This window comes from Adiantum capillus-veneris, chromosome 8 (assembly GCF_014529385.1).
Source record: "Adiantum capillus-veneris isolate H3 chromosome 8, ASM1452938v2, whole genome shotgun sequence".
Lineage (NCBI taxonomy): Eukaryota > Viridiplantae > Streptophyta > Polypodiopsida > Polypodiales > Pteridaceae > Adiantum > Adiantum capillus-veneris.
Window position 1 is genome coordinate 90,089,782 of NC_140938.1, and position 144,179 is coordinate 90,233,960.

Genomic DNA, 144,179 nt, shown 5'->3' on the forward strand with positions numbered 1-144,179 from the left:
ACAACAAAAAGGCATAGATTATGAAGAGATTTTTGCTCCTAATTGTCATATGACTATTGTGGGTTTTCTATGTGCATTGGCAGCTCATTTTGGTTGGGATGTACATCAGTCAGACAATGTTACTGCTTTCTTCAATGGTGACATATTTGAGGAAGTTTATGTAATGCAGCCTCGTAGTTTTGTCAAGAAAGGATAAGAGGATAAAGTGTGTAGATGTAAGAAAGCTTTGTATGGGTTGAAGCAATCTCTGTGTTTGGTATGAAAAATTTTCCACTCTTTTGATCAAATGAGGCTTTCGTAACAGTCGAACATAAAGCACATTGTATGTAAAGTGTGAGGATGATGCACTTCTCATTGTGTTTCTCTATGTAGTTGATTTGTTGATCACTGGACCATATGAGAGATAAATTGTTGAATTTAAGGCTGATTTGAATGCTACTTTGAAGATGAAAGATTTGGGGTTGTTGCATCATTACTTGGGTATACAGTTTAAGCAGTGTGATGGTGATATTGCCTTGTGTCTGAAAAGTTACATAGAGACATTGCTATGTAAGTTTGAACTTGAGGATTGCAAACCTATTTCCACTCCTATGGTTACAGGTTTGAAGTTGAGTCTTCATGATGTTAGCGATCCTGTCGATGTCACTCTTTACCAAACTATTGTTGGCTGCCTCATTTATGTATGCAACACTAGGCTGGATATTCAGTTTGCAGTCTTACAAGTCAACAGATTCATGCATAGCCTAGGGTCTAAGCATTGGCAGGCTGTCAAGAGGATTTTTCACGACTTGAGTGGCACTTTTCATCTTGGCTTGTTTTATCCCAAGGGGGGATCATTGCCGCCAGACTTACATGCTTTTTCGGACTCATATTGGGTTGGTTGTTTTGACACGTGAGTGTCCACAAGTGGTTTTTGTTTCATGCTCGATAGTTCATGTATCTCATGGTTGAGCAAGAAGAAACCACAATTGTGGCCACTTCTAGTTATGAGGCTGAGTACAGGATAGTCTTCACAGCTACGGTTGAATGTGTATGGCTCAAATGCCTTATGGCTGATTTGGGTGTTGGACAGGACACTGCCAACACTATCTTCAGTGGCAATCACAGCACATTGGTAGTTGCAAGGAACCCAACTCTTTATGCTCGCACAAAGCACATTGAGGTGCATTACCATTATGTCAGGGAGAGGCTCTCAACAGGAGAGATAAGCTTGGCTTATGTGCCAACACCCATTCCTTATTTATAAAAACCGAGGTGGAAAAAGCCATCACCCAAAGTCCGGGTGCCCATACGCCAACCGGTTGCCCATACAACCGGGCGGTTTCTCTAGGATAAACTTGATATCTTAAGTAATATCCACAAACACAAACAGCACGGGATAAAGACTCCACACGCGCTGAGAAAACCGACTCGTCCATGGTGGAATTGCCATCATTACTCATTACCTGGAGTAAAATATTCCAAGGAATCATAGGTGTCTTGAGACAAGCTGTCTTAAGGATGGTCAAACATTTCTTTCCTAGGTCAATCAGTCATAACCCAATCATTTCTTTCCTATTTACAATCATTGCTCATTGGTTTCTTGGAAGTTACCTCCCATTTACAACCAGTTTATCCTTCCTAACCCTTACGTATGCAATGCTAACTTAAAAATGAACTTTAAAAGATTTAAGCGAACAAAATAGAATTCCACATGGGACTGCTCGTCCATGTGCTGTTGCACTGGAGCCTGCAGACTTACCTCCGTCGGTCTATGGCTAGGCCCAGCCTCATGGTCATAAGTGGCTTTATTTCTTTTGTTGCTAATATCCTCTTCTTCGGTAAGAGGATTTCCTCTGGTTCTCTTTGGAGCCATGTCGACAGCTTTATAAAAAGACTTAATTGATTAGAGGTTTAATTGAATAATCTCTTTTCTTCCTTTTTACCCAAAATAAGGATTTTTGGAGTAAGTAGGTATCCTTGATAGTTTATTGGATGAGATATTTCTCCTGTAACTTCCTTGTACTATTAGTAAATTTCCATAATTATCATCTAATTAGGGGAACTATTTTACTGGGTTTCTTCTTAGTCTAGATTCCATCAATATCTTATATTTAGCCTTAGTAACTTATAATTCCTATCTGCTAATGGATTACTCACCCTAGATGTCCTATCTTTATGAATTTTCATAAAATTGATTTATAACTTTTCCCTCCTATACTTATGGTTTAATTTAGGCAAATTTTTCTGATAGTAATTTGTTATACCAACCATTTAGGCTAAGGTAGTTTTCCCAACCTTCAATAATGATTTCGAACCTTAGGTATTTATTCTATAATTATATAAATTCATTTATAAATTTCCTTTCTCTATTTTATATACAAAATCGATTACTTTTAATGAAGATAAGTATTTAAACTATTTATCGAAAGATAGGATATTTATCACGAGTTCCTCCAGGTGTGTTCTACCTCTAATAATTATCTCAAACGTTTTTGGATTAATTTTCTATTTTTTCCTAAAAATAATATAATTTTACTAAGATAATTAGTTAAACTAATTATCCAAGGTTAAGATAATTATCACACGTCTCATAAGGTATGATTCACCTTTGATAATTATCTCAACCTATTTTGGATTAGTTTACTATTTTTTCCCTTTTATTTTCTCTTAAAAACTATGTAATTCTATTGAGATAATTAGTTAGACTAATTATCTGAGGTTAGGATAATTATCATGAGTTTCATAAAATTTATTTACCTCTAATAATTATCTCAAAGCATTTTGAATCAATTTGCTATTTTTCCCCTTTTAATTTGTAATAAAAACAGTGTAATTCTACTAAGATAACTAGGTAAACAAATATCTGAGGTTAACATAATTATCACGAGTTTTCTAACATGTGATTTACCACTGATAATTATTTCAAAGCATTTTGAATCAATTTTCTATTTTCCCCTTTTTAATTTGTACTAAAAACAGTGTAATTCTACTAAAATAATTAGGTAAACTAATTATCTGAGGTTAACATAATTATCACGGGTTTTTGAAGATGTGATTTATCACTGATAATTATCTCAAAGCATTTTGAATTAGTTTGATTATTTTCCCCTTTATGTTTCTCTCAAAAACAGTGTAATTTTGCTTAATTAATTATGAAGATTACTCAAAAAATTACAAGATAATTTTCTTAGCATAATGACAATCTAACACAGCTATTTATCTCATCTTAATCTAAATTTAATTAGTATAATTTCCATTAATTTATGGTTAAATGGATAATTTCAGTCCTAATATGATATAATAATTAATTAGCTTAATATTCCTAAGCTTAATCACAATAATCAGCAAAGAATATTTAATTAAGAGAGGATTTTTGAGTATATATAGGATAATCTTTGATTAATTAAGAAAATTATAAATAAGTTAACCTAGCTTTGCTAATTAAGAAAGACTAGGGCTAATTACCGTTTAATTTAACCAACTAGAGCTTGATCTCTAGTGATTTCTGCATAGAGGTCTCTCCAGATGAGAGAGAGTGTGCCAAGGCTCCGAGTTTAATTTTTTATGAAGGAAAGGGGGTCTTTTTATAGTTTTTCTGGGCCACGGGCTGTTCCTGGCAAGTTCTGGCACCTCAAGCAAGACCCCAGCTTCTAGGTAGCACCAGCTGCTGCTAAAACTGACTCTAGCAGGTTTCCCACAACTCCACACTGCCCCGTCAGCTTCCAGAATCGATCTTGGTTGATTTTACTGATTTTTAATGATGAAAATTGGAATATCAGTAATTTCTAGAACCTTAGGATAAGAAAGTCTTTATTAATAATAATTATTGAAACCATCCAATTTTTATTAACTAATTGAATCCTTAATGTAACCTTTCAGGGCCTGTAACTTTTCCAGATTTTATCGGAATCTGATTCTGAAAAATACTAACCACAGTAAAGCTCTGGTTATGATTCCAAAAATACCAATATCAGCCATGATTGAATCATCCAATAGTGTTTTCCAGTTAAATTTACAGGCTTTGTATAATTTCTAAGGTTTCAGAAACTGGAAACCTTACAATCACCCCAACTTAAGGAATTGAGATGTCCTCATCTCAACCGAAATTGGGAAAATCTTTTCGAAGTGATACTTCATCCTCCCATGTGGCGTCTTCAGTGGGGTAGTCCTTCCATTTTACTAAATGCTCTCTGATAACTCTGTTTCGTAGACTCCTTTCCCTAGTATCGAGAATACAATCTGGTTGGAGTTCAAGAATTCCCTGCTTCTGCATCACAATCTGTTCATCATCTAGAGTGTGATTGGGATTTGGGAGGCAGGATTTTAGAAGACTAATATGGAATACATTATGGACCTTGAGGTGCTCAGGTAGTTTTAATTTGTAAGCTTGATCACTGATTACTTTAATCACTTCATAAGGTCCACAATATCTGGCGCTTAGTTTTTTGTATTTTCCCAAGGATAAAGTGCTTCTTTTTTGTCGTACCCTAAGGAATACTTTATCCCCTTGTTTGAAAACCAATCATACCGTTTTTTATCAGCATAATGTTTTTGGCGGTCCTTAGCTGCCTGAATGTCTTGTCGTATGGCTTTGGTTTGGGCATCCATCTCCTCCAACATTTGCTTTGAAGCTTCTACTCTTGTAGTAGGGTCTGAAAAGTTTAGGGGTGATATACATTCATGCCCATAAAGAGCATTAAATGGTGACATCCCAATGCTTTTATGAAATGAAGAATTATAGGCGAATCCCACCAGAGGAAGAAATTGTATCCATTTCCGGGGTTCTCTACTATAGTAGGCTCTAAGGATGTCTTCAATAACTTTATTCAGTCTTTTTGTCTGGCCGTCCTTCTGAGGGTGATAGGATGTATTGAAACATAGCTGGGTACCCAAGGATTCAAATAAGGCTTTCCAAAATTTTGAAGTAAATTTTGCATCTCTGTCACTGACTATTCTCTTAGGAAGTCCGTGTAATCTGAAGATCTCTTCGATAAATAAACGGCTTATGTCTGATGCAGTGTAAGTTGGTTTTACAGGCATCAAATGGGATACTTTAGTCAACATATCCACTACCACCATAATGGAGTCGTAACCCCCTTGAACAGTGGGAAGGCATGTTACAAAGTCCATACTAATGAGTTCCCACTTCATTTGAGGAATGTCCAGAGGTTGAAGTTTTCCTGGAATCATTACTCGTTCGGCCTTAATCCTTTGATAGGAAAGACATTGTTTGACGTAGTGAAGTATATCTCCTTTCATTCTTGGCCAGAAATAGGTTTTCCTTATGGCATTAAGGGTCTTTCCATAGTCAAGATGGCCGACAGCTGGAACGTTGTGTCCTTCATAAAGGATTAACTCCTTTAATGTTGGATTCTTAGGAATGTAAAGCCGATACTTATAATAGAGAAGCCCGTCCTCAAGTGAATAATCCTTGATTCTGCCTTTCTCTTTCTCTTTTAGGTCATGTTGATTAATAACATGTAGAAGTTTTTGATGATCCTCATCTTCCATGAAAGCCTCCTTAACCTTGTTTAGGATTGGATTGTCGACTATGGAAATAGCCCCAAGAAAAACCTTGCAGCTAAGAGCGTCAGCAACCACATTCTCTTGGGTTGCGTTCTTGATTTAAGACTCCTCCCATAGCAAGACCGCTGACATTTGTCACTTCTTCAAACTCTTGAGTGAAGTCGGGAAGTTTGAGTATAGGGGCTGATGTGAGATTTTGTTTTAGTTTGAGGAAACAATCCTCCTGTTCTTTTTCCCATGTAAGTTTGGTTGTCTTTTTAAGTAGCTGCGTCAAGGGTGCGTCGATGACTGCATAATCTTTGACAAAGATTCTATACCATCCTGTAATGCCCAAGAATCCTCGGATTTCACTGACTATTTTGGGTTGTGGCCAGTCTATTATATCCTTAATCTTTGTGGGGTCTACTGAAATTCCTTCAGGGTTTATTATAAAACCAAGATAACTAACTTTGGGCGTGAAAAGTGTGTTTACTCATCTTGGCATATAACTGATGTTGGCGTAGAAGATAAAGTACTTTACGTACATGGCCTTCATACTCTTTTTCATCTTTGGAATATACCAAGATATCGTCGAAAAACACCAACACAAAATCAGCCAGATATTCTCTGAATATATCCTGCATGAGACGGTTAAAAGTAGTCGGAGCATTCGTAAGACCAAAAGGCATCACGATGAACTCATAATGCCCATACCGGGTGTTAAATACAGTTTTGTAAATATCTGCCTTCTTAATCCGAATTTGATGGTAACCTGATATAAGATCAATTTTTGTGAATACCTTGGCTCCATGTAATATATCTAGCAATTCGTCAATGCGAGGAATAGGATACTTATTCTTTACTGCTGATACCTGGTTAAGTCCCCTATAATCGATGCAGAGACGTAAAGATCCATCCTTCTTCTTTTGGAATAGAACAGGCGTTCCCCAAGGTGAAATGCTTGGTCTTATGAATCCTTGTTCAATAAGCTGACGAAGCTGTTCTTTTAATTCAATAGCTTCAGGGAGGGACATTTTGTAGGGCCTCTTTGAAATTGGTTCACTACCTGGAAAGGTTTCTATTTCGTGGTCTATGTCTCTTGGAGGAGGTAAATTTGAGAGATCTTCCGGAAATATATCCAAAAATTCCTTAAGCCATTCTGGAGTTGTGTTGTCCCTTGAATCATCTGCCTTATTAAGTTTTACTACAAAGATCTGTTGCCCCTTGCGTAACCCCTTTAGAAGTCGACTAGCTTTAACTAAATGAGCCTTTGGCTTCCCATTTGATCCTTGTACTAACGTTTCTTCGCCTAAGTGATTTTTGAAGGATAGGTTCCCTTAAGCACAGTGAATATGGGCTTGATTTTTTATTAACCAATCCATTCATAGAATACCATCATAGATTCCTATTGGTAGAGTCCGAAAGTAAGATGAAGTAAGGGTTTCTCCTAGTTCAAACTCAACTTCCCCGGCTATAAATTGAGATAGAACCTCTTTCCCATTTGCAAGTTCTAACACTAATTTCTTGGTGGGATATTGGTTCAATTTAAGTTTCCTTAAGCATTTAGGGGAGAGAAAAGAGTGTGTGCTGCCACAATCTATAAGTAATTCAAATTTTTCACCTTCTCTATTTGCAGTGGTTTGGATGACAGCATATTGTTGCCGAGCTCCAGGGTTATCAATGGCGGCAAAAAGAGTAGCTCTTTCGTCTTCCTCATCCAGCAAGGTTGGCTCTCCTACTGCAGCATAAACTCTGGCTCCTCTACCTCGTCCTCTATTTCCTCTACCTCTTTGATTATTTCCTTATCCTATCTGAGTCTGAAGAGTGGTTCCGGTAGCAACTCTGGGATTTTGCCCCTCGGGGCATTGACTCTTGTAGTGCCCCATTCTATTGCATCCATAGCATCTGATGTTTGGAAAAGTCTGCTTTATAGCGGCTGCAGCTGACACTGCCCTTCGTTGATTTCCTTTGTTGTAATTTCCCCTTGCTCTTCCTCTAAAGTTATTGTAGTTGTAATAGCTCCTTGCAGGGGGGGTTTCCTTCAGCTGCAAGTGGTTTAGCTCTTAGAAGAGCATCTTGAATAGATATGGGTCTCATAGCTTCCAAGCGAGTACTTAAAGGTTTGTTTATACCTTGACAGAAACGAGCAATCTGTTGTTCCATAGTCATTGGTGGTGCATAACGTCGTAAAGACACATATTTGGTGTAGTACTCTTCCAAAGTAAGTCCTAACTGTTTGAGGGCAAAGAATTCATTCATTTTAATAGCTTGGTGAGCTGGAGAAAGATATCTTTCTTTCACTGCCTGCTTCATTCTTTCCCAGGAGGGACTAATGGAAGGGTTATCTCTACAGTATTGTTTCCACCAGAGTTTTGCATCTCCGCTGAGTCGAAACATTCCTAACACAATAATTTTGTTTTGTCATGCAAGTTTTCTAATCTATATACTTTTGAAATTTTGAATGAAAACAGAAATCCGACAATCACTATAACCATCTCAATTAAACTACACAAGCATGTCATAAAACCATGGTATACACAATAGTTAATACAACATTGACTCATACTATGTACAAGATGGACTCATACTATATACAAGATGGACTCATGCTATATACAATGTGTAACTTTCTATACCAAAATCCTCTTCACCCACTGGTGGGTCTGACAGGGGATCAAAAAATATGACATCTTTTGGTCCCCTAAATTTTGGGCCTACCCTCATGGGTCTGATCCTACTTGGGTATATTACTTTGGCTACCTGATCATATGCCCACTGATTTTGTGACACTTCTACCCCATCTATAGTAATGGTTTGATCTCGATCTTCAGTCCCACTGAAAAAGGAAACTTCGAAGGTCCGAAGTGTTTCTGTCCACTTGAGTCTTTGCAAATTAAGTGTCAAACCTTCTACCTGTCCTACATCAATCAGGAAAATTCCGCCAAACTGTGACTAGCATATTTCCCATGTAGGAGGAGGGGAAAACATTACATCTAATAATTGCATGATGCTCTTGCGAAATAAAAATTTATTAGAGTTGCAAGCAACCTCGAACATGATGTTGAAAATCACAAACTTTCGGTAAGCTTGGTGGATATTTTCCTGCATTGATAGGAAAATTCTCATTTCACAATATACCATAATTAAAAATGCAATATAACTTGTGCCTATTTTTTCAACTTTTACCCTCTCAAGGTCGGAACCTTGTTAAACCATGCTCTGATACCACTTGTAAGGTCCCTAAACCCGCCGACACCAAAAACGGAATGGGACCATTGATAGGTCTCTAGGCCTACTAAGTCAGAGTCCTTAAACAAGAAAGATTCCAAGGAATTCACCCTTACCATTGACAATGATTTAGGTTTATAGCCCTAGAAGGAGACCTAGTCCTATCTCGCTGTGGAAACGGGACCACTAAAAAAAAACTATTTCGGCCCTATAACTTCCATTATTCAGATTAAGGTTTCCTTAGCCAACACTTTTTTCCCCCTAACATGTGTAAGGGCACAGCTGTTGGTGGATTCCTCTTCCAAGTGAAGAAGTTTCTAAACGTTTTAGTGTGCGAGAATGGATAGTTACCTGACTAATCAGGTCCACCCGTCTATGATTGACAACCTTAGTCAATCCCCACTTACCACCCCGCACTCACACATGATTTCTGTGTTGTTTAATTACTACCACATTCTTTTCACAATTAAAACAATGATTCCCTTTTAACTTTCATAACTGAATTTCATTAAGACAACTCTTGAAAACAGTATTGAAAACATTCTTTTAGCAAACAAACATCTTTAGACTTAAGACAAGGTACTATCATTCTGAAGTATTTCTGACCAGTACTGGCTTGTCTCAAGACCACCTATACAGGGGTGAAAAAACGGCACCCATTCCTTATTTATAAAAACCGGGGTGGAAAAATCCATCACCCAAAATCCGGGCGTCCATACGCAAACCAATTGCCCATACAACCGGGCGGTTCCTCTATGATAAACTTGATATCTTAAATAATATCCACAAACACAAACAAGCAAGAGGTAAAGACTCCATGCGCGCTGAGGAAACCAACTCATCCATGGTGGAATCGCCATCATTACTCATTACCTGGCCAAGGAATCAGAGGTGTCTTGAGACAAGTTATCTTAAGGATGGTCAAACATTTCTTTCTTAGGTCAATCAGTCATAACCCAATCATTTCTTTCCTATTTACAATCATTGCTCGTTGATTTCTCTCCCATTTACAGTCATTTTATCCTTCCTAACCCTTACGTATGCAATGCTAACTTAAAAATGAACTTTAAAAGATTTAAGCGAACAAAATAGAATTCCACCTAGGATTGCTCGTCCATGTGCTGCTGCGCTGGAGCCTGCAGGCTTTCCTCCGTCGGCCTATGGCTAGGCCCAACCTCATGGTCATAAGTGGGTTTATTTCTTTTGTTGCTAATATCCTCTTTTTCGGTAAGAGGATTTCCTTTGGTCCTCTTTGGAGCCATATCGGCAGCCTTATAAAAAGACTTAATTGATTAGAGGTTTAATTGAATAATCTCTTTTCTTCCTTTTTACCCAAAATAAGGATTTTTAGAGTAAGTAGATATCCTTGATAGTTTATTGGATGAGATATTTCTCATGTAACTTACTTGTACTATTAGTAAATTTTCATAATTATCATCTAATTAGGGGAACTATTTTATTGGGTTTCTTCTTAGTCTAGATTCCATGAATATCTTATATTTAGCCTTAGTAACTTATAATTCCTATCTGCTAATGGATTACTCACCCTAGATGTTCTATCTTTAGGAATTTTCATAAAATTGATTTATAATTTTTTCCTCCTATACTTATGGTCTAATTTAGGTAAATTTTTCCGATAGTAATTTGTTATACCAACCATTTAAGCTAAGGTAGTTTTCCCAACCTTCAATAATGATTTCGGACCTCATGTATTTATTTGGTAATTATATAAATTTATTTACCAATTTCCTTTCTCTATTTTACACACAAAATCGATTACTTTTAATGAAGATAAGGATTTAAACTATTTATCTAAGGTTAGGATATTTATCACGGGTTCCTCAAGGTGTATTTTACCTTTGATAATTATCTCAAAGGTTTTTGGATTAATGTACTATTTTCCCCCTTTTATTTCCACTTTAAAAAATATAATATTATTAAGATAATTAGTTAAATTAATTATCCGAGATTAAGATAATAATAACAGGTCTCATAAGATATGATTTACCTCTGATGATTATCTCAAAGTATTTTGGATTAGTTTACTATTTTTCCTCTTTTATTTTCTCTTAAAAATAGTCTAATTCTATTGAGATAATTAGTTAAACTAATTATCTGCGGTTAGGATAATTATCATGGGTTTCATAAAATATTATTTATGTCTGATAGTTATCTCAAAGCATTTTGAATCAATTTGCTATTTTCTCCCTTTTCATTTGTACTCAAAATAGTGTAATTCTGCTATTTTTTTCTTTTAATTTGTACTCAAAATAACTAAACTAATTATCTGAGGTTAACATAATTATCACCGGTTTCCTAAGATGTGATTTACCTTTGATGATTATCTCAAATCATTTTGAATCAATTTGTTATTTTCTCCTTTTAATTTATACTAAAAACAATATAATTCTACTATGATAATTAGGTAAACTAATCATCTGAGGTTAACATAATTATCACGGGTTTCCTAAGATGTGATTTACCATTGATAATTATCTCAAAGCATTTTGAATTAGTTTGATTATTTTCCCCTTTACGTTTCTCTCAAAAATAGTGTAATTATTCTTAATTAATTATGAAAATTACTCAAAAAATTACAAGATAATTTTTCTAATATAATAATAATCTAGCACAGCTCTGATAATTATCTCATCTTAATATAAATTTAATTAGTATAATTTCCATTAATTTATGGTTAAAATGGATAATTTCAGCCCTAATATGATATAATAATTAATTAGCTTAATATCCCTAAGCTTAATCACAATAATCAGCAGAGGATATTTAATTAAGAGAGGATTTTTTAGTATATATAGGATTAATCTTCAATTAATTAAAAAAATTATAAATAGGTTAACCTAGCTTTGCTAATTAAGAAAGATTAGGTCTAATTACTGTTTAATTTAACCAACTAGAGCTTGATCTCTAGTGATTTCTGCGTAGAGGTCTCTCTAGATGAGAGAGAGTGTGCCAAGGCTTCGAGTCTAATTTTTTATGAAGGAAAGGGGGTCTTTTTATAGTTTTTCTGGGCCCAAGGCTGTTCCTGGCAGGTTCTAGCACCTCAAGCAAGGCCCCAGCTTCTAGGTAGTTCCACCTGCTACTAAAACTGACTCTGGCAAGTTCCCCACAGCTCCACACTATCCCCTCAGCTTCCAGAATCGATTTTGGTTGATTTTACTGATTTTTAATGATGAAAATTGGAATATCATTAATTTCTAGAACATAGGATAAGAAATTCTTTGTTAATATTAATTACTGAAACCATCCAATTTTTATTAACTAATTGAATCCTTAATGTAACCTTTGAGGGCCTGTAACTTCTCCATATTTTATCGGAATCTGATTCTGAAAAATACTAACCATAGTAAAGCTCTGGTTATGATTCTAAAAATACCAATATCAGCCATGATTGAATCATCCAATAGTGTTTTCCAGTTAAATTTACAGGCTTTGTACAATTTCTAAGGTTTCAAAAACTGGAAACCTTACACTTAGGGTTGCCCCTTGGGCACCCTTGGGCACCCTTGGACACTCTTGGGCACCTGATTTAACACACAATGTAAAACCTAGTTTAATCAGGCAATGGTGGGTTGTTAGGGCTACCAGGTTGTGCACAGGAGTGGAAGCAAAAATCCCTCACTGCAGGCCGAACCAGGGGGTGCTCATGTGTCAAAAAAGACTCATTGTGGCAAGGCAAACAGAACGAGAGAGAGAATTTTCCATTTTCTACAGTCGTCAGCCACCTCCTTCCCCCAACTAAGGGTGCTTACCCACGCCGTGATTTCTTTTTGTCGGCCCACCATGAGAATTCACGAGAGGAGGAGAGAGAGAGAGAGAGAGAGAGAGAGAGAGAGAGAGAGAGAGATCCCAAGAGAGACGCGAGCAAGAAGAGCCATGCAACATCTCCATGCCTATGAGAAGACCTATGCAAGATCTCCATGCCTCCCCCCCCCCCCCCCCCCCCCCCCAGGTTGCCCTCACCCTTGAGCTCTAATACTAATATGAGACACCGGGTTACTGCACATGCCACTCTCCACCCAACCTCGCCATATATAGGCTCTTAGCTTGCTAAATATGGCACCCCTAGATTGCATGTGAGTTCTACCCCTTGGCCCTGGCCCTTGGCCTGACACTCTCAACTAACATAGTCTTTGAAGCATCATGTTCTTGTAGATAGAATGAGATGTTCTTTCAGACTCCACATATCTTGAGTGCTTCCTTTTTTTCTTGTTGCAAGTTGAGTGCTTTGATAGGTTCATAGAGAAACATCCAAATTGTATGATTGTCTGAGAATTTTTGAGATGCTAAGGCCATTTTTTGTACAATGGTTGAAGGGTAGAAGCACATGTTATTGTGAGTATTGTATGAAAATCTCCATTTTGAAGATGCTTTGAACCACATACAATCTCAAACTTTTGAGCTTCGTGAATTAAATTGCAATTGTGCATGTAGTATTTGTGTTAAAGGTGATGGCACTAGCATTGATGTTTCATGTCAAACTTTCAATGGTGTTGCACATGTGTGGAAGTCAATTCTCTATTCAAATCTAGTAGATGCTAGTTTCAATGATAGGAGATGCCTTATGGGAGAATATAAAATAGCTATGGTGTCAAGAAGTTGCAAGAATGCTTCTTAAACATAGAAAAGCCAGCTATCCTTTCAACGGTGTTGCACTTGTGTGGGACTCAATTCTTTGTTCAAATCTAATAGATGTCAGTTTCAATGATAGGAGATGCCTAATGAGAGAATGTAAAATAATTATGGTGTCAAAAGTTGCAAACATGCTTCTTAGACATAGCAAAGCCAACCAAATGTCCTTGTATTATTTATTCTTTTGTGGAAGCAGGGATCTAAAAAAAAGACAAAATCCTTTTCACTAACTTGAAGCTAGGAGTTTCTTCAAATATTTAAGAGCAAGCTCAAGTTGTTAATAATTGATAACTATAATGCTTGATTGCATGTACAAAATCCAAGAAATGTATACTTGGAGTACCCAATCATGTGGTTGTTACAATTTTGGCTTTGCAAGATTGAACAAACTTCCACTTGGTTTACCGTCTTCTAGACCCCAAAACTATAAAATTGACATTATTCATGAAAGTAAACCACCCTATCGTGCACTTTATCGTGTAAGCTCACTTGTACACATAGAGATACATGCCCAAATTCAAAAATTTCTAGATAGGGGACTTATCAGGCCTAGTAATTCACCATATGGAGCACATATTCTTCTTATCATAGAAGAATCGAACCTTCTATATGTGTATAAACTACATAACCTTAGAAAAGATCACCAAAAAAAAAAAAAAAAATCCCTGTTTCTCAAGTAGATGAATTATCAAAAAAACTGAAAGGAACTATTATCTTTAGTAAACTTGATCTCAAATCAGGATAACATCAAGTCAAAATGACAGAGGAAGGCATTTACAAAACGAGTACAAAATTGCATTAGAATTCAAATAGGGCACTATGAATTCAAATAGGGCACTATGAATTCCTTGTTATGCCATTTGGGTTACCTAATGCAAAGTTGCTACTTTCACATGTATGATGAATCGCATTTTTATTGATCACCAAGATTTTGTAATTGTATTCTTTAATGACATACTGGTTTTTAGTAAGTCTGTGATGAACACAAAGAGCACCTTACACGTGTTTGTTATTTTCTATGAAGGCATACATTGTATTTGAATCGTGAAAAGAGCTCTTTCTTTCAATCTGACATTGAGTATTTAGGGTATATAGTCTCTAAGGATGGCATTAATATAGAGCCTAAGAAAAATGAGGCTATCAAATCATGGACAAATCCTAGAAATCTAATGAGTTGAGATCATTTCTTGGCTTATATAGTTATCATTAGAAATCTGCAAGAATTTTGCATACAAGGCACATTATCTCACATTAATATGACATATAGTCTCTAAGGATTGTATTAATGTAGACCCTAAGTAAATTGAAGCTATCAAATTATGGAAAAATATTAGAAATTTGCATGAGTTGAGATCAGTTCTTGGCTTATGTAGTTATCATTGGAAATGTGCAAGAATTTTGAATACAAGCCACATTATCTCACATTGTTTTTAAGAAAACCACACCGTATGTTTGGATTGACTTGCATGACTACTTTTTCAAGCTTTGAAAGTCATTAGCCAATGCACTTGTTTGAAGACTACCTAAATTCTCATCCATTATTTATCATAATAACGGATGCTAGTGAAAAAGGTACACATCCCATACTTATGCAAGATAATTACTAATTTCTCTTGAAAGTTGAAATTTTAAACCCTCTAAAACTAAGTACAAAACCAATAACAAGGCACACATGCACTTAAAATTTGAAAACATTATTTAATGGGTTCTGCAGATTTTGTCATTAAATTGATCAACAACGCATCATACATGCTCTATCTGCCTTTATTTTTTGACAAACATATTAGATGGGCCTTTTTCACTCAAAGTTTTTAGCATGCTTCCAATATCAACTTGGAAAAGAAAATGTCATGGCTTTCAATATGTTTGGTTTGTTAGAAGATTAAGTTTACCACAAGGATAAGATTAGGTCTTTTCCATCCACTCCCCATTCTTGAAAGACCTTGGGAACATGTTTCAATGATTTTCATTATTAATTTTCCTCTTATTGCACATAAGCATGATATAATTTGAGTAGTAGCGATTGTTTCAGAGAAAGCACATTTAATTTCATGCAATAAAACTCTCACTACGTATCATATAGCACATTTTATTAGAATTTATTTTTCCACATCATGTTTTACCTAACACTAGAATGGTAACAGGACACTTTTATGTCCTTGGGCACTTTTGTGTCCTGTTAAGTGACCATTTTGCTTGAATTATTTGAAGAGTATGAAAATGAATTTCTAGGTGCTATATATCCACAAAGTTGCCTTATGACCTGAAAAAAACTTAGCATTTTTTTTGGAGTATCGATCTCACCATTAATCTTACTCGTGCACAACATTTTTGAACCTAAACTGTGTGAAAAAACGGGTCTTGTTTTTGGCTTTTTTTTTCATTTTTGGCAACTATACCACTCTAAACTTCATGTTTGTGAGGTTTAGATGGCTAGATGTTAGGCCTTCATAGTTCTCAACATGTTTTGATGCTTGTAGGGAGAGCTAAGTGTTAAAATTGAAAGTTATGACCAATTTACAAGAATTGCATAATCCTGTTTTTTTGCCAAAATTAGCACTTTTATGATTTTTTTGGTGGCTTTCTTGATATCCAAATTCAATTTTGATTGTGTAAGTGTAATGTATAACATAAAGCTAATCTTCCTTGAGTTTTGGGGGACCTAATATGCTATATAGCATAGTATATGATGATGGTTGAGTTTTTTGATTGTTGAAGAATACGATACATTTTAGAGTAGCAAGTATAACTTTCTCAATATTGCTAGTTTCTTAGGCCAATTGTGTGTATTTTGTAGGTAGTAACCATATCTAATCATAGACTACAAACTTGGCTAGATATTGAGTAGTTTCTATGGGTTTCTAGAGGTCATAATGCTAAACCCAGTTTTTTCATGTTTGTTGTATTTAGCACTTTATCATTGCCCCCAAGGTTCAAATTGTAAGAGATCCATTATCCTTTTGACATCCTCCATGGCTCCTTTTGGATCCAAAGGCCCAAAGGGAACTAAGAAAACATGTATGTAGTATCTGTATTGAGCGTGACTATAGAAACTTTGATGATAGGTCCGCAGAATGGCAAAAATGCAACTTTTTTGTACCTATTTTTTTGCCCAAAAAAATTTAGTGAGGTAAAAGCAACCATATTTTTTGGTCACCAACCCATTGAAGTTAACGGATCATTTTATCTCATGTCCTACAAAAATCCCCACTCTTATTTATATGCAATCAACCGTAAGAAATTGTTGTTTTGGGCAAAATGCACTGGTCCATCAACTTTGGAGGCTTGTAGTGACCAAGGGATGAGAAAAATTACAAGTTTCTCATTTTTTTCATATGTAGTAGTTATTGAACTATAAGCTCATCAAAGGATTTTTCAAAATGAGTGGATCTACTATGGTTTTGGAATTTTTTCCCAAAACCCTAAAAGGACACTTTTATGTCGTGTTAGGTTACCATTCTAGTGCTAAAGTATAATTTCTATACATTTTGGACCATTATTCTTGAAAATCTGGGTACTACACTTGATTCCACATCATCATTTCATCATGAATCTAATGGATAGACTAAAGTGACTAATTGTACAGTCTATTAATTTGTTGAAAGCATGTATACAGTCATAGAAAAAACTGACATAATTACTTATCCCTTTTGTAATTTGCATATAGCAACACCACTCATTCTACCATTGGGAAATCACCTTACATGAAGTTGTGTATAGATATTCACTTCTTATACCAACTTCTCAATTATCTAAAACATGTTTTAGCTAATGGTGAATTTGCTATTGATTTTCATTTCATAAAGTATTCGCAAGAACAATTCGCTAAACATGCAAACAAACACAAAAAAGTCATATTCTTAAAGAAGGAGACTATGTTATGTTGAGAGTTGAAAAGCGTGGGATTCAAAGGGTCAATGCTAATACTTTTGTTAGACCTATGGACCATTCCGCATTTCACATATCATCAAAATTGTTTTATTTGGACTTGATTTGTCTTCACACTGGCACATAGACAATGCCTTTTGCATTAGTTTCTTGAAATCGTTTAAGGACTCCTAACATCTCATCTAATCTTTGATGAACCACCATTACTTCTTAAGAAAGAAGAAAGACTCACCATATTAGATCATGAAACCACGACTACTTGCATTGAAAAAGCACACTATATATATCTCTTGACATTTAAAGATCACTTTAGAGAAGATCCACATTGGATGCCTAAAAATTTATTTTCAATATTTTCTTGACCTTTCATCATTCACTAGCCAGTTGATTTTCTTTTATGAGAAAATGAGCACAATTGTTATTCTTGGTGGGAGGGATGTTTTGATTATGTTCACCCTATTAAGTGATTGCCTTGGGATGCTTAAAAAATCAACGAGTTTGTGTGGTTTAGCATCATCATGTAAACAGAAATAACTAGATTTTTTTTATATGTGTTGTTGTTCTTGTGGTTAGTGGGTTAACTAACATGTAGATAAATGAATTTAAGATTGGAGATAAAAGAGGTTTGTGGAGAATTCTTATATTTTTGTCACATTTTCCAATCATGGCTACCACTCAATAAATTAGTTCACACATAGCTTAGCCTTAAATAGGTTGGTATAGAAATAATGCTCATGAAAAGCACCTTGTAACAAATGTGGATCAAAATGACATGCTTTGTAAAGAGGGGCCTAAAATTTGCACAAAGGTCTTTGATAAAAATATAAAATATCCATGTAAAAAGAGTTTGATGCATGTACACTTTGGGGGCTAAGATTAAGCCATTTATATGTAGATTCTCTCCCACCCTCTACTCTATGTGTTTGCTAATGAACTTGTCTACATCAATCATATATTTTTTATCGTAGAATGTTGTCATAGTTGATTGATTGTGCTATATATGAGAACATATAGGGCATACAAAATACAAAAATAGCACACTACAAATGATAGTATCAATAGATATGCATACCTGGTGAACCATGAATACATACAAATAAGACTAAACCATTAAATCTACATTTGTATTGTTTAAACTAGTGAATCTTTTTCTTATTCGTGTGCTACCTAAATTGGCAAAGTTTCACTCGTGCTACCTAAATTGTGAATCTGCACGGATAGTTGGTGTTGCCTAAATCGACGAATCTGTATGAGGATAAGCATTTACACACACTGCCTAAATCGATGAATCTATGTACTCGTGACCAATGGACTAGGCAAGGCATAAAAAAGAAAACATTTGCTACCTGTTTTACGTCAAATTGGTGTAGGTTAAAATAGTGAAGTGTGAACAAAGTGTTTGTCGATCATCCCAAATTTCTTGAGCTCATGTGAGTGGATTTATGTCTTGATATTAATCATCTTAGTATTAATTTTCATTTTGTGTAAGTAAAATCCACATTCTTAGGGATTTTTTATTTCACCTTGTCTAGTGGTATTCTTCTTTGTTACAAAACTACTTTGGGTGTGTCCCGTTAGGTATATCTACAAGGAGTGTAACTTAAAAAGAAGTGAACATTTTTCAAATGAGTATATCAAAGTGGGGGTTTTTTGTATAAGAAGCGTAGAATGTGGTGTGTAATGTGGAGATGTTAAGATAAAGAAGGAAATAGAAGAAATACCAAGATGGTGCATTATATATGTCATTTGGGCTTTTAGAAAGAACTGAGTCATCAAAGAAATTTCCAATGATGTCATTAGATGTATATCAATAGAATACAACAAGAAATTACATACCTAGAGGCTCTTTGAAGAAAGAGGTAGTAATCAAACCGATAAGCAAGCTAAGTGACTTTGTAAAAGAAAGGTCATTTAAAATATGCATTGTTTGAGTAGCAAAAAACTTACAAGTTTTGATTATGAATCGAGTCACTTAACTCATGTGTTTAGTTTTACTTGCAAATCTGCTTCTCAAAGACAAAGCCCTCATATGGTTTTTTGCCAAATTTAACCAAGGATTTACCTACATATTAAAAATATATATTAACATTGTGCAAGTTTGTAATGACAAAATTGGTGAGAAGTGGTGGTGGTTTGGTAGTAAAATAAATAGTGAAAGTGGAAAAATTTAAGTACACACGAGTTGATAACGTAAAAGATAAATAAATATGCAGAATGGTTTGCAAAGTTGAACAGTTAGTAGATATCAGGTATGTATCAAAGTGTTACTAAGTCAAACAATAACTCAAATGAAAAAGTAATCATGGTGCTTGGTTTAGTCAAATGTTAGAGAATACATCCCTAAATACGACTTGCAGTTACATGACCTTATACTTGGTAATGAGTTCTAATATTGATAATCATGAGCTAATCTACAAAGGCTAACCAAGCTTAGAAAATACACAAATAAATGATGATTAATGACCACTTATTCGGATATGCTACAATACGGCTCAGGATACAAAGGCTTTTTATTTCAAATTTTGACATAGGAGTGAGTATGCTTTGCTAAAAATTAGCTATCCACACAAGGAAATAGTAAAAACAATAGTAGATATGTCATAGAGAATCAAGAAATGAGGCCGTATCAAGCAATTATGCCATAATAATTTTAGTGTCATGCGGTGGAGCACAAAAGATATTGGCAAAGGAGAAAACGATAATTATTGTCAATGTAAGGATCAAGAGTATCCTCGACTGCTGTCAAATCCAATCATGAAGAAAGGTGGGTTTTGATAGCATTATTTTATAGTGAACACTAATTGCAGGTAATGGTCATGTGTGTATATGTGTTCTTTTTTTCAAATTTATGTAAAGGGTGGGGTAGGGCACTTGCTTGAAGGTCCTCCTAAGTTGCCCAAGATTGGGAGGATGATGAATGGCTATGGTAAATTATATTCTAATAAATGTTAGATAGTCCCTCTTGGGTCCATGAGTCTTCGTTCTTTCTATGCAAATGCAAATCTGACCTAGGTTATGCTCCTCAGTGAACAAGAAGTAGTTAAAGTTTCCATGAGCATCGAAAAAAATTCTAGCTCTGTGCACTATTCATGTAGCATGTCTTAATTCTTTGAGCCAAAATTTACAAGTGGTAGATGCCAGCGCACATAATTTTGGCGAGGGTAGCAGTAGGTCATCATTCTTTGGTGAGTTCAGTGGGCAATGAAATGCATTGAAAGATTGAGTTGTAATCTCTATAATAAAGCAAAAAAGTCCCATCCAAAGGGTGTGGTATTGTGAGCTATGACACTTTAACATCACAAGTGTCCATAATTGCAAGGGTGTGGTATTGTGAGGTACAATACTCTAACATCACAAGTGTCCATAATTGCAAGGGTACGAAGAAAACTCTCCATTCTAAATAGAGAGTATCGGGAGATTGGGTCTTTCAGTTCACAAGGGATAGGAAAGGGATTTGACTATGCCTTGAGTTCTACCTGAAGTTGCTATCAAATTTGGTTTCTGCTATGTCTTTTGTAAGTCATTTGATGTCGATCACGACATCAAATGTCGATCTTTATTATCATCTCTTGTGCAATTTCTACCATTGTGATGATTGTCACGCACACTCTGCTATCAAGTCTACCATGACCACCATGTAAGTGTTGTTCCTCTACTTTCAATGTAGCCTCATACACGAGCACCTTCTTTATCAATGGTCTAGTTAAGATTGATGATTAGCTCTGCTAATTGCCATTGTCACTCTAGCAAAACTGGAAGTGAAATATGCATATGGCCTCTGCCTGTGTCAAGGTCGATGTAGAATATGTCTTGCGATAAGACTAGTAGGTTTGGATGGTTATGGATGCCGTCTAAAGAGACCTCAATGATTTAATAGACGAACCTTGAACTGTAAAACCTCATGTTCATTAAATTATATGTTCACTAAGTGGGAATGATTTGATAAGCCGTCAACAATGAAAGTTAAGAGCTCAAGAATATAGCCCAAGCACATGGACTACCTAGGATGGATTTAGAGAGTTATCAATATTATGGTCTTATACCCACTCACTTGCGCTAGAGTCTCTAAGAGGCAGTGCTAGACTATTTATGGCTTGTGGCTTTTGAATCACCTCTAAAAAACTTAGCATGCTTTTGCAAGGACGCTAACATATGAACCAAAGCACCACCAAGCAATATCATCATGATGCATCTAGCCTTCACTTCACATGTTGCCAACAGCCCACAACTTCTTTACTACAGGGTTTGATGGCCATTGCATATGGATAGTTGTTTCTACGATTTTTGGCCATTCCTGACACAACCATTTGTGGCCAAAAATGTGAAATTCCATCTAGAAACTGTTTGAAAGGGTTTGGCGTCGGCCCAGGACCCTTTGGGGCAGTTTTGAAATCTTTTTTTGCTCAAAACCCCGTCTCCAAGTGTCAGAATGAGGTATATGGGTAGTCGTTTCTAGGGTGTTGAGGCATTTCCGACACAACAATGTGGTCAAAATTATCAAATTCTAACTAAGAAAATAGATTGGTTTAAAATCTTTTGAAGCTTTTTACTTCGTTTTGAGATCAAAATTTTGTCTCTAAACTCATAATGAGATGTATGGATATTTACTTTTAATATTTTGGGACATTTTAAATATAATGATATAGTCAAAATGATTAAATTTTATATCTCTCATTTTGTCATGTATGAAAATATTCAAGGAATTACTTTGTGTAAATATAAATATTCTAGGAGGGGATTAGATCATTTTTAAGTCAAACATCTCTTACTTGGGTGATATATGAGGCACATGGATACTTCATTTTCAATTAAAAATTCTTTGGTTATTAGCTTAGACTTATGTTTTCTATATGTATTCTTTTGACAATTTCACGTAACACTATCAAGACATTGTTGTCTATTGTCTATTGGTGCTTGTAATATCCTATTGTTTGTAGAAATCAAGAATATATAGCTTCTAAAAGTAATTCATCTTTTCTTCTTTGTGTGGACACATCGTAGGAATCTTGTGGTCAATAGCAATTTTGTGATGGAACTACTTGTTAACATTTTTGTAGCAATTACAGAGTCTCTCATCTCTCCAAATGTTTTAACCATACTTTGTATGAATATTTCTTTTATGATGGTACAATATCAGAGTTTTGGTCATCTTCGCTCAAAATTCTACTTTGCTCACTTTTTTTCGCTCGGGCAATGGAAATGCTCATAGAAAAGCGAGAGAGAGAGAGAGAGAGAGAGAGAGAGAGAGAGTTGGTTGGCTCAACATGTGGTAGGTGCACCATGCAGTGGGTGGTCTGTGGGTTGTCGGCCCTCATGCGCATGATGATGTGAGATGGGAAGTAATGGTTGAGAGAGAACGACATGGCAATTGTTGTGTGAGTTCTAAGGTTATATCATGCTTCTAGTGGCATTGAAAAGCAGTACCATCACTAGGTAGGCAACTTTGGTGGCTCTCAAATTGCATGGTGATTACTAGGAGGTGGTGGTGTTGGCCATTGTTTGACAATGGCAACGAGGAGTGCCTATGTGGCGGTAGGTGAAAGAGGGGGCGATAGTTGTTGAGAGGGATAGTGAGCAAAAGAGGGTGCTATGTGAGAGACTCCATGCATGGGATGGCCCATGTAATCATGTCATCGTACAATGGTCATGTCGTCCACACTATAGATTCATTTTTCCACGGGTGGGTGTTATAAAGGTTGTGGGTGGGTGCTATAGAGGTGGACATTGACTAGTTGTGTTGCGGCAACCCTGCTGATGACACCGCTGTCCCGCGACCTGCTTGAGTGTTGTTGTTGCACCAGAAAAATGAGCACAGCAGCTTGACGTCAATGACAGGATCAACTCCTTGCCCTATCAATTGGTCCACCCCTCGTGTGCAGGGGCTAATATTCGCCATAAGCAAGCATTTATATATATATATATATATGTGGTATTTCATGAAGTAAATCTAATATGACTAGGTTGTAGTAGGTCTCCACAAATTGTGAGTGTGTGCGTGCGCGGTGCGGTGCAGTGCGTGCGGGGAAGGGGAGAAGCATGAGAGTATGTGTGGGTGGAGCAACCTCAGGAACTAATGAGTGAGGAGATCCTTATTCATTTATGTATAAAGAATAAGGGCATGTACACATGTGGGCAGGCGGCCAGACACTGGACGTCCGACCCGGGAAAAAGGCATAGTGCCTTTACCTAACAAACTCCCACTTAAAGGCGATGCGCCGATAAGTGAGACCTACTAACTAAACTACTAGTATGTACAAGAAACTAGGTGAGAGACTCTCTCAACCTATGCTCACTGGCTCACTGTGTTGATCTACACGCAATCGTATCGGCTCTGGTGGTAGGTGAGTGTGCATACCCACGATAGAGCCTGTATGTAAATCTCGCTGACTACTCTGTATGGTACCAGTTGTTATCCATGTCCATCTTACAAACTTTTTCTAAAACTTTTACAAGCTAAGTCCATAGTAATTATGTTGACAAATGTTTATTTTTTTAAAAGAACCCAAAGTTTTTAATTTAGAGAAGAATTTTATATCATTATGATTAGAAACCATCACCCCTTCTAATCCAGTGTCTGAATTCCCCCACTTTTATTATCACATTTTATCTTCCTAGATTAATGAAAGCACCATCATATGAAGTTTATGAAATAGGTTCTCTTTTGTATATATATAAAAATTCCTTTAATAGTTCCAATCCAACCATAGGCTAGTTCAATGTTGGTTTTAAGTCGGGTAAAGTTTAGGCCCATCATGGTATCCAAATCCACCAGTTTGCAAGTCACTTACCTTATACATCATTATGGCCAACCCAGGTGGCAAGATGCCCTTACTGAATCAAGTTAGAACATGAGTCTAACTAAAAAACTTATGCTATACAATTTTCAATTCCTTATGTGAATGAAAAACGGAGATCCTTGTAGTACTTTATCACGACAGTTTTAGCCATTCAACCAGTTAACTGAAAGAAGTAGGGCCACGAAAAACCATTTAACACCCGTATGCAACAGGGCCAAGCCCTATTTTCACCATAATTTAAAAAAAACCCATACTGCCCATGGAAATGTCATTAAGCAGTAAATCAACCAAAATTTGGGAATATTCCCAAAAGTCGTCATGGAATGTAGTCATGGCAACTTCCCATACCATAATGATATCAAATAACATTGTGCAATGGTAAAACCCCTTTCTGCTCACAAAACCAACCTAAGCAGCGGTAGGTAGTAGACCAAAACAAATACCAAGTACCAAAGGGAACAGTAACCGCTAGTGAGTAAGCAAAAACTATAATGTATTACACTTTACCCTCGCCATAAAGACATGTTTAGATACAACGGCAGCGTGCGACCTGGCCCAATTATCCACAAAAATATTCACTACCGGTGTGCAGAGGGTGGGACAACACCACCCCATTTCAAGCTCCCATCAATATCCAAAACATAACGTTTATCCCGTCATAGAACAATAACTCATGCAAAAAGGCACCAGTTAGCATGCCAACTTGAAATCATATTAGTAAGCACCAAAAAAAATGTTTGTTTGTACCAGTTACCAGGGCAAAGCTGTAAGCAAACCAATGGTCAGTCCACCGAACAGTAGCTAGTAGGTAGGTTTCCTTTTTTTAGAAAAAACCAGAGTTAAAAGCCGAGCAGGTAGTAAGACATACCAAAAAGAACCACCAATAGAATCCCAATACTGGGATTAAAGCTTGCAAAAAAAACAACCCATTGTACCTTACTATACTGTGTAAAAAACTAGTCAAGGTGTCATGCCGCAGCACAGAAATATTGCCCTAAAATCGTAGGTGCGAAAAAAGCCATGAGTAAAAGTAGCCGACCTATGTTACTTGTGTTGTGAGCTCCATACTTCGGTGCAGTAGAGATACAGATACGCAGTCCTATTTTATGCAAAAACCGGAGCACAAACAAAGCTAGGTGAGGGGCAAAGTTGCACCCTCACCTTTTAAATAGAGGAGGGAAGGAGGTCGCCATAACTGCATAGTACCACGATGTAGCACTCATGTTTTTAGAAGGGCCACGCCCCATGGTGGAGACCATAAGAGGTAGGTTTCAATAGAATCGCAAGAGCTAAGTGAGCTCGTGATTGCTTAATAGGTAGGTGGTACTGTGTGTGTGTGTGTGTGACAATTAGTCTGGGCAGAAAAAACCGCCACCACAACATGTCCCTTGTAATTTAGAAGGGCCAAGTCCCATGGTGGAGACTCAACAAATTGAAGCTTGAGGAAGTGAGTGACCAATAAGTTAGGGGCTTTAAAGTACTACAGTGTGTGTGTGTGTGTGTGTGTACACACACAAGCTCTTGACTCTGCTCACTGCCCTAAAGTCTCCTTGCCTGACTACTCGATTTTTTTGACTGTGCACTCAATGTCGACCTATAGATCCCAAGGTCTCTGCAATGCTTGAGGCCTTCAAGGCTCCTAAGCCTTTTGTCGACTCTCTACTGAATCAATTCCCTGCTTAAGAAGGTCAATGTCGAGCTGCTTTCCAAGCTTCTAAGACTCCCTTCTTGCTCGACTATTGATCCCTATTTCCTACTCTCTGTGTTGACCTACAAAGCTTCTCCTTCTTGCAAACATACTTCGAGAATTTCCAAGATCCCTACATGCCCCAGAGGGGCTGCGCACACTGAGAAGCCAAGATCTCACCAATCTCGTCTGATATGTGTCGAATCCGCCCCGAATCAGCATGATCCGGTGCTGTGAAGTGTCAATCTCCTTTAAAGCTTCGTCCTCACCAAGAGACCACCGAGTAGTAGCTCTGATACCACTTGCGAGTGCGTGTGTACGTGCATGCATGCATGCGCGGTGCGGTGCGTGCGAGGAAGGGGAGAAGCACGAGACCGTGTGTGGGTGGAGCAACCTCAAGAAGTAATGAGTGAGAAGCTGAGGAGCTCCTTATTTGTATACTTATAACAAATAAGGGCATGTACACATGTGGGCGGGCGGTCGGACACTGGACGTCTGGCCCGGGAAAAGGCATAGCGCCTTTACCCCAACACAATTTGAACAAATAAAAATCATCTCGGTAGATATAGAAGGTGGAAGCAATCTTGGGAGTTGGTCTTCAAACACTAGAATTGGAAAAGAGAGAGTTGTGAGAATTTGGAAGGTCAAGAGTCGAGGGAGCATTATTCTAATCTTTTTTAATTGCTATTTTGGTACACAAACATTGTGTCCTACACAAGAGGTTTTGTAGTTGGTCAATGTGCACCAGGCACTGCTTTAACATTTGGAATATGCCAGAGCCTATTGAGCGAGGGTGGCAGATTATATGTGCTAGTGGGATCTTCATGAAAACATTAGGTAGACCTAAATTCTAATGGTGTGCATATCAATTGTCACATGCGTTTGCTCAAATGAGGAATCTTTTGTGAAATGTGCGAGTTTGATCTTGCAAGCATTTCTTGAGGCTTTAGACATTAGCATTGAGGGCTTTGGATTCATGCTTGTAGGCTCCTCAACGTTATGTCTCTTTCAATTTCCCTCACACCCTGAAATCTTGGCCTGCCTCACCAACCTCATGTTGAGCACTTACATCTCTAGTTGAAGAGCCTGGAAATGTGCTTTATGGGCACCCTACCTTCTTGATCTTGTGCATGGCTGCCTTTTCATCATTTAGATCTGCCTCTTTGGTTGGTTCCATAGGCAAAGTCCACCTCTTGTAGGCACTCTTCCCTCTCGCTACTCATCTCCACTATGTTAATCCCATCTCTCTCTACTAACCTCCACTATGTTAATCACACCTACTAGAGTGAATACCTTCTCATCGCCCTCTCCTTCATCTTCCATAGTTGTCATATCTAAGGAATATTTCAAGAAATCATTGAATTTTAATTACTCTGTAAGCATAATGTGCTCTTGTGCATCCTTGATCCCACAAGCGGTTGCTTGGCATGATCTAAGCCATTCATCTTGTCCTAAATCTAGGGCCTAACGTTTTGTGCATGCTGCTTAATTGATTCAAATGCTTGCTTGCTTTTTGCTTGTGCTACATATTCTTTTGGAGAAGTATATGATCACATTAGCACCTCATCAAGGTGCATTGCCTATGTTATGTTAAAGGCGACGTGCCTTTTCTCGGGGGCAGACATGCGGTGTCTAGCCACAAACCCCCCTTATTAGTTTTACATATACACACTAATAAGGAGCTCCTCATTTGAGGCTTGCTCCACCCACTCAACTCTAGTTCTCCTTCTTCCCTTCCCGGCACACACACACGCACACACATACACATTTTGCGCCACCAGTGCACTCATCAATTAGTATCAAAGCTTAGGTCTTTTGACCTGCTTCCCAGTGCACATGCGAAGGCTTCCAGGCAAGCTCGATGGCTGTGGCGGAGCTTGGAGCTCTCGACGTGTGTAATCCCTCTTGAGCTCAAGCAACGGAATCTTGAGAAGGTTGAGGCATCTATGAAGGAATCAAACAACATCCTTTGGGAGAGGGGGAGGCACAAAGCAAGCAAAAATGAGCAAGCATTGGCTTGACCCCGGGGGATTCACTCTATATACAAAACGGGACGCCACCTGCGAGCGGACAACTTTGATAAAACCCCTATATACGACTCATTTTAGGGAATATGACCCCCCTTTCTACGCTTATACGACAATCAATGAAGAAAACTATCATACCCCTATCTTACATATAAAATTTAGGTCTCACATGATCTAACTGAGTAAAACTAGTCAAAGAGTGTGTAGCATAGTGACTGGAAACGTACTAAGGTACCACTTCTATTGATAACTAGATGTACCCTCAATGTGTCTTAGTTTGAATTTCAAACTATGTGCCCAATCAGCCTGCACTCTAGCTACTCATCCAATTCTGACCCATACAAAACTGGTGTAAATCAACCCTTGAACTGCTCCAAATCGACCCTTATCTATAACCGGATTGATGCAAAATTTGATGTGTGACCTGATAAAAACACTTCCCCAAAATTCATCCGAGTTCTATTTTACACCGGTGACCAATCATTAAAAGTAATCAACTCGGGTGAGGTCCCCCCCCCCCACATAAATATGATATCCCCTCCCTTATTTTTTAGCTTGGGAGATAAATTATTGGGGGCCTGCCCTTAGCTTATATGCTTATGTAACTTGTAAATAAACCCCCCTTCCCTGCACTTACGTGGTGCGGTAATTTTTCCATGGTGAAGCACCCAGGGCTTGACAATATTGGGCAAGTAAAGCACAAATTTTGAGAGCTTTGGAGTGTGGCACAGAGAGAGAGAGAGAGAGAGAGAGAGAGAGAGAGAGAGAGAGAGAGAGAGAGAGAGAGAGAGAGAGAGAGAGAGAGAGAGAGAATGATCACACACTCTCACACACAACAAGTGCAAACAAAATCAAGCAAGGCTACAAGACCTGCAAAAATTGGGCAACGAGCAGAGCTTGGGAGATAAAGGCTGAAGGGAATCGTTAAAATTTGGGAATTTGCATAAAATCAAGCAAGAAATTGAGCTACGAGCAGAGTGTCAAAGGGAAATTGGAGCTCACGGGTAGCAGATCTGAGAGCATTGGGGAGTTTGAAACTTGCAGTGATAGGCATGAGTGCAAGCTAAATCAAGAAGGCACTTAGAAGCTCTTAGCATGTGAAATCGAGCAGCAACAATAGAGTAGCATTGTGGTCAATTACAAAGGAAGGTCAACGTTAAGTACCAAGAGCTGAAAAATAAAAACTTTGGCTATTGCCTTCTATAGCACTACTAAAAAGAGAAAAGAACCTCGCTACATAGTGTGGAGAGAGAGAGAGAGAGAGAGAGAGAGAGAGAGAGAGAGAGAGAGAGAGAGAGAGAGAGAGAGAGAGAGAGAGAGAGAGAGAGAAGAAGAAGAAGAAGAAGAAGAAGTACAGGACAAAGAAGTGTGTCTGTGTGATCACACACACACACACATCTAGAAAACTTTTGAGCTCGAGTCGGAGGCACACAAGGTGCTTGAGGAGCTTCCTATCCGAGACATTGTCATGTGGAATGCATTACTTTCAATATACGCCCCACAAGGGCAAGACAAGGAGACTCAAGGCCAATTTCAACAAATTTTATCAAGAGAAGGAGAGACAACATTTGGGCTCTTCTACGGCATCCTCTACGCCTTGGCGACATCTTGACTTTGATAGAGAGAGAGAGAGAGAGAGAGAGAGAGAGAGAGAGAGAGAGAGAGAGAGAGAGAGAGAGAGAGAGAGAGAGAGAGAGAGAGAGGGAGAACAACATCAACCCTTGTCTTGGCTTCTAGCATCACCGACTCCCCACTTGGTTTGAGGGAGAGAGAGCGCTTCGAGCATCAATAAGCCTTGCATATCGGCTCTCGGCTCGGCTTCTTGGCATATCCAGAGCAAATTGGCTCTTAGAGACCCCCCCCCCCCCCCCCCCCCCCCCCCCCCCCCCCCCCTCAGCTACAATTTCAAACTTGGTTTCTCGACATCGGCTAGCAACTTCCATCCCGGTAGCGAAAGGCATCATCGGCATGTACTTCTCAACTTCAACAGCGAGAGTGAGAGAGAGAGTAGTTTGGCTCTCCTCTGGCATAGCCTTGACATCAGCTACCCTCCCACACCCATTTCGGAGAGGTTTTGCTTCAATGATTTCTCCCTGACATCCCTATCTCAACTTAGCCAGAGACGATTGAGAAGAGCGGCATCAGCTCTCCTCTAGCCCACATCTGGAGTGGCTCAATTCCAACATTTTCTCCTCGATTACCCCCCCCCCCCCGCGCCCTTGACATTAATTTTGGCTTTGGCGGTTCTCCCTTTTCTTGCTTCGACGACACACATCCGGCACATACGACTCCAACGGACCATTTCAGAGCAAATTTCTCGCAAGCAAGTTTGGCTCTTGGAGGACGTTTATGACCACATGTGGCTAGTTGTTCTATATGTTTGATTTTTTATTGACGAGTTTACCGACTGACAAGGTTGTGTACACCAGCTTATAAGTATTTTTCTCATAGGTTTCATTCTTTCCAGTATGGATTATGCAGCACACTTGGTAGTGCTCATGTATGAATGTGTGGGTCACTTCAAAGAGTAGTTTATGCTATGTATGCATATGTGGATACAACATGAGCTAATCACAGCTTGCAGGTGGTAGATTCACAGGTTTGCAAGGATTTTGGACAGGTGCAGTCATCCATAGAGCCACTCGTTCAAGAGTGAGCTTTTGACAATTTATGTATACCATATGTGGATTTTCTACCAAGACACTGAGTTTTTGTTCGTGGTTTATTTGGTTTTGGTGAGATTTTTGAGATTTTGCTCCAAGTTCGGGGGAAACTCTGCCAAAATTTTCCCAAATTCTTGCCATGCTTTGTGCGTATTTGCAGTTTACTCTTTGATGGTTTAGTGGTCGAGTGTGACTCCCACTTTTGATAGTGATAGAGTTTGGACTCTCACTTTGACAGGTTTTGTTAGTTCTGGACAAGATAGGTGTTCTTTGTATCCACTCTCATAGGAGTGAGAATTGCATATGCTTGTGTGGCTACAGGTTATAGGCAATCACAGGCTTTACATGTTATACATGTTTTTTGGACCATTGTCAGACCTTTGCAGGGAGTTTTCTTGTGGGATGCATTTTGAGCAGTGTTTGCTCACTACTTTTGTATATAGTTATGTGCTTTATGCTCGGTTGAGTTGTTTGTCTTAGATTGGGCTTACTTACTTTAGTTATATAGTAATGTTTTTTATGTCTAAAAATTGTAGAGTTGGTTCACGCATATGTGAACATCGGTTTTGATGCAATTGATCATGGTTGATCGTGTAATGGTCGAATGATTTCCCACTTTGTCGCCATTTTGGCACGATTATGGTTGAGATTTTGCTTGAGTTTTTACTCAATTTGCACATTCGCCTTTAAGTGGGAGGTTGTTGGGATAAAGACGACATGTCTTTACCTGGGGCCGGACATTTGGTTCCAGCCGCCCACTTGCCACTACCCCATTTATTAGTTGTACATGTATACACTAATAAAATTCAAGGCCTGCTCCACCCACACAATACTGTGTTCTCCTTCTCCCCTTCCCCATGCACACACTCTCCTTCCCCGTGCACACACGCATTTCACATTGCCGGTGCACTCATCAGACTAAGCCCACTTGTTGCTTGAATCGTTGCTGCCTACACTATAATTGTTGCTTGACTCATAATCAATATCTTCGTCAAATCGTTGCGTGAGCCTACCTACTACTTAAGTAAGAGTCTCTTTATTGCCGCCTCTATGCTATGAACACACACACACACACACACACACACACACACACACACACACACACACAAGTTTGCCTGCGGCGGGGGCAGAGTGAGAGATAACTAACAATGGGGTCCTATGTGGATGAGAGTGCGGTAGGAGGGGTAGCGGGAAGAGGCTGGGCAATCCTCGAAGGGATGTGAGTTTTAGCAGTCGATGAAGGGGGTGTCATAAAAATATTTAACTTTCCGAAATGATTTTCTCATGTTAGAGTGATCATTTAATAGGGGAAGATAAAAGGGGAACAAGAGCTAAAATATTGGTATGTGTTGCTAGACCTATCTCAGCAGGGAATCAAAAGGAGATGACCTACCAAAGAGCAACTTGCACCTAGTGGAGCTTCAAAAGACCTTAGGCTAAGCTTCATTAAATCCTCCAAAGGTTTGTGTCTCCCTAGGCCTAGGACTAGTGGGTGTGAACCATGCTCAACCTATTGTGTGTAAGGTGCTCCCCAAAACTCAAACAACTTTTCCACTTGCATGGGGTGATCCCTCCTTGTAGGGGGATGAGAGAGAACACACACACACACACACACACACACACTCAAGGCTTGGTCAAGACACTAGAGTCATAAAGGACGCATATCAAGCATCTAACTGAGTTGCCCATTTAAGTTTAAATCTTATTGGATGGCCTAGGGCATGGACCGATGAGAATAAGCTTGATTAAATTGAGCTTAAACGTTTTAGAAAAGCTTGTTAAAAGAACCAACCCCCCTAATTCCTATTGGGGTCCAATGAGAATTAAGCAGCCCATAAGCTAGCTTAATTCCTATTGGACACCTGATTTAATAAGAATTTAGATTTATTTAAACAATTATCTAAGCTCTCTCTCTCTAAAGGGGAAAGAAGGACACTTGTCACAAGGCTACACACCTTGCTTGTTATCTCTTATTGGCTAAACCTTGGCATGGACCAATAGGATGCAAGCACGAGTATGTGCAAGAGGGGGGCTCTCATTTTTGCATACTCAAGCACACACACTCACACAACTCATGTGTTGAGCAAGAACTCCATCTCCTTCTCCAAGCTTGAGAAGTAGAGAGCCTACACCAACACCTCTTGGCTATGGAATGCAAATCCAAGAAGAGTCAAGCTTCAAAGCATGCTCATCATTTACTCAAATCTCCATTACTATGCTAAGCTATGCTCTAAGAGTGATCTTATATGAGGAGAATACTTCTTTCTTGTATGTTACATCTTCTTCCTCTTCACTACCCTCTATTGTTTTGGGCATAATATTGGTGCATGAAGCTTTCCATCTTCATGGCATCAACAAGGTCTCAAGGAACACAAAGTATGTATTATACCAAGTCTCTCTTTATGGGACAACATATAATACAAAATCCTTTTGCAAGGGGACCGGCTCCGGTCCTCAAATGTTGTCAATTTCTCTAATTATCTCTCTTTTATGAGTATTCTTCATGCCAAGCTAGCTAGGTGTCATGTTTATATTGCTATTTTTAATCAAGTACTCCCTCTTTATCTTCATTAGGAATTCTCTTAATAAAATGCTCACTACTATCATTTTAATTCTGCTACAATCAATGTGACTAGCGTGATTCCGTTACAGGGGGCATGGAAGGAGTGGGAGAAGGCAAACAAAACGCATATGTGCTGCTCCTCTTCCAACTCTTCCAAGCAAATGTGCAATCTTTTGCATTATTAGCGGTGGTGAGGCGACAACATCATGAGGTACCTTGAAGATGGAAAGGGGGACCATGACCTCAATCTCCCATGTAGACGGTGGCTGGAGCACGCATTCGTTATTAAATTAATTAGCAAAGGGCTCTATATAATGACTGTAATAATTCTTCAACTAGGGTTGCTTCACGCCTAGACTCGTTCGTAGCTAGCTCATCCATATTATAACCTTTGCCAGGCATGTCTTTCCACTACTTTTGTAGTATTTGGAAACCTGCAAGATCACTCCAACAATGACTATGTTGTACATTAAAAATTCCAACACAAGTTTATTCATCTTTGCTCCTCTACTTTCCATGAATATGCACACACAATCTCAAATGTCTCACTTTCGATTGCTCCATCTAACATTGGGACCAAAACAAAGGGTTAAGAACTTAGTATTTACTTTGTAAGCATAATGTGCTTTTGCGCATCCTTGAGCCCACAAGCGGTCAATTGACATGATCTAAGCCATTAACCTTGTCCCAAATCTAGAGCCTAAAATTTATCGTGCACTCTGCGTGATTGATTTAAATGCCAACTTACTTTTTGCCAATTGCTCGACTTGTTGCTGCCTGCACTAAGATTGTTGCTCGATTTATGATCAATATCCCCCCCCCCCCCCAAACCACACACACACACACACACACACAGATGAAATGTTATTTAACGTCTTCGAAAGGCCATATTGACCTATGAGACCAGAGAGTTACATCATGGTGAATCTGATACAAGGGCTAGATAAAAAGAAAGAAAGAAACTAACTAAAAAAAAAACTACTCGAGCTGTGAAAGGTGGGTATCAAGAGCGTAAGAGGTACATATACCAAAAGTGTGTATCTCAAAGAACAGATACAAAGTGGTGGATATGCAATGGCTCGCATCTACCATTGCATGATCATTGTCAATGTCCTCCATGGTGAGAGTTTGCACAGGGTGTTTCCCATGTCTCGCCAATATAGATCTGGTCTCCCCAACTTTGCTGCTTGATCATTTAGTATACCTCTGCTAGTGATGTGCCATGTATCCCTCCTCTTTGATTGGTCTCGTCTCTAATGACTCTTTTGATGAAAGAACATTGTGATCTGTCTCTGGGCGTGTCTCTCGATGTGTTACTCTCTCTCTCTCTCTCTCTCTCTCTCTCTCTCTCTCTCTCTCTCTCTCTCTCAGTGATGCTGCTCGATATCACCGAATCTCCAATATGGAGGCCGAGACATCTCCGATCTTGGTATCTCATAACTCTAGACAGAGGCCCAAAATCCTCTAGTGAAAGTGGCCACGTATCTTATAGTATGTTGTTGTACAGTGGCATATATAGTGAAGCTATGTCTTTGGCTCTCTCTCTGACATAGCTTGCATAACGTGGCCTCATTTGCTTTTTTTCAAGGGAGAGGATTTTTCTTAGGTGGCTATATAAATGGTTAGCCCAACATGGTTTTAGACAAAGTGAGAAGAAAAGACTCTGCTCATCTCTGAAAAGTTCCTTACGATGGTTTTTTGTTCCATGTGCTCATGTTCGACTATAAGTTCGGAGGCACCAATCTCTTGTGCACATGGAGATTATTAGAGAAACATTTGTTATAAGTCTTTTATATGCTGAGTCTTCCACATTTGTTATAACTATTGTGTTGTGTGCCAGGAAGCGTATAATATATACACAACAATGGAAGTTCCGAATAGACAAGCACGATTTCTCTGTGACGAAATTGCAAGCTTCGTTATTTGCATCCAAACCTCCATGCGTATGAGTTTGTTTGGACAACACATAGAGTCTACGAGGCAGGGCATGACTTCTGTTTCTTATAATTTTCAAAGAGACCACAATGCCAAATCTCTACCATACTTTTGTATGCCACTTTTGAGTGACATGCACTATATGTTTAATGTTTTTACTTAGTGCCTCATTGTAAGAGGAAACGTTCAATTATTCACATTGTTTTCATGTAGCTTAAGGCAAACACTGTTCTTTGTATTGCACTCTCAAATTACACCCGTGCACGCTTACTAGGTCACTAGTGCACTTCAATTTTTATAGTTCATCAATGCTTCAAATTGTAGTCATTAAATTGTATATAACTTTCAAATTGCTCATTCGCCATTACATTGCCCTTAATTTCATGTCCATTTAATCGTTCATCGTTTAAATGTCCTCTCCTTTGGTTAATCTCTATTGAATCGTACTGAACATAAGGTCCTCAACAACCTTCTATAGCGACACCTATAAAGCAAGACGAGTTTTTTTAAAGTGCGAATAGGTTGTAGTAACGGTCCAAAAACCCTTAAGTAGGATGTCCTCAATACTATCTAACACGGGGCCTAAATGATACCAGGCGGTGGGATCCACGGCCGAGAAGTGCGGGCACGAAAACAAAGGCGCACGTAGACATCAATTGCTGAAAAGTAAACAAGGACATTTGGAAGAGAGGGGGGGGAGGGGGGGGGCACTTAAACTCACTTTATAATCTAGGGCGCCTGTAGTGGTTTCAACAAACCACACGCGCTTGCGTGGTTAGCTCGCTAGCCTCTCAACCACGAGGTCATGGGTTCAAGTCTCCGGTCCCTCTCGATTCACGTATGCACTTCTCGGTGCCATCGATCCCACCGCGAAGGGGGTGCTCTAATTGGGTAGTGATACATCGGAAAAGCCTGTACTCCATGGACTCAGGTGTTTTCTTTTGTTGGTGGTTAAGCACCATGAGGTCATGGGTTCAAGTCTCCGGCCCCTCTCCTTGCGTTGATTCACGTATGCACTTCTCGATGCCATCCCTCATCACTATATCACACGGGCATGCTCAAATGGAATCAATGGTGGAGAAGGAAAATGCGAGGCGCGTCAATCATGGACCGTCAAATCTGACGTTGCCCCGAATTTACAAATTTGCCCCGAATTTACTAATCGGCCTATATTTACAATATGACATACTTGAATCCCCTATCTTTCAACGTAAGAATGAGGGCGTAGTGGTTAGTGCACATGGCTCGTGGTGGGGAGGTCAGAGGTTCAAGGCATGGGGTGCGGATTGACCCGAATTTACTTTTCTCCCCGAATTTGCCGAATGTCCCGAATTTACAAATATGCATCTGACGTTCCAAATCACCTCAGCCGTCGATCCCATTTGAGCATGCCCGTGCGAGATAGTGTGGAGGGGTGCCATCGATCCCACCGCGAAGGGGGTGCTCTAATTGGGTAGTGATACATCGGAAAAGCCTGTATTCCTTGGGCACAGGTGTTGTCTTTTGTTGGTGGTTAAGCACCATGAGAGTCAAAGTCTTCAGCAAGACAAGCTCAGGATACCGTGCTCATGTCAGGCAGTCTGTTATGGTTAAGGTCTTGTTCGCTGTGGGTGGTCCATCCCATGGATCAGGAAGTCTTTAATAGTATCCCCATAGTGGATGTGTGTGCTCTATAAGCAGACGTTTAGTTATGCGTTAGATGGGCACATTGCCCATGGAAAGTTTCTTTACATGGTTCCAGCGCCTTTGCTGTTGCTTTTGCTTCATACTGGAAAGCAAAGAAGAAGCCAAAGACTGCAGCAGAGATATGAACAGCGCTTGCAGAAAAGAAGAGGGGGACTTGATACTGGAAGGGAACGAAGAAACCATGAGCAGCACATGCAGAAAAGAAGAACGGAAGCTTTCTCCCTTGCATGGCATTCACATCAAGCTCATCCGCGTGCAACATAACCGGCCATCTGCAACTGTCTTCACCACAACTGTATAGTTAGCACCTTGTATTTCCTTTCTCTTCATGTCATCATTCTTTATTGCCATGCTTGACGTGTCTGTGTAAACCCTGCCAGTTACGCTGAAGTTGCCCCTGCTAATATTTGCAAAAAAGTTAATTGTGTAGCTTCTCTCTTAGGACATACGTAATTCTACTGGGGCTGGAGCATACTTTTATTTTGCTACAGTTCTAAATGCCATCATTTCTGAGATTCCCAGAAGACAATGGGCCTACCAAATTTGATGTGGATACGGGAGAATCGTTGTGGTAGAAATTTGTAGTGCAAGTCATGGCCAAGTACATTGCAGGAACTCATCCGACATGTAGCTGAGGAGAGTGTGAACAGTTCAATGACAAGGGAAATTACAATAATGGGATTGTCTGAGTATTTTGCAATTTAAAAAAGCTGCATATATAATCAGAATTGCAGCCAAGATGATCGTCTTCGGCAATAATGACTGTGCATCAGCTTGCCATGGTGGGAAGGGTTTATGTTTATGAAGCACACCGTAATTTCTAGACTTTGCTATCCATCCAACGCAAAGGAGGGCACCTTCCTTCGTAGTGATTTTGACAATATTTAAAGGCGTTTGTTGTTTCTAGCCGTTCCTAACTTTTGTAATTTGGGGAACTCATTAAACTCATATCATTGGAAAAAGTGCAGCTTGTTTTTCTAGTGTTTGGTCTTATTCTGCCAGTAGATAAAGCGTTTCAATTTGTGTAATTTTTGTACTTGTGTTGCACCATAGCTGCTTGTTGTTGGTGGAGCCCAAGCTCTTTTTTAAATGGAGAGCTGAAAGCAAGTCATTTCTATTTGCCAATATTATTAAAATACTGAAGTCATTTTATGCTAACAGAATCCTGTAGAGAAAGACATTTTTCCTGCTTATGGAGAAGGCTTTCGGTATCAAATTCAAGATGTGATTGGCAAAGGCAGCTATGGAGTTGTATGCTCTGCAGTTGACATGCACAATGGTGAGAAGGTTGCTATCAAGAAAATTCATGATGTTTTTGGGCACATTTCAGATGCTACCCGGATTTTACGTGAAATCAAGCTTCTTAGGTTCTTGCGGCATCCCAACATTGTCGAGATTAAGCACATCATATTACCACCTTCATCCAGGGAGTTTAAAGATATATATGTGGTCTTTGAGCTTATGGAGTCTGATCTGCACCAAGTTGTCAAAGCCAACAATGATCTCACTCCAGAGCACTATCGGATCTTTTTGTATCAGCTCCTTCGAGCTTTGAAGTTTATCCACTCTGGTACTTCCCTTCTCAAATTTTATCATAACGGGAAGAGTTTCTCCTTTACAGGATAGCAAGATCTTGATTAGGCTGGCATGCTGTTTTTCTATTTGTTGTGTTTTGTGTGAGTCTGTTTTCTCTGACCCTACTTAAAACTGTAAATTTAGACCTTGTGAAGGTATATCTACCTACGATGTTTCTATGAATGCATGATCAAGAATCTCCTCCATAGTCATTGGGTTTAAAGACTGTATAAGGCTTTATCGTGTTTGTATTTTGGTTTTTCTTGTTTTCTTGTTTGTTGTGCTTTTTTCCCTGATTTTGGGGGGGCGGGTGTGGGTTGTGGGGCGAGTGGAGCTTGGAACCTTCATCAAGTGAAGTGTCTTCTACAATGGCCAAGACCTCCTTAGCAGCTCCAGTTTAGTGCTCCTGATGGTTTTCCTCTATATATCCCTCAGTAGATTTTTTGGTGATGTCAGTTGCTTCTTATCTCTCATCTTCCCCATCGAGTGTTCCCCCTCTTCTGTGCTTCCTTAGTTCCATGGTTGCAGTTGCAGATGGTACTGGTTGGTGGGCTCTTGCCTGACATTGAGCAGCTGTCCCTGGCAGCATGTTCCTTTCTTGTTGATACTACTGGTGGCTTTGTTATATTGTGATTTTGGACTCCAGTCATGGAGAGCACTTTTGGTGGGAAGTGCCCATCTTTTAGAGGCAGCTATCCCTCTTCCTTAGGTGGCCTTTAGGAGAGTTTCTCTCTCCTGGCCTATTCAGTCTATCCAGTTTTAGTTTTTGCCCATGTGATATGGTTTGCCAGATTGCCTTTGGACTTTGCTTTGTATTCAGTTATGTACTTGCCTTCAGAATTGGTACCATTTGGGCGTTCTGAGGGGTTTTCCCAGGTAATAGAAGCAGCCTCTGTCACCAGCGTGTGACTACTATCTATCCTTTTTGTTGATTTCTTTCTTATTATTTATTTACTTTCACTTTTTGGAAACACCCCTCGGGAAATCTAACTGCCCTGCATTGCATAGCTAGTGTGGAACTGTCCAGAGGGAGTCCAGGCCTGAGGGCAAGAGAGCACTAAGGTTGGACAAGGACTATGGTTAGCCAAAGTGGGGTCATTGACTAGCCAAAGTGGAATCCTTTGCTACAGAGGCTACATTTCAATTCTGGGTGTGGCTGCAGTGTACAAAGGGGGTCAGATGACCTAGAAAGATACAATGGCAGCATCTCCTAAAATTTAGGGAACTGCTATTTTGGGACCTAAAAATGTGTTCGCGTCATTACCTCCGGAATGACAAGGGGAACATTTTATTATTCTGCAGTGAAGTCAACCGAGCATCCGGTCGGGAGATTTTTAGGCGGCAACCCCGAAACGGGAAATAGCTTGTAAATGCGCCAAGTGGCACATTTCTGTGCACTTTCCTCATGCAACAAGAAGTGGCGCTGAATTTATAGCTGGGAGGCTCATTTTGCAAGTTCCTCTCGCAGGTTAAGAGCTATGGAGTGCTTCCTTTCCCTCTTATGTACAGTGCGGTGCCAGGAGTGATGCCCTGCACGCTATGCACTGCCCTCTCTCTCCTCTATGGCAGTATGTTATGCCCCTCTAGTGGGCTTTTCAATTGACCAATGTATAGTTGTGTGGGTTCATGCGCGATTGCCGAGGCAAGAGCCTCTTGCACAGGTACTGGATTAGCTAGCGGCTAATCCCCCCTAGGTATAGGTGAATTCGGAGAGGTTTCACGCCAGAAATCTCGTCCGATTCAAAGGGCAAGTAGCCCTACAGGTGCGGGAGCTCGAGGACTTGCTACGGATGCGACCGGCACGCGAAACGGAGCCCAAAACAGTAAATTACAGCCTGCTGTGTATTTTTGCAGGTGTAGGGTTTTGGTCCTAAACGGTCCCTAATACCCCCAGGAGGTTCGGGGACGCGAGAGGACCGCTGTACAGGTGATCTGGCGCATTTTCGGGGCTGAACGTACTGTAGATTCTCGCCAGGTTTTGCAAAGTGCCTGTATGCATCGGGAAAGTCATTCAATGCGTGGAAATACTGACTGTGAAGGGTCCTAGTACAGTTATGCTATCGAAATTGGGGTTGAACACTTGGAATTCAGCCAAGTTTGTGTGGGGCAGCTTGTAGGGAACCACAACGTTTATTCCCTCTTTTAAACAATAAAGAAATACCGAAAGGGGCGCCTAAGTCAGGGGCCAATCTGGTGTCGGTCTACTCATACAGGTGCAATCTAGCAGCTTGTATCCCTCTCCCCTTTGTTGTGTCTTGAAAGTACAGGTAAAGTGGGCAACAAATTAAATGGGTGAAAGCAAATAAGGATCAAGTCTAAGGTCTACCGCCCTTTTTGAAAGTACAGGCCGGTTTCATGGTTCCATCCCTGGGATCAAATCACTTTTTCCCATAGAAGTGAGCCTTGGTCAGTTTGGGCTTGAAGACACAGGGGATCATAGACCAAACACAGGGAATTGCAATTATGGCTGACAGACCAGATGATGTGACTGAAGAGGTTTCCTCTTCACAGGGTCAACAGACACATGAAGTGGGTGAGTCTTCAAGACCACCATAGACGGATGATGATATATTCAGGACCCAGTTGGCTACTACTGTGGCTATGTTCACACAAGTAATGCAGAATCCGAGGTTTTTAGCCTTTCTGCAACCTTCTCTTCCGTCTCAGCAAGTTGGGTCACTGGATCACATTCAAAAGCCTGTTAAGGCTCGAGCACAGGTGATTCATACTGCAGAGTCAATGGAAACACCTGTACACTTGACGGAGAACATGCAGTCTCCCCTGTGCCTAAGATGCAAGAACAGGTGGCTGAGATGCTAGTCTTTCAAGCTGTACTAGTTTGCCCGCCACCTTTCAGCAGCCTATAGCTGGTTCTAATTGGCAGGGAAGCAACCTACAGGCTATGCAACAAGTCTTCCCACCACCTTCAGTACACCCTGGCTATTTTGGAGGTGGATCGGTATTCCAGAGCATGGCTGGTCATGCACCTGGAAATCAGTTTTACACGCAAGGAACAGTGTTTGGGGGTGCTCAAACGATGATACCCAACCCCATGTATGGTGTCACGGGCATGCTACCAGGGTTTTAAAGCGCTCTGGGCCAATTTGGGATGCCATCGGCAAATTTTGGTATGGCTGGAATTACAAATCAGCAGCCAAATATGGCATTTCCAGGTCAACTTAATTGCGGTCAGGGAACACAAATGAACCCTAACAGTGTTCCCATGTTTCAGTCACTTCCATATGACAACTTAACGCTGCTGGAGAGGCCAACTCCGTACAAAGAAGGTGGCAAAGGTGTGACATTCACGACCTTTACAGGGTTTGATGACAGGAAGAAGGCTCTCTCATTCCTCCAGCAGTTTGACAAGGCCTATGCCGGGGGAAACTTTACATAGGCTTCAAAGGTCCGCAAGGCAGCCACTTTCTTGACAGGGAATGCGGGACAATGGTGGACAACTTTATTGCTTCAAGGGCAAGCTCCGTCCACATGGGTTTACTTCAAGCAGATTTTTGCAGTAGCATGGTTATCTGATGACTTTGAAGCAGATGTCATGACAGAATGGCACCAGCTTAATGCTGCCACTTGCAAGAATCTGGATGACTACAATCGGAAGTTTTGGAAAGCTCTACTTCCAGTAACTTCCTATAGGTTTGTGCCATTGACAGAACAGATTGAAAAATACTGTTGTGGCCTACCCAAAGGATTGAAAAAGTACTGCACGAAGACCAAAGTCACTACTTTGACGCAGCTCATCGAGGTAGCAAACACCGGCAATGGTTTGCTCAAGGGAGAAGATTGTGAATTCAATACTGGCGGCAAGGAAGGATCACCCAAGAAAAATTTAGCGAAGAAGCACGTTCCCAATGAGGTTCCTAAAGGGACTCAGGAGCCAGCCAATGCAGGGAAAGGCAAAGCTACTGCTGAATCAGAAAAGGGACCAGCGAAGAAATGGAAAAGACGTTTTCCTCGCAAGTCGGAAGAGCAAAAGAAGGTCCTGAGGTCAGAGAACAAATGCTTTATCTGTGAGCAGCCTGGCCACATTGCTTACAACTGTCCTACAAAGAAAAGGCCAGCTGATTCTGAAGACAAGGAGGACAAGAAAGGAAAGAAGCCCATGGCTGGTCTAGTGCCAGATATGGTGGGCGACAAACCAAATTTAGATGCAAGTGAGCTTTGCAGAGCATGGGGAAAGGTCAGGGATCAAACAATGCTTATCTTCTTTGATCCAGGTGCCAAAGCCAACTTCATTTTCCCAGAATCGGCTTCAAAGTTGGGAATCAGACCTGAAGAGATGGGGTATACAGCAGAGGCAGGTTTGGCATGTCCTGGCCATACAGAGGCTGTGACACCCATCATCGGAAAGTTGCGCCTACATATCCAGTCCTATGTAGATGCTGAAGAATTTTACATCATGCCACTGGACGGATGTGATGTGTTGTTAGGTATTCCTTGGTTATTTCGTGTACAGGGAATCATGGATGCCTACAACAAAAAGATCACTGTACAGAGCAGGGGAAAGACTCACATTCTGGATGTAAAGCTTAAAGGGGAGTCTATTCCTCACTGTATCAGCTTCTGCTATTACTTCTGTAATGAAAAAGCATCTTTCTGCGTACTTGGTTTTTGCACGTGAAGTGTCAGATTGTGATGAATCAAATTTATCTGTGCTAGATAAAGAAAGGTCAATGTTTTTACAACAGTATAGTGACTGTTTTTCCGATTCATTACCGTCTCAATTACCGCCAGAGAGACCCGAGGACCATGCGATAGATTTGGTGCCAGGCAGTAGCCCACCAAATAAGCCTCCGTACAGGGTTAGTGCGGCTCAGCAGAAAGAGATAATGGGCCAAGTACAGGAGCTGCTAGAAAAGGGGTTGATTCAGCCCAGTTCATCCCCATTCTGTTCTCCAGTGTTGGTGGTGCAGAAAAAGGATGGCTCATGGCGTATGTGCATCGACTACCGTGCACTGAACAAGAATACCATCAAGAATAGGTTCCCTATACCTAGAATTGATGATATTCTAGACAAATTAGAAGGAGCAGCTATGTTTAGCAGGATAGATCTAAAGAGTGGGTACCATCAGATCCGCATTAGATCAGAGGATGCGCACAAGACTGCTTTGAGAACGACGTTTGGCCTTTACGAATTTTTAGTGATGCCCTTTGGTCTCACAAATGCTCCTACTACGTTCAATAGGATGATGGACAAAATTTTCCGTCCACACCAACAGTTTGTTGATACATTCTTTGATGACATGATAGTCTACTCAAAGAATGAAGAGGAGCATAGGCATCACTTGGCCATTGTGTTCAAAGAGCTACGCAGTCATAGGTTGCTCATCAATGCAAAGAAAAGTGAGTTTTTTCTGGAAGAGATTCACTTTCTGGGACACATTGTCTCAAAGGATGGTGTCAGAATGGATCTTGCAAAAGTTGAAGCGATCAAGTCATGGCCAGATTTGAAGACGGTGCACGATGTCTGAAGTTTCTTGGGACTATGCTCCTATTACAAAAGGTTTATCTGAAATTTCGCTGAGATTGCTTCACCTTTACATGCTCTTCAAAAGAAGGCAGTCACCTTTAGATGGACACAGAAAGAGATTTCAGCTTTTAATCTTTTAAAGGAAAAGATGACTTCAGATCTAGTCATTGTGTTGCCAGATCTTAGGAAGTCATTTGTGGTCCAATGTGACGCCTGTGGTAGCAGCATTGGTGCAGTGCTAATGCAAGATGGCAGGGTAGTAGCCTATGAGAGTAGAATCTTGCAAGGGCTAGAAAAGACTATGCAAGTCTATGAAAAAGAACTGCAGGCCGTGATTCATGCGCTCTTAAGTTGGAAACACTACCTGCTAGGTGCAGACTTTGTTGTCCAAACTGACCATCATACCTTGCGATACTTCTTGACACAGGCAAAGTTATCTGAGAAACATATGCGATGGGCAAATATCTTGTCCATGTTCCACTTTCAGATTGTGCATGTGGAAGGCAAGAAGAACGTTGTGGCTGATGCCTTGTCAAGGAAGCCACAAATTTCAGCTGTGTCAATTCCTTATCATCATGAACTTGATGATATGAGGGAACAATATGCAAATGATGAAGATTTTGCAAGGGTCTTCGAGCAGCTAATGGATGGACAACGTCATGAACACTATCTTCTTAAAGACGGGTTCATGATGATGCATGGCAGATTGTGTGTTACAAAGCCATTGCAACACAAAGTTATAGAAGAGAGTCATGTCCCACCGTATGCAGGGCATCGTGGTATCGATGCTACAATTAAAGCGGTTGAGACATTCTTCTATTGGCCTACATTGAGAAGAGATGTGGATGCCTTTGTGCGAGAATGCCTAATTTGCCAGAGAGAAGGTAAAGTTTGACAGGCAAAAGGCACCACGGTTATTGCAACCACTACCTATTCCAGATAAACCATGGGAAAGTATTGCTATGGATTTTATCTTTGATCTACCGAGAACGAAGACAGGAAACGATGGTATTTGGACCATTATTTGCAGATTGAGCAAACAGGCTCATTTTATTCCTGTCAGGAAGAAGATAAAGCCAGATCAAATGGCACGCTTGTTTATGAGCAATATTTTCAAGTATCATGGCATGCCATAATCGATTGTTAGCGACCGTGATCCACGCATGACAAGTTTGTTCTGGAGAGGCTTGTTTGAGAATATGGGCACCACGCTCAAATTCTCTTCCTCATTTCATCCTCAAACAGATGGGCAGTCAGAAGAGGCAAATTCTATTGTCCTAGATCTACTAAAGTGCTATGTGTCAGAGCATAAAGGAAAGTGGGAGTAGTATTTGCCATTGGTGGAGTATGCATACAATAATACAGTGCATTCATCAATTGGCAAGGCACCTTTTGAGATAGTTGAAGGTGGCAAGAAAGTTCCTCCCATACTGCATACAAAGGACAAGATATTTGAAGCAGATAAGTATGTTCAGGACATGGATGAAATGTATAAGAAGGTCAAAGTGGCCTTAGAAAAGACTCAGGCAAAGCAAAAGGAAGCAGTTGATCGTCACCGTCGTGAAGTGGTATATTCACTTGGTGATTGGGTGCTTTTACGCTTTGAAAAGGCAAGGTTAAAGAAGATGAAGGGCAAGGAAAGACTGTTTCCAAAGCTCAGCATGCGTTACTATGGGCCTTTTCAAGTGTGTGACATAATCAGTGATGTTGCATATAGGCTGAAATTGCCTAACAGCTGGAAGATTCACAATGCGTTTCATGTGAGTCTTCTCGGACCCTATGTGGATGATGTGCCAGAAGATATGCCAGCTGATCCTCAGCCGGAAGTCGAGGAACTTGACGAGATCTTGGTCCCGGAACAGATTTTGGCACATAAAGAAAGAAAAGTGAAAGGCAAGGTTGCTAGGCGTTACCTGGTAAAGTTCAAAACTATCCACCAATGGATGCTAAGTGGATGGAAGAAGGTCAACTTGCAGAGTCACCAACTGTGTTATCACTTTACCTTGAAGCCTTCGATCTGCAACCTACCTTGACCCTTGAGTTTCAAAGCTACATGGATTGTCAGTGTGACGATGGCTTTTGAAAGAAATGATGTACATGGTATTTTAAAGTGAGCTCAAATGAAATACCTGTTACATGAATGTTAGAGATGTACAGATTGTCAGTTTGGCAATAGCTCTTATGGAATGTCCAAAAGTATGGTTAGTGCTATAGAAGTGAGTATTTCTTGTCAGTTTGTCAAGGATACAGTAATTGCTTCTATTAAAGGGTACATGTGTAACTGCATTCTTAAACTGTCGGTTTGGGTATGCTCGAAAGTGTTACGGGATCCAACGTGTACTATAAGACAGTGGCAAAATGTGTTAGCTATCATTTTGTCATTGGAAAGTTAGTGACTCAAAGCAATGGCAGAGTGCGAAGCTACCACTATGTCATTGGGACAGGGTGGGTTCACACGCAGGCAATACATGTGTCGACGAGGTGTTGAATACACCAGGGTTGACAATGAGCATGTATGTGTCGTACATGTGTCGACAGGTGTTGAATACATCAGTGTTGACTGTGAGCATGTACGACATAGATGCAAACGAGGACGTTTGAGATTTCAAGAGGGAGCTATGTCACCAGCGTGTGACTACTATCTATCCTTTTTGTTGATTTCTTTCTTATTATTTATTTACTCACTTTTTGGAAACACCCCTCGAGAAATCTAACTGCCCTGCATTACATAGCTAGTGAGGAACTGTCCAGAGGGAGTCCAGGCCTGAGGGCAAGAGAGCACTAAGGTTGGACAAGGACTAAAGTGGGGTCACTGACTAGCCAAAGTGGAATCCTTTGCTACAGAGGCTACATTTCAATTCTGGGTGTGGCTGCAGTGTACAAAGGGGGTCGGATGACCTAGAAAGATACAATGACAGCATCTCCTAAAATTTAGGGAACTGCTATTTTGGGACCTGAAAATGTGTTTACGTCATTACCTCGGAATGACAAGGGAAACATTTTCTTACTCTGCCGTGAAGTCAACTGGACAACCGGTTGGGAGATTTTAGATTTTTAGGCGAAACCCCGAAACGGGAAAATGCTTGTAAATGTGCCAAGTGGCACCTTCTGGTGCACTTTCCTCATGCAGCAAGAAGTGGCGCTGAATTTTAAGCTGGGAGAGGCTCATTTTCAGATTTTGTCACAGGTTAAGAGCTATGGAGTGCTTCCTTTCCCTCCTATGTACAGTGCGGTGCCAGGAGTGATGCCCTGCACGCTACGCACTACCCTCTCTCTCCCTATGGCAGTATGTTATGCCCCTCTAGTGGGCTTTTCATTTGACCAATGTACAGTTGTGTGGGTTCATGCACGATTGCCGAGGCAAGAGCCTCTTGCACAGGTACTGAATTAGCTAGCGGCTAATCCCCCGCAGGTACAAGTGAATTCGGAGAGGTTTCACGCCAGAAATCTCGTCCGATTCAAAGGGCAAGTAGCCCTACAGGTGCGGGAGCTCGAGGACTTGCTACGGATGCGACCGGCACGCGAAACGGAGCCCGAAACAGTAAATTACAGCCTGCTGTGTATTTTTGCAGGTTTAGGGTTTTGGCCCTAAACGGTCCCTAATACCCCCAGGAGGTTCAGGGACACGAGCGGACCGCTGTACAAGTGATTTGGCGCATTTTCGGGGCTGAAAACAGAGAATTCAGTGTGCTGCAGATTCTCGCCAAGTTTTGCAAAGTGCCCGTATGCGTCGGGAAAGTCATTCAATGCGTGGGAATACTGACTATGAAGGGTCCTAGTACAGTTATGCTGCGGAAATCGGGCCGGAACAGTTGAAATTCAGCCAAGCTTGTGCGGGGCAGCTTGTAGGGAACCACAGCGTTTATTCCCTCTTTTAAACAATAAAGAAATACCGAAAGGGGCGCCTAAGTTAGGGGCCAATCTGGTGTCGGTCTACTCATACAGGTGCAATCTAGCAGCATGTATCCCTCTCCCCTTTGTTGTGTCTTGAAAGTACAGGTAAAGTGGGCGACAAATTAAATGGGTGAAAGCAAATAAGGATTAAGTCTAAGGTCTACCGCCCTTTTTGAAAGTACAGGCCGTCTCTTTGTCGCAGAGAGAGAGAGAGAGAGAGAGAGAGAGAGAGAGAGAGAGAGAGAGAGAGAGAGAGAGAGAGAGAGAGAGAGAAATGAAATGAAATGTTATATTAACGTCTTCAAAAGGCTAAAGTGACCTGTGAGACCAGAAAGTTACAATGTGGTGGATCTGATACAAAGTCAGAGTAACAAAGAGAGAGAGAGAGAGAGAGAGAGAGAGAGAGAGAGGAAAATAAAATGTTATTTTAACGTCTTCAAAAAGGCCAAAGTGACCTATGAGACCAGAAAGTTACAATGTGGTGGATCTGATACAAAGTCAACGTAACAAAAAATGACAAAATAAAATACTATGGAATCCTAAACTGCTAGGTGTGAGCTAAGCAGCTATGTGGGATGGCTAAATCACAAAAGATCCAGCGGCGATCGTTGGCGGATCTCATCAATCTCCTCCATGGTCAATAGCCTGACCGGGCGTCGTGAATGTCGAGCCAAAGTGATCTGAATCCTCTGATGCAGCCTCCGTCGATGCTGTGTAGTCCTCCGCAGTCGTGGGCGTTTGGATCTCCCTAGCTCGGTCGCTCGGTCGATCAGTGTGCCTCTGGTGTGAGGCGACGAGCTCTCCTGTGGGAGTAGCTCCTCCGGGTCCCCAGTGTCTGCTCTAAAGAAGTCTGTGATCCTTCTTTGAGACTGGCTAGCCTCTCCTTTCATCAAGCTCTCTCTATGTGTGCGCAGCTCGAGCAAAACAGACCCAGGCATCTTTGATCCTCGTACTGCATGACTCTGGAGAGTGGTCCGAAACCCTCTTTGAACAAGCAGTGGAAGCGGCCACATATCTCGTAGTAGATGGGGCAGTGGCATGTGTAGTGCAACTCTGTCTCAGGCTCCATGTTCACATAGGAGGCATGTCATGGCCTCTGCCGGTACTCCATTGTATCTCCCAGTCTCGATCCGCAGCTGGTGTGAAGATGTGCGTATCTGGCCAATAGCACATCGTATCCCATGAGACAAGTGGGTGTCCATGTATCTGGGCCTCGTCACAAAACCGTCCTCTGTAAGCCGGAGAAGATGCTCTTTGTAGAAAGCCATCTTCGTGCCCAACTCCTTTGCTGGCTGTATCCATGTCCTCCTGGTGTCTAGCTGAGTCAGGTCTTGGCGGACGAGCCTGGTGATCTCTGACTGTGTAAGAGTCAGAGAGGGTGCATCCAGTGAGTCCTGGAAGGGGGGCAATCTGTCTATGCTGAACCCATGCGCCTGGAACCATGACGTCATCTCCCCATACCAACATGCTGTATCTCCCTGCAAGGGTAAGTGTCGAGAGGACTCAAGTGCAAGGCGGGCATATCTGTCTCTGAGAAGTTCCCACATGCGGTGTATGAAGGAGACGGATATGGTGAGCGCCTCCACCACTAGTGGGGGGGCAGCTAGCTCTGCTCGGATAATGGCACGTGGCACCGAAGCCTCGGCTCTAACGAGCCGCGAGATCATAGAGACTAGTGGCTTCTCCATGTCCCCCCATCCATCAGTGCGACTTGTCCTCCCGTGATGGTCCAATGAAGGTCCCCAAATCTCAGCTCCATAAAGTAATGCAGAAAGCACCAAAGTGTCAAAGAGCCAAAGCTTCGTCCGAGGCTCTTGAAACTGAACATGTGAACACATCCTCTCCAATCTACCCAATGCTGCATGGGCTCTGGTCAGTCTAGCCTCTGCTGCTCTCCTCAATGAAAATGCTTGTACACTGAAAACCACTCCAAGGTAAGTGTAAGCATCTGTATACTCCATCGTCTCTTGGTCGTATGTGAATGCTGGCGCTGACTTGATCCATTGTGGGGTGGTATTAAATACCATGACCTTGGTTTTGCCAAGGTTGACAGACAAACCCCTTTCATGGGCGTGCGAAGCATCCAAGTGAAGTTACATCCCCTCCGGAGCGTTGGAGATCAACACAATATCATCAGAATATAACAGTAGTGGAATCCATGTCCCTGCCAGCTGTGCACCTCTATCACCATCTCTCTCAATGTAGTCAGAAACCTCATCCTCATACATATCAAATAGAGTAGGAGAGAGCGGGCGGCCCTGCTTCACCCCAATAGTGGAGTGAACCTCTGTAGACAGGCCCTCTGAGGTGCGTACATGCCCCACTACTGACCTGTATAATGCCATGACTCCCCAAATGAGCTCTGTGGGTACTCCCATCTCCTGTAATCTACGCATCAATCTAGCTCTGGGTACTGTGTCAAATGCTTTGCGGAAGTCCATAAAGCTACAATAGATCCGTCTCCGATGTGATTTGCCCTCCTCAATGATGGCTCTGAGTGTCAAGATATGGTCAAGAGTAGAAAAACCTCTCCTGAACCCTGCCTGCTCGGCTGCGCGTATCCTCTCTCTCTCTCTCTCTCTCTCTCTCTCTCTCTCTCTCTCTCTCTCTCTCTGTGCCCATCTTCTCAGCTGCTGCTTAAGAATGGATGCGTACAACCGCGCCAATGTGTGTCCGATCATGATAGTGGGATAATTCCCAGGCTCCATAGGGTCTCCTGACTTGAAGATAGGTACAATAGTAGATACGCTCCTAGTATCAGGCAAGCCCTCACACATGGCACGGTTAAACATAACTGCTAGAAGCTCTGCTAGTAGATCTCTGGCATGCATGAAGTGCTTAGCCACTAAGCCATCATGATCATATGCTCTCCCAGTCCTCATCCTGTCAATGGCCTTCCTCACCATCTCAGCGGTGAAAAAAGCACACGTGTGGGGACATGGATCGGGGGGGTTAGGAAGGGGCGGCTGTCCAGGAACTGTGTATAGAGGGAACTGTGTATAGAGGACACGTACTGGCCCTAGGCCTCTGTAGAGGTAATGGCCGGGGGAGGGGAGTGCTCATGAAAGAGCCGCCGTGCCTCCCGTGAGTCGTGACTCAAGAATAGTTGGTATAGGTCCTGCTCTAGGCGAGCCAGAAATGCCCTCTTCTTCCGCGCACTAGGTGCCGGAAGTCAATCTGTGACTGACTGAGAGTGACGTTCCCCAAAAGCACCTCCCTCTGAAGTCTAGCTCTAACTCCTCATCATACTAGCTGTTCTGGGGCATGCTCCTAGTCTGTGTTAGTATAGTAGTCAGCTCCTCTAGAGGTCGCCCTGGCTCTTCTGTACACAGGCGTCTGTAGATCCCATCTATGTATACATAGTCTGTCTGCCGCGTGAGTGTAGCGAGCAGGGGCTGCACTGAATTGGAAAGGGATGGTCAACGACACAAGAGCATCATCCATTGCCACACCAACAGGTCTGGGCCCAACTGTGAGATCGTGAATACTAGAGATGAGACTCGGCTGTGCCATGACATAATCCACAGCGCTGGCTACATGTCTGTGTGGAAAGCATGTAAAACCCCCCGCATCGGGAAATCTCTGTAGGCCATTCAAGATGATCAATCCATGTGCAGTCCCCATGTCTATCAAGTGTCGTCCATACTCAGTATGTTCCCCATCTTGTGATAGTCCGGATAGGCCCGTCTTTGCAACATCCAGCTCTCTCAGCATCTCCTTTGAAGTATCATAAAAAATTGTCTGATGATGGACAGTCCTAGCATTGAAGTCCCCTAAAATGATGATGTCACATTCCCTAGAAAACACCCAGATGTCATCATCCCAAAATAGAATAGGGGGACTGTCCTCTGCGTGGTGCATACACTGACGTACTCGGGGGAAAGTAGCAAATAACAATGTAAAGATATCTGTCTGTCTCTACTCTCAGTCTCACCCACATGTACCTAGCTTGCTCATCCCTGCGAGCTATATGTATCAATGGTTGCAACTCCTTCCTGAATAACACTGCCACTCCTCTTGAGCCCCGCCCTCTGTGCTTTGATCGTGTCTCCTGTCTACAGGCGGTCTCCCATCTATATCCACTAATATGAGGCATAGTCTGCCCAGGGGCCTGATGTGTCTCAGAGTAGAAGATGATGTCTCTCCCACTAAAACTTTCCTCAAAATCACCCACATCAAGACGCATAGATCCATTACAATTCCAGGTAGCAACTGTGAGTGTGGTCCCATAGGTCTCACACCGTCATGTGAAGCGTGGCTCCAATATCACCACTCTTCCATCTCGGTAAAAAGCAATCTTACCTTTTTCCCTTGCCGCTCTAATCTCTGGCATTACTTCCTGCATATGAGCGATCTGTGAGAGGGTAAGATCATCCCCGAGAAAGATGCCCGTTTTCTTCAGAGTTGGTCTCTTCTTCAAAAAGTCCTTTGCTTCCATGGAGGAAAAACGAAGGATGAGTCCCCTTTCTTTCGAGGTTTCCCCCTTGCTCCCATTTTTCTTGTTGCCCACTCTCCATGCTCTTGAGTGCATCGGCTCATGAACCCCCATCAAGGCCATGAGTTCTTGCCTTCTTTGCTCCTCTTCTAGTGTCAGGTTAATTATGTTGGGTGTGGACGTTGTTGTTTCCTTGCTTTTTCCCTTCTTGGCAACCTCAATCCATTTCTCGGCCTCATCGGCCTTCTGTTGAGTCTTTGTAATAACGTCCACCCAAGAGGTCGTCATTTCTTTGTGCTGCTCTTTCCCCTCTTTGATGGCTCGCACTTACTCTTTGATCATGTTGAGCTCTTCTATTACTGAAGGTTGCAGTTCTCCTTCTTCATGTGTATTTTGTGATTGTGCCTCAACGAGCTCCCTCTTGAGTGACGCAATCTCTTCGTCTTGGGCCGTCACACGATCTCCCAATGCAACGATTTTTCTTTCATGGGCTAGAACACGATCTTCGAGCAGATTTATTGTACCTAAAAGGTGGGGGTTAATCTTGTTAATGGTCTCGACCATTTCTTCTTTGCACTTTTGGACTACATCTTCTAGGGGGTCGGGCTTGTCATTCTGCTTCCTCATGGTTCGTCGTTACTAACAGACGAGATGAGACGAAATGTTGCGGAGATTTATACGCACCCGGGCTTCCACATTATGCATACATGTTCCCGCATTAAGCATACATGGCGTATTCAATTTCTGCAATTTTTTGCAATTTTGTAAAAAATTGCAATTTCCGAGTTTTGCTGTATCTGAAATCTGCTATTTCTTGCTATTTTCTGAGAAATCGCAGAATTTGGAAAATTGGAAATCTGCTCTGATATTTGAAAGAATCTGCCTGCTGTACTTGGAAAATTTTGACTGCAGTATTTGAACGTTTGCAGAATTTTAAAATTTGAAAAATCTGCGCTTGGGGGGGGGGGGGGGGGGGGGGGGGGGGGGGGGGCAGAGGTGGGGATGGGCTGGCAGGACAACAGTTGGCGCGACAGTGCTGCAGAGAACCTGCAGGGGGTGGGACCAACACTTTGAAAAGGGGCACGTTGGGGTTGGGGAGTGTCACGCTGCAGAAACCTGCAGGGGGAGGGACCAGCACGTGGAAAGGGGCGCGCTGGGGCTGGAGAGAGATGCGCGCTGGGTCTGAATGCAGCTCGCGTAGCTTCAGCAGGTGCAGCAAGACAGGCGGCAGAGGCTGCAGCACAGAGAGAGAGAGAGAGAGAGAGAGAGAGAGAGAGAGAGAGAGAGAGAGAGAGAGAGAGAGAGAGACTATTAACGTCTCTAAAAGGCCAATGTGGCCCATGAGATCAAATTAGTACATAGGCTTACTAAGTTAGAATAAAAGAAATTTGAGAGAAATAGAATAGTAAGCCTAACTCTAAAGGCTGAAATGAGCTACCTATTCAAAAATTACACCCCCAGTCCAGACTCCAAACATACAAAGTATCGTTGATATATTTTTTCTCTATTTAGTCTCCCTCATTTGGGAGATGTAGGTCTGTGATTGAGATGTGGCATCCCCCTCTAATGGCGCTCAATGATGGCTTTGATCTATCTGCGAGCAAGTCTTCTCCTAGATGGACATGGTTCTCTCAAGTGAGCGCTACTACTCTATCCAAGGTAACACCTCTTGAAGACGAAGCTTGTGTCTGTGCTAGATCAATAAAGTTGTAGTGGTGTCTGTTGCTAAATTGGCTTTATCTGATAGAAAAATAATTCTAAATGAATTATTGGATTTATAAGTGAGAGGGTTTTCTCGCTTGGAACACCAAGAAATTAATTATAAATGAATTACTGGAATTTTAAGTGAGGGTTTTTCTCACTGGAGACATCCGAGTACAGAGTATTCCTAGTGCGTCATTCCAAGTAATGACTGGAGCACTGTGAACGGGAATATCTGTAAGGCCACCAAGAACGGGTACTTCTGATGTGTCACATCGGATGGGTGACAGGGAGCATCGGGAAGAAGTATCTGACCATCCGGGAACGGACATCTCTGATGCGTCATAGGATGGGTGACATAGAGCATCGTGAAGGGGATTGTACCGTAAGTTCGGTAGGAAAGGACTAGGTGATGGGTATTCCTGATGCGTCACAAGGTGGGTGACGGGTGCATCAGAAAGGGGATATCCATAGTCGAGAGGAAATCCGAATTGGAAAGAGGAATATGCGTAAAGACGCAAGCACAAGAATAAAGATAGCTTTTGAGAAGCTTTTCTTAAAAATCGGAAAATTTGAACGAGTTTTCTAGGAAGAGCAAACGCTTTCCCGCGAGGAATCTATGTTTGCATTGCATTCGTGCATGTGATTGCATCCAAGGACGCCTGGGAAGTGCTGTGAAAGCATTGTTTTTAACTTATAAGGTTTTATTGAGTTTTTGGGCAGATTCAGACTATTTTTAAAATACGTCGGCCGCCCATTTAATAAGTGGGCAGCCATCTGATAAATAAGGCAACAGATCAGCAAGCGAATTCTCTCTCCCTATTTCGGGTAGAACATATATATATATATATGTATGTATGTATGTATGTATGTATGTATATATATATTTTTGGAAAAAAAACGGCCGCAATCTCTACGCGAGCAACTTTTTGTGTCGTGGTCAAGGAGCTATAAAAGCACCACATGCCCTCACTAAAAGGAGGTCACCAACGCCAGCAAGAGAAGACTCTGCCGCCAGATAACGCAAGAGATCGCGATACTACGAAGCACGGAAGTTGCTTTTCCCCGCACAAGGGCGACATGTATCTATTGTGGATTCGCCATACGAATTGTTTTCGTGTGTTTGTAGGTACTTCATCGCGAAGGAGAAGCGAGAAGGCTTCGGCCTACGCTTGGGAATTCCAGAAACCGAATTCGGAAATTGTCTGCGGAGTCTCAACTCCAAGTACAGACGGAAAAAGGATTGAGAGCTTGTCTCTCGGATTTCCCTTACGGGAAGGAACGACCATCGAGTCAGAGATTTAGAACGGAGGGGTTTTCTCCGGTTCTTGTGCTTGTAAAAAGATTCTCCCTAATAAAGAATTCTCTCTAAGGGGGGTCTAGCCCATCTTCTGGTCCCCAGTACTGTGTCGATCTTCTCACTCTCTCTCTCTCACTATCTATTTCTCTCTATATCCTTTGGCTTCATTATTAAGTGATAAATTCTATTTATTCGAGTATATTTTATATTGTTATGCGTTCCCGTTTGTGACAGTGGTATCAGAGCATGGTCTCCTCTCTTTTTCTGTAAAGAAGGACGACTCTGAAAAGATACGGGAAGAAGCCATGACAAGCCAAGAGAGAAGTAAGCAGGTGGAACCCTAAGCCCTGCAGGAAAAGCTCGCAGAGTTGGAATTTTTTTTTTCTATCTGCAAGAAGTCGACACAAGACTTGGGATTCTCTGAGAAGGCGACAAGAGCATGATGCTCAAGAACCTAGAGAATCCAAGGGGCGGAATGCTCAAGATCCTTCAGAATCCAGAAAATATCCATGAACATCAATCCATAACCATAGCCAAGAAATCCTGTCATTTTGGGAAGGATATGAAGAAGGTCTTCAAACCTCAGAACACTCCGGCCAAGTTTGATACTTTTGACAGATGGGAAGATGTCCCAAAAGCTAACGCTTTCATTCGACAGTTTGAAGTTGCCTTAGCAAGCGGCAATTTCTGAAAAGCGTCGAAGGTGAGGTATGTGACCAAACACCTCAAGGGGGATTGCAAGTACTTGGTGGTATACCAAAGCTTTGCAAGGAACTCACAACAAGACCTAGATTCAATTCAAGGCCGAATTTTTGGACAAATTTTTTTCCTTTACGCTTTGAGGAAGGCATCAAAGAAGATTGGGATCGGTTTGCTTGATAGGAGCACGAGCGAGTCATGGATTATGTGAATGAGTATTTGTTCACTCTTTCCAAGGTGGCTCCATTCTTGAACCTCTTTGAGGAAGAAACGGTAAAGAAGTTCAACGAAGGACTTTTGCTTGAATTTTTTTAAACGCATCCGCAAGATACTTTGTAGCGGATGGTGGAGTCAGCAGTACAAGCTGAAAGTGTACACCTTAGTGTACATAGAATCTAATCCCCACAGTGGGACGGGAACCATTGAACACAGAAACAATGAATTTTTGTTACCTCTCCTCGTAGGATACATTGCTATCCGGAGACAGTTTGGAGTAAGGAAATTCAATCTATAACTCCTGAGATTTTGAACAAAAGACCCTCGAACTTTAAGTGAGAGGGCAGGTCTTTGATCAAAGTTAAATCTTTGAGGAACTCATAAACTGCGTATTGCTTTTATGCACGAGATATGCATGTGTCTAACCAGGACAATCACTCTCGAGTATTTATGAGAGTAGGATCAATTTGAAACATTGTTTGCTGAGATGAATTGGTTTGCTCAAGCATTCGGAAGATCAACTATTGATCTCGTATCCGGTAATTCTCGAACAAATTACCTGCTACTGCGGGTAGGAAATTATGAAGGAACCATTCTGAGCTTTCCAACAAAGAAAAGCTTTCATTAAGCTTGAATACTCTTTAAGCCCACACTCCCTACCCGGTAAGGGAAGACATGGTAGTGCTTTCGCACAAGTGAATGAACACTCTCTCTATGAGGGAACAAGCGACGGCTACGGCCTGTGCTCGTGGACTCCAAGGATTGAAATCCTAGTTTATTTGATGAGCGGGTTTTGCTCTGAGATTGAGCCAAGGGATCGTCAGGTTGAGTGTCTTCGCTCTAAGGATCATAGGAAGGGAAGGTAATTTCCAAGGCTCACTGAAACTTATGTACACCTTTGGGTACATGGATAACACAGGAAGATGCAGACCTATGCCAAGGAACTGGATGAGAGTTTGTTATACTCTCTTGAGCGCCTTTTTGCGCGCAAGGATATTCCGACACGAGAATCTCTATTTGAGATGTGTTCGGTAGAAGGAATTTGAGTTTCTCTACGGAGAAGAGGTTTTCTGAGGGTCGTTGATCATTGAGTACGCTATGTGCTTTTACCATTACAGTAGCAACTTTTGGTTGCGGTATATGAGCAGGTAAAGTAGCATTTACACGTTGCTCGAATAAATTCGAACTATTCTGTTCGTAAGAATATAATCCGCCAACCGTTTCAAAATGGTAAGAATTACATATGGGAGAACATCCCTGAGAATCAAAGAGGGATCGCTCTATTGTGAACCGGGTTTGAACGTACGTTCAGAAAATGCTATGGCTAGAGTCCTATCTGCCTGAGATTTTGCAAGGCGTCATTGATGCTTGCAAGGAGGAAAAGATTGGAAGGAAGTGCGCTGTGCACAAGGAATCTTCGGATTGGAACCGTCCGCCTACGTTGAGCGATGGCCCGAAACAAGAACCTTCTTTAAGGTGATCACACACTTTGTTTGTGAAGGAAGACATCAAGATTAATACTCTTATGATTTGGGCATTCCCTATGTGGGAGGACACAAGAGGTTTAATATCCTTAGGACTAATAGCGCAAGGTTATGCGCAAGGACATAGACCTAAATTTATTTTAGGAGGATGATTCTTCTCGGGATTGAGAAGGTGGAATTGAGTTAATAGATTCTCGGAAAGACGCGAATGACGAATTCTTACATGGCTCGTAAGTTTAATGAATCGTGAAGGATATCCTCGAGGTACTAGAGGAAGGACATGAACTGGTAAGGTAAGTATTGAATTATTGAATTTTTGTTTAATTTAATTTCTAAGTTCTCTTTTGATAAAGGACTGGCTCAACTCACCATTGAGCAAGATTTGAAATTTTCCGGTTTCTCCCCGGCAATTCAGTTGGACCTCTACAGTTGAGGACAACTGTTTATAAGTGAGAGGGATGTTGCTAAATTGGCTTTATCTGACAGAAAAATAATTCTAAGTGAATTATTGGAATTTTAAGTGAGAGGGTTTTCTCACTGGGGACATCCGAGTACAGAGTATTCCTAGTGCGTCATTCAAAGTAATGATGGGAGCACTGTGAACGGGAATATCTGTAAGGCTACCAAGAACGGGTACTTCTGATGCGTCACATCGGATGGGTGACAGGGAGCATCGGGAAGAAGTATCTGACCATCCGGGAACGGACATCTCTGATGCGTCATAGGATGGGTGACATAGAGCATCGTGAAGGGGATTGTACCGTAAGTTCGGTAGGAAAGGACTAGGTGATGGGTATTCCTGATGCGTCACAAGGTGGGTGACGGGTGCATCAGAAAGGGGATATCCATAGTCGAGAGGAAATCCGAACTGGAAAGAGGTAAAAACGCAAGCACAAGAATAAAGGGTTTTGAGAAGCTTTTCTTAAAAAGCGGAAAATTTGAACGAGTTTTCCAGGAAGAGCAAACGCTTTCCCGCAAGGAATCTATGTTTGCATTGCATTCGTGTATGTGATTGCATCCAGGGACGCCTGGGAAGTGCTGTGAAAGCATTGTTTTTAACTTATAAGGTTTTATTGAGCTTTTGGGCAGATTCAAACTATTTTTAAAATACGTCGGTCGCCCATTTAATAAGTGGGCAGCCATCTGATAAATAAGGCAACAGATCAGCCAACGAATTCTCTCTCCCTATTTCGGGTTGAATAGAAAAAAAAAAAAAAAAAAACCGGGCCACGATCTCTACGCGAGCAACTATTTGTGCCGTGGTCAAGGAGCTATAAAAGCACCACATGCCCTCACTGAAAGGAGGTCACCAACGCCAGCAAGAGAAGACTCTGCCGCCAGATAACGCAAGAGATCGCGATACTACGAAGCACGGAAGTCGCTTTTCCCCGCGCAAGAGCGACAGGTATCTATTGTGGATTCGCCATACGAATTGTTGTCGTGTGTTTGTAGGTACTTCATCGCGTGCCGATGATGGGCAGCAATGGGAGCACTTGATGTGGCGAGGGAATGGCGGAAGAGAAGCTCAATGGGCTACTGAAGTACTAGACAACATCTGAGAGGCTAGCGCTCGTAAATCTCGCACACTTCCGTCGATGGAAGGGCTGAAAACTGAAAACATTGGCTGATCTGCATGTATGGAGCTAGCGCTAGGGCTGAAATCTGCAAAAACGCTAGGGCTGATCTGGAGCTGCATGAAACGCCAGGGCTGTTTTGGAGCAAAACGCTAGAGAAGCTCTGTTGCTGACACTATGCAATCTGATGCCAATCGATGGGTGCCTGGCTCCCTTTATAGGGAAAGATTTGGGTTTACAAATCAATTAAGGGCTAGGTAGGGCAAAACCTCTGTCAAATTCCTTAAAAATAAATCATAAAAATGATTTATTAATAAGTTTGACCAGGGGTTAGTTCCTGGGTAAAACTGCTGCACATCTTCCAACCCGAGAACCCGATTGACGTGGGGATTCCTTTAAACTAAATCTACATGCACGTCATGCCAGATGCCCAACGTAGTGTAACAACACCTGCCAAAACGTGTGTACAAACCATTTATGCAAGAGGGTTCCAAAACTAGAAAACTAATCTAGTGCACTCGTTTGGACATGTAGGTGCTGCGAACAGGCTCACAAAATTGCTGATACTAATCCTCCTAGGATTCTAGTCACTCCTATCTAGGAATAGGGGAAACTTGGCTCTGGAGGTTGATGAAGCATGTCCACGTGGCACCACCTGTTCCAGGACATCTTTCCAGAGCGAGCTTTCTGTAAAGGGTGGCTATGTGTGAAGGCGTGTGTTGCTGCATCATGTAGTGTGTTTGTAGAACCCGTGTGAGCTCATGAAGAGGGTGCCCTGGATCCTCCACGCAAAGGTGCATGTATATCTCATCAATATAGATAGAGTCTCTCTCCTCGTAAATGTATAGTGAGTGGGTATGGGTGCTTGTGACGATGTAGCTATACTCTATGAGAAACTAAAAAAAAAATGCGGGACAACATGATCCAGTACCACCCCAATTGGCCTAGGGCCCACCACAAAATCATCAATACCTAGAATGAAACTAGGTGTAGTTGTGACATAATGCACTACTGTACTAGCGCCATGATGATGGGGGAAACAAGTGAAACCGCTCTCAAGGAATCTCACGCCATTCAAGATGGCTAAATCATGTGCACTACCCATCTCAGTAAGAAATCTGCCATACTCCGTCTACTCTCTATCATGTGAGACTATGGCGAGACCCATGTCAATAGTATCAAGCTCTCTCAACATCTCTGCAAAGGTGGCATAGAAGACTGACTTGCACTACGGTGTCTTGGCATTGAAATCTCTCAAAATCAAGATATCACCATCTCTGGAAAATTCGCATATATCCTCATCCAAAATAGTATTATGGTGATTTTCCTCTGGGCGCCGTATAAGTTGACATACTAGGTGCAAAATAGATACAACAATATATAGGTATTAGGTATTTGCCAGTCTTTGGCCTCAATCTCACCCACATATACCTTGCATGATCATCTTCTATCAAGGCTGCAAGGGAGAAGGGGAAGGTGGCTTTCTACAGAGATGGCCACCTTGTGATTATGGAGAGGCGTATCACATGATGGTGCAAGGCCTATTGGACCAAACTCAACATTGGTGCTTGGAATTGTAATGGGTCTCTGAGATTGGATGTAGGAGCCTTTGAGGACAGCTTCATTGGGAGGGACATTGTATTTATAATTTTACTAAGAGACACATGAGGCACCTAGACAGAGTTCACCACATTTTAGTGGATATGGATGGGAGTGGGCTAGTAGACATGAGACAAGATCATAGCTCAAGGGATGAGGGTCTTGCGGAGTGGCTACACTTAACAGGGAGGAGTTACAGTCGATGATACACATTGCGATGATACACATTGCTTGCTCTTGCATGACCTCCATGTGTGCTAGTTGTGCCAAGGTCAGATGATTTGCTAAAAGAATACTTGTTTTCTTTAAAGTTGGCTCTTTTTCAAGAACTCCTTTCTTGCTTCCATTGAGGGAAAGTGCAAAATTAGTGCCCTTTCTTTGGTCGAGGATGTGATATTTGCCTTTTTTTCGTCACCCTCCATGACTTGGAGAGTTTACCATATTTTAGTGGATATAGATGGGAGTCGGTTAGTAGATAGGAGACAAGATCAGAGCTCCAGGGACGAGGGTCTAGCAGAGTGGGTGTAATATGTACTTTACAGGGAGGAGTTACAATTGATGATACACATTGCTCGCTCTGGCATGACCTCCATCATGTGTGCTAGTTGTGCCAAGGTCAGATCATCTCCTAAAAAGACACCTGTTTCCTTTAAAGTGGCTCTTTTTCAAGAACTCCTTTGCTTCCATTGTGGGGAAGCACAAAATTAGTGCCCTTTCTTTGCTTTCTTTTTCCCCACCCTCCATGCTTTGGTATGTGTGGGTGCTCTCATCCCATCATTATCATAAGCTCCTTAACTTCCTCATCCACATTAGCACGGTCTTTATATGTGTACATGCATGGATCATTTCCTCCTCCTTTGTTCTTCTTCCAATGTCATGTTAATGATAGTCGGGGTGGCTGTATGCTCCCTGGTCTTCTCTTTCTTGGCCACTTCAATCCACTTCTCGGCCTCCTCGCCTCTTGTCACAAACTGCTTACGTGTCAAGCCGCTGAAGAACGGAGCCAACCTACAAATCCTGGTCGAGAAACCTAAACCCTAAGAAGTGGCAACGGAAGAAGAAGCAGCAACAAAGAAGTTTTACCAGCTCATAAAGTCTTGCCGAGTGGCTTGTTTTTAAAGAAGAGTTCTCACCAACTTACGGGACCCCGTCCGATGGGGTCCAAGTGACCTAAAGAGATTAAATAAAGCGAGACCTCCACACACACACACACATAGATTTGTGTGGAGCCTGATGATGTGGCAGTTGTACGTACGCCCGCGTTTTGCTCTGCAGCGCCACATGGCAAATTGTACGGACTTCCGCGAATCGCGTTGGTAGATGCTGACGTGGCAGGTGCATGGATTTCCGTGATTTACGCTCGGTAGCTTTAGGCTTTAGCGCCAGTTTTTGAGTTGAGATGCTTTTGAGTTTGAAGCTTTTCATGTAAATTGCTTTTCATAGGCCAAGGGCCTTTAAATATGAGCCAAGGGCTCATTCTCTGGCACGCTTTAGTGTGAAGGTGCAAAAGATGGAGTAGCGGCGATGTACTAAGTTCAAGCGGTGGGGAGGCTCGCGGGAAGCGGCTGCCCTTCTGGGTACGCCGTGATCCGCACTCGAGGAGCGGAATTGCAGGGCACGCCCGTGTGGCGAAGTTCCTCGGTTAGGTTGTACCCCGGTACTGGGTGCTTTGCATAGGTGGATGGAGGGATAATGACCTCCTTCCTATGGTTTTTATTTTATAATTAGATCCCTCCCTAGGGAAATGACGTCATTCTCCCCAAGCGAAGCCAAATGAGCTACAAGAGCGTCCAAGTGCCTTGCCCCTGCGGGGGGTCAAAAAGGGGTTGGGAGGTTTAAAGGGAGACACCACCAACCTCAGCGGAAGCCACCTTTGAGCCGAAGCCCTTCCAAGCGGGTATGGCATTTCCTAGGGGAAAACCGTCGGGTTGCAAGGGCAGTTTAGCGTGGTGAGCGATAAGTTACCAGGAGGAGGAAACTCCGAAGGGAAGACCGAAGCAAATCCCGCAGTACTTGGGCCTGTGAACAGAGGTACTTGGTCGCTGTCACGCCCATAACTAGTCAGCGAGATGGGTCAAACTAGTGACAAAAGCGTCTGCCCTAGGAGCCTGGGTGCATAATCTCTGTCGTTCTTCTTGTTCACTTTTTTGGTGTATGAGGGGAACAGCTAGGAGTGCCCGTCACAAACTGGTGACGTGGCTGCCCAGTTGGTGAGTGCTGATTGGCCACACACACACATTCTCTTGGTAGAACCCCCCCCCCGTCCACCTGCTGTACCGAATGGTTGACGTGGCCTGCTATACGGACAGCTCCGCAGAATGTGGCGCAATTCACAAAAAGCGTGCCTGATGACGTGGCAACCATTGTACGACAGAATTCTACGCTAAAAGCTGGCAGCTTTTGGCTACGCAAGGTTGGAAATCTCACGCAATTTTGAAGTTGCTTTATTTATTAAGGCATAAGAAAAAGAGAGAGAAAGAGCCTTTGCTTTATTTTTATGAGGGCTTTTAACTTGAAGCTTTTGGGACAACTTTTGGGGCTCTGCTTTTAGCATCCTTGTAAACATTTAAATATGTGGACAGGGCCTCACAACTCAGAGTATCTGGACGCAGAGTCTAAGAGTGAGCGCCTGCCTACTCTCTTGTACTTTGAACATAGATTAATATAAAAGAAATACCGAAAGGGGCGCTAGTCTTTGGGGCCAAACTCCACCGGGCCACTGTCGAATCAATTGTGAATTGTGAACTGTTTTGAAGTGATTATTTGTGGTGTCGCGGTAGATTCTCGACTTGGAGAGTCCAAGTCTGTTACAGTGGTATCAGAGCAAAGCCGATTTCTCTTCTACGGGAAATCCGATCCTTTTTATGCGGCACTTATGGCTTCAGGCAGAGATCGGTCGACTTCCTCTGCATCCGGAGATCGGGGAAGAGATCACAACGAAGATTCACGCGAGGAGTATGGCCCGCCTCCGCCTACTCAGGCGGAGCTCGAAGAGATGGAGCGTCGACGATTGATCGGCGATGCAACAAAGATAATGCTTAATTTTGCGAAGGACCCAAAATTTGCAAAATATATGAGCCAGACTTCTTTCGATGAGGTGCACACGCAATGGCGGCAGACCATAGAACCACTCCTCAAACCGGCTCTCAAGAAACCTCCTACTCCTAGGATGTACACAACAAGAATTAGAAGAGGTGGTTGATGCACGAATTGCTCAGCTTTTTGACGCGTAGAACAAAGCTAAAAAGCACGACAAAAAGCAGAAGAAAGGTGCTGACTTCCCGGGTTATTTGGGTCGTCAGTCTACATTTGAATCAATAAGAAAGCAAAAGAAGTGTGTTCGATTTGAAGGAGTATCCAATTCTTCTTCTTCTTCTTCTGACAATTCTTCTAGCTCATCTGACTCGAGCGAAGAGGACAGAAAAGGCAATAAGCGAAGCAAAAAGCAAAGCTTCGGAAAGGGCAAGAAAAAGGCAAAGAAGCCTAAATCTCAGTCCGTGGTTGACAATTCTACAGAGGACTTGTCTTCAGATAGTTCGGACTCTGATGACAACAGCTTTTATGCAAAGAAGAAGAATTTTTATAAAGCCAACCAGTATGACTTTCTAGAAGATAAGAGCAAGAAAGCCCGAGAGTTTATGGAAGGTGGACAGTCAATAAAATTTGACACTTTTTCTGGTTATAGAGATGCTTCGACGGCTTTGTCTTTTATACAACAGATTGACATCGCTTTCTCCTCTTACTTTAAGGGGAATGCTCGAACTTGGTGGTCCACGCTTCTATTAAACAAGACAGCGCCAGTTAAATGGCTGAAATTCAAGAGGCTTTTTATTTCTTCTTGGCTGACTCGAGAGTATGAATGCGACATACTAACTGCTTGGAACCATCTTTGGATGACCAAGAAATATACAGTGCACGCTTATTGCAAGAGATTTTGGAGCTCTTTTCTACACGCCTCTTCATTAAAGAAGATCTCGTTCAAGGAACAAACTGAGCGGTTTACCTTGGGTCTTCCCACAGAGATCCGAGATCACTGCTTAGAACAAAAGTAAGCTTCCATTCAGAAGTTGATGAGTCATGCGAAACGGGGTTTTGCCATTCACTCAGGCAGTTTAACCTACCCCACAGATGAGATCATGACGCAAAGAGCCGAACAGACTTCAACAAATGAAAGTAGAAAGAGGAAGAGAAATTCGGAAAAGAAAGAAAAGGATGCACGACCCAAGCTCACTCCTCAAGAGAGGGCTCGCTACATCAAGGAGGGGAAGTGCTTTGGATGCGGGGAAAGTGGGCATACCTCCGCGAAGTGCCCTAAAAAGGCACAGAAAGGACAGAACAACAAGGACGACGAAAGGCCTGAGAGTTCAAGAGCAGCTGAGGATCGTGGAAGAAAAGGCAAGATGAAAACATGACTGGTTCCAGATTGCGTGGGTACTGATCCCAACATGATGGCCGAGAGTACAAAACTTTGCCGAGCTTGGGGCAAGGTAAAGGACCAAGTGGCAAGAAGCACTAATCTTCTTTGATGGAGGAGCCAAGGCCAACTTCATTTCACCGGAATTAGCGGCGCGGCTCGAGATCACTCCCGATCGGATGGGACCACTTGGAGAGACAGTTCTAGTGGCACCCGGCAGGGACGTAGCTATTACACCTTTCATTGGCAAACTTCGGTTGCATTGCCAGGGGTATTTGGGGCATGAGTACTTCTACATAATGCCTTTGGAAGGTTGTGATGTTCTCTTGGGAATTCCTTGATACCATAAGAACAACGCCGTGGTCTACTATCGGGCGAGGAAAGCGACTTTAACCACAGAGAAGGGCATAACCATTGTACTCGATGTAAAATTTAAGGGCGAGTCTGTCCCTATTGTATCGGCTTCGGCCATTTCCAAATTAATGAAATCCAGTCTGTTTGTTTACTTGATCTTTTTGAAAGAGTTGAGTAATGAGGCTAGGACAAATATGTCTGAATTTGATAAAGAACGCCAAGATTTTCTCTACTCTCATGCCGATTGCTTCTTAAAGGGCCTGCCAGGCGAGTTACCGCCCGCTCGTCCTGAAGATCATACCATTGATCTGATTCCTGGAAGTACACCACCGAACCGGCCACCTTACCGTGTGAGCCGAGCCCAGAACGAAGAAATCATGAACCAAGTGAAAGACCTCTTGGAAAAGGGTCTTCTCCAGCCTAGTACTTCACTGTACTGCTCTCCAGTGTTGTTGGTTTTGAAGAAAGACGGATCTGCATCGATTATAGAGCTCTCAACAAAATCACCATCAAGAACAGATTTCGGATTCCTAGAATCAATTATATACTTGACCGACTTCAAGGATCCTCCTGCTTTAGCAGGATCGACTTGAAAAGTGGATATCATCAAATCGAAATGCGCCGGGAGACGTCTACAAGACAGCCTTTCAGACGACTTTTGTATTATTTGAGTTTTTGGTGATGCCTTTTGGCTTAACCAATGCTCCTGCGACATTTAACCGGATGATGGACTGGATTTTTCGAGAGTACAGACTATTTGTTGGCACTTTCTTTGACAACATCATTATTTTCTCCAAGGATGAGACAAAACATAGAGTACATCTGCTTCAAGGCTTTCAGGCATTACGAAATCACAAGTTGGTGATTAATGCGAAGAAAAGTGAATTTTTCCTACCAGAGATACACTTTTTGGGACACATTGTCTCAACAACGGGAGTGCAGATGGATTCGGCCAAGATAGAGACTATCCGTGATTGGCCCGATTTGAAGAATGTCCATGAAGTTAGAAGCTTCTTGGGATTGTGTTCGTATCACAGGCGGTTTATTAGAAAGTTTGCAGAGGTTGCTTCCCCTTTGCATATCTTGACACAGAAAGGAGTCCCTTTCTCGTGGGGACCCACAGAGGTGACTGCCTTTCAAACATTGAAAGAGAAATTGACTACGGGACCAGTTTTGACTTTGTCGGACTTGTAGAAGTCATTTGAAGTATATGGTTGTGGTCGTAGTCTGGGTGCGGTCTTAAATCAAGAAGGCCATGTCATTGCTTACGAGAGCCGATTGTTCTCAAGGCCAAAATTGACAACACAGATTTATGAGAAAGAGCTTTTGTCGGTTATCCATGCTCTTACTCAGTGGCGGCATTACCTACTCGGAACAGATTTTACTGTCTTTACAGACCATCAGAGTTTACGCTACTTCTTGTCACAGAAGCAGCTAGAAAAAGCAGATGCGGTGGGCGAACATCTTGTCACAGTTTCACTTCCAGATTGTCCACATGCAGGGACAAAAGAATTTGGTGGCAGATGCTTCGTCTTGGAAGCCGTTGGTTCTGGCTCTTTCCGCGATATATCATAGGAGCTTCGAGGATATGGTCGATTAGTATGCCATAGACACTGATTTTGCAGACAATAGCGAGATATTCCTTTTTGGATGGCTACTTGATGAGGAAAACCATGTTGTGCGTTACACAGCCGTTGAGGGAAAAGCTTATGACCGAATGCCTCTGTCCGCCTTTTACGGGTCACCGCGGCATTGCTACCACCTTGAAAGGGGTAGAGAGAGACCTTTTGGCCGAGACTCAAGAAGGATGTGGACGAGTTTGTGCACAGTTGCTTGGTATGTCAGAAGGTCAAATTTGAAAGGCATAAAGCACAGGGATTGTTACAGCCTTTGCCCATACCCACCCGCCCCTTGGAAAGTATTGCAATGGATTTCATTTTTGATCTCCCGAGAACACAGAGTGGTCACGATGGTATCTGGACTGATACTGACAGATTTAGCAAACAGACTCATTTCATTCCAATAAAGAAAACAGTCAAGCCGGATCACTTAGCAAGATTGTTTGTGGCCCAGATTTTCAGATTACATGGCATGGCCGAGACGATTGTCTTCGACAGGGACCCCAGATTCACGAGTTTGTTTTGGAAGGCATTTGGGAGAACATTGGCACGCGGTTGCAGTTCTTGTCAGCTTTCCACCTGTAGAGTGACGGGCAATTTGAGATTGCCAATTCAGTGGTCTAGATTTATTGAAGTCTTAAGTCTTATATCTTGAATCAGAAGACTCAATGGGAAAAGTATCTACCTTTGGTGGAATTTGCCTACAACAACACGATACACTCTTCGACGAGGAAGGCGGCATTTGAAATTATTGAAGGTGCTACGAAGGTTCCACCCTTCCTAAGCACGAAGATAAGATTTTTGAAGCCAATGAGTACACGCGCGACTTGGACACGGCTTTTGCCAAGGTCCGCGAGGCTTTTCAGAAATCTCAGGAAAGACTAAAAAAGGCAGCAGATCGCCATCGTCGCGATTTGAAATTGAAGGGGGATGATTGGGTGCTCTTACGTTTTGAGAAGGCACGCCTGAAAAAGAAAAAGGGAAAGGAGAGGCTTTTTCCAAAGCTTAGTATGAGATACTGCGGACCTTTCCAGATCTCCAAAAAGATCAATGAGCTTCAGGGATATCGAGAGCTGACAATATTCTGTTGCATGACTTTATGAAATGGAGTTCCGGAAAATATGAAATTGATTTGTTCTTGACTTGTTTAAGTGCAGGAAGTGATAGATAGTCAATCGGGCATCTATGAGGTCTTGAGTAGATCTAGATGCGATTGCTAATTGCATTGCCGATAAATCATGGTCTGAGATCCGAATAAATGTGATTTGTCATGTGATGTCAAGTGATGTCGTGTGATGTGATTGCCGATTGGTACATGTGCTAGATGTGTGTTTCTAGTGCGTCAGTACTAATAGTCAGTGTCTACTAAGACAGTTTATGGCTTCTGTTTGTTTTGCAGGCATAATCGAGAGCTATTACAATGCTTTCAAGAGGGGGGTATGTCACAAACTGGTGACGTGGCTGCCAGTTGGTGACTACTGGTTGCCTACACAAACACATTCTCTCTTGGTAGAACCCCCCCCCCCCCCCCCCCCCCCCCCTGCTGTACCGAATGGCTGACGTGGCCTACTGTACGGACAGCTCCGCAGAATGCAGCGCAATTTACGAAAAGCGTGCGTGATGACGTGGCAGCTTTTGGCTACGCAAGGCTGGAAATCTCACGCAATTTTGAAGTTGCTTTATTTATTAAGGCATAAGAGAAAGAGAGAGAAAGAGCCTTTGCTTCATTTTTATGAGGGCTTTTAACTTGAAGCTTTTGGGACAGCTTTTGGCTCTGCTTTTAACATCCCTTGTAAACATTTAAATATGTGGGCAGGGCCTCACAACTCAGAGTATCTGGACGTAGAGTCTGAGAGTGAGCGCCTGCCTACTCTCTTGTACTTTGAACACACATTAACAAAAAGGAAATACCGAAAGGGGTGCCAGTCTTTGGGGCCAATATCTCTAGGCACGGAACTCCACCGGGCCAGTGTCGAATCGATTGTGAATTGTGAACTGTTTTGAAGTGATTATCTGTGGTGTCACGGTAGATTCTCGACTTGGAGTGTCCAAGTCTGTTACAGTGTCCAACCCGACTTCTAAAACGAAACAAAAAAAAACAAGCAATAATAAAAAAATACCTCAAGGGGCGTTGAGGTTTGGGGCCAGTGCCCTCTTGGGGTGAACCGTGGAACTCCGCGACTCCCCGTCTCGTGTGTCGTCTATCTCTTTCAGTTCAGTTGTTATTGAAGTGCTTAAAATTGTTTAGTCATTATTTGAAGTGCTTAAAATTGTTCAGTCTATTCTTTCTGTTGGCACGTGGTACCGGTCCCCGTGATGGTGGTATCAGAGCTTCAAGCGTGTGCTTTTCTGAAAGCACACCGGTCCTACCAAAGAGCGGATAGAGCAAGAGGCGCTTCCAAGTTTCACGTGGAAGTTTATTAAAGAATCTTGGTGTCTCGATCCCGGCTTTATTAGCCACTCCCACCCTTACTTCATCACGCATCAGGCGCCCTCGCTACTTCATTACTCCCTCTTACATGGCATAAGCCAGAAAGATCACTTGCAAGAGAAAGATCAAAGATTTTTCACCACTCTCTTTCTTAGAGGTAGTGCCATGCAGTGGTGGAAGTTTTTAACTACCAAGCCGCACACTCCAAGGACTTGGCAAGCTTTCAAGAAAATTTTTGCCCGAAGTTACATGCCTTCTGACATCTTCCTCCAAAGTGTAGCTTCTGGCAGAGTCGGGTATACTGAAATGCTTGCCACGGAAACCCTAGCATATTACAACTTGAAATTTCTCGACATCTCTTAGTAGGTGTCTCTTCTTGAGCTGATAACCTTGGAGGCCCAGTGTGATTGCTATATCATTGGACTATCATCATTTCCACATGAACACTATCTGTCGAGGCTTGTTTCGACTATTCAAGAGCTTATGGACCATGTTGCGGTCGGCTACAAATTTTTGGAAGAAATCTAACCCTAATTTTGGTGCAGGTTCCACGACGGAAGCCATGTAGACTTTCAAGCTCGATCGATGTCGAGAATGCTTTTTCAGTTTGATTTAGCAGTTTTCTGGAATTTTTTGAAATGGATGATATCTGTTTTGAACGTGTCTTGGCGTCGATTTGAATTGTTTGACTCTGGTTTTGATACTGCTTTCAATGATTGGTGACTTACTCCTAGGTGGAGGACTGAGAATTAATGTTTGAGAATGCTTGCACATACTCATTACCCGGACTCTCGTGGTTATTTGCGGGGGGGGTATTGAGTGTTTGAAAAGTGATGTTTTTACTCATGGCCCTGGACCCTGGTGGTTATTTATCGGGGGAGTATTGTTGTTGTTACTCATGGCCCGGACCCTTGTGGTTATTTGCGAGGGGAGCAGTGGTTATTCTCAACACCTCCAAACGATGTAGGCTACGATCTGGGGGGGCATTTGGTTGTAAAAGGTCTCTATATCTCATGGCAAATGGCCCTACTCTCCTTTCTCCTCCTAGAAGAATCTCATCCAATAAGGAGTCTCATCCCAGATTGGAGCTCTTGATATCTTGGGTCGTTGGTTTCCCATAAAAATCTCATCCAATAAAGAATATTCAATGGTTGGCACATCACAAAGCAACACAAATGCTCACATATGCATGTTACAAGACATAGAAACATAAAGCCGTTGAACACTCCCCCCGCAAATAACCATCCAGGTACGGGCCATGAGCTGTTAAACGACTCCCTATCACTCCTCTCGCAAATAACCTAAAAAGGAGCCAACGACCCTGGAAATCAAGAGGCTCTGATTTGGAATGAAAAAAATGATGGTTCCTTGGATTGTCCCTAGGAATGTCCCTCAGAATGATCCTCATAAATTTTTGAGCTGTTTTGCAGATATACGATAATCGTGGACGATTACTTCTTTTCAAGAAGGGGGGATGTCACAAACTACTGACGTGTCAAGCCATTGAAGAACGGAACCAACCAACAGAACCCGGCCGAGGAACCTAAACCTAAGAAGAGGCAGCAGAAGAAGAAGAAGCAACAAAAGAAGTTTTACCAACTTATAATGTCTTGCCAAGTGGCCTATTTTTAAAGAAGAGTTCCCACCAACTTTCGAGACCCCGTCCAATGGGGCCCAAGTGACCTAAAGAGATTAAATAAAGCGAGACCTCCACACACACACACAGATACACACACACAAGATTTGTGTAGAGCCTGATGATGTGGCTGTTGTACGGACGCCCGTGTTTTGCGTTGGAGTGCCATGTGGCAGACTGTACGGACTTCCACAAATTGCGCTGACAGGTGCTGATGTGCCAGGTGTACGGATTTCCATGATTTACGCTCGACAACTTTTAGTGCCAGTTTTTGAGGCCAGATGCTTTTGAGTTTGAAGCTTTTCATGTAAATTGCTTTTCATAGGCCAAGGGCCTTGAAATATGAGCCAAGGGCTCATTCTCTAGTACACTTCAGTGTGAAGGTGCAGAGGATGGAGTACCGGCGATGTACCGAGTTCAAGCAATATAAAAAAATACCGAAAGGGGCGCCAAGGTTTGGGGCTAGTGCTCTCTTGGGGTGAAACTCTACCACTCTCCATCTTGTGTGTCGTCTATCTCTTTCAACTCAGTTGTTATTTGAAGTGCTTAAAGTTGTGCAGTCTGTTCTTTTCCATTGGCATGTGGTGTCCCGTGACACCTCTTGCTTGAGGTTCTTCTTGATAGCTTTGACCCATCGTTCTTTTGCTCATCGAGCTTTTTCTCAATGCTCCTTGCGATCTCCTTGGTGATCTCTTCTCTGATGGCTTTCTTGTTGGTGAGTATCTCCCTCTCTTCTTTTGTCATAAGGGTAGCAATAGTGCCTTTCAGAAGAGAGATTCTCTCTTGGAGACTTTCTTTCTCCTCTTTCGATCTTCTCTCCCTTTCCTCTTTCTCGCAAAGAAAAATTATTTTCGCTTCCTTCCTCCAAGTTTCCATTTCTATCTCCAATGTCGAAATGCACTTGTTCGTGAGCACGAATTTTGCCTTGCTAGCCATTGGTGTGAGTGGGGAAGACATTCTCCTTTCCCAGTTGAGAGAGAGATAAAGGTGGTTACTATCCCTTCCACAGCTTTTCTAAATACCATTACTTTTGAGTGGAAAGGGGTATTGCACTCACACAGGATTATGGTTACGGTGGGCAGATCAAACGAGTGCCTTAGATGTCATGAGATGGTGCACTTGGTGAGGGATTGCACTAAAGTGTGACAACAAAGACAGACTAGACCACCCTTACAGCCTCAACAAAGTTCTACAAAGCAGCGGACTCCGCGCAGAGTCAGCAGTAGCAAAGTGCTCATCAACAACACATGGAGAGCAAACATAGAGACAGACAGGTAGGTAGACAGATGCAGGCACAACCTACCCTTGTTTACAGAAGGGTAGTGAGACAGAGGTTGGCAAAGGTAGAGCAACCCCTAGACAGACCTCCAAAGGAAAGGTTACTAGACATGGATTGAGAGGAGGTACCAGAGCAGTTGGACAGAGGGATAGAGGAGTCGATGGCAGTTCAGGAGTTGCTTGAGTTGCCCCAGAATAGACCAGTCCAGCAGACTTTGAATCTCTTGGAGCTTCAATCGCAGGTGCCTCTCGCAATTGGCTCTGTCCAGGAGGGTAGTGAGTCTTCGCCATTCGCTGAGGATTTCAACTATTCAACAGACTTCACATCTCTAGAAGATGTCCCACTTTTTGAGATCCTTCCAGCTCAGTTTTTCGTGGTTGGTCCATGGAGATGTCCAGATGGTGGGCGATATGCTTTTCGTGTAGTTATCATGAACACGTCACATTCTTCTCGACCCAGAGAGAGCACCCACAATCAGATCTAGAGTACAGGTTTTACATGATGACTCCTTCTGGTCGAGAGAGGTTGTCTACGATACAATACAGGAGCAGACAATGGTTGAGGCCAATTACTTTATGTATATCAAACAATTTGTAGATTTGTTTGAGAGCCAGTTTAGAGAGGCCTTAGGGAAGCTGGTTTGGTCAGAAAGATGTGCATCTCGGTACCTTCCCTTGGCCTTTGAGGTGGACAGTGAGTGGCTCCTCCCTGCCTCTCTTACAGTTTGGTTGTGCCGTAGATCCCCATCGTTTTTTGGAGTTCATCATTAGGAATGCTAGAATGAATGCGGATGCTTTTAGAGGCATGGGCTAGGGGTTTCACAGTCCCTTGACTTTTGAGAGGTCCTAATAGCACTCGACTCGGTGGTTTTTGCTACATTGCCCGAGGTGGACGGAGCTTTTGTTAGACTTACACCACTCTGCTACTTCACATGTCTAGGGGATACTTGTACGGCTAGTATGTCTCCAGGCTGGCCACCCATAGTCTAGGTTGTACTTGGTCCGGCTGCCCGAGTTTGGGGCCGGCCTCCTACCTTTGTCCGGGCGTCCACATATATTTCCATATATCATTTTTTTGTTCGGTCGTGGGGATTTTTATCAGGCCTTGCCCTAGCTCCCCTTGGGCACCTATTTATGGGGCAAGGGGGGTACCCACTTCCTTCATCTGTTGTACTGAGGTTCTCTTGCTCTGATAGTCAGTGGGGGGACTGATTGCCCCCTTTCCTACACATAGCGTTTGTGGTCTCTCTCTCTCTCTCTCTCTCTCTCTCTCTCTCTCTCTCGCTTCCGCACACGTGCACTCTCACATGGTATCAGCAGCTTCGGCTTTCCATGGCCTGGGACAACGCTTCATCATCGGCATCAGGACCTCCTCCCAAGACCAGCGTTTTCATGCAGATCTGCCAGCGTTTTTTGCCAGGACCAGGCACACGATGGACAACAGCATTTTCTGTTGCGGTAATCCCATTCCCACCTGCGTTTCTGCTCTTCTCCACATGGCGATCACCTGCTGGCTGCTAGTGCTACCATTTTTTGGACTTTTTGTCGCGGATAACCCCTCCAGATCCATCTGTGTTTTTTGATCTTCATGTGCCTTTTTGGAAAGGTGCTGCGTTTTTGCAGCAGGAGGGCAGCGCTCAGCTTCTCGACCCCGGATCTTGCCACCACCTACCTGCCCTTGGCATTTGGTGCCTTGCCAGTGCGAATCCTCTTCAGATCTTCAGATTTCAGCCAGCAATACCTGCTGTTTTTTCTCTGTTTTCAGCCCTCCAACGCTTGTGCCCACAGAGATAAACCCTCCCCACACCCTCTGTACCTCTCCGGACCTTGCCGGGAGCGTACGAGCTCGCTGAAATTCGCTGGACAGCAGCGTTTTCATTACCTCGCAGTTGCGTTTTTGGGTGGACAGCAGACACATGGCTTGTGTTTCTCGACAGAGGATGAAGTTACCTCCTGCCAAAACACCATGTGTTGGTGGTCCGTGCGGTCTCTTAGTGATTGCTGCAGTACACGGTATCTTCGACATCGGCTTGATCATCTACGGGCATACGATCCTTGGGAAATCCATTCATTCCAGCCATCATTCGGCGGTTGCACACTCGAGAGGGGGTGGTGACTTGTGGTTTGCTATGGACACACCTATGCACTCATCAGAGGAGTTCACACGAGATATGACCATGCTCATGGCATATGGGATTCCGACATTCCCAGAGAAGACACCACCATCTTGGGTGGACAGACACTTACCACTTGACCTTGACACGTCATATCAATTGCTTACACAGGAGCATCTACATGGACTTAGGGAGAGGATCTTGGATCTCTTCTTGGATAGATTCATTGCTTGGATCTACAGGCTGGAGTGGGACTTACGTGCTTTGGACTCTCTTGGAGAGTTTACCCGCGAGATGCGGAAGATCAGGCATCATCCTGCGACTACATTCGGAGTTACCCAGAGCTTGGCTTGGATAGTAGTGCAGTTGCTCTTCTATACTCCCGATCATTTGGATTGCTACCTTCAGAGTTGCTTACACTCACCCTCGGTAACCTTACAATAGACTTATCTCCCGACCTCCCAGCTTATTCACATTGAGAGCCACACCGAGTTGCGGTTTGGTGGCGTTGTTGGCGCGGATTCTGTTTTGGTTGACATTGAATGATTGGAGGCATGAGATACATGCAAGATGGCGCAGACGGATTGGTCTGGCCTTTCCTCTTCTCAGAGGTTATTCACTGTGCAGACTTCTCACTCTCGCTTCCCTTTTTCTATAGGATGATTAGAGTGCAGACAGCTTGGTTTGACCACACCTCTTCTCAGAGGCGCTTCATAGCGCAGACTATTGAGTCTGGCTTTCCTCTCATCTTGGATTACCCTACCTACTGATAACACCATCCGGTGGTGGTCTGTCCGGTCTCTCGGTAATTGCTGCAGCTTCCAATAGCTTCTACAGTGCAGAGTGTTTAGTCTGTCTTTCCTTGATCCGGAGGACGTTTACGATGCAGATTGCTACATCTGGCCTTCTTGGAGTTTTCCACAGCTTAGCCACCTGGCCACCTTGGGTTGCAGGTTCACGCATTGACAGGTTTCCGGTCATTCTCAAGACGGTGATAGCCGTTTTTCGGCTCTCCGTAATTGCCATACTGAGCTACCTCACCCTACCAAAATCACCTAAACATTGTGGCCATTCTTACCTTTTCATTGTACATAGGCGTGTGTGAGTTAGGGGTATCTTCTTAAAACCCTCAGCTAACTAGTCACTGTGTAAGGTGCAGCGGAACGAATGTTGAACTTTGCTCAAGATGAGTGCTCCGAACTGTGCTCAGGGTTCCTTTTGTTCCTATGGAAGGGAGAGCCTTCCGTTCTTAATGAGAGAGTGCAATGAACACAAACAAAGTGAATGGACATGGTGCGTAAAAGTGCATGAGATTGAGAGATAGAGAGAGAAGAGAATACGACACCAGAGACGTAAAACCCTCCTCCGAAGCCCCAATGAGAGTGGTCTACTATTGATTGCACAAACTGGTACAAGTGGATGAATGGTGGATGAATGAGAACTGATGCAAGTCTAGGCTATGTCGATGTCAACGACGGGGATGACGAGACCGACTCTATGGCTGAAAAACTACGTACTTGCTCTGCTGTCCAAAAACGCAAGAAGGCTGAAATCTGATGAAGCCAAAAACGTTGGTTTAGGCTGAGATCTGCGGGCTGAAAACGCTGTTTTAGGGCTGAATATGCAAGCTGAAAACCGATGCGGTGCTACTGTCCAAGAACGCTATGTTCGGCTGGAATTTGGTGCTTCAAAAACCGCTGTAGAGGCAGCCCAAAAACGCTGATTGCTGTTGTTGAAAAACGCTGGCTTTGCTTGTCAAAAACGCTGGACCATGCTGTGGGGTGTGGCGATGCTACTGAGTGCTGAAAACGCCAGGGGGTTGGAGCTTATGCCATGATGCTATTGTTGAAAACGCTAGGGTGATGGAGTTCTTGCTTGGAGGAAAACGCCACCAAGAGGGAAAAGGTCTTGCTTGAGAGAGAGAGGGAACCTGCTGCCTGTGGCCGGTGTTCTCCTTGCTCTTCTGCCAAATAGTGCTAGCCTAGGTTTGCTTATATATTATCTTACCCAATTTGCCCTACTCAGTTCCCAACAAAAGTCACTTAAAATAATAAGTGAAAAATGCCAAAAATAGGAAAAATAGGTTAAATGCACTGGACAATTCCCCTGAAGGATTCTGATGGGAATGCCTATGATCATGCTGCGTGCAACTAGAGGATATGCATCTACTCTAAGTGCCCGGGCATGCATGGTCTGCGAATAGACTCACAAAAAGTGCCAGAACACTTCCTAAGCTAGACTGACTGAACCCTTGTCATGCTGTAGCTTGTCCACGAACACATAGGGTTGAATGTGTCACGTGACATTCCCTCCTTTTCAAAACGAGGTACTGGTACCGAACCGTATGGCGTCGAGGGAGATCGCCAATAACATCCGGAATCCTGTAAAGGACTCTTCGCCGGCCCACTCTGATGTGTGGGTTATGCGATACTTGAACTTCATAAAGGTCTGCAACGCTTGCTTCTTTGAACCGTGCCGAAAGCGACAGGCTTCTGTGGCTCCGTCAATGCTTCGGCTTCGTCTATAGTAATGCTTCTTCCTTGTTTAAGAATCTCCATGGCTGAAAATTCCTGAAACCACTTCAACACAAAAACATGAACATACCCATTCCATGTAAAGTGAGTGGAAAAAATCTCGTCTTCCTCAAAGACTATGCATGCAATGTAGATGAACAAATAGACGGAGTGCCAAACTGTTCACCACACACACGCAAACAATGAGATCGAATCTTGTCTCTCTGATCTAAATCAATCAACTGTGGCAAAACACAATGGAAATGCCTATGCTTGATGCTCAATCTTTCTTGTGCTCTTTCTGAAACTGTGTCGTGCCAAGGGAGAGACATGGAATGTGACTTGCTTGAATGCATACTTTTCAGCTCTTCATGAATAATCCGCATACGTTCGTGCTCATTCATGAGTGAAACGTGCTCAACTTACTGTTGGAACCTGAGGCTATGGGGGATGCAGCCTAAGGGCCATGGCGTGGTGCTGAGCACAGCAGAAGGCGAGAGAGAGAGAGAGAGAGAGAGAGAGAGAGAGAGAGAGAGAGAGAGAGAGAGAGAGAGATCTCGACACAGCTTGAAGCAAAAGAACACGCTATACTAATTTTATTAATGGAATCCTTTACATAGCCTTTGAAAGATGATAGCAACCACTCCTTTCTCTTCATGCAAACTGAACTTATTTGATGGCCTATAGCTGTATGCTTTGAGCCATGTTCTCATGGGCTAACAAACATGGGCTTGAACCCAACAATCCCCCCCTCAAGCCCGAACTGGACAAGCAACTCATGATACCTCGAGTTTTTGGTATACTCGTCAACAGTGAGTTTTAGGTTTTCTCACAACCAAGGATTTTTGGTTTATCCATAACCTGGTGCTAGGTCAGTAACCCCCCCTTGAACAGATAGGGTGTAGGTCAAAACATTAGCTACCAAAAGTGGAGTTTTTGGTTCACTGCCAAACCTTGGGTTTAAGGTGTACCCAGTAACCTCATGAGGAGCGGACAAAATGGTACTTGAGAACAAAAAACTGATAAATTGGGAGGTCTTACCACTTATGGGTGGCAGTGTCTATAGCCCGTACAATTTATTTTGACTAAATAACATGAAAAGAGTTGATCTAATAAATTTCCTCATCAACGGAATATATTGGAGATTCAGTGTCTCCCTCAACCACATGAATTTGAGTTTTACCCTTTTGAAAGCACTTATTTGATGGATGATTTGTTTTACCACAGTGAACACAAGGATTCTTCTTGAAACAGTCTTCCGTCTGATGATTGTTGCGCCCACAAATGGCACAAGTTCTGGTTCCATTGAATGGTCGAGATGAAGCTGCTGTAGCAGCACATTTAGTGACTGTATATGCACTAGAAGTATCAGAAGAACTGGTGGGTGACACGGCATTCGAGACTATATATGCCCTGGGAATAATAGTAGAATTGGTACTAGGTACCCTGCATTCTTCTTCCTGCAATGAATTGATGATACCATCCAAGGAGGGCAGCGGATCTTTCTCTTTTAAAACAGTAACAATCTGATGAAATTTGTCAGTCAAACTTTTCAACAAAATGGCTATGAGATCTTCTTCTGGTACTGAAGCTTCGACATAAACAAGTTGAGTTCTAATACTCTTCAGTCTATTGGCTAAAGCTGCAATATTTTCATCTTCACGCATGCGGATGGAATATAATTCCATTTTTAAACTCATTTTTGAATACTTTGCTTTGGCACCGAACAACTTCTCTAACTCTATCCAAGCAGCACTTGAAGAATCGACATCGTCCAAATAATGAATAAAATCATCTTCTAAGGAGGTTAGGATAATACCAAAAGCTTGTTCGTCTTTCCTCTGTAGCTCAGCAGATAGTGCCCTTGTAACTGCAGCGGATGTGCCGGATTCGTCGGCTGCGAGAGGCTTGACCACATTCCAAAGATTTTTCCGCATCAGATAACCTTTGACTTTAATTTGCCAGGTATGGAAACCAGATCCATTAAATTTGTCGACTTTTGATGCCATATTTGAAACTTCACAAAGTGTAATAACGGGTATCGTTGTTGGCTATTATACCTTTGGAGAATCTTGCTAAACTTATCAATTTGCAGTACAAAATCCAAGTAACAATTCTCTAGCACACCAAGTGAATACCTTTTGTCAGGTACGGTAACCATTGCCAAGCCATGAAAGCCTCACAAGATTCTTTTGAACGGGCCGACTGTTTGCCACACCTTCGCCAACTAATTTACTGAAGACGGTGTTTTGAAAAACTTGTTAGTAGTCTGGGTTTGATGTGCTGCAAATTGAGTAGGATGGTCCGGCTGCCAACTGCATGGACAATATCAGAAAGTATCTGAATCCGGACATCGACGGTCGCCCGGCACGGGGTGTGACTGCCCACTTGCTTAGGAGGTTGGCCACTATTATTAAATAGTGTGAACACACAATGCAGAAAAAAAAACGATCTCTGTTGCAGCTGAACAGCGCGCGCGATGGCGGATTACTTGTGCAGAGCCTGTAGAGGCTAATTTAGTAAGGGTTGTAGTGTTGAGATGTCACCAGCAGGTCTAGGCGAACCTGTTGATGCCGCGTTTGTCCGGTTTGCTGCAGGTTGACGTGATGATGCTGCCTTCTGCAAGCGGTGGTTCCCGCACGCCGACTCAAGCCAAGAGCAGTGGCTCTGATACCAGTTGTTGGAACCTGAGGCTATGGGGGATGCAGCCTAAGGGCCATGGCGTGGTGCTGAGCACAGCAGAAGGCGAGAGAGAGAGAGAGAGAGAGAGAGAGAGAGAGAGAGAGAGAGAGAGAGATCTCGACACAGCTTGAAGCAAAAGAACACGCTATACTAATTTTATTAATGGAATCCTTTACATAGCCTTTGAAAGATGATAGCAACCACTTCTTTCTCTTCATGCAAACTGAACTTATTTGATGGCCTATAGCTGTATGCTTTGAGCCATGTTCTCATGGGCTAACAAACATGGGCTTGAACCCAACACTTACAATATGTCATGCCTAGGAAAAGGGATCACATAAAGATGCTGACTAAAATACATGAAACGATCACGAATGAAACACTCGAACAATGCGTGCTAACGAATCATTCGAACACATAGTACTTCCTGTAAGGGTTCTTTGGACCTAGGCTCGAGAGCCAAGATCGGTTCTTCCTGAAGGGGTTCTTTGGACCTCGACTCGAAAGCCAAGATAGGTTCTTGGTGATTGATCGAATCTGCAACGAGGTTAGCTTTGCTAGAAAAAGTATCAACTAACTCATCCTTCTTGTGAACAATTACATCTTCACGCAAATCATCCTTGTGAGAAATCATATCTTGATCATGCAAATCATCATGCTTGTCATTGTCATCCAAATTATCATGCTCATCATTATCATTCAAATCATCATGCTTATCATCATGCAAATCCTGTGTGTCATGCTTTGGAGAAGAAGAGACTGAGAGAGTCTCCTTCTCCTGAATCCGTTCAATCTTCACCTGCACATTAGCAATGAGAGATGGAGAATGAACAACTTGCTCTCCACGAATGAAAATGGGAGAGTCACTTTTGGCATTGAAAGTGAACGTATTTTCCACCCAATCAATGAGAGGGTTATGTTCACGAAACCATCGAATGCCCAAATCATATCACATCCTGAAAGAGGAGAGACTAAAAATTTTCTACGGAAAGCAGCTTGTTGAACTGTAAACAACACATCAAGGCACTCTTTCGTGATGAGAGAGTCCATAGCGGGAGCGAAGCCAGAGACCTCGAGAGGAGATTTCTGATTAACCTCAAGGCGGGCTTTCTCAACAAGAGAGGGACTAATCACATCATGCATACTACCTGGGTCAAACAATATGACAAAACGTTGCCCTGTCATATGACCATAACATTTAATGAGAGACTCATAAATGGGAGGGTCATGAGAAACTTGGGGCACACTCGTGTTGTCATTAATTGCATTGACAGAGAAAGTGGGTTCTGTGGGTTCTTTAGATTCATTTGATTCAAGCTTAGGACATGTTCTTTTTATGTGACCCTTAATGTGACAATGTAAACAACGAACTGCCTTAGATTAAGTGCTTTGCTCTTCTGACGTGATGTATCCTCCTAAATTTCCTTGTGCTACCTTTTCATTTGGAGTGAGCTTAGGTTTAGTAATTGTGTTAGCTTTACCCCTAGGTTCATTTTGAGAGTCTTTTCTGAGAGACTATTGGAAGATTGGTTATAAGAGTTATCGTTCTTATCATTCTTACCGTTCTAAGAAGTTTGACAGGTATTTGTGGAAGTCTTGTTCTCCTTAGGCTTTCCCTTCTTGTGCTTCATCTCTTGGGGCATGCAGACATGCAGACTTCACATTGTGAAGTTTTCGTCCGAGTTACGACCAGTTGATATTGTGCTAATTCTTTCTATCTTTTGTGGTGCGTATGCCCTATCAACTACCTCATTGTTGTGCTAATTTTTTCGATTTAATGCTTCTTTTAGTGCTAGGCTTCATTATGGCTGAGTCTGCCCTTGATCTTCGGAGTCATGACAGAAACTCAGTACGTTGAACTTTGTGTTGATGTATGCTCATGTGTGTGCGTGTGGTGTGTGTTGTGTTTGGGAGCATATGTTAGTACCTAGTTCTACACCCACTATTGGGCACTGACGACGTCAGTGGGGATGTCGTGGTATTTAGTCAATATTATGCATGATGGAGCTGATGGTTATATTGTTTTGTGGGTGACTACCATGGGTCTATACCTTGCACTTTCCTTTTAGGGTGAATCTGGGCTTATCCTGGATTCATCTAGGTATATTTCCCTTCTTGTGCTTCATCTCTTAGGAGAGAGTAATCGCTACCGCCTTGTTGAGATTCGCGGGGTCAAAGACTTCTACATCAAACTTGATATATTCATCTAACCCAAAAAGGAAAGCCTCTTTGCGCTCATCATCCGATTTGCGTAATTGAGTGCCGAGCTGCAAAACTCGTGGCGTAGATGGGGAAGGGGGAGGGTCGGGAAAACCTCCTGGTGGGGAAAACTCTTCTTTGCCACTCCCATACTCACCAACTGCATGCGAAGTATCCATTCCGCTTCGAGTGACGACCATGGACTATGATCTTTGGTTCTTCAGTTCACGAGGAACTTGGGTTCTTGTGGGTCTTGGGTTCGGGGGTTCTTGGGATCTTGAGTTCTTGAGGTTCTCGAGGGTCTTGAGGTTCTTCTTTCGCTTACAATCTGTGTTAGAGAAAGATCTTCTCTTCACTCGAGTTCTGCTCTTTTCCGCGGGTGCACCCCTTGGCGGCCTTGCGCTCACACCAAGGTTGCTTTTTTCCACCTAACGTCGATTGGCCGGCCGCTAAGTGCTCGGTCCGCTCTCAATGAGTGAAAAGAGGCACAAGGGGAGGTTGGACAAGCCCTTCTTTCCTGGGATTTCTGTCACTCTTCAAAAACACGATTAGGAATCGACACACCCAAGTGAACTTGGGTTCGTGCGACCACAACAAGCAAAAAAAATTTCTTGTGATTCTTGTGGTTCTTTCCTTGAGTGATACAGAACACTGCCAAAGCTCTAATACCAATGTAAGGTGCAGCGGAATGAATGTTGAACTTTGCTCAAGATGAGTGCTCCGAACTGTGCTCAAGGTTCCTTTTGTTCTTATGGAAGGAAGAGCCTTCCGTTCTTAATGAGAGAGTGCAATGAACATAAACAAAGTGAATGGACACTGTGCGTGAAAGTGCATGAGACAGAGAGAGAGAGAGAGAGAAGAGAATACGACACCAGAGACGTTGTAAAACCCTCCTCCGAAGGCTACCACTCTCGTTGGCGAGAGTAGTCTACTATTGATTGCACAAACTGGTAGAAGTGGATGAATGAGAACTGATGCAAGTCTAAGCTATGTCGATGTCAACGACGAGGATGACGAGACCGACTCTATGGCTGAAAAACTGCGTACTTGCTTTGCTGTCCAAAAACGCCAGAAGATTGAAATCTAATGAAGCCAGAAACGCTGGTTTAGGCTGAGATTTGCTGGCTGAAAACCCTGTTTTAGGGTTGAATATGCAGGCTGAAAACTGATGCGGTGCTGCTGTCCAAGAACGCTATGTTCGGCTAGAATCTGGTGCTTCATAAAACACTGTAGAGGCAGCCCAAAATCGCTGATTGCTGTTGTTGAAAAATGCTGGCTTGCTTGTCAAAAAACAGCTGGTCCATGCTGTGGGGTGTGGCGATGCTAGTGAGTGCTGAAAACGCTAGGGGGCTGGAGCTTATGCCATGATGCTATTGCTGAAAACGCTAGGGTACTGGAGGTCTTGCTTGGAGGAAAACGCTACCAAGAGGGAAAAGGTCTTGCTTGAGAGAGAGAGAGGGAATTTATTGCTTGTGGCCTGTGTTATCCTTGCTCTTCTGCCAAATAGTGCTAGCTTAGGTTTGCTTATATATTATCTTATCCAATTTGCCCTACTCAGTTCCCAACAAAAGTCACTTAAAATAATAAGTGAAAAATGTCAAAAATAGGGAATATAGGTTAAATGCACTGGAAAATTTCCCTGAAGGATTCTGATGGGAATGCTTATGATGATGTTGTGTGCAACCAGAGGATATGCATCTACTCTTAAGTGCCTGGGCATGCACGGTCTATGAAGAGACTCACAAAAAGTGTCAGAACACTTCTTAGACTGACTGGACTGATTGAACCCTTGTCATGTTGTAGCTTGTCCACGGACACATGGTTGGATATGTCACGTGACACATTGGGCTAGTTGATCCAAAAAAATAAATAAAAACAAAAACCAGAGTATATTATGGCCCATTGGTGTGTAAATATTTCATTGTATATAGGGCCTAAAAATAGGAAATTTTCATAATTATTTTGGTATTTATTTAAATATTTCTACCTAGGTGTGTGCTCTAAGTATGTTATGTACATTTACTCACTATTACCATAATCTTTCTTACCTATGTATTCTATAAAAAATCATTTCATGCAAGCTTCTCTTATTTTTGGTGTGAATCCATTTTAAAGAAAAACCTCAAAAAATACCTTCCACCATCAATCATTGTCTTTCACTAAATTTCTATTTTCTATAGGTATTTCTTCTTACCTCTTTTAAATAAATATACATCAATAGAAACAAATGAGAGCTTTTTTCATTAGATTTCCTATATTTTCATATATATATATATATATATAGTTCACACTATTTTAGATTTCATGAATTATTTATATACACTAGCTTGGTTTTTTCATCATATCCATATATTATATTTGCAAGGAGGGGCTCATCTTTGGAGCCATATACAAATTCAACAAAAGGGGGGCCACTGAAGACTTTTTTGTGAAGAAAATAGACATTTTGGTGGATTTTTTATATCCATCCCCACTCCGAATTTGAAGCGGTGGTTAGAAGACAAAATGTGGACCAAGAGCCGAATAATTTTCATAATTTTTGGAGCTACCATCGGTGAGATATAATTTTTTGATTGAACCCCAATCTGCCCACTTTTCTCACAAGTAGCCCATAGTCTTCTCTCACCTCTTTCCACACTTCTACACACACACATACTCATTCCTCTCAATCCCTCACTCAAACCTGCACCTTCAATGGTTTCTCTCACTTTCTTCACCATTAACCTCTCCTCTTACTTCCATAGCTCTCATATGAGCTCTACATGTACATACACCATCTCTATGCTTCTCTCTATTACTTCCAAAGTATAATTCCATCTTACCGCTTCTCTATATACATAAAATTCAGCATGTAAACCATGCTTAACCTCTGCGAATTGAAAGATCTCATAAACCGAATTGTCATTTTCATCGCGATAATCAACCTTGGCGGCGGTGGCATAAAGAAGAGAAGAAGAAGAAAGTTCGCATACCATAACCAGGTGGTGCTCCTTCACTTGTTTGGCTGTGGGTTTGTTGTTGTTTCTTGCTTGTGGTTGCCCCAGCTTCAATTGAGAAGCACGGGAGCCTTGAGGGGTGTTTATAGGTCGTCCTCTTATTGCCTGCCCCGGACCGCCTCACCGGTTTGACTACAGATACCACAAATCCTATTGGGCAGGACATGTGCAGGTCTATTGGCACTTCTTTTTGACAAGGAGTTGTTTTCACACTCAGTTCGGGACCTTGACGCAATATCTTCACCCTGTATTGACAGAGTACAGTAGTTTACTACATTGGTGTGACGACACTTTACCATGTAGATTTCTTGGCGGTCGTGACACCCCAGATTGTTGCTATACTCGCGGAGCTCGCCGGAGTATTGTGCTTTAATGGACATCGCAGCAGACGTCTTCATCTTTTGCCTCATATCTTCGGCTTCATGCGGTTTATTCAACATTAGGTGTTAAGAGGGGGTGCTAGATTTACATCACTCTACTGCTTCATAGGTCTAGGGTATACTTGTACGGCTAGTACGTCTCCGGGTTGGCCATCCATAGTCTAGGTTGTACCTGGCCCAGCCGCCCGAGTTTGGGGCCGGCCGCTCGCATATATTTCCATATATCATTTTTCTGCTTGGTCGGGGGGGATTTTTATCAGGCCTTGCCCTACCTCCCCTTGGGGTACCTATTTATGGGGCCAAGGGGTACCCACTTCCATCATTTGTTGTACTGAGGTTCTCTTGCTCTGGTAGTCAGTGGGGGACTGATCGCCCCTTTCCTACATATAGCGTTTGTGGTCCTCTCTCTCTCTCTCTCTCTCTCTCTCTCTCTCTCTCTCTCTCTCTCTCTCTCACGCTTCCTCACAGATTTGGGCAGATTTGTGTGGATTGATGGTTGATTTTATGTAATGCAAAGGGTCAAAGCCCCAGTTTCAATACACACACACACAGAGAGAGAGAGAGAGAGAGAGAGAGAGAGAGAGAGAGAGAGAGAGAGAGAGAGAGAGAGACCTTAAAAACAACAAAAAAACAGAAGCAAACCCTAAAAAAAACAACAAGAAACACTTTGAAACCTGGAAATAGGAAAAACAGTGACAAAACCTAAAAAACCAGCAAAAAACAATTTCGAAACCTCGAAAAACAGTGGCAAAACGATAAAAGAAAGAGAGCCAAACCCATGACGTGGAGAGAGAGAGAGAGAGAGAGAGAGAGAGAGAGAGAGAGAGATTTTATTATCGTCCTCGGAGGTCAAATATGACCTATGGGACCAAAGTTACATGTGATGTAGTATGTGTGTGGTTGATGAGTGATTCTCGATGCTCCAAAATTGTGGTGATGAGAGTCGCAATGGAGAGAGCCTACACTGTGGCTGGGGGAGGAAAGTGTGTAGGTCTAAGTAATGGCTAAAATGTGAGGGAAGCAAGTTCGGATGTGACCAAAAGCTGAGTACTCCAGTATTGTGTGGTACTGAGACTCTTGAACTTACAGTGAGCATAATGTGCACAATTGATCGACTCTTCTCCATTGCCCCAATGTCCTGTCTCGCATCGAATGGAGTGGGAGCTAAGCCAAATGGTTGCGATAGTGCGTATCACTAACAAGGGGATATGCTCAAGCATGTAAGGGTGAGTACGGTTTCCTCTTTCAACGAAGAACATGGTTTTGTAGTTGGGGGCAATATGGGTGGTGTAATGTATGAAGCGTGACGCATTGGATTTCTCCGAAGCCATAATACATTGGCGTTGTAAAAAAGCTTCATTCACTTGGGAGTCTATTGAGGCATCATGTAGCTAATGTAATGCATCCCATCTCATAAACCACTTCTTTGTCTTGCATCCATCCCGTGCTCAAGATCTTGCTTTTATGTGTCTTTTGAAAATTTTTTCTTGCTTCTCATGCAATTGTAGGAAGTCGATGTGAGGGGTTTTGGTGCATCTTTATCATGTACTCCACAACCCTTTCCATGCCCATAACTTCAATTGGAAGAGATCCCGACTCAAGAAGTAGAAGCATATATTGTGTTTGTGTTTTAACTTGGAAAAAGTTTGTAAGAAAACGTTTTTGGACATTCTCAAACTCTTTCCAAGTAGACTTTGAGATGCTTTTGTCTCACAAACTCTATAAGGAAGAACTGGTGTCACCAATGTGTCAAAAAAGGTACTTCTTGAGAACCAATAGTTGATGTTTCCTGCATTACACCGGCTCTCGAATGCATAGTACGCTCTCTTTCTGGCTTCCAAACAATGCATAACACATTCATGCTACTTGTGACCTCAAGGCTAAGGTACTTAAAGCTCTCAACAACTTCAAGTGTCTCATTGTTGTACACAATGCATGGCTTCTTCTTATGATTGGTTTTCACAAGCATAACCTTTTTTTTGGATTCATTCACAATCAGCCGACTATGCAAGCAAAAGTTCTCAAGTATCACCATAAGCTTTTGTGCATCCTCTAAAGTGTGTGCTAGAAGCACTACATCATTCGCATACAACAAAAGCATGATTACTACATTGTAAATAGTGACCTCTTTAATGCAAAAATCAAGTACCATTTGTTACAATTGATCGATGCATAGACCAAAGAGAATCGGTGACAATGGACATCCTCGTTTAACCCCAATAGTGCTTGCAATTTTTTTGGAAATTCCTCTTCCTATGCGCAATCGGCACGTCACCTTCTCATAGATTCGAGAAACCGCAAGCATAAACTCACTTGGCACTTGGAGTTCTTTCATTCCGATCCACAAATTGTTACGTGGAATCATATCAAAGGTTTTCTTAAAGTCCACAAAGCAACAATACAATCGCTTGCCTTTCAACGGACTTTCCTCCATGAGAACACAAAGAGTGACAAGATGATCAATGGTGCTATGGCGTCGATGAAAACCCACTTGTCCTTTTGCACGCTTGCCATTGTCTTCAATTTAATCATTCAATTTTATCTCCATTATGCACCCAAACAACTTTACCGTAAGAGACCAAATTATTATAGTCGGGTAATTGTTTACATTCTTTACATCCCTTCCTTTATGCAAAGGCTTGACCTAATTAGTACTCCAATCACAAGACATACCATGTTGAAGTGCAACGTTGAACATATCACACATCCATTTGTGTGTAAAATCTCTCGTCCATTTAATCATTTTCGGTTTGATACCTTGAAGAGAGAGAGAGAGAGAGAGAGAGAGAGAGAGAGAGAGAGATTATTCTGGCATGGTTTGGTTTGTGATATTGGTTGTTTTGTATAAAATGGAGTAGTGTTCGGATGAAGTAGGGTTGCGTGTAATCTTGTGATTGCTTATATATGTATCAGCTAATGTTTTTCATCGAGACCTGAAACCAAGGAATATTCTGGCTAACTCCGATTGTACACTGAAGATATGTGACTTTGGCTTGGCTCGTGCTGCTTTTGATGATGCTGCATCAGAAGTCTTTTGGACCGTATGTATCTGCAGGCAGATGCTTGCCTTTACTCAATTTGAAGACCTTTATTTTCTTTTCCTGTGTCAGATTTTGAAAATAACTTTTTTACTTTTCCTGTGTCAACTTCTGAGAAATAAACAGAGTTATTTTACTTCCCAACAGGATTATGTTGCAACAAGGTGGTATCGTGCACCAGAACTCTGCGGGTCTTTTTTCTCGAAGGTGGTTCATTTTACCCTGCGGCCCCCCCCCCCCCCCCCCCCCCCCCCCCCCAAGGGGCCAAAACCCCCCCAAAACAAGAAACATATAACCCACCACCCAAAAGAAAAAAAACACAGAAAGCCAACACTGCTGCATGCGCGCGCGCACGCACGCGCGCACACACACACACACACACACACACATACACACATAGTTGGACTTACATGCCTGTTAATCTGGTGCAGTATACGCCTGCGATAGATATTTGGAGTATTGGCTGCATTTTTGGTGAAATCTTGACTGGAAAGCCTCTCTTTCCAGGCAAGAATGTTGCGCATCAGCTAGATCTCATCACAAATCTTCTTGGAACTCCTCCTCCTGAAACAATATCTAGGGTTGGCTCCTCCTCCTTGCTCCTCAAGTTTGCAGCCAGGAAGGATGTGTGTGGATTTATCTAAGTGGGCTTCTCAGGCACTCAGCATGGAGGTTGGGCATGTTGAATCATTTTGACGCAATGTTCCCCTTTGATTGTAGCTCACAGCTTTGCATGTATCATCTTATCAAATGGACAGCCTAATATTTATGATTCAAGGGTTGCCGAGTGATCTTCTAGAGAATGGGAGGCTGAGAAACACATGCTCATGTTCAACTTTTTTGAACTATTAAATGAATTGTGGTTGGAAACTAAGTGTCGCACCATTCATTTTAACTTTTGAATGGACAGGTTCGAAATGAAAAAGCCAGACGGTATTTGAGTACCATGCGCAAAAAACCAGGAGTTCCTTTTTCTGAAAAATTTCCAGGAGTAGATCCATTGACAACAGAACTGCTCAAGGGATTGCTTGCGTTCAATCCTCGGGACCGGCCCACTGCTGAACAGGTTTTCATAGAATTATGGATTTGTACCTTTGTTATGCTTTTCACATAATCATTTATAGATAGTGAACAGATATGTGTCTCAGGCTTTGGCACATGAGTACTTTAAGGGTTTAGCAAGAGCAGATTGCGAACCTACCATACGACCCATCTCAAAAATGGAGTTTGATTTTGAAAGGCGTCGGTTAACGAAAGATAATTTGAAAGAGCTCATTTACCAGGAGGTACACATTGGGATTGGAGAAGTGCTAATAAGTGTTGAACCAGCCAGGACTTTTCTTAATGTTGGATGTTCTCTTTTGGCAGATTTTAGAATATCATCCTCAAATGTTAATGGATTATCTTGATGGTGGAAAAACTGTCAATTTCATGTTTCCAAGGTTTGAAGAAAGGCCCCCCCCCCCCCTCCCCCAACACACACACCCCCCAAAAATGCTCCTCCTCCCAATGTGCATATACACAATGTTTGGATGATTGGCTGGGCATGAAACAGTTAACCTAGTCTAAGCACTTCTATGCACCATCATTGGGTTAATAATGTGATAGTCCTTGAAAGAGATGAGATACAAAAAAAATAAAAAATAAAAATAAAAATCAGCTTTATGTATATGATGCTACATGAGGATAGTGCCTTTTGTGATTGATGTTGCACTCAGCATATCTTTAGATCTTGCACTCAGCATATCTTCAATTAGAGTAAATGGTTATTTTGTCATTATGATAGGCCAGTTTCTTGCTTCTATCGAGTAATTTTGCAAGCTGTAACGAGCTAGATACACATCAATTTATTAGACCTTCCCAAACAAGAATGTGGGCTGTGATTGCCATTAGCTTGTTGTACATTCTGGTTTAATGCATGGTCATTGCTTACAGTGCCGTTGATCGATTCAGAAGGCAATTTGCTTACTTGGAAGGTGGTAACGGAAAGCAAGGTAGCAGCCCTAGCAGGGTACTAGATCGAGCCCATGCGTCATTACCACGGTAAGTGCTTTTTCTGCTGAAAGGTGGAAAGCTATGCCAACCAAAAGCAGTGTTTCTGGAGTGTATGTTAATAGCTGGGTCACGGAGCTTTCATTGCAGAAAGATTTTTCAATAGCCTGTCAAGCTTGCAGCCTAGGTTGTGTGAACCACTGCATCTTTGGCCTAGGTTGCACGAACCATTTCATAAAAGGTGCAACGTTCTTATTTTACACCAGGCTGGTAGTTTAACAGACTAATTGCCTACCAAAATCTTTGCTCAACATTTGAAATTGATTTGTTTCCTTACATTTTTATGTGCAGAAATGAAGGCTTAGAAATTATGCATTTTTTGTCATCTCTTTAAGGGTACAACTTGGTTGCTTCTTTAGCATAATCATACCTGATAAACTATGCAATTCTATGGAGACTTTATCACAATTTGGAGTGGGTTTGTTTGTGCTCTCTTGCCAGTGCCCATTTTGCCTAGGTTTACACCAAAGAACAGGCGGGGGGGCTGCTACCATAACCAATCTGAGGGACGACCTTTAGGAGGTTCTAAGGGCAGTGATTGACTGTCTAATCCTCTAAGTGAACATTCTAAGTTTATGTTTGCTTATCTTCTGTATCAGGCAACGTGTCATTAAGTCTACAAGAGACTCCGCCAATGTAGGAGAGGAGAGAGAAAAGCCGCCTTCATTGCTGTTATCGGCATCCTTCTCGTATCCTCCATCTGCTTCACAGAACATCTATGACAGTAAGTTTTTGTCTCATGGATGACTTTCATGTTTATGTTTTGCTTTACGAGTCTGGTGTCATGCAGAATTGGTAACGAATTTTGCCTTTGTTTCACTGCTGTTGTGCCGCATGTGAATTTGGTTTCAAGATGGCGTGTTTTCTTTTCTTATAGAAAGTGAAGATCAAGATTCTTAGTTTGCCCACGTTTTGAAGTCGAGCAGCATAGCTGCTCGTCAACAACCCTTGCTTTGGTTTCGACGACTTGCTATTGCTGGTGGCCCCTTTTGAACTTAAACAGGTGAGGGGCAATCCATCATATCAAGCTCTTAGAATGGGATCATGATTTTGAACATCAACCATCGTCTGTTACAACTCTTCAAACAGCTCAAACTCTTTTCGAAATAACTGTAACGGCAGTGTACTACTATGATTGGTGAGCATTCAACATATTCTCCTGTTCAGGACTTTTAAGGAACCTTGTTTTTGACTACTCTTTGAACAGCTGAAACTCTTCTGTACTATTATGATTGGTGAGCATCCCAAGATTTTAGCATGAATTTGGTTTGTCCAGATTTAAGAATCTCACAGGAAGATGCAACAGTTTTTATAATTTCTCGATCGTCCTACCATCACACGTCCTTATTTAGTGTGACTTATTGTTTTGTTACTCTGTTGCCACTAGATATTCCTGTTTTTTGAGTTGGCATTGATGACAAGTGGGGATGTCGTAGGATTTAATCAATACTGTGCGTGATGGAGCTGATAGCTATATTGTCTTGTGGATGACTACCATGAGTCTACACTTTGCACTTTCCTTCAAAGCTATATAAGAAATCTAGGCATGGTTGCTTGTAAGGTAAAGCATGTCTCAATTTAGACTCCATGTATGGAAAAGTGAACGACACAAGTACATCAGTGCAAGCCAAATTGTTGTGGAATGTCCAAGGCATGGTCACAAGTTACAACATAGTTGAGTACAGCTTTTGGTTTGGAAAATACCTTTTTAAGCTCTTTAAAAAAAAAAGTTGGAGGTAAAGCTGCGTCACACGGTTTTATGTAAGTGGTAGTGTATACATGGCCCACATTAATGTGCAAGGGGGAGCTCTGCACCTGTCTCAGCGACCAATGCGATGGCCAGCTCGTCGTTTGCGACTGGTTGATCTCAGCTTTTTAATACACAGTGAGGTGGAAAGAATGGCTGGGCATTCACAGCCTTTGGCCCTAAGCTAATATGGCCATTATCTATTTGTTCAAGTGTTTCAATCACATGCGAAGCTTTATGTGGATGAGAATATGTATTCCAATTTTTTTCCACATTCAATTGATCGAACCATCCTAGGGTAGGTATTCCAAGGTTACTTACGGAATTGTGTTGAGCATATTACTGTCCGGCAACCAGCAGCGAGTGTATTTGTGTGTGTTGTGGCACGCCGTGTCACCAGTTTGTGACATGCTAAGGAGCTCACCCCGACTCAACTTAGCTCTAAAAAATGCGAGCTCTAAAAGGTGTATGAAGCCCGCAAGCAAGGAAAATGGGTAGTATATCCCGGGGGTAAAGCCATCATCCATGAGTTTCGATCTCCCAAAGGGGCCCCTTTGCGAGCTAACTCCCCTTAGGTCCTATCTCTTTTTTTTCCCCTACCCTCTTGATGGACCCTCAGTCCTTAAATGATATGTATCCAATGCTTTAATTAGGACACGTAATGTTGTTTTTGTATCCGGTCCCATGGGTCATATTTTACCTCCATGGATGATAATGCAATCTCTCTCTCTCTCTCTCTCTCTCTCTCTCTCTCTCTTTGCCCGCGAGGGACCTGGCTTGAAGGAGAGGCTACATGTGGGCCGGAATCCCTCCCCCTTTTATAATAGCATAGATCGATCAACAGTTTTATCTATTGCATTTACCCTTGTATACCTATGTGGATCACTCATGAAGAGCCTAAAATAAAGAGCAATTGTCATTCTCATCATATACTTATTCGGCTATACCATGTCACTTGTGAGACCTCTTCCATGGTTGAAGACTTCTAACTTCCCGGGTTATTTGGGTCGTCAGTCTACTTTTGAAAAGGCAAAGAAACAGAAGAAGTGTGTTCGATTTGAAGTAGTACCCAGTTCTTCTTCTTCTTCTTCTGACAGTTCTTCTACCTCATCTGACTTGAGCAAAGAAGATAGAAAAGGCAAAAAGCGAAGCAAAAAGCAACCCTTTGGAAAGGGCAAGAAAAAGGCAAAGAAGTCTAAATCTTGCCCCGTGGTTGACAGTTCTACGGAGGACTCATCTACAAGCAGTTCGGACTCTGATGACAACTTTTACTCAAAGAAGAAGAATTTTCATAAAACCAACCAATATGACTTTTTGGAAGACAAAAGCAAGAAAGTCCGAGAGTTTAAGGAAGGTGGACAGTCAATTATATTTGACACGTTTTCTGGTTATAGAGATGCTTCGAAGGCTTTGTCTTTTGTACAACAGTTTGACATCACTTTCGCGGGAGGGCGTTACTCAAAGCACTCTAAGATTTGGAGAGCTGCCTTTTATTTTAAGGGGAATGCTTGAACTTGGTGGTCCACGCTTCTATTAAACAAGATTGCGCCAATTAAATGGTTGAAATTCAAGAGGCTTTTTATTTCTTCTTGGCTGACTCGAGAGTATGAACGCTATATACGAACTGCTTGGAACCATCTTCGGATGAGCAAGAAGGATACATTGGACGCTTATTGCGAGAGATTCTGGAGCTCTTTTCTACCTGCCTCTTCATTTAAGGTCTCGTTCAATGAACAGATTGAGCAGTTTACCTTGGGTCTTCCTACAGAGATCTGAGATCATTGCTTGGAACAAAAGTCAGCTTCCATTCAAGAGTTGATGAGTCATGCGAAACGGGGTTTTGCCATTCACTCAGGCAGTTTGACCTACCTCACAAATGAGATCATGACACAAAGAGCTGAACAAACTTCAACAAATGAAAGTAGAAAGAGGAAGAGCAACCCAAAAAAGAAAGATGCACGACCCAATCTCACTCCACAAGGAGAGAGCTCGCTACATCAGGGAAGGGAAGTTCTTTGGATGCGGGGAAACTGGGCATATCTCCGCGAAGTGCCCTAAAAAGGCACAGAAAGAACAGAACGACAAGGACGACGAGAGGCTTGAGAGTTCGAGAGCAGTTGAGGAACGCGGAAGAAAAGGCAAGATGAAAACAGGACTGGTTCTAGATTGCATGGGTACCGATCCCAACACGTTGGCCGAGAGTACATAACTTTGTCAAGCTTGGGGCAAAGTGAAAGACCGTTCGAGATCACCCCCGATCGAATGGGACCACTTGCAGAGGCAGTTCTAGCGGCATCCGGCAGGGACGTAGCAATTACAGCTCTCATTGGCAAACTTTGATTGCATTGTCAGGGGTATTTGGGGCATGAAAACTTTTACATAATGCCTTTGGAAGGTTGTGATGTCCTCTTGGGAATTCCCTGGTACCACAAGAACGACATCGTGGTCGACTATCAGGCGAGGAAAGCGATATTGACAACAGAGAAGGACAGAACCATTGTACTCGATATAAAACTTAAGGGCGAGTTTGTCCGTATTGTATCGGCTTCGGCCATTTTTAAATTAATGAAATCCAGTCTGTTTGTTTACTCGGATCTTTTTGAAAGAGTTGAGTGATGAGGATAGGATAAATATGTCTGAACTTGATAAAGAACACCAAGATTTTCTCCACGCTCATGCCGATTGCTTCTCAGAAGGTCTGCCAGTCGAGTTACCACCCGCTCGTCCTGAAGATCATACCATTGATCTGATACCTGGAAGCACATCATCGAACCGGCCATCTTACTTTGTGAGCCGAGCCTAGAACGAAGAGATTATGTACCAAGTGAAAGACCTCTTGGAAAAGGGTCTTGTCCAGTCTAGTACTTCACCGTATTGCTCTCCAATATTGTTGATTTTGAAGAAAGACGGATCTTGGAGAATGTCTATCGATTATAGAGCTCTCAACAAAATCACTATCAAGAACAGATTTTTGATTCCTAGGATTGATGATATACTTGACAGATTAAGGGATCCTTGTGCTTTAGCAAGATCGATTTGAAGAGTGGATATCCGAATCGCGCCGGGAGACGTCTACAAGACAGCCTTTCGGACAACTTTTGGGTTATTTGAGTTTTTGGTGGTGCCTTTTGGCGTAACCAATGCTCCTGCGACATTTAACCGGATGATGGACATGATTTTTCGAGAGTATAGACTATTTGTTGGCACTTTCTTTGACGACATCATTGTTTTATCCAAGGATGAGGCAGAACATAGAGTACATCTGCTTGAAGTCTCAGGCATTACGAGATCACAAGTTGGTGATTAATGCTAAGAAAAGTAAATTTTTCCTACCAAAGATATACTTTTTGGGACACGTTGTCTCGGCAGAGGGAGTGCAGATGGATCCGGTTAAGATAGAGACTATCCGTGATTGGCCCGATTTGAAGAATGTCTATGAAGTTAGAAGCTTCTTGGGATTGTGCTCGTACTACAAGCGGTTCATTAGAAAGTTTGCAGAGGTTGCTTCCCCTTTGCATATCTTGACACAAAAAGGAGTCCCTTTCTCGTGGGGATCCATAGAGGTGATTGCCTTTCAGACATTAAAAGAGAAATTGACTACGGGACCAGTTTTGTCTTTGCCGGACTTGCAAAAGTCATTTGTGATGCTTGTGGTCGTAGTCTAGGTGCTGTCTCAATGCAAGAAGGCCATGTCATTGCTTACGAGAGCCGATTGATCTCAAGGCCAGAATTGATAGCACAGATTTATGAGAAAGAGCTTTTGGCGGTTATCCATGCTCTTACTCAATGACAACACTACCTACTCGGAGCGGATTTTACTGTCTTTACAGACCATCAGAGTTTACGCTACTTCTTGTCACAGAAGCAGCTTTCGAAAAAGCAGATGCGGTGGGTGAACATCTTGTCACTGTTTCACTTCCAGATTGTCCATGTGCAGGGACAGAAAAATTTGATGGCAGATGCTTTGTTTTAGAAGCTGTTGGTTCTGGCTATTTCCGCGATACACCATAGGAGCTTTGAGGATATGGTCGACCAGAATGCCACAGATACGGATTTTGCAGATATCTTTACACAGATACGGGATGGAGAGACAGTAGCGGGATATTCCATTCGAGATGGCTACTTGATGAGGAAAACCATGTTGTGTGTTACACAACCTTTGGGAGAAAAGGTTGTGACTGAATGCCACTGTCCGCCTTTTATGGGTCACCGTGGCATTGCTACCATCATCAAAGGAATAGAGAGATACTTCTTTTGGCCTAGACTCAAGAAGGATGTGGACGAGTTTGTGCGCAATTGCTTGGTATGCCAGAAGGTCAAGTTTGACAGGCATAAAGCACAGGGATTGTTACAACCTTTGCCCATACCCACCCGCCCCTGGGAAAGTATTGCAATGGATTTTATTTTTTATCTCTCAAGAACACAAAGTGGTCACGATGGTATCTGGACTGTTATTGACAGATTTAGCAAGCAGGCTTATTTCATTCCAATGAAGAAAACAGTCAAGTTGGATCACTTAGCGAGACTGTTTGTGGCCCAGATTTTCAGATTACATGGCATGCCTGAGACGATTGTCTCCGACAGGGACCCCAGATTTACGAGTTTGTTTTGGAAGGCAATTTGGGAGAACATTGGCACGCGGTTGCAATTCTCGTCATCTTTCCAACCGCAGACTGACGGGCAATCTGAGATTGCCAATTCAGTGGTTTTAGATTTATTGAAGTCTTATATCTCGGATCAGAAGATTCAATGGGAAAAGTATCTACCTTTGGTGGAATTAGCCTACAACAACACGATACACTCTTTGACAGGGAAGGCGCCATTTGAGATTATTGAAGGTGTTGCGAAGGTTCCACCCTTCCTGAGCACAAAAGATAAGATTTTTAAAGCTGATGAGTATATGTGCAACTTAGACATGGCTTTGGCCAAGGTCCGCGAGGCTTTGCAGAAATCTCAGGAAAGACATAAAAAGGTAGCAGATCGCCATCATCGTGATTTGAAATTGAAGGAGGATGATTGGGCGCTCTTACGTTTTGAGAAGGCACGCCTAAGAAAGAAGAAGGAAAAAGAGAGGCTTTTTCCAAAGCTTAGTATGCGATAGTATGGACCTTTTCAGATCTCTGAAAAGATCAATGATGTCTCCTTCCGATTAAAACTGTCTGACACTTGGAGGATTCACAATGCATTTCATGTGAGTCTCTTGAAACCTTTTAAAGGTGATGTGCCCGAAGATGGGGGAGCCTGATGAGCAACCTGAAGTGAAAGAAAATGAGGAGATCCTTGTTTCTGAACATATTTTGGCACATAAGGACAGAAAGAATAAGAGTAAAGTGAGAAGGTGGTTCTTGGTTAAATTCAAGAACTATCTACATTGGATGCAAAGTGGATGGAGGAGGAGGACCTAGCAGATACTCCTCAGATTGTGAACCTTTACCTTGAAGCTTTTGGTTTAGCATAGTCTACTCCAAATGGAGCCCCGAATTCAGCTTGGCCGGAGAACTGGTGCAGTGGGTTGCACAAGAGGGGAGTTACTTCGCTCCTTTGTCAACAGATGCCTCGATTTTTGAATACTAGAGTCACTGATGTCTCTTTGAGCTTCAGGGATACTCAGAGCTGATAGTATTCTGCTGTATGAATTTATGAAATGGAATTCCTGAATATGAAACCGATTTGTTCTTGACTTGTTTTTAGATAGACGAAATGTCTGCAGCATTTTGGTTTGAATGATCTTGAATAGACATGGTTGCAGTAGGGGTTAGTCAAAGCTGCGATTGCTAACTGCATTGCCGATAAATCATGGTCTAAGATCCGAATGAATGTTGAATGTGATTTATCATATGATGTCCTATGACTCTAGTGATGTCCTGTGATGTGACTGTCGATTGGTACATGTGCTAGATGTGTGTTCCTAGTGCGTGTGTACTAACAGTCAGTGTCTACTAAGACAGTTTATGGATTCTGTCTATTTTGCAGGCGTAATCGAGGGCGATTACAATGCTTTCAAGAGGGGGGTATGTCACAAACTGGTGACGTGGCGTGCCACAACACACACACATACACTCTGTTGGCTGTCGGACAACAATGATGACGTGGTTGCCTAACACACAAATGGTAATGTGGCTGGCTGCAGTACGGATGCCCGCGATTTGCGGAGGATGTGCCATGTGGCAGTTGTACGGACCCACGCGTTTCACGTAAAAGCTTGGCGCTAATTTTTGGCTTTGGCTTTATTCTATGCAGTTGAATAGAGAGAGAGAGAGAGAGAGAGAGAGAGAGCGCTTTATTTTGAAAGCCTTGCTTTTATTTATGAGAGAGAGAGAGAGAGAGAGAGAGAGAGAGAGAGAGAGAGAGAGCCTTGCTTTTTTTTGAAAAAAATAAGGCTTTTAGTTTCTAGCTTTTGGGGCTCTGCTTTTGGCATCCCTTGTAATCTTTAAATAAGCAGGCAGGGCCTCACAACTCAGGGTATCTGGACGCAGAGTCTGTGTGTGAGCGCCTGCCCGCACTCTTGTACTTTGAACACAGATTAATACAAAAAGAAATACCAAAAGGGGCGCCAGTCTTTGGGGCCAATACCTCTAGGCACTAAACTCCGACGGGCCAGTGTCCAATCAATTGTGAACTGTGAACTGTATTGAAGTATTTATTGGTGGTGTCGCGGTAGATTCTCGACTTGGAGTGTCCAAGTCTGTTACACAGCAAACCAAACCTTCGTTCTCCTGAGGATGTGGGACTGGCATAGCAACCTCATCCGCTCCTCCTTATCCTTGAAGGTCATAAGACACTGCTCAGGTGACACTTGCCTATGTGCGTCATTGATCCAAGAGATGGCTTTATATTAATTGACTGAAGGATGTCGTTGAACTTAGTAATTGCTTCTTTGAGGGTGTACTCGATGTGTGCACCACGGTGAGGGAAGTCCACCAATGCGCACTTTGAGAGCGTTCCTTTGACATGAGAGAATAAGAGGAGGGTGATTACAATGCTTGCAAGAGGGGGGTATGTCACAAACTCCAAGAAACATTTGTGCACAATGCCTCTTTTTGCTTTCATTACTACTACCTTAGAGCCTTATGCACATTGATGTTGCAAGAGTCACTTTCTAGAAAAAACAGGACTAGGCAGCGTGCAATTGAACAGGCTTTTATTGCTTCTCAAAGAAAGGGTGGTAACAGCAATGCAGCCACTTCTTATGGTTCTACTGCGAATGGCAAAAATTATGTTCCTAATGATTCTGTTGGTAGCAATTCTTCTGGAAATTTTGGTGATAAGGGCAAAAAGAAGATGCATTGCCATTATTGTAAAGCTAATGATCACTTGATTAAGTAGCATCTTAAGTTGAAGGCCAAAGAGGCTAAGAAGAAAGAGGGTGGTTCCACTGCAAATGCTGGTTTCACTACAAATGCAACCATTGTTGAGTCTTCTATGAAAGGAGACTGTGATGCTGATGTTGATGCAGATGGGCTTTTAGTGCAGAGTGCACTTACAATCCTGTTGTCCATGATGCATGCATGTCATTTGCTGCAGATTCACATGTGTGGTATTTTGACAGTGGTGCTACAAAGCACATTACCTCACATCTTGAATTGTTCACCTCTCTCGAGTTTGTCCCTCATGGGAATTCAGTCACTTGTGCCAACAATGCCTCTTATCCGGTTCAGATAGTTGAAAAGATTGTGCTTACTGCTGCAAATGGTAGTTCTTTCACACTCGTTGATGCACTTTATGTACATGGGATCAAGAAGAATCTTTTGTCTGTATCTACACTCATGGGAATTCAGTCACTTGTGCCAACAATGCCTCTTATCCGGTTCAGATAGTTGAAAAGATTCTGCTTACTGCTGCAAATGGTAGTTCTTTCACACTCGGTGATGCACTTTATGTACCTGGGATCAAGAAGAATCTTTTGTCTGTATCTACACTTGCTAGATTTGGACTTGTAGTCAAAATTGTGGATGACAAATGTATAGTTGATGATCTCAGTTTTGGTGATAAAATTGTTGCATCTGGCCTTTTGTGTCGTGGGTTGTATAAGCTCACTTTATATGACAAGTGTGGACAAAATTTTGCAAATGCAGTTGCAGATTTAAGGGCTGTTTCAGATGCAAACCTGTGCCATGCACGTTTTGAGCATCTGAATTTTGCCAGTTTGCTACGTTTGCAGAAATTGGATATGGTTGCTTCTTTGCCACCTCTTGAAGCACCTGGCAAACATGTTTGTGAAGGCTGTATTTTGGGTAAAATGCACCGTTCTAAGTTACGAAAGGATGGTTCAATTAGGGCCTCATGCAGGTTACAACTTGTGCATAGTGATGTTTGTGGGCCCATGCGAACTCCATCCTTGGGCAATTACCTGTACTTTGTGACTTTCATGATGATTACTCTACGTATGCATGGGTGTTTCCGCTTTAAACGAAGTCCAAAGTTTTTATGTGCTTCAAACAATTTCTAGCTATGGCTGAAATCAAAATGTACTATGGGCACCCTCCGTTCCGATCGAGGAGAGGAGTATATGTTTCATGATTTTAATGCATTTTTGGCTAGTTTTGGGATAAAACACCAATGTATAGTGCCTTATACGCCTTAGCAAAATGGTGTTGCTGAGAGGAAAAATAGGTCACTTACAAAAATGGCATGATGTATGGTCGAAAGTCAAGCTTTGCGGCATTCTTTTTGGCTTGAGGCCATCATGTGTGCTACTTATGTACTAAACAGGTGTCCTACAAAAGCTTTGCAGTCTATTACTCCATTTGAAGCATGACATGATAGAAAGCCTTCTATTGAGCACATGCGTGTTTTTGGCTGTTTGGCATATGCTTTGGTGCCACAAACACAACGCAAAAAATTGGATGATAAGGCTGTCAAATGTATTTTTGTTGGTTATAGTGTTGAAAGCAAAGGTTGCAGGTTGTATCATCCACAAACAAAGCGTATTCTGGTTTCACAGATGTAGTGTTTGTAGAAGATTCTGTTTAGCCCTTGATGTCATGTACTAGAGACAGTAATGTAAGCTCACAAAACATTTATGACACTTTGTTGCCTCTTTTTAGTGGTGGAAGTTCGAAAGTAAATTCCAATGAGGAAAATGTACAGCTTATGGGGGTTTCCAAACAATGTTGCAGATCAGCCTATTAACTGATGAAGATGTACGTGATGTACTTCTCATTGTGGTTCTTTATGTGGATGATTTGCTGATCACTGGTCCCAATGAGGCACACATTACTGAATTTAAGGCTGATTCAAATGCTACTTTCAAGATGAAATATTTGGGACTGTTGCATCATTATTTGGACACATGGACTTTATGTGATTTGCCTCCTGGCAAAAAGGCCATTGGTACGAAGTGGGTTTACAAGTTGAAACGCAAGCAGGATGGTGAGATCGATTGCCATAAGGCTCAACTTGTTGCAAAGGGTTATGCACAACAAAAAGGCATAGATCATGACGAGACTTTTGCTCCCACTTGTCGTATGACTACTGTGCGTTTTCTATGTGCATTGGCAACTCATTTTGGTTGGGATGTACATCAATCACATTGTTACTACTTTCTTGAATGGTGACATATTTGAGGAAGTTTATGTAACGCAGCCTCGCGGTTTTGTCAAGAAAGGACAAGAGGACAAAGTGTGCAGATGTAAGAAGGCTTTGTATGGGTTGAAGCAATCTCCTTGTGCTTGGTATGAGAAGGTTGACAGTCATTTGGTCAAACGAGGCTTTCGTAACAGTCCAACAGAAAGCACATTGTATGTAAAGCGTGAGGGTGATGTGCTTCTCATTGTGGTTCTTTATGTAGATGATTTGCTGATCACTGGACCAAATGAGAGACATATTGCTGAATTTAAGGCTGATTTGAATGCTACTTTCAAGATGAAAGATTTGGGACTGTTGCATCATTACTTGGGTATACAGTTTAAGCAGTGTGATGGTGGTATTTCCTTGTGTCAGAAAAGTAACATAGAGACATTGCTATGTAAGTTTGGACTTGAGGATTGCAAACCTATTGCCACTCCCATGGAAACAGGTTTGAAGTTGAGTCTACATGATGCTGGCGATCCTGCTGATGGCACTCTTTACCAAACTGCTGTTGGTTGTCTTACTTATGTATGCAACACGAGGTCAGATATTCAGTTTGAAGTCTCATAGGTCAATAGATTTATGCATAACCCAAGGTCTAAGCATTGGCAAGTTGTCAAGAGGATTGTCCGCTACTTTAGTGGCACTTTACATCCTGGCTTGTTTTATCCCAAGGAGGGATCATTCTGCTAGACTTACATGCTTTTTTGGACTTAGATTGGGAAGGTTGTTTTGACACGCAAGTATCCACAAGTGGTTTTTGTTTCATACTTGGCAGTTCATGTATATCATGGTTGAGCAAGAAGCAACCTATTGTGGCCACTTCAAGTTGTGAGGCTGGGTACATGGCAGTCTTCACAGCTACGGTTGAGTGTGTATGGCTCAGACGCCTTATGGCCGATTTGGGTGTTGGACAGGACACTGCCAACACTATCTACACTGACAGTCAGAGCGCATTGGTAGTTGCAAGGAACCCAGTTTTTCATGCTCGCACAAAGCACATTGAGGTGCGTTACCACTATGTCAGGGAGAGACTCTCAGCAGGAGAGACCTGCTTGGCTTATGTGCCAACACAGGACAACCTTGCAGATCTTTTCACAAAGACATTGGCTAATGAGAAGTTCAAAGCTTTCCGCAAAGCTTTGGGCTTACTCCCTTTGTGGATTGATCATGTCCTTAGGGCATGGCACTTCCTGTTGGGGTATAGGCGCCTGTGCCTTGCCCGACCGCCCAGAGTCTGGGCGCCCACTGACTTGTATACCTTATACATAGCATAAGTGTATAGGGGGCTGCTCACTCTTTGAGTCTCCCCACCCACATCGTGTCTGTCTCCTTCTCTCTCTCTCTCACTCTCCGTCTGTGGTGCTTCCCGATCCCCTTCAATTGGTATCAGAGCGTAGGTGCGGAGGGAGCGCGTGTGTGCACAGTCACGACGACAACGGAGAGCCAGTTTCATTCCCGAAATCACGTCCGCGCGCGCGCACTTTCAAGAGTGCAAACAGGGTTTTTGACTTCGGCATTGGCAAATTTAGCTTTCCGAGAGTGTTTCCAGCAGGTGTCCTGATGTTTTACCCCCCTTTCGAAGCCATTCGAGCCATCAGAAACCTCATTTGAGCTACGGTTGAGGAGCTGCATTTTTCAACCCTCTTTTGGCAGTTTATGCTGCGTTTTTGGGTCGAAACGGAGGTTTTTTGGCATAGCTTTCACACCCGGACTCGGATACATGTGATCCAGGAGTCTACCTTGGGGTTTTGACACGCTCCGGATGCGCTCGTCATATCAGAATTTTTAAATTCTGAACGCTGTTTTTTTTTTTTTTTGCAGCAGTTGTTTATTGTGTGTCGAGGATTCCACACATGGTTTGCTCTCAGATGTGAGAGTGACATTTGCTGCAAGTTTCCTCACAGGTGGGAGGATACGATGTATGCCTTATGTGGTTTGATGCTCAGGGAGACTAATGTGATTGCATTTTGAGCTCGGCAATGTATGCCTCGAGCATGTTTTTTGGCAGTCACAGGTAGAGCAGATATTTGTGTACTAGATTTGTAGGTGTTTGCAATGATGTATGCAAAGTGTGGAGATTTGGTGCATGCATTTGGAGTACGGTTTGATGCGCTTTGGTTGCTCATGGTTTTGAGCGTGCAGTCAGTTTGGTTACTTGTTTTGTGGCCGTTTTACTGACGAAACTCTGGCGAAATTTTCCCAGGAGTTTTATGCGCATCATTTATGCGATCTAGGTAGAGATTGCGGGTTGCACTCAGCATTTGCGTGCGGTGTTCTCTGCAGGTGAGAGATTTGTGTGTGTGTATGCATCGATACCGCACAGTGCGGGCTTAGTGATTAGCTCACAGATGTATGCTCTATGACGGTGTGTGTACAGGTGATCTTCAGACCGAACAAGTCATAACTTCTTGGACAAGTTTTGGGCTGATTCTTTATGCGCTACGGTTGGTAGTGTGGGGCTGAATTACGGACTGTTTTTGGCCATGCAAGAGGGCTGAGAATTTTGTAATTTTGGGCTGAATTTCAGGGCTAATTCGGTGAAGATTATGCACAAGGTTATGGTCGTCATGAATGCGTCTTGTAAGTAGTGCGTTTAATTGCAGTGTAATACTAGACCAGGCGAGGCTTGTATTGACATTACGGGAGCTCTATTTTGGAGTGTCTCACAGGTTTTACATTGTGTTTCTGGCCATATTTGTAGACAGTTTCTAGGTGTTGTTGGTGAGGTAGTTTTGCTTTCTAGTTTGCTACATTGTGCTTATGGCAGAGACAGGTGATCGATCAGATTGTGACCTCTCACAGATGCGCGTGTTTGATGGGTCAGACTTTGCGGCATGGAGAGAGTGTATGCTTGACGCATTGACACAGCGAGGGTTGCATGGACCATTGAGTGGTGATGCAGGTAGACTTTCAAACATGTCTGACGATCAGTGGCAGGAGCTAGAGTAGATGGCACTATCTACACTCTCTTTGCACCTTGCGGAATCTGTATATGCTCTTGTTATGTATGAGACTACTTCGAGAGCACTTTGGTGCAGATTACATGAAATGTATGATAGATATGAGTCATCACGGACTCGTGTGAGACATGTACATTCACGAGCACGCCAACAGGTGACATGTTGGTATTGTGGTCATTTTGGACACGTTAGACGACACTGTTTTCGTCGTATGTGACATCGTAGGAGACATGACAGTCTCAGAGATGTATGTAGTGATGCCATGGACTCAGTTGCTTTGACAGTTGAGGCAGATGTAGTGTCGGAGTATACTAGTGACGGGGATGTCACTTTTACCTCGAGCTATGCACGAGATGCTATACATGTGGATACTGCACTCCCTTCGCAGTGGTTGCTAGACGCAGATGCTATGTTTCATGTCACGCCGCATCGTGAATGGTTTTGTAGCTATTCTAGCGGGATGCTTGGCAGTGTACGTTTGATCGATGGATCGGTGCATGCGATAGTAGGTGCAGGAGATGTGAGACTGTCATTACCGAGTGGTGTATCTTACTTGTTACGACATGTGCGCTATGTACCAAATTTGACAGTGAGTTTGATCTCGATTGGTCAGCTTAGAGATAGTGGATGTCAGATTTCGCTACGAGAGTGAGATTTTGTGATGCATTTGGGTTCGCTAGTGATTGCGAGAGGTGCCAGGAGTGGTACAGGTTACCCATTGCATGTGGATCACGAGAGAGACGGTGTTGTCTCTGTGATCATGCAGCCAGGTAGAGAGCAAGAGAGCAGGCGAGTCTCTTTTGCTCATGGGTTGCAGGGTACTTTGCATGGAGTGCAGAGTAGTGAGCTCGTTGTGCACACAGTTGGGGCACGACTTGAGCAGTCAGACATGCATGCTTTGCTAGTGACTGAGCAAAGCAGAGAGTCAGTTGTGCGAGATAATTCTATGCAAGATAGATAGGTAGAGCGGTCTTGCTCTAGTGAGTCACGACAGGAGGACGTTGTGCAAGAGTCTATGCATACGGAGTTAGAGCATGAGAGCTCTAGTGAGTCACAGCAGATTGAGTGGTCATGTTTACAGTGAATGATTGCAGAGGAGGCTGAGATGTCAGCGATTATGCAGTCATTCCTTTCTATGCTCGACAGTGAGCATGGGGATATAGTTGTGCAGGATATGTATTCCAGCAGACACCTAGAGCAGCTGGTTTGCTCTGAGGTTGCACGACAAGTTGATGCGTCTTTTGCGGACAGTCAGGAGATGCATGTGGCTGACACGCCTTGTCAGTCAGAGATGCCTATTGCCAGGGATATATATGTTGATGCATGCTCCGTAGAGCTAGCAGGGCCCGCTAGCATTGCATCGGCATTCGGTGGTCTCATGTATGAGATGCTGATCTTGAGACCAGATATCGCAGCTGCAGTGGGAGCATTTGTAGTTGGGGTTGTCAGTCGTTTGTTGACTGATGATGACATAGTGCACGAGGGAGATATGCAGGTATTGCGTACATACTTGCAGTACGTGTGCGGTACGTCTGGTGGTGTATGGACTTACACGGGAGCAGGACAGCTGGATGCACACGATCACAGCCAGCCAGTGGGCATCGGTTGAGAGCGGTTTTCTCTCGCCTTTTGTAGTCTTTAGACTAGGTTCTCTTGCTTAAAGGCACAATCGCCTTTAAGTGGGAGGTTGTTGGGGTATAGGCGCCTGTGCCTTGCCCGGCCGCCTAGAGTCTGGGCGCCCACTGACTTGTATACCTTATACATAGCATAAGTGTATAGGGGGCTGCTCACTCTTTGAGTCTCCCCACCCACATCGTGTCTGTCTCCTTCTCTCTCTCACTCACTCTCCGTCTGTGGTGCTCCCCGATCCCCTTCACTTCCCTTTACTCATGTGCCACCTCTCATTCACCGCATCACTCAAGGGGATATTTGTTATCATATACATGTGATAGTGATATGTGTGAACATACTAGGACTGCCGGGGCATTTTTTCCCTCTTGAGGAGTTTTTTTCCCCGTGCATTGTATATACGCCCATTCATTCTAGGGCTATCTATCTTTCCATTGCACACTAAGTAACACACTCTCTATTGTGTACCTTGAGCTTTCTTTGTCTTCTCCAAGCTGTGTGCGTTTCTCTGCAACCCTAATTCCAACATCTCCCTTAGTCATTTGAAGATGATTCCAGGCTGTAATCACATTGCTCGTATTCCTGAGTGAGCCAAGAGGAAATTAAAAGTCGCTTGAATTTAAGCCACTTGGTCGGTGATTCTCTTCATAAGAGAGGAGTGGACCACCATGTCCGAGCATTTCCTTTTAGATAAGATGCCGCCCTTCTAATCTTTGAGTGCTTTGAGTAGCACCCTTCGAAAAAAAGCTATGTCAAATTGCTATGAAGGCAAGGGCTCTGTGGGCATCTCTAAACCCTAAAAAAGTATCAAATTTGATTGCTTGTTCACCTTCCTTGAATTCTTTGGTCTTCTTATTCTTGTCTTCGAGAAAGTCATATTGATTTGCTCTGTAAAAATTCTTCCTCTTTGAATAAAACATATGGTCCTTGGAGTCCGAACTCTCAAAAGAGGATGAATCCTCGTCAAAACTTTTAGAAAATTATCGCGATTTGCAATAGGATCTGCTTTTCTTGGCCTTCTTCTTGTTCTTTCCATGTCTTTGGTTCTTTCGTCGTTTCTTGCTCTTTCTACCGTCATCACTAGAATCAAAAGAGGAAGAGCTATCCGAACTGTCAGAAGAAGATGAGGACGAGAAGAAGATGAGGACGAGCTGGACAATATCGAAGCGTACATGCTTCTTCTATTTTCTTGCATTCGCAAAAGAAGATTGACGACCCAAATAGCCGGGGTAGTCTGTTCCCTTGTTGCGTTTCTTCTGCTGCTTCTTCATTCCCAAAAGTTATTTGACTCGTCTTTCGACGACGTCATCAAGTTCATCTTCAGTAAACATCTGTGGGACATGAGGTTTCTTGAGCACTGACTTTAATGGGATGTTGATGGCTGTCAGCCATCGGGAATGCACTTCATCGATCGGGTGCTGAGTCAAACATTTGGCATACTCGGGATCTTTCAAAAACTGGAGCATTTGCTTTGCGCATTAATTGATACTCGGTAGGCCAAGGTGACCCGTACTCTTAATTACCCGTACTCTTAATTTGTTGTTCCATATGAATTTCCTGTGCTGCCACCCGTTCCAGAATTTTCAGGTGGATTCGTCTAATTCTTGCAAGAATCATCCCCTGAATCCATGTGTATCGCGGGAAAAAGGATTGAATTGCTCGATAGAAGAGAAATTGGTTGAGCTTTGATACCACTGTAACAGACTTGGGCCACCCAAGTCGAGAATCTGGCACGACACATGAGAAAATCACTTAAAAATACTTCACTTTTTTAATGCCTTGTCGACAGGTGCCCATAAGTTGGAACAACTTATAGCATGCTACGTCATCATTTTGTGACAAGATTCACGTGAAACGCATTGAATCTTCCAAGTATCGGGCAATTTTAGCCTATAAGAAACATCACTGATCTTATCCGCTATTTGAAAAGGCAAAGTAATGTATGCTGAGCTTAGGAAACAACCTTTTCTTGCCCTTCGTCGTCTTTAACCTTGTCTTTTCAAACCGCAAAAGAACTCAATCACGAGGTAAAAAGTTCCACTCGTACCATGTATGGAACGTTTCGTACGTTCTGTCTTGTCCTGTGCGTTTCGTACGATACTCGTACGATAGGGGAAAAAAATGACCGTTGCATAATTTTTGGCCGTTTGAGCGGGCTTCTGTTTATGAACGTTAGGGCGAGTTTGAAGTCTTGGGGCATGCCATAGGCCCATAGTGTATATGCCAAGCCTCTCCTTCAAGGCGAGAAGACACTGCTCGGGTGACACTTACTTATGTGCGTCATTGATCTAAGAGATGGCTTCCGGCTTTATATTAATTGAGTGAAGGATGTCATTGAACTTAGTAATTGCTTCTTCAAAGGTGTCCTGGATGGTGCATCAAGGTGAGGGAAGTCCACCAATGCACACTTTGAGGGCGTTTCTTTGACATGAGAGAATAAGAGGAAGTATATAAGTTAAGTCTATTCTTTTGGTCTAAAGACTCCAAGAAACATTAGTGCACAATGCCTCTTTTTGCTTTCGTTAATACTACCTTAGAGCCTTGCGGTGCATTCCTATGAGATAGGGATACTCAATTGGAGGATTTTCCATAAGATAGTGGAAGTGATTAAGATCATAGCAAATATAGGTAGTCCCAACGTTTGATTTAGATGGAATCTAAAGAGATGCCTTGGCTTCGGAGATGAATTGCTTCGTTATCTTCTTTAGACATAATTGTCAATTGCCTTTTTTTGGGACGTAATTTGTGACAAATTTTATGTGAGTCTGTATGAACGCCAGGTGGCGGGCGAGGGCAGGACTGCAGCAGGCTCGTTAAGGGATTTGGTGTAGCATGTGGCAGTCGCACAGGTGCCAGGCCATGTGTCGACGCTCGAGGGAAGGGAGAGCATATGAGCATGTGCCGAGCAGTTGCAACTGGGGCTGACTCGCTGAGGCGTAGGAGAAGAAAGAGAGAGAAAGGCACCATGCAAGAATAACAGACGACAGCATCAATAAGAGACGGCGGCATTAGAGAGATTCCGGATGTCTCTATCTGGTGCTCGTGTACAGGGGAGGGCTCGGGTTGCGAAGCAGACACTCTCTCTCTCTCTCTCTCTCTCTCTCTCTCTCTCACTCTTGTGTGCAACACTGGATTCACTCATGCTGGGTACGTAGAGCGTGATTAAGGCAAGCTCTAACCCGTTTGGAGCTGGGAGAGGATGGGAGCATGGAGGATAGAGAATATGCTCGGGTGATCAGGTCGAGCCCCCCATAGATTAGCGTCTCTGGCATGGGGTTAATCGCAAAGTTGCAGAGGGAGGCCGGGCAGATGCTGGGCATGATCAGAACGGGCACAGCAATGTGCGAGAGAGAGAGAGAGAGAGAGAGAGCGCATGGGGTGAGTCCGTGGGAACATGCACGAGCGGAGAGCTGATGGGTTTTGTGTACCCTTTGAAATGGAGCATGGGTGCAGTATCTTCTCAAGATTCCATATAAAGAATTGAAGTAGAGCGAAATAATAGACAAGAATAGGCAATAGCGTGTGCTTTTAACAAAGGTGTACACCATGTGTGCAAAAATGGTAGGTGTATAAAATAGATCTATACGAAGATATTTTTGTGATTTTTGGCACTCGGCTTTGATTTTAGTAAAGATTAGTGAAATGGGATCTACAACTAATTGGATCCATTTTCAAAATTGTACCCACCCACTACTGCTAGGGAAAGATTGAAATCTAAGAGAAGGCTTTATTTATCAGTTTAATTTAAAGGGGTCAAATCTTTAATATTGAGAGAGCAACATGGTAGGAGCAACAGAGATCTCTGTGTTGGGGCGGGCGGCCGGGGGGCACTCTCAGTAATGCAGGTGCGGGTGCGCATGTGCCAAGATCTCTCTCTCTCTCTCTCTCTCTCTCTCTCTCTCTCTCTCTCTCTCTCTCTCTCTCTGTGACACGCACTCGCTCTCAATCCTGCAGCTGTGCAGCCGCCAAGAGAATCGCTCAGAAGGAATATCCAGGATGCTTGATAGTGCAGAAGGGAGAGATTGGTAGCCAGGGCATGACGAAGGGGATCGGCGGTGTAGACAAACATGGCGGCAAGCAGGAGGAGATGGTTAATCCTGATGCAAAAAACGAGAATCTGGAGAGATTGTATCTGATGGAATAGCGGAATAGACCAATATATGTTGAATAATTATTATGTGTGGGCAATTCTAAAAAAATCATTGGAAATTGGAATCCGGCGATGATGCTTTTAGGGGCAGGCTAATCCTTTAAAGTAACAAAAGGGTTGTACCATACAATAACAAAGTAAGCTTCACCATTAAGATGTAGTTTTTTCATTTAATGATGGAAAAATGAGGGACTGAGACTTGAGCTTTAGTGATCTAATCCTATCCAATGTAACCTATCCAATGAGGTAAATCGACTATCTAGTAGTACACACGTTGCCTTGAGTAAAAACTATTCAATGGAAACGCACATGGGCTTTATTATGCCAAAGAGATGATGCATGCCTTGGGGTACATGACTAGAGAGAGAGAGAGAGAGAGAGAGGGGGGGGAGGGGGGGGGCACATAAGTTTAGAAGAAGGTTATTGAGCAAATTCTAAAAAAATTAACAGAATTACATTTATGAAGGGGTTTTTTTTTGTATTTTGAGAAAAATCTACAAGTTTCTTAAGAAAAAATGGTTGTTTTATTAACCTTAGAGCATGTAAATATAGGGTTTTAAAAAAAATATCCTTTGAATGCAAATGGTACAAGTGATTTCTTGTAAGTGACCCCCTCAAGGTAATGATAGGTGTTTCTTAGGTTAGGATGTGGGATTGACCATATCAACTCCTCTTCACCTCTGTAAAATGGGATTTTTGCATTGGGCAAGGATGCATTACCCATGATTCACTAAGGACCAAAAAAGTACAAGGAGTAACCTCAAGCATTGTACATGTTTTTTCTTGAATAGAGAGCATTGTCCATGCTTGCTTAAGTGTAGAGATGCTCTTCATTAGTGCAAGAATCTATATAATATTTTTAGTACCCTTGCTAATTTCACCTAGCTATTCAAGGAGACTCTTAAAACAAGGGAGGTGTGTTGGACTTCTAGATTGGATGAAGAGATTGAACTAGGTACTTGTTGGTGACTCCAAAGGTTGAATGAAAAATAATCAAAGTTTCTTTTGTTGTTTTGCAGTGTCGTAAATGGTGAATCCATGTCAGTTTGTTAAAGATGAAATTAATCATATTTCTTTTTGGTTTGTCAATGATGAGAAGTGTTTACACTTGCACTTGATATTGATTTTTATTCCTTACACTTGTGCGGGGTCTCCACAATAGACAAGCTATCTTTTGGATTTGTCATTGTAAGTTTCGTGGCAATGAACCTACACATCCATTTTAAAGTGGCCAAACACAACTCAAGTGGAAACATACTCAAAGTTTTCAAATGGTAGAAGGACTGACTATAAAAAATTAAAGAGAATCATTTCTTCCTATGCCATGAGCAATCTCTATTCGATTGAAGAGTTTTCTTATAGGTGCTCTACTTTTAGTTAGCTATCACTTTGTTGCCATTTGACTATGTGTTGTTGCTCGGCACCAAAGCATAAGCCAAGCAACCAAACACACACAAGTGATTTATAGGTGACTTTTTGCTATCCAAAGCCTCATATGGATAGCATCGCTTTAGGGGGCATTTGTTTAGTAGATACGCAACACAAATGACATTGCATGCGACCAAGCTTGGCTTTTGACCATTCTCCATAAGTGACTTCTTTTTTCTCTCATCACACCGGTTTATTGAAGGGTATATAACACTATACATTGGCGTTTTATCCCATGACTCTCCAAAAATGCATTGAATTTTTAGACATACAAGTAGCTTGCTATGGTTCATAACCACACTTATTGATAAGAAAGAAATGACATCTATTGTGCGCATATAAGAATTAGGAGAAACAAATCATAAATGATTCGTTAAAGGCAAAAAAAATTCTTAGAAGGTGATATCCATGTCCAAAGCATAAAGAATTGATCATAGTCCAAAATAAATGTCAATTTTAAAAAAATCTTGTAGATGCAATCTGTAATGATTGGAAGTAGCTACAAAGCTTGTGTGCATGATAAATTTCTTGTGGAATCAATAGTGGAAATAGAAGCTAAAATGAGCTCAAAATCAAAATTTTGGCAATCCTAACATGTATAAGCTTGTCTGAAGTTTATCTCGCCATGTGAACTCACCAAAAATTACCTCAATCTCAAAATATGAGCTGAAAGAGTGTTGGTGATGCTTTCCAAAATGCTGAACATGTTCTGATACCAATTGTAAATTATGGTTGTAGGAATGTACGTGAAGATTGAGGAAAAGACTAACACATGTAGTATTATCGAGTGTGCCAATACAAAAGAGAGAGGTTTCCCTTAAATGATGGATGTATATATACAAGTCGGAGGAAAAAACCCCCCTAGCAAGGGTAAAAGGTTCCGTGACGGTCCTAATTGTGTTCAAACACATTATCTAAACTACTTCTAATGCTCCTTTGCATTGCCTTGTGCCATGTGGCACAAGCTAATGTAAGGAGCATTGGAGAAGCGGAGGAGTGAAGACCAAGGCACTCCCCCCTCGCATCTACTGAAAACAAACCAAAGCTAAAACCCCCCTAGCAAGGGTAAAAGGTTCCGTGACGGTCCTAATTGTGTTCAAACACATTATCTAAACTATCCCTAATGCTCCTTTGCATTGCCTTGTGCCATGTGGCACAAGCTAATGGAGCATTGGAGAAGCGGAGGAGTGAAGACCAAGGCACTCCCCCCTCGCATCTACTAAAAACAGCCCAAAGCTTCCTAGCCTTGTGGCTATCACAAACTTTTGATGTGTCAAGCCATTGAAGACCCAAAGGGTTAGGACCCCCTAGTCAACATACAATTCCCGACCGAAAGGCCTAAACCCTAGGAGAAGCAGCAAAAGAAGAAGACCTCACCAACTTATGAAGTCTTGCCAAGTGGCCTAAAAAGTCAAAGATTAAAAATCCTAACCCAACCCAACTTACAAAGTCCCGTTCGATGAAAAAATTGACCTGCGACCCATCGAAAAGCTTCCAAAATGCAAGGGAAAGTGTTCTAGATGTGTACTTCTGACCAACACGGGTTTTGACACCATTATGCTGCTCAAATTGGGTTAGCAACTACAACTCTTGATAGGTTTGGATAGCTTTGTTAGAGTTAGGTGAAAGTGTTCGAGTCGTTTATTTGCAAAATAATAATGAAATACCAAAAGGGATGCCAATCTTTGGGGCCTAGAAGGTGTCGTCTGTTTGGGAGTTGGGAGCGCTCTAGCTACCAAGTCGTGGATTGTCTTAAATAAGAACCCAAGGCCACTTTTTTGACTCAATGTGCTGAGAGCATCTGAGCAGAGAGGGCCCAAGGGAGTTGTAACTTTTCTCAAGCATTAATATAAATATAAATACCGAAAGGAGTGCCTAATCGCGGACGATTACTTTCTTTCAAGAAGGGGGGATGTCACAAATTGCTGACGTGTCAAGTCACTGAAGAAAAAAGCCAACCCTGAGATACCAATCGCGGGGCCTAAACCCAAGAAGAATCAGAACTAACAGAAGTTCTCACCAACTTACATATTCTCAACGAGTGGGGCAAACTCAGTAAAGTTTTATCAACTTATGGGACCCCGTTTGATGGCGGCCCAAGTCACTAGAAGTAAAGCCAATACACATACACACTCAAAGTCTTGCGTTGGCGATCTGGTGATGTGGCAACCGTACAGACAAATTTCCGCAATTCACATTGGCTGTGATGACGTGGCAGCAATACAAATTTTCAGATTTCGTGCTGGCATGATGACATGGCAAAATGTACGGACAATCTCGAATTTTGCGCTGACAGGCTGAATGGAATTCCGCAAAACGTGCTGACAGCTTTTTGGGCGCTAATGCTTTTGGGGCCAGTGCTCTCTTTGGGTGGAATTCCGCCACTCCTCGTCTTGTGTGTCGTGCATCTCTTTAAGTTCAATTGTTATTTAAGTGCTAAAAGTCTGTTTAGTTTGTTCTTTTCCATTGGCGCGTGGTGCCCGTCCCGTGACATACACCTTAACTAATGTAGATAATTGTGAAGTCTTTTTTCCGTATCAACATCTAGAGTGGTGCCACACGCCTTCAAGCTGTAAGCGTAAGTGATTGCATCTGGAGTGATGCCCTCGCTTTGCATCCGCTGAAAACAACTAAGAGCTTCTTGGCCCTTCCCTCGTTCGGGATATACTGCAATCAATTAATTCCAAGAGAAAACATCTCGGATGGATAGCTCCTCAAGCATTGTCTGTGCTTTCTAAAGTACACCACTTCTGGCACACATATTGACCAAGGCATCGCCAAGCATGACGTTTTCTTTCAATGGCCCCTAGCTAACAATATCATCGTGAATTATTTTGCCGATATTGTCACGTGCACATCTATCCCTATGTGTATGTGGACAAGCTACTTCATGACTAGGGTTCAGTTCAGTTAGCTTAGGAAGTGTTCTGGCACTTTTGTGAGTCTGTTCGCAGACCGTGCATGTCCAGACACTTAGAGTAGATGCATATCCTCTAGTTGCACACAGCATGATCATCAGCATTACCATCAGATTCCATCAGGAGCATTTTACAGTGCAGAAAACCTATTTTTCTATTTTAGCCATTTTTCACTTATATTATTAAGTGACTTTGTTGGGAAACTAGGTAGGGCAATTTAGCCAAGAGAATATATAAGAAAACCTAGCGCTACCAGTTTCTGGCAAAAGAGGCAGCAGGGACCCGGCGTCCGACAGTGCACCTTCTCAGCAAGATCCCGGGGGCAAGAAGACACAGCATTTTCAGCCACCAAGAACCAACGTTTTCTTCAAGTGCAGATCAGCCCCAACGTTTTGCAATTGCAGATCAGCCTAGCGACAGTAGACCCCAGCAGATCCCCTAGCATTTTTGTAGTGATGAGCATGGAGTTGGCGAAGAAGAATTTTCCCCACCAGGAGGTTTTTCCGACCCTCCCCCCTCCCCATCTACGCCAAGGATTGCACCAAATCCTATGGAGGCTTTGGTCACGATGATGATGAACAGGATGATACAACAAGAGCGCAATGCGCCGCCTTGGAGCGTGAGCACGAAGAAAGAAAGACAATATTGGATCGTGAACACGAAGAAAGAATGACAGCCATAGAGTGTGAGCGCGAGCAAGCACGCTTGGCGGACGAAGAAAGAGAAGCAGAATTGGATCGCGAGCACAAAGAAAGAAAAACCAAATTGGATCGCGAGCGCGAAGAAAGACGGTTAGAGCGTGAAGCGCAAAGAGACCAACGGATACAAGAGTTGGTCCTACTATTTTCTAATGTGCAGGCGAAGATTGAAAAGAATCAAGAAAAAGAGACTCTCTCAGGCTTTTCGTCTCCAAAGCACGACACACATGATTTGTATGATCAAGATGTGATTATTCACGAGCATGATGAATTTGCATGATAATAATAAGCATGATGATTTGCATGATAAAGATGTCATTGTTCACAAGGATGATGGTTTAGTTGATTCTTTTTCTACTGAAGCTAACCTCATTGCAGATTCGATCAATCACGACGAACCGATCTTGGCTCTTGTGTCAAGGTCCAAAGAACCCTCACAGGAAGTATTATGTGTTCGAATGATTAGTCAGCACACATTGTTCGAGTGTTTCATTCGTGATGCTTTCCTTTATTTTAGTCACCGTCCTTATGTGATCCCTTTTCATAGGCATGCCATATGGTACGATGAACACGATTCACTCATGAATGAGCACGGATGTATGCGGATTACTCATGAAAAGATGAAAGGTTTACATTCAAGGAATTCACATTCCATGTCTCTTCCTTGGCATGACACAATCTCAGAAAGAGCACAAGAAGGATTGAGCATCAAGCATCGGCATTTCCATTGTGATTTGCCACAGTTAAAAGATTTAGATCAGAAAGACAAGTTTTGATTCCATTGTTTGCGTGTGTTTGATGAACGGTTTGGCACTCCGTCTATATGTTCACCTACATTGCATGCAGAGTCTTTAAAGAAGACTAGAATTTTTCCAATCACTGTCCGTGGAATGGGTATGTTCATGTTTTTGTGTTGGAAGTGGTTTCAGGAATTTTCATCCTCTGAGATTGTTGAAGAAGGTAGACACATGACTATCGACGAAGTTGAAGCATTGAAGGAGCCACAGATGACTTTGTGTCGCTTTCGACGCGGCCCAAAAAAGCAAGCCTTGTAGACCTTTATGAAGTTTAAGTATCGCATGACCCACACATCAGGGTGGGCCGACGAAGAGTCCTTCCCAGGATTCATGATGCTGTTGGGACGATCCCTCGACACCATATAGTTCGGTACCAGTACCTCACTTTAAAAAGGAGGGAATGTCACGTGCACAAAACCCCTGTGTACGTGAACAAGCTACTTCATGACTAGGGTTCAATTCATTTAGCTTAGGAAGTGTTCTGACACTTTTGTGAGTCTGTTCGCAGACCGTGCATGTCCAGACACTTGCATATCCTCTGGTTGCACACAACATGATCATCAACATTATCATCAAATTCCATCAGGAGCATTTTATAGTGCAGAAAACCTATTTTCCCAATTTCAGTCATTTTTCACTTATTATTATTAAGTGACTTTGTTGGGAAACTGGGTAGGGCAATTTAGCCAAGATAATATATAAGAAAACCTAGCGCTAGCAGTTTTTGGCAAAAGAGGCAATAGGGACCCGGCGTCCGGCAATGCACCTTCTCAGCAAGACCCCGGGGGCAAGAAGACATAGCGTTTTCAACCACCAAGAACTAGTGTTTTCTTCAAGTGCAGATCAGCTTGGAGACAGTAGACCCCAACAGATCCCCTAGCATTTTTGCAGCAGATTACAGATCAGCCCTGGCGTTAGCAGAACCACAGCAACAAGCCTAGCGTTTGTGCAATTGCAGACCAACCTCAACGTTTTGCAGATTCCCGACGATAGATTCAGCCCTAGCTTCAATGTTTTCAGTTTTCAGCATATAGACACCGCAGTACAACCCCCAAACCTCGCAGATCTCACCTTCCCGCAGCAGATCCTCGCCGCACGGTTAGATCAGCCAAAGTTTGTAGATTTAGCCCGCTATTCGCAGATTTCAGCATCTACGTTCTCTTGCCATAGAGAGTGGGGCCTTCAGAGGAGGGTTTGACAACATTCTGGTGTCGTATCCTTCTCTCTCTATCTCTCAAGTCTCATCACCTTCATTCACAATGTTTGCCACTTTGTTTGTAATCATTTGCACTCTCTCACTAAAGGAACGGAAGGCTCTCTCTTCCGTAAGTAAAAGGAACCTTGAGCACAATTCGGAGCACTCATCTTGAGTAAAGTTCAACATTCACTTCTGTTGCACCTTACAGATATCAATGTCTTGCGTAGTGCCACATGCCTTCAAAATGCAAGCGTAGATGGAGGGATGGACTCACTTCGCATCCTTTGAAAACACCCTAGAGCTTTCTAGCACTGCCCCTATTGGGCATATCCCGCAATCAGAACACCCCAAGAGAGAGGGCATACGAGACATGCAACTCCTCAAGCACTTTCTATGATTTCTGAAGTAGATAACATTTGACATACATGTTGACCAGGGCATTGCAAAGCACGATGTTTTTTGTTAACAACAAAAGAACTGACAATATGATCATGAATCCTTTTGCCCATTTCAATGCCTTGTGTAGTGCCACATGCCTTCAAGACGAAAGCATAGGTGATTACATCTATGGTTTCTTTCAACATCCGCCAACTGATTGCATTTGACGAGATGCCCTCGCATTGCATCCGCTGAAAATAGCGGAGAGCTTCTTGGCCTTGCCACCGTTTGGCATATCCTACAATCAATGAATTCCAAGAGACAATATCCATGATAGGTAGTTCCTCAAGCACATTCCGTGTTTTTGAAAGTACACCACATATGGCATACATACCGACCAAGGCATTGCCAAGAACAACGTTTTCTTTCAACATCCCCTAGCTAACAATAGCATCGTGAATTCTTTTGTCAATATCAATGCCTCGCGCAGTGCCACATGCCTTCAAACTACAAGCGTAGGTAATTGCATATGGAGGGATGGCCTCACTTCGCATCCTCTGTAAACAACCCGAAGCTTTCTAGCACTACCCATATTAGGCATATCTCACAATCAGAACACTCCAAGAGAAAGCATACACGCTGTTGTGCCCATTTTCAGAACCCCGTTTTTGGTAAATTTGTACATACGGACATGACGCCCCATGTCAAAATGGTGTGTCCACTTTCTTTTTGTGGGGTTTTTAGTGTGCTTTAGTCACCATATGTACATGCACTGCAAGTCGCTAGTCTAGAGATAGCTGTCGGACTGCTGTAAATGCCCGTGAGTGAGTTTTTTGAAGGGATACTCGTATATAACTTAAACTCATGTATAAACTTAAAAAAGTTCAGCCAAACTCCAGAATTTTTCAGGTTTGAGCTCGTTGTGCCTCCTTGATGGTTTTTGTTGCAGTTTTAACCCCCGCTTGCCTACTCTACGTGTAGTCGTGTCAGAACAGCTCCCTGTTCGCATCAATTTTGCATGTAGCGGCGTGTAGATTCAAATTTGGTCATCTTCAGCTTTCTCGCCATTAATTTTTCAAGCTTTCTCTCAAGCTTTAAAGTGCCCCAATTGGAGTTGTGCTCTTCAAGTTACGACTAGTTCTCTGCAGGGTTATGGCTATGGCAGCCTAGTTGCAAATTGTGTGCAAACAGATTCGGAGGGTATGTATCTATGAATTGCTGAATTGATGTTGAAGTTGTGGGTTCGTGATGTTCAATGGTGAAAGGGGAGGCCCTTGTCTTCATATACATTGGTCGGCGTGTGCTATAAATCCATGCTTTTGTAGGGTTTTGCTTCTATGTGACATAGTCTCTTGGGTAGGCGACGGCCAATAAATTCCCAAGGGGACTACTCTTGTTGGACTTGTGGTGTTTCAAGATTTTCCAAAGCTTTTGGTGTTCTTGTAGTGCTCTTTCAACGCTCTTGGGTGACATCGCTATAGAGGTGTTCCAGTTTGCTTGTTTCCTAACAACGCAAAGCAACTCCCCAAGCACTTTCTGTGATTTCTAAAGTAGACGATAGTTGGAATACATGTCGACCAAGGCATTGCAAAGCATGATGTTTTCTTTCAACAACCCCTGACTGACAATATGATCCTGTATTCTTTTGCCCACATCGTTGTCTTGCATAGTGCCACATGCCTTCAAGACGAACGCATAGGTAAATTCATCTACGTTTTCTTTCAGCAGCCCTTGACTAACAAAATCATGGTGAATTCTTCTGCCCGTATCAGCATCTTTAGTGCCGCACGCCTTGAAGATGCAAGCGTTAAGTGATTGCATCTCGAGTGGTGCCGCACGCCTTGAAGATGCAAGCGTAAGTGATTGCATCTGGAGAGATTCCCTTGCTTTGCATCTGCTAAAAACAATCTAGAGCTTCTTAGCCTCGCCCTACTAGACATATTGTGCAATCAAGGAAGTTCTTGAGAGAACATCCTGGATAGGTAACTCCTCAAGCACTTTCTGTCCTTTCTAAAGTGCACCACATTTGGCATACATGCCAACCAAGGCATTGCCAAGCACGACGTTTTCTTTCAACAACCCCTGACTAACAATAATATTGAGAATTCTTTTGCACCCATAACAGTGTCTTGCGTAGTGCCACATGCCTTCAAAATGCAAGTATAGATAATTGCATTTGGAGAGATGGCCTCACTTCGCATCAAACAACCCAAGGCTTCCTAGCACTGCCCCTCTTCGGCAATGAGAAATCTCCAAGAGAGGGCATCCCAGCTAAGTGTTTGGTTGACAAGCTGAAAACCTAGCTAGCAATGCACTCCCTCTCTCCCTCTTTGTCTCTCTTGCTTACTGTTTCTCTCGCTCCTTTGCTCACTCGCATCACCATGCCTATCACCTCACCTTCTGGAGGATGGGTCACACACTCGTTACTATGATATGGTAACACTATGAAGTGAGAAATCAAGCCAAAGCTTGCATCAACTTCTAGTTGCCAAAACTGGATAACAAATTAAAGTCCAAGAGTGTCTATGTAGAAGGACAGTACACAAAAAAGCAAATTGACAAGATAAAAAATAAGACAACTATTGTTTTGTTAAGGTCCAAGGACTTCGATGAACACAAGCTTTTGTGATGGTGGCATGAAACTCTAGTCCACATAATAATTGAGACAACTTAATGCATTATTTCAACAAAATTACATCAAAAGCAATGTATTAACATGATACTTCTACCTTGCATCCAATTTACGAAATAGAAGTGATGGTGCATCAACAAAACTTCTCCTTTAAAGTTATAAACAATCCAAAACTATAACTTAGAGCACAGTCTCCCTATGCCTTTGTGGCATTAGTGAGATTAAAAAGTTAAAACAATAAAATTGGGGTCTCCCTATACTACCAAAAAAGTGTCCATCGGAATATCTCAAATATAAGCAAAAAGTGAACGTGCAAGTGAGATAAAGTCAAAGACACTTTCCAAATTGAATTCTCATTGGCTAGTACTCCAAAATACTGAAAAACTAGTTAATATTAGCTGCTTTTAAAACTTTCATGGAGCTTGCCTCCTTAATACTGAGTCTGGCATGTAGCTACTACAATCTACTAAATCTCCCTAATACCCTTGTGAGACCCGGCTCTTAGCTAGTAGAACACTTTCTTGTGTTAGATAACTTGCAAAATTTCAGCCATAATTTAGGACACTTGCAATCAGTAGAAAATGTCCAAAACTGAAAGGAGATTGTAAATCCTGCTCAAATGAAATTTGCATCGCCAAGGAAACCCCATTTGTAGATGAATTCAATGTCATGTACACAGCCATCGCTGTCAACTACCGCGAACTCAAGAATTATGTGCCTCACCGTGACACCCCAAGCATCCTTTAAGCCTACCTTGCACACTAATCACTCTTGGCCTACCATGTAGGCTCCCATGGTCGATCACAAAAAATAATCAGAATGACACAATGCCATAATTTACATTGTCATCTATGATTGGTTCAGATCTGAGAGCATTGACAGTGAGTGCTCTTTTAGAGGGAAGTTACATGTGCGACGTATGCGCAGTATGAGTATGGGCACCGTGAGTAGCCATGTCCATGGCATGATGATGCATGTCCATGGCGTGGTTATGATGAGGTTGATGATGAAGAAGGCCTCCTCCTCCTCCTCCTCCTCCTGTGCGGCCACCGCCGAAGCCGAAAACCAGGCGCAGGACCACAGCCAGAACTATGAGTGCTACAGGCACGAGCACAAGCAAGGCAAGCAACGGGGAAGGGCCAGCCATGATGCAGATAATAGACGTTCTATGGCTCTCTCTGCTTTGCGTGTAGAGTGCTAGGGTCTCTCTCTCTCTCTCTCTCTCTCTCTCTCTCTCAGCGTACCTGTATGCTTTGGAGTTATCAAGAGTCTGATTCAAAGCTTCCTTCGCCATTTTAAACACAAGCAACCGTCGACCCTGTCCAAAGTGCGGAATCCGGATTTCAAAGTTTGATACGTGGCTAGGACAACACATTTTAGTCTTCCAGGTGGTTTGGACAGCACCCAACAGTTGTACACGTCCTCTTTGAAAGTCTCCTCCCAAATTCAAATCCCACGAGGAAATTTGCACATGACGGTGGGTTCAGGGGCACTCCCCCATAAGGTCTCCTACGTAAGCCAAAGCTGCCCCATATAACACGCTTTTCAAAAATTGAAGCTGCCACCAACAAACACGGGTGTAAGTGTTGCCTCAACAACCACCCCTAGGAGCAAGTATCGACATCATGCGTGTTGTAATCCGTTATCATATTAGCTTGTGTTGCGACCCGTTATCATATTAGCTCAACTAGTAAAGCGGCGCCATGGCCCCTCTTTCTCTCACTTGCCCCCACCCCACCCCCCCTGCCCGCCTTCCAAGATCCCAACCCACATCAAAGCATGTGAGAGAGAAACCATGCAAGGTGGTTGGCAAGGCAACAGTACAATGGCTTAGGTCGTGTAGGTGTCGTAGATATGTTGTGGTACAGGGAACAAAGGTATGGTGTCTAATCACGGTGGAAAGCTAGGAGGTGGTGATCTCTCTCTCTCTCTCTCTCTCTCTCTCTCTCTCTCTCTCTCTCTCTCTCTCTCTACTCTTACTATAGCTAGCATAGCCCCATGCAGGCTTCTGTAACTTTCTCCTCCTCCTGCAGTGCGAAGAACTCCCCCCCCCCCCATAGTTTCTCTTGTGGCACCAACTTCTCCTCGAACGAAATAGAGGTGTGTTGTATGCAGCCCACAAATTGAGGTGTTCTTGTTGTTGGGGTATAGGCGTCTGTGCCTTGCCCGGCCGTCCAGAGTCTGGGCGCCCACTGACTTGTATACCTTATACATAGCATAAGTGTATAGGGGGCTGCTCACTCTTTGAGTCTCCCCACCCACATCGTGTATGTATCTCCTTCTCTCTCTCTCTCTCACTCTCCGTCTGTGGTGCTCCCCGATCCCCTTCAATTGGTATCAGAGCTATGGTGACCGCGGAGAGCACGACGGCTTTGAGAGCTTCGAGGCGATAACTCGCTCGCTCTCGACGGTAGAGAGATTAAGAAAGCTTGGAAGCTTTGTGAGAATGCAATGGGAGCTTGTAAGCTCAGTTGAGAGTGATGTATGCTCTTGTGGAAGCTCAGAAAGGAGTGTGGAAGATTGTGTGTAAGTGAAGGTGCTGCCCTAAAACTGTGTGCGCAGCAGCACAGTTTTCAGATTCGTTTTTCTCCTTGTACAATGCAAATCTGAGAATTTTGTTCGTGTACCCCATCCGTTTCGACGTGGTCTACAACTTTGCAAAAGAAACTTTTTGCAAATTCCTCACCGTTTTGTTGATATTTAGCTCAGACTTACTGTATAAAGAAATTCCATATTTTCTGTTGTCGCATTGTGTGCGAGTTTGATGCACTTTTGGAAGCACGGGAGATGCTTGAAGTTGAGTGCATAAATTCTGAGCTGAAGATGCAATTGCAGTTTGTGTTAAGCTTGTGGTTTGAGGGTTTTTTGGTAGACTTGGGCAACGAAGTACGGAGGCGTTTACACACCACCGAAGCGGTCTCTTGAGAGACGCAGGTTTTTGGAGCACACAGGTGGAGCTTCTTTCACTGGTTTTCACAGGATACTTTGGCAGTGATTTTGTTCTTGGATTCATGGTCTTTGCGGATGGTTTGCATATGGTTATGGCGCATGGTTGATGCCCATTATACATGCATTTTGACGAGCACTTTCAAGTGCCGGTGAGCTCTCTTGAGAGCATTGTTTTCGCATTGAATAAGTTTCCGGATTGCAAATCTTTTGGCGCTTGCTTATGCGCGGTCACTCCGTTGATGTACGTTGAGTGCGGATTGCCATTGTATGTGAAAATGTGGAGCCATTTTGGCATTTCTACTCATTGGCATTGAGTAGTGTTATGGTTTATGGTAGAGATTGTACTTGAGTTTTTTGCTCAGTTTTCAGGGGAAATTCTGTCGGATTTTTCCTAGATTCTCGCCATAGTTTGTGATCGAGTGTTTACTCTCACTTTGACAGGTTTTGTCAGTTTGGACACAGTTTTGTGTTTTTTGTATCCACTCTCGCAAGAGTGAGGAGTTGTGTATCTTTCTTTGCTTGAGACAGTGGTTTGCTCTCAGGTGGGAGAGTCTTGTGATATCGAGCATTGTTTGCCATAGTTTTGCAGAGCTTATACATGTATGTTGAGTCTAGTTTGATGCGCATTGATTGCTCATTGTATTGAGCTTGCATGACAATGGTTATTTTGTGTTGATAGCCATTGTGCGTCGAAACTCTGGCGAAATTTTCCCAGGAGTTTTATGCGTATCATTTATGCGATCTAGGTAGAGATTGCTGGTTGCACTCAGCATTTGCGTGCGGTGTTCTCTGCAGGTGGGAGTTCTTGTGCGTGTGTATGCATCAATACCGCACAGTGTGGGCTTGGTGATTAGCTCACAGATTGCAATGTGATACTAGAGCAGGCGAGGCTTGTATTGACATTGCGGGAGCTCTATTTTGGAGTGTGTCTCACAGGTTTTACATTGTGTTTCTGGCCATATTTGTAGACAGTTTCCAGGTGTTGTTGGTGAGGTGGTTTTGCTATCTAGCTTGCTACTTGTGCTCATGGCAGAGACAGGTGATCGATCAGATTGTGACCTCTCACAGATGCGCGTGTTTGATGGGTCAGACTTTGCGGCATGGAGAGAGTGTATGCTTGATGCATTGACACAGCGAGGGTTGCATCGACCATTGAGTAGTGATGCAGGTAGACCTTCAAACATGTCTGACGATCAGTGGCAGGAGCTAGAGGAGATGGCACTGTCTACGCTCTCTTTGCACCTTGTGGAATCTGTATATGCTCTTGTTATGTATGAGACTACTTCGAGAGAACTTTGGCACAGATTACATGATATGTATGATAGATCTGAGTCATCACGGACTCGTGTGAGACATGTACATTCACGAGCACATCGACAGGTGACATGTTGGTATTGTGGTCATTCTGGACACGTTAGACGGCGCTTTTTTCTTTGTATGCGACATCGTAGGAGACATGGCAGTCTCAGAGATGTATGTAGTGATGCCATGGACTCAGTTGCTTTGACAGTTGAGGCACATGTAGTGTCGGAGTATACTAGTGACGGGGATGTCACTTTTACCTCGAGCTATGCACGAGATGCTATACATGTGGATAGTGCACTCCCTTCGCAGTGGTTGCTAGACGCAGATGCTATGTTTCATGTCACGTCGCATCGTGCATGGTTTTGTAGCTATTCTAGCGGGATGCTTGGCAGTGTACGTTTGACCGATGGATCGGTGCATGCGATAGCAGGTGCAGGAGATGTGAGACTGTCATTACCGAGTGGTGTATCTTACTTGTTACGACATGTGCGCTATGTACCAGATTTGACAGTGAGTTTGATCTCGGTTGGTCAGCTTAGAGATTGTGGATGTCAGATTTCGCTACGAGAGCGAGATTTTGTGATGCATTTGGGTTCGCTAGTGATTGCGAGAGGTGCCAGAAGTGGTACAGGTTACCCATTGCATGTGGATCACGCGAGAGACGGTGCTTTCTCTGTGATCACGCAGCCAAGTAGAGAGCGAGAGAGCAGGCGAGTCTCTTTTGCTTGTGGGTTGCAGGATGCTTTGCATGGAGTGCAGAGTAGTGAGCTCGTTGTGCACACAGTTGGGGCACGACTTGAGCAGTCACACAGAGAGGTGACAGAGTCAGACATGCATGCTTTGCTACTGACTGAGCAAATCAGAGAGTCAGTTGTGAAAGATACTTCTATGCAGGATAGACAGGTAGAGCGGTCTTGCTCTAGTGAGTCACGACAGGAGGACGTTGTGCAAGAGTCTATGCATACGGAGTTAGAGCATGAGAGCTCTAGTGAGTCACATCAGATTGAGTGGTCATGTTTACAGTGGATGATTGCAGAGGAGGCTGAGATGTCAACGATTATGCAGTCATTCCTTTCTATGCTCGACAGTGAGCATGGGGATATAGTTGTGCAGGATATGTCTTCCAGCAGACACCTAGAGAAGCTGGTTTGCTCTGAGGTTGCACGACAAGGTGATGCGTCTTTTGCGGACAGTCAGGAGATGCATGTGGCTGACACGCCTTGTCAGTCAGAGATGCCTATTTCCAGGGATATATATGTTGATGCATGCTCCGTAGAGCTAGCAGGGCCCGCTAGCATTGCATCGGCATTCGGTGGTCTCATGTATGAGATGTTGATCTTGAGACCAGATATCGCAGCTGCAGTGGGAGCATTTGCAGTTGGGGTTGTGAGTTTTTTGTTGACTGATGATGGCATAGTGCACGAGGGAGATATGCAAGTATTGCGTACATACTTGCAGTACGTGTGTGGTACGTCTGGTGGTGTATGGACTTACACAGGAGCAGGACAGCCGGATGCACACGATCAATGCCAGCCAGTGGGCATCGGTTGAGAGCGGTTTTCTCTCGCCTTTGTAGTCTTTAGACTAGGTTCTCTTGCTTAAAGGCATAGTCGCCTTTAAGTGGGAGGTTGTTGGGGTATAGGCGTCTGTGCCTTGCCCGGCCGCCCAGAGTCTGGGCGCCCACTGACTTGTATACCTTATACATAGCATAAGTGTATAGGGGGCTGCTCTCTCTTTGAGTCTCCCCACCCACATCGTGTATGTGTCTCCTTCTCTCTCTCTCACTCTCCGTCTGTGGTGCTCCCCGATCCCCTTCACTTGTGATCTCATTTAACTAAGAGCTTTCCATCCATATAGTTGTGGATAGAAATAGGCCACGACCATGGGCATGGTATGTGGGTGTGTGCAGATGAAGAGCATCTTTCTTCTCTAGCAAGGGTTTAGCAACTTTGAAACTTTTGGCTTGAAACCCGACTTAGACAGATATTCTCTTGCAATGCCAGGCTATTGTTTCGGATGTTTGCATGTGATTTTCGCTGCAGCCCATGGAAATAGAGGTGCATCCACAACTTGAGGTGTCCACCCACGGCTCGAGGCTGCAAGAGAGAGCAGGTGTTGATGGCGTTGTCCGCAGACCAAGGCTCCTTGCCAGCTCAATTGTGTGCGGTGGTGCGTTGCTAAAGGCCATCCAAATGCGCCTAACTGTATTTTGTGTCTGCGAGCAAATGAAGGGATGGAGGAAGAGTGGTTGCGAGCATTTGCTGCCACATATCAACCCACTCTTGTCCTTTTTATATATCATTCGATTCGAAATCCGCATCCAAGACTCTGAAACTCCGAGGATCCATGCATGATTCTGGATCCTCTGTTGGAGCTAGCACTTGAGGTGAAAGGCATGATCTCTCTCTCTCTCTCTCTCTCTCTCTCTCTCTCTCTCTCTCTCTCTCTCTCTCTCTCTCACACACACACACACACACACACACACACACACACACACACTCAATTCCCTCTTCAATGATATGCCTTTAGTTAAAAGAATTCCATTCTCTCTTCTTCTCTCTCTCTATCTTTGTGCATGCTCTTGCATAATTTCATTCCTAATAACCTACAAAATAATCTTAACAGACCTATGTGTATGCACGTGCACTTTCACCCACATTCTAGTATGGTTGCTTCATTGATTATGTGCAAAATAACATTGCCAGAGACCGAGCATATCTCTCTCTCTCTCTCTCTCTCTCTCTCTCTCTCTCTCTCTCTCTCTCTCTCTCTCTCTCTCTCTCTCTCTCTCTCTCTCTCTCTCTCTCTCTCTCTCTCTCTCTCTCTCTCTCTCCTTCTCTCTCCTTCCTCTTTTTTTTATTGAAACTAATTATCATCTCATTTCCATTGCCATACCTTACTATATACTTATACAACGTATCAGCCTCATGCTAACTTCTATTTTATCTCATTTCACCACATCGCTACTTTCTTAATGCAAATGCACGGATTTACACCATGACTTTCACTTCTTTTCAGCAAAGTCGTATACACAGCTCTTATTGTCATTTCTTGCAATGCGATCAAAGTTCTCAGCTGATGGATCGGTACATCCCTCGAGAACTGGTAAGCTCACTTGCTGGCAGCTTTACTGTAGAATGAGCCCACCAATGTTCCTTTTTCCTGGCCGCTACTGCCACCATGGTCCTCTAGTCTACTATGCTCAGCTTGAGCAACGGGTGCAACTCCCACATTGCTGGATATGATCATTATCGTGTTTCATGTTCCCTGCACATGAGTATGATTTGCCACTCCCACACTGGGGTTGGAGGGCACAAAGGTCGTGCACGAGGCGTACTACCGATGCCAAGATTGGTGGGTGGAGAGAGAGAGAGAGAGAGAGAGAGAGAGAGAGAGAGAGAGAGAGGTGATGAGGAATTTTGTGTTCCTACCTTGCTGCAGGCTTTCATGCGGCTATCCTTGTAGAAGCCTCTTCCACTTGGGAAGCCTCTTCCAAATCGAACCCCACCATTGCAAATTTCTGTGGATCACAATCTTCAAGACCTATCTAGCATTCAGTTCATTAATGAGGAGTTGTTCTCATAGTGCAATCAGGTGACGGAAGGCCTGAGGCGAGAGCCCTTGTGAGCACAGACTCTTTGCCTATCTACACTACACTCTGGGGGTTGTGGCTCACAGTGGTCCACTCAGCATTGGTCCATGTGTTTTTGGGGGACTTGGGGTGCTTGCTACTTGGGGGCGGCACTATGATCGAGCCACGGGAGCACCGTCAGCAGACAATTAGGTGCAGTTGGAGCTAATTGGGAATTAGCATGGGACAGTGCTACCTATAATCCACCTATGTGACCTCACCTCTGCTGATTGGGAGTCGCAGGCTCGCATCCCGTTGGAGTTGCCTACCTCGGCCTCCTTTTCTCATCTCTCAAAATCTCTCTCTCTCTCTCTCTCTCTCTCTCTCTCTCTCTCTCCAACCATGCTCGTTGTTTCTTGTATCGCGTGCATGGTGCACTCACAAGCTGCCAAGTGCCTGCGGGGGAGGGGGGGGATCATGGTCTTACTGACTCTACTTACCTTGTTTAACACATTACAAAAACAAAACTTAAACCCTTCCAAGAACACTTGATACATGTTACTTTGTTGAGAGGAAAAGGAAAGCAGGCTATTGTTGACTGTAGATATGTGAGAGCATTGTTCAGAAACCTTTCAATTTTTGTAAGCCAACACGCATTTTTTTGCTGCGTGCTTTGAGAAACATTTTTCAAGAGAAACTTGGCCATCTCATTATCAATATCTTGCACCTCAAGATATTTCACAAACCTGAGTTAATTTTATAAAAAAGCACTGAGGTCTCTGTGCCCTCAAACGGAGCTTCTTTGAGCTTCACTACATGAGCTTGAAAGGTCCTATGTAAGACTCCCTCCTGAAAATCATGAGCTCGAAAGGTTCAGGGAGGCGGAGTATTAAGTCCTGCAAGGAGCCTACTTGATTCTCATGCTCAATCTAGGCTCGAAGGCTGTTGAGTGGATCACATTTGGGCGAAGAAGCAAAGGAGACAAAGGGTGAGGAAAGGACAGAGCATGGGGTAGCACGGGCGTGGTTCTCTCACGGAGTCACAAAGCAGCAAAGAGTAGGGCAACAAACCACTCGCCTCGCAACCAACACCCTCCTCGATAGGCAACACGTCAAAGCAATTATTGCAGTGTTCATACCGCCTCTCTCTCTCTCTCATCGTGCATTGTCACCTGTGCCACCGTGTTGTAGAGCACACCGGCTAAGAGACAGTTGGATGGAGGAGTGAGTGCACGTGTCCGGGGGAGGGAGCCGGAATCCCTTCCCCCATTATACTTAGTATAGATGCTTTTTTAGGCTCTGTGTGCACTAAGAGCATACAACCTACTTGTTGTTTGTCAATTTTTTGTTTGTCAATCTATCTTTGTTGTGGGTGCCTCAACCACTCCCAGGAGCAAGTATTGACAGCATGCGTGTTGCAACCCGTTATCATATAAGCTCAATGCTTTTGTAGGCTTTGTGTGCACAAATAGTATACAATCTACTTGTTGATTGTACATCTACGAGGCCACTATTTTCTCCTAGAGGGCCATACAATGGTTCACATGAGTAGCCTTGTCAAATCTTGATTCTCGCTTTTACTTTTTTTGAATGACAAACAAGCTTCCAACTAGTGGTCATGCAACTGGACTCTACCACTTGCAACCAAGGGAGGACACCTTTTGCACTATATGCCTTTAATTGCTACTCCTCTACAACAGTCTTTTCCAACAGCTCCTACTCCCACAATTTGCTAATGTGGTCAGAACTAGGTAGCAATAAGCTCCACAATCATGTTGCAACTCTCATGGGTTTTGGGCAAGTTCGTTGCAAGTCACTACCCTTATCTATGAGAGGAACGTGTGATTAGTAGCAAATAGCATGTGCACTAGCTTGCATTTTCGTTTGAGTTTGATTAGCATGCAATTAGGCACTTGCACTTAGTGATTGGAGCACACAAGGCCTCAGTTTTAGTAGTTAAAATTCATTATCGAAAGTTGAAATCAATTTTCATTGAGAAGAGATTTCCATAGGGCCCTCAATCTCTAAAATTGGACTTCATTAGAACCCTAATCTCAAGCCTCAAAGTCCTAGGGGTGTGTGGGTATAAGAGCCTACCAAGCCAAGAACAATGCCCTATTTTTGTAACCTTTATCACACTAAAGGTGTCTACTTGGCTAGTTGGTCGACCCTATTTGGGGGGGGGGGGGGGGGGGACATGGTCTTGTGCTTGATCTGGACAATCCATATTCAAGAAAACTGGGAGGACACCAAGCTCTTCATTCAATCAGCCCTAGTCCTCTAGCGGGTTTGTAGCTGTCCTATCACGTGCCAAGCTTTTCCTTCCCCTTATTTCCGAGATGACAAACCCTCATCACTTGTAACGTTGGACTTGGTTTGGCTCCACTGGACTACATTCCCATGTGAGCATCCCGCCAATCTCAAAGGCCCAAGGCCTATCCCACCCAAGGAAGGGTTGCCTCCCACGAGCAGATCCTTCTAAGGGTCTTCCCACAAGCCATACTCCTTAATCCGTCTTGCTTAGGAATCTATCCCGTTGTAGCCAATGTCCTTAAGTCACAAAGTCTCCAATCCCCTAACTATCTCAATACAAAAAAAACAAAGAGTAGCAGGAGATTTCAAGGAGCTTCTAAAAGGCTTCAAAAAGGTTTCCAATGGCTTTCCATCGCGACTTCAAAGAACTCAAGGAGTTCAAGGGCTTCTTTGAACATTGGAAGCGGCTTTCTTTCAATCTTTAAGACAAATAATTTCCTCTCTCTCATGCTCCCTAATTTTGTAAGAAAAACCTTGCATCCATGGCATAACCCTTCCATATTTTTTGCACCTATGGAAATAGGGTCACTCAAGTGTACTTGTACAGAGTCTAGACACTAGCATTAGCTTTTGCTAGTTGCTAGGAGCCCTCTACTGGCACCATGGGAAAGAAAGGGACCAAGAAACTCAATGAAGAGGTTTCCATACCTGCTAGACCAAACTACAAGGTTAATTATGTGCAAGCAGTTTGTGGTCTATCCTTAAACCACGGGCAATTGAACCATCCACAACTTAATGCACACTCGATAGAGCTCAAATCATACAAATTCAATCCAAAGATGAATAGGTTCTTGGCATAATTATCACCATTACATGATAATTATGTGCAAAAAATCAACCTTGTAGAAGACAAAGACAAAGATGAAGATCAAAGGAGGATAACTATCTTCATATATGTGTCACCCTTGACCACTTTTGTGAGTATACTGATGTATTATAGATATGGGTGGTCTTCCATCTTTTTTGTTTGAGGTTAGGATTCTTTAGTATTTGTGACACCATGTCAGTTGAGAGAGATTTTAGTATGTGTGGCTATAGTCTATGTGACTACTAGACTACGTAGCATCGAGTCTCAATTCAGATTACTTTAGGAGAGTCAAAGTCCAAGGGGAGGATTGCTAGGATTATGGCCTTTGGCCTAGACCTCTCAAATACTATGGGCATGACCTCTTGTACAGTTAGCAACGTAGTCACCTTGTGAGTATGTGAGGGCACATGGCATGATGAGTTTCACAAGAGTCCAAAAAAATAACCCCATCACCTTAGCTTTCCACATTCTATGGAGCCAATCTTGCCCTTTGGGAATTTCCCCTTGACCCTTGGGAAAGATACCTATGTAACCCTTAAGAGGTACACCTAGCCATACTCACTTCCCCAATGTTGTTAGTTCATTTCTAATCAAGTTATCATTTGATTCTATAGTCTCTCTCTCTCTCTCTCTCTCTCTCTCTCTCTCTCTCTCTCTCTCTCTCTCTCTCTCTCTCTCTCTTGCATCGGTCAATTAGTGTGATATCAATCATGCTACTATGAATGCTAGTCTTGTTAATCCCCCCTAACCCTTTCATTTACTTATGACACTCAAGGGGAGACTTTTTAGGCTGTGTGTGACATATTTTTGCACCACTTATGGAGCCCTTCCATAAATTTTTATGAATGTATATACGTCCTAGATGATGCCCATCCATACATATACGATATTTAGAGTTTTTTAGACCTACTACACTTGCATATGAGTCCATTTGGAATGTCAAAATATCCCCTACAAAGGTGCATACAAGTTTTTTCCATGATTCTATCCATTTGGGCTGATTTGATGAAGAGTCTCTCACACCTCATAGAAGATGTAAGCAAGATATCTCCTCCTTTTCCCATATAAGAAGCTCATTTGTGCTGATTTGATGATGGATTAAGAAGCTACATTATACACATTTCACCTATGAATGGATCACTTGTGTTTCCACCATACCTCTACACCTGGCATATTGCTAGTACTGGCCTCATTCTCCATAGCTCCTGATATACCCTCTTGTTTTGTTGGTTCTGAGTGAAGTGCACAAGCGGGAGCACGTGTGAGTGTATGCAGCAATGAAGAAGAGAGGACAAGAGGAGACCTTGTGTTTGCCGGCCTAGCCTCCATGCCTGTAGTGGAAACACTTGGCCCCACTGAGTCAATGCATCATGCATACCTGCTTTCCAATGCTCAAAGTTTGAACCATCAAACTTTGTATGGAAAAGGACAAACCCTGACAATGATGTACATGCCAAGTCCATGGAAATAACCTATGACAAGATCAAGCACAAATCGATCAACTGATAATAGCCAAAGCCTGGCTAACTCACACACCAATTATTATCAAAATACAACGTAAGCTAGCATAAGCTATCTAAAGAGAGATGTCATCAAATATGGCGATCAATTTAACGAAACAAGTGAGGAAAACCTATCAAATGATGCCAAAAAACCCGCTCTAATCCAAGAGCACTATGTGGTAACCTATTACCAACAATCTCCCTCCTGAAGAGATTACCACATATATGTCAGCAAACACTCTCACAATGCGATGCCAAAACACTATGGCAAAGCAACCATTGAGTGCCAAATGCAATCAAAAGACAACAGCAAACCATGCACATAAAGAATAAAACTTGCGAGAAAAATCCGACAGAGGTTCGACAGTATTTGGCTATCTAACCATAATAACCATACATGCCATAAACATGCTCAAAACCATGAGCAAATCATGCACAAAATTTGCATTCAAGCATACATGAGCTGCCCCCAAAGTCTCAACTCTCTAAACCTGGAAAACAATCATGTAATCCAAAACACAAAGTGTCAATCACACTCTACAAGCGGGGCATATACTAGCATAGATCTGGATGTAGACCAACCAAAATATGGCACAAATTGATGCTCAAAACAACTGAAAATCGGCCCACATATGCCATTGCAAGGTGAAGAATATCATCCGCTAAAAAACGTACATCATGTGCATCCACATGGCAATATAAACTAGCATCAAGCATGCACCACATGTGTATCAACAAATGAGCATCTGAATCAACAGAAAATTCAACTCACAATCATGCCAAAAATGTTTGCAAAACCCTCTACAAATTTGTGCACCACACTCTTGACATCTACTTAATTGCATAAGTCAATGCACATAACCTGTGATGAATCCACTCTCGAATCCTAAGAGTCCACAGGAATGCATACATCCACAAAGTGTTCTCAACGTATGCACATAAATTTGTTGAAAATCTCAACCCACACTCTGTTCACACTGAGAGAAAAACATCAATGCGCAAAATAAGAGAATGACAAGCTCAATCCGAATGTAGCAATCACCACAATAGGCATACATAATCTTCATCTTTCCGTACACCCTGCAACCGGTGAGTCCATATCTCTCAAACCTTTCAGAATTTACAAAAACTTCCTTCTGCAAGGTTGTAGATCTCAAAAAAATGATCAAGGAATGATGGAATGGGCATGAAATGAGCTGTCTTTACAGGTCAAAATAGATCTGTAAAAATTTGCAACTGTGTATCCTAGACGTGCAGGCAGTCTGCCAAACGTACAGCAAAACAATGCTGAATTTGGAAAAGCTTTCAACTGGAAAGTTGTAGACCATGACTTTTCCAATATGGATATGAGAATCAAGTAGAAAATCAATCTTTTTCTCAGTCAAAATTTTGCTGCAAAATAGTGCTGAAAATTTGACAGCTTCACCACAATGTCACCGTGCTCTCCGCATTCACCATGAGCTCTGATACCAGTTGAAGTGCATGAGTGGCAACGTGTGTGAGTGTGTGTGCAGCAATGGAGAAGAGAGGAGAAGAGGAGACCTTGTTTTTGCAAGGGCAAAAATCTCTGGCCACATGGGGCTTTACCCCAACACTAAGTTTTTCAGTGCTATAATAGATACATCCTTGCCTTCTTTAAAATGATGCATTCTAATCTTATAATTATTTCATAGATGCCCAAATGCTTTACAATAAGTGCATTAGTAACATTTATCTAACTTGTGTTCTTTTGACACACACTTCGTACACTAGGTCTTGACCTTCCCCACTACTGGTTTGATTTTGAGCATCACCAAAATTTTATTTGATATTGCTTCAATCTTCCTTGTTGGGGATCCTTTCTTTTTTGTCTTTGCTTAATCCTTTGAGACAAACTTGAGTTGTCACATTGGAACTTGATTCTTCAGTTGATGATTCGCTGTCACTCAAATTTCTTCTCCCTTTATGGCTCTTTTGCTTCTTTGCTTATTGCTCCAATTTCAAAACTCTTTATACCAGATCATTAAACTTCTTGTTTGATGGTACCTGTTTCTCTCTATGCTTATTGCTTTTGAATCTACTCAAAAAGTACGCACAAATCCTCTTCTCTGAAGGAGGTTCGTTCAATTGTCTGGTGAGCTCCTTAATCTTTTCCACATAGCTTCTCACTGAAAACTATCTTGCTTAATCTTGTCTAGTTCATAGAGAATGTCTTCATCCTCATAGTTCTCACTGTATTCTAGAAGAAATGCCTTCTTCAACTGGCTATATGTCCACAATTTGCATGTTGGATAATAGTAATACCACTTCTTGGCCGCATCTTTCAGACTCTATGGAAAGTATTATCCCCAATCATCCTCGTCGATATCTTTTGGATCTACATATCGTTCAAAAGCTTGTATGTGTATGTTTGAATCATCCTTCATTCCACCATTAAATGTTGGAAAGGCAATCTATCCCCATGTCTGGACCTATGGTAATTTGACTCTCATTCTCTACATCTAGGTTTCTCCTTGTGATCAGCATTCCTCTCCCTATGCCTAGGTTTGTTGTAATGTTCAATGTCAGCATCCCATTTTTCATTTTGCAGATCATCCATTCTAGCTATATTGTTTGGTTCATTCCTTTGATCTGGTTTCTGATGTGTCGTTGCTTTTTTGCTTTGCTTGCTACCATCACTGACATCAATTTGAACCAAGGATTACATCCTCACCTATGTATGAAAAGGTGTGACATAGGGTTCTTTGATTACTACTGGTAAGTGCTAGCCCGAGTATGTACAAGTGCCTATATAGAGGTAGTTCCCACTATCTACAACCCATGCCCTAGCCAAGTAGCTACCATCTACGCATTGAAATTTTTGTTGATCCATTGGAGCTATGCTGCAATTGGAGCCAACATTTTTCTTTGATAGACCCTTTTGGCACATCTTTTGTCCTTTTTGCCAATTCCTATTTAAAATTCACTAGTGTGACTTCAAATTTGTCAATTCTGATGGTGGGTTAGCTCTAGGTGTAGTTGGCACATTGAGTGCCTTCTATTTGTGTAGAAGGTAGCTCTAGTGGTTCCAAAGGTATAAACTCTACATTTGATGTGCTTGATAGATCCCATTTATAGTAGTTTATAGGTCCTTAATTGATCTTCTTTTTTGTACAAATCCTTCTTGTAGTGTGCCTTTCGCAGCTCTATGTCTGCATTTAGCTTGGAGACGATCTTCCATTATTTGATCTTTATTTTGTAGTGGGAGGTTGTGGCCATAATGCCACTCACAACCATTTTTACTTCTCAATCTCTTTCTTAAGCTTCACTATCTCCTTGTTGTGGTGTGAACTTGGAGCTATTGCCATAGAAGACTCCCCAACTAGATCCGTCAGTAATGTGGTCAGCATATATTTTACCAAATGATAGGAAGCCATCAGATTCTCATAAAGCTTTTATTCTCTCCTCAGCTTGTTCTTTGAGTCTCTACATTTCCACTTGGTTTCATTGTCTTTAGCAAGGAGAGATTCTAAATAAGCATGTGCTTCTTAAAGTTCGTTTTGCAACTTCTCTTTCTCTTCTTGAATATTTTCTCTTTGCATTTTGAGTTCTCAAACTTCGATCTTCAAAGCCAAATTTTTTGCTAGCTTGTCTTTATAGGTTGTCTTGATGGTAGTTAATTCTCTTTGTCATGTGTTAATGACATTTAAATGGCAGAGAAACTACCATTCAAGATGCTCATGGCTTCTTGTAGGTTAAACTCTTTTACCATCTTCAACTCCTTCTTGAAGAGCTTTCTTTCCAAACCATCACTTCTTGTTGTGTAATGGGTGGAAAACAAGTTCCCTTACCTCTTGAGGGCCTTGCAACTTCTATTGTGTCAATTCTTCTTGTTGGTGCAAGAAGCTCTATGTCTTCTCTTGGTCCTTCAATGGCCATCTCCTTCTATGATATATTTTCAAGCATGGATTCTCGCTCTAGAATTGCAACACTAGCTTGTCAGTTTTCTTTTCTTTCACTTCAACCATACCTAGCATGTGGTTGTTTCCCCTTGTTGCTCTTGTAAATCTTGCTCTTCTTTTTTGTGTTGTCGATCGTGGCATTGTCTTTTTTCTTTTTTTTGTCTTCACCTATTGTTGCTTGTTCAGTAGCTATTTGTTGCTTGATAGCCTACTCACGGTAGTTTCTTGATGTTGATTCTTCATAGACTAGTCATGCAAGAGAGGTTACAGTGGTTTCCTTTTCTTCTACAACTACTACTATTATTAGTGAGCCTATGGGACTATTTAAGAGAGCATCTTCTTTCATTTTCTATTTCTTCAATGCTTCTTCTTGTTCTTCAAATTTTTGTTTGAGATCTCGTCTTATTCTCTTGCTTTGTGCTTGAGCAAGGGCAAATTTTTCTTGTATCTGTTTTCATCAGTGCTCTGTCACAAATATTTGCTCCCCCTCTTCTTCAATGTGTTCTACATTGAACTTTTTTTGCAGCTTTTCTTTTCTCTGATCTCTTTAGAGATCCTTCCGTTTGTGGTATATGTTGTTCTTCAGTTTGTGAATCTTCATCTTTGTTCTTTACTACATCAAATTCATTCACTTGTTCCTCTCCTATGTTACCATATACATGTGGTACTGATTGTGTGAACACATTTAGGACCACTGGGGCATTTTTTCCCACTTTAGGAGGTTTTTCCCCGCGTGCATTGTATATACGCCCATTCATTCTAGGGCTATCTATCTTTCCATCGCACACTAAGTAATACTCTCTCTATTGTGTGCCTTGAGCTTCCTTCATCTTCTCCAAGTTGTGTGTGTTTTTCTGCAACCCTAATTCCAACAGTTGGTATCAGAGCAAGTTGCATCCTCCAGAGCTTAGTCGCCAGCAACTCCAGCCACATGCATGCTCACTTTTTTTGAGTTTTGTGAGCTTTGGCGAGCGTTCGTAGGTCAACAAAAATTTCAGGTAAGCTCGTAGCGCTTAGTCTGCTGAATTTTTTGATTCGGGCTCATTTCGTCCTCCGTTTTCATTACAGGCAATACTGCACAGGCTATTTCATCATTTTGTGAAGAATTTTTGTCAGTGATTTTTTTCTACGTAACAGGTGCCTTATAATCTTCTACGGTTTGTGCTATATAGCACGTGTTGTTCTTGCTTCGTTTCTCCTCTTTTCGAGAAGTTTTTACGTCATGTGCAACATTTACCATGGCTAACAGCAACACAGATGTGTTCAAGATATTTGCTGCTGAGAATAGATTGGATGGGGACAATTACCCTTTGTGGGCTTACATGATGCAATATGTTCTTGTGTCAAAGTGTGTCTAGAATATTGTGCAAGGCATTGATGTACGTCCTGGTTCTGAGGATGTAGGCGATGTTGAGGATGTTGCAGGTCTTGCAAGGATTGCTGCTGTTAGAGTTGTTTTGCCTATGACAGAATAAGCTTGTTGGGATGTAAAGGGTGCGTAGGCTCATGTATTGATTGCATTTTCTGTGAAGCACACCATTACTCTTCACATTCGTTCAGCAAAATCTGCAAAACAGGCTTGGGATATTCTAGCTGGTCTTTATGCAAGCCGCAATGAGGCAAAAATTGCATTGTTGCGTAAAGAGCTGGAGTCGAAGATTAGGGAGATGATATGGACACTTTCCTTGCTTGTGTCAAGGATATCAATGAGCAACTTATTTCTGCAGGTGAAGTCATTTCAAATAGTTCCATTGTGCAGACTGTTCTTGATGCCTTACCAGATTCTTACCAGACTTTTGCTAGTACTTGAAGACTTATGACCCAAGGAAATCCTGAAGTTGTCAAGTTTGATGCATTAGTCACTTTCCAAAAAAATAGGACTAGACAAGGTGTAGTTGAATAGGCTTTTATTGCTGCTCAAAGAATGGGTGGTAACAAGAATGCAGCCACTTCTTATGGTTCTTCTACGAGTGGAAAATCACCTGTTTCTAATGGTTTTGCTGGCAACAATTCCTCTGGAAATTTTGGTGATAAGGGCAAAAAGAAGATGTGTTGCCATTATTGTAAAGCTAATGATCACTTGATCAAGCAATCCTAAGTTGAAGGCAAAAGATGCTAAGAAGAAAGAGGGTGGCTGTAACATTTAATGGCCTAGTAACTTGTGTGTAGCGGAAAATAGCATAGACATAGTGAGCATTTCATTGATCCCTAATGAGCATACCACTCGGGGGGTTCACTATGTGTAAAACTACTATATCACGTGCGTTCAAGACATGTTTGTAAACCCCTTATCTGTGAATTTTGTTAAGAATATAATGTACCCTTTTCTTTTAAAATCTGTAATTTTTTTTTAAATTTGAAAAAATAATGCCTATATGTATATATATTTCTGTAAGTTTCAAGAACTTTAAATACCCTTCTATTGAACTCACGTGATAGGTTACATTTTTTTTAGGTGACCTCCCCGGGGCATACCAAGAGTGCTTGGGTGGAGAGAGCAACAAAAATCATAACAAATAGCTAGATAGGCATGAACAATACTTCAAAAGAGAGAGAAATTAAGCTACTGACAACAATTGAGGATCGGATTTTCATGGAGCCGGTCCCCCCTCTAAAAGGCTTTGTATTATAGGTTTCCCCCATCAAGGGAGACATTTTACAATACAATTCTTGTGTTTCTTCAATAATTAGCTAGTGCAATGAAGATGGAAACTTCAAGCACTAAGCAAACACTTATAAAACATAACATCAATTCCCTCACGGTCTCAGACCCAAGACCTCACACACCTTCAAAGATGGTGAGAGCTAGCGGGATATGAGAGTAGATTGAGAGGAAGGAGTAGTCTGCGAGAAAGATGTACATATCCTCACATAATAACTCATATTAGCATAGCATAGATTAGTAATTAGCATGGTAGAGGAGGTGAGCATGCATTGAAGCTTGGCTCTTGGTTGGATTTGCATCACAAAGCCAAGAGTTGTTTGTATAGACCTCCCTTCTCACAAGTTTGGAGTAGGTGATAAGCTTTCCATTAAATCTTGAGAAGGAGAGAGAGAGAGAGTCTTCTTACTTCACACATGAGCTAGTGTGAGTGTGTGTGGAATAATGCCTTGAGAAATTCAATCCCCTCTCTCTCTTGGTCGACCCCTTATTATGCAAACTACTCATGCTAACACCCATTGGACCTCTCCAAGCTTAGCCAATGAGAATTAAGTAGCATAAGTGATAGCCTTCTGACATGTGTCCCCCTTTCCCCTTTTGTGAGAGCTTTAGGTAATTAATTAATCCAACTAAACTCTCATTGGACCCCTTTGTCTCCTTGGCAATAGGAATCAGGCAAGCCACTGGGCTGCTAAATGCTCATTGGATCCCTTGGGAGACTGTCCAATAGTCTTCTAGAGAGCTTAATTCTTATTGGTTCTTTTATTAACTGTTTTTAAATGAATTAAACTAGATTTACTCTAGCCTAATTCTCATTGGTCCACCTCCATGGCTATCCAATAGGATTTGAGTGCACGTGGGCATCTGGGCTAAGGAGTTGACATGTGTCCCTCATTCCCTTTGTGTAAAGGAATCTTGTGTGTGTGTGTGTGTGTGTGTGTGTTTCTCTCTCATCCCCTACTTGCAAGGCTCGCCCCCTCCTTTGTACAAAGGGGGGGGCGGTCTGCCAGCTTAACCAATATTCTAGCTTTTTCTCCCCTGGCACTTCCCCATATTAAATGATCAGTTTAACATGAGAAAATCATTTAGGATTAGATATTAGTTATTATGACATTACCTCTCTCTTGAAATCCCTATGTTACCCTACGACATCGTTCCAGAATGGATGACTAATCCATTTGTCTCTTGAGAGCCTAAGGCTACCGCAAGCATGTCTGCACATTAGTCCTATGAATCTTCCATAGTAGAGTAACAAGCTCTACTTGGTGATTGGAAGACGTCGTCTCCACAAACTTGATTCTAAGTATGCATACTACTTAACATTTGTGCACAACAAAGAAAAAGAGAGTCGTATAAGACAAAAACTTTATTCATTTTATACATTTGTACATTTTCTTACTCTAGGGAAGCATTTTAAGCATTGCAAGGTTTAGGTTATCCTTTAATTGTATGCTTTGCATCCATCTAGCATCTTCAAAAGGATAATTCTTAAACTTAATAAGATATCGTTGGATAGTATTACCGCCTCTTAATACCTTGTCTTCATGTCGGAGAATGGACTCAGGCTACAACACCTCTTCTTGGTCCTTGATCTCCGGTGGGTCTTAAATGGTTGGTTCTTGAGGTGGATCTCCTTTGTAAGGCTTTAGTAGGCTCACATGGAAGCATTGTGTATGAGCCAGTGGTTGGGCAACTTGAGTTGATAGGCCATCTCATTGATTGATCTAAGAATCTGGAAGGGACCATAGTACCTTTTTGCTAACTTAGCATAGTACTTTTGGTGTTTGGTAGGATCCTTGCCCATTGTGTGCCTTAATCGAGTCTTGGGGAATTTAAGTAAGACCCAATCATTTTCTTTAAAGGCTTGGGCTCTTCTGTGCTTATCAGCAACAACATTTTTCCATTGTTGTGTGATAGAGATAGCATCCTTAATCTTTTGGAAAGATTCTTGTAGGTCTCGGCTATAGTCATCTACAACGAAGATCTTTCCGTGTACCTTAAGTAGCAAGGGACTTTTAGATTTTCCCTCAATTACCTCGTAAGGTGCTTTTCCTGTGGAAGTATGTACAATGTTATTGTAGGCATACTCCACTAAGGGTAAGTACTTCTCCCATTGGGACCTTTGATCTACTTCCGTTACATAGGCTTTTAGTAGATCTAGAATTGTCAGGTTAGCTATTTCAATTTGGCCATCCATTTGCGGGTGATAGGCCGAAGAGAAATTTAGCCTTGTCCCTAAATTCTCGAAGAGACCCTTCCAAAAATTACTGGTCATTCTAGGATCTCTATCCGACACTATGGACATTGGCAAGCCATGGTACTTGAAGATTTGTAAGATGAAGAGGGTTTCCATTTGATGGTCTTTGATAGTATTTTTGGCATGTATAAAATGAGCTTGTTTGCTGAACTTGTCTACTATCATCCATATTCCCGTATTCCCATGGATAGACTTAGGCAATCCAAAGATAAAATCCATGGATATGCTCTCCCATGGTGAATTAGGGACTGGCAAAGGTTGAAGCAATCCAGGTTGCTTCCCTCTATCAAACTTCATCTTTTGGCATACCACACATTTAGAAACATACTTTGTATGTTTCCTTTCATGTTTCAACTTAGGGTGGATTGAATCCCTCTATGCCCCGCATAAGGAGGAGCATGAGATTCATACATTACTTTCTCACGTAGTGAGTTAGTAACGCATAGTCTATTGCCATAGAGAAGATAACCATCTTGTAAAGTAAATGGTTCCTCTTTCTTCCCTAGTGCAAGGGCTGTTTCAAATCGGGATCAATAGCATACTCATCTATCATAGAAGATAGATCATTGTGAGTTGCTATGGAAACCGCATTCACTCTTGGCCATCTTGAGAGTGCATCGGCTACTTGATTATGCTTGCCAGCAATGTGAGCAGTATGAAAATGAAATTGCAAAAGAAAATTTGCCCACCTCATTTGTTTGTCGGAGATCTTGGTCTGCATCATGAAGTACTTAAGGCTTTGGTGATCCGTTCGTGAAATGAAAGGAGTCCCCAATAAATAGTGCGTCCATGACTCTAAGGCATGTAGAACTACAAGGAGTTCCTTTTCATATATGCCTAGATCTTGCTCAACAGGGTCAAGCCTTTGACTTTCATAGGCTATGGCGTGCCCTTCTTGGAGCAAAACAGCTCCAAGGCAATCACCACAAGTGTCACATTGGACCTCAAATGGCTTTGAGAGATCCGACAGTGTAAGCACAGGTTGAGAGATACACTTTTCTTTAAGCTTTTTGAAAGCATTGTTGTCCTTGGCAGTCCATGTATACCTAACGTTCTTCTTTGTTAGGTCATGTAATGGTCCTGCTATTAGTGAGAACTTTTCTATGAAGCATCTATAGTATGCACACATACCTATAAATCTTCTTAGTTCATGAAGATTCCATGGATTAGGCCATCCTTTTATTACCTCTAACTTTGATGGATCCATTTGGATGCCATCTTGAGAGATAATGTGACCTAAATACTGAATTCTTGTAAGAAAAACTCACTTTTCTTTCGATTAACATAAAGTTTATTCTCTCTTAAGACTTGAAATATTACCTAGAGGTGTTGCTTGTGTTTGTCTAGTGAATTAGAGTAGATGATGATATCATCAAAGAACACTCCAGTAAAGGTTTGGTGAGGCCTGAATAGCTTCTCCATCAAGCGGTTGAATGTGGCTGGTGCATTGGTCAAGACAAAGGCATGACACTGTATTTGTAAAGACTAGAGGTAGTGCAAAATGCGATCTTTACAATATCTTGATCAACTATCCTTATTCGATGGTAGCCACTTTTTAGGTCAATCCTACTGAAGTAAGTGGACCCTTGTAGCTTATCAAATAGGTCTTCTACCCGTGGAACGGGAAACCTATTTTTGATAGTGATCCTATTTAGTGCTCTATAGTCGACACACATACGATATGTGCTATCTTTATTTTGCACTAGTAACATGGGTGAGTTAAATGGAGATGAGCTAGGCCTAACCATGCCCTTCTCAACTAACTCATGCACTTGCTGCATAATCTCCTTTTATTGAGCTTGAGAAACTCTATAATGAGGTTTATTAGGCGGTGAACTTCCTGGAAGAAGTTCAATTGCATGGTCATCTTTGCCTCGTTTAGGAGGTAGTTCACAAGGGATGTCATCAATAAAGACATCTTGAAACCCCTTGAGAAAATTGAATAACTCTAATTCTTTGTGATTGTTTATATTTTCTTTTGTTAAAGCATTGGTTCATTTTGAGAATTTTTAACAAAAATCATGTACATGGAAGTAGAGCTCTTTATTGACTTTGAAAGCTTGTGTATGTACAATGGGTATGGTGTTACCCAACTCCTTGGCATTTATGTACATATCTTTTTCCCTGAACCTAAAGTAGATCTTCCTTTCAAGGAATTTAACATTGGCAGCCATGCGATCAAACCATGGTGCCCCTAGGACTACATCATCGTGCTTGAGAGGAGAGATAAAGAAGCCCTCTTTGTCCACATAGATTTGGACATGGAGCCTCAATTTCCCAATTAAGGGAGTGACTGAAGCTTCTTGCCCCTTGAAAGCACCATCTGTGGGTAGGACATCTCCCATCTCATAGGCTTGGATACCTAGCTTGGTGGCCAACTCTATGGATATGAAATTGTGAGTAGAACCAGGGTCAAAGAAAATAAAAGAATCATGTTCTCTTACCTTTCCCCAAGCATGGCATAGAGGAGATCCTTTGTGGCGAGCTTCTTCTTCTTGGATTTCGA

The 144,179-nt window shown here is 42.5% G+C and overlaps 1 protein-coding gene across 6 annotated transcripts; it reads left to right on the forward strand.

Annotated features, from left to right (window-relative positions):
* The first annotated feature begins 36,232 nt into the window (after positions 1-36,232).
* On the forward strand, positions 36,233-91,594 carry LOC147452541 (mitogen-activated protein kinase 9-like). 6 transcript variants are annotated; one of them, XR_015188902.1, is made up of 12 exons: positions 36,238-36,906; positions 37,773-38,181; positions 88,103-88,230; positions 88,375-88,434; positions 88,659-88,808; positions 89,138-89,293; positions 89,376-89,513; positions 89,596-89,669; positions 90,163-90,270; positions 90,879-91,003; positions 91,133-91,282; positions 91,369-91,594. XR_015188902.1 is itself a non-coding variant. In XM_086518186.1 (11 exons), the coding sequence occupies exons 1-11, from the start codon at positions 36,625-36,627 to the stop codon at positions 91,177-91,179; spliced, it is 1,677 nt and encodes a 558-aa protein (XP_086374312.1). In that variant the 5' UTR covers positions 36,238-36,624; the 3' UTR covers positions 91,180-91,594. The 6 variants fall into 6 exon arrangements, 4 of the variants coding, with proteins under 4 accessions (XP_086374314.1, XP_086374312.1, XP_086374313.1 ...); XR_015188903.1 differs by having other exon boundaries at positions 36,244-36,906; positions 91,157-91,282; XM_086518186.1 differs by having other exon boundaries at positions 91,133-91,594.
* Positions 91,595-144,179: the final 52,585 nt, after the last annotated feature.

What these genes read in the sequence shown, in the direction of transcription:
- LOC147452541 (XM_086518186.1), top strand. Translation starts at nt 36,625, where the DNA reads ATGGGCACATTGCCCATGGAAAGTTTCTTTACATGGTTCCAGCGCCTT. An exon ending in ACCGGCCCACTGCTGAACAG is followed by an intron (nt 89,294 to 89,375) that starts GTTTTCATAGAA and finishes TATGTGTCTCAG; the next exon opens with GCTTTGGCACATGAGTACTT. An exon ending in GCCCATGCGTCATTACCACG is followed by an intron (nt 90,271 to 90,878) that starts GTAAGTGCTTTT and finishes CTTCTGTATCAG; the next exon opens with GCAACGTGTCATTAAGTCTA.